General features: G+C 41.0%; 3 protein-coding genes and 1 long non-coding RNA gene across 5 annotated transcripts in view; 1 reads left to right on the top strand and 3 right to left on the bottom strand.

Annotated features, from left to right (window-relative positions):
• cops9 (COP9 signalosome subunit 9) overlaps positions 1-14,355 on the bottom strand; it is a 22,006-nt gene extending 7,651 nt beyond the window's left edge. For both annotated transcript variants that reach the window (XM_088322277.1, XM_088322276.1), the window contains exons 1-2: positions 14,196-14,355; positions 3,289-3,361 (exon numbers count right to left, since the gene is read on the bottom strand). In XM_088322277.1, the coding sequence (XP_088178403.1) occupies positions 3,289-3,361; positions 14,196-14,258 (136 nt within the window). In that variant the 5' untranslated portion in view covers positions 14,259-14,355. The remainder of the gene's footprint in view (positions 1-3,288; positions 3,362-14,195) is intronic.
• Positions 14,356-15,248: 893 nt separating this feature from the next.
• Positions 15,249-19,612, bottom strand: otos (otospiralin). Its single transcript, XM_088322567.1, has 4 exons — positions 19,497-19,612; positions 19,351-19,420; positions 19,014-19,037; positions 15,249-15,578 (listed from the first exon to the last, which is right to left on the bottom strand). The coding sequence occupies exons 2-4, from the start codon at positions 19,400-19,402 to the stop codon at positions 15,394-15,396; spliced, it is 261 nt and encodes an 86-aa protein (XP_088178693.1). The 5' UTR covers positions 19,403-19,420; positions 19,497-19,612; the 3' UTR covers positions 15,249-15,393.
• Positions 19,613-53,904: 34,292 nt separating this feature from the next.
• On the bottom strand, positions 53,905-62,325 carry LOC148347984 (uncharacterized). Its single transcript, XR_015847726.1, has 3 exons — positions 62,295-62,325; positions 54,194-54,282; positions 53,905-54,053 (listed from the first exon to the last, which is right to left on the bottom strand). It is a non-coding gene; the product is annotated as an uncharacterized LOC148347984 (long non-coding RNA).
• Positions 62,136-124,777, top strand: tmx3b (thioredoxin related transmembrane protein 3b). Its single transcript, XM_088322760.1, has 16 exons — positions 62,136-62,259; positions 67,042-67,099; positions 67,216-67,255; positions 78,334-78,457; positions 78,519-78,564; positions 82,574-82,654; positions 84,053-84,152; positions 84,247-84,324; positions 86,421-86,487; positions 96,811-96,909; positions 104,718-104,775; positions 104,844-104,897; positions 106,117-106,173; positions 114,454-114,583; positions 116,534-116,602; positions 121,453-124,777. The coding sequence occupies exons 1-16, from the start codon at positions 62,226-62,228 to the stop codon at positions 121,687-121,689; spliced, it is 1,332 nt and encodes a 443-aa protein (XP_088178886.1). The 5' UTR covers positions 62,136-62,225; the 3' UTR covers positions 121,690-124,777.
• Positions 124,778-144,179: the final 19,402 nt, after the last annotated feature.

Genomic DNA, 144,179 nt, shown 5'->3' with positions numbered 1-144,179 from the left:
ATCATCTTTTCAAAATTATTTTACATTATCTATCCATCCATTCATCCATCCATTTTCTGTGCCGCTTATCCTCACTAGGGTCGCAGGAGTTAGTTATATTATTATAACTTTATCAAGGTATCCATTTTTCAATCATGCATTATTTAATTACCGTATTTTCCGCACTATAAGGCGCACCTAAAAGCCTTCATTTTTTTTTCAAAAACTGACCATGCGCCTTATAATACAGTGCGCCTTATATATGGATCAATATTAAGTCGCAAGGTCTCGCAACAAAGGCAAGCAGCTGCCAACTAGATTTTTCCTCGTAGGCGATGTGGTCCGCGGTGTATGCTGGGATACATATGCCGGCGTTTCATTTCCCAGCCAATGTGTCAATCATCATTTGAATCGATCACTATTGGCTAAAGTTATTCGGAGGTAAAGGGGGCGGATCCTTTATATCATTTACAGGCTCGCATAGGTTAAAGGGGCAAAACAAAGCCTGCAATTGGCCGAAAAAGATGAATGTGAATAGCATGTTTGGTTGACTACGGCATAGAGGAAACATGTTTTACCATTCTGTATTTGTAAATATTTTACTCTCCTGGATTTACTACACTCACGGATATAAGAGGACCATGGTTGCACATTATTATTGAACGCAACGACTTCGGTGAGCTGCTCCGGCTATATATTTTCCCAGTATCTTGTTTCAGAGTGATCTAGATGTTTCTGTGATGGGTCTTTTTTAAAATTAAACTCAATTCCAATTGTTTATTGTCATATGCACAGTAAAGTTGCGAGCGAAAAAGAAAATAGAAACTAAGGAATGGTTGGCATTTCTTGAATCCCAAGACTTTAACCTTCCGAATGATATTTGGAACGATGTATTTGAGTGATTGTTGACATCGTACAGACACTGTTTCCGTACATGTCTGAGACACGTATTTGCTTCTTTGCAAGCTTTCGGAATGTTAAGGGGGTAATAAATTTGACTGAACTATCTGACTGTTTTGTCGACGTTCCCATTGTAGCGCCTTATAATCCGGTGCGCCCTATAGTGCGGAAAATACGGTATATTTGGAGAGAGAAAAGCCAAGTCATTTTCATAATAGAATGCATTCGCAAACCTTTAAAATTGTATTTATAATAACACTTTAGATTTGTATAAATTATGGTACTCAATACATGCATGCTCAAACAATATCAAGAAATATATGGACTGATTTGTTGACAATTTTATTTACCATGGTAATTTAGAAAAAAAAAAAAATCAACCTTAATTCTTATTGTCAATTTATATCGATTCATTATTTATTCATTTATTATCAAATTATATCAAGGGAGGTAAGTCATTTTCTGGATAAAATGCTTATGGAAATTATGCTTTGGGAGCGTACATTACTTTCTCAAAATAAACACCCAAAACGTGTAAGGATATTTATTGACTGATTTAAATATCATTAGAAACTTTTTAAAAATATTATAATAATAATAATAATAATATGAATCAAACATTATTGTTACTTGTATTATAAGATTTGATTGATTGTGTTTTTTATATTATATTGTTGATATATTGTTAATGATAATATAATTATTATTAAGTTAAGTCATTTTCAGAATACAGTATTTTACTCTTTTGAAAAATATAACTAAGTATGGATTAAAACAAAGACAGCACATATTTCTTAATTACCATTTTTAAGTCAAGTCAAGTCATTTTTATTTGTGTAGCCCTTAATCAGAAAGAGTCACAAAGGGCTGCACAGGTTATTGCACACTATTATTTCAGACTATTATTACACCATCTCCTGATCTGAAACCACCATGAGGGCAAAGAAAAACTCAATCGTGCTTGTGAAAGACATCAAAGCATACAGTGCAGCTTGCTTTGCTTTACGGAAACGTGGCTCACATCTAGCATCCCGGACGCTAACGTCGAGCTAACTGGCTTCTGTGCTGTTAGAGCGGACAGAGACACAAAACCCTGCGGGAAGCGCAAAGGAGGCGGACTTGCCATCAACGTGAACACCAGGTGGAGTGCATGTAAACACAAAGATTTCTATCTCCTGCCGTGATGTTGAACTTTTGGCCGTAAGTCTGCGTCCCTATTACTTGCCCAGAGAGTTTGGACACGCCATTGCTGTTATTGTTTATTGCTGATGACACTGCGATCATGGGATGTATCAGAAGTGGGCAGGAGGAGGAGTACGGGAAACTGATTCAGGACTTTGTCCAATGGAGCGACGCAAATGACCTGCACCTGAACACCAGGGAGATGGTGGTGGACTTCAGGAGAACTAAAACTCACCCGGTTCCTGTAACCATCAAAGGAGAAGGTGTAGAATTTGTACAGACCTACAAATACCTGGGTGTGCAACTGGACAAAGAACTGGACTGGACTGCCAACACAGAAGCTCTATGTAGGAAAGGTCAAGGCCGACTTTATTTCCTCAGAAGGCTGGCGTCCTTCAACATCTGCAAAAAGCTCCTGAAAATATTTTATGAGACAGTTGTGGCAAGCGCCCTCTTCCATGCGGCAGCGTGTTGGGGAGGCAGCGTCAAGAAGAAGGATGCCTCTCGTCTCAATAAACTGTGGGCACAGAGCTGGACAGCCCGACAACAGTAGCTGAGAGACGGGCACTGAAAAAGCTGCGGTCAATCATGGACAATTCATCACATCCACTACACAGCATTATATCCAGACAGAAGAGCAGCTTCAGCGACAGACTGCCGTCACTGTCTTGTACAATGGACAGACTGAAGAGATCTTTTCTTCCTCATGCCATGAGGCTCTTTAATTCCACCCGGCGGAGTAAAGGCCCACATTAAACCACCCCCCCCTACATTGCATATTACCGTAACTTTAGTGCAGTGTGTATTTTATGTAGCACTATTTAAATATTCTATACAACACGCTACAGTGGGTATTAGCACGTCACATTGGGTATTTGTATATTGTATTTCTTTTGCTTTATTATTGTATTTTTCTCAGCGAAGGGATGGAGCTGGAAATGGGAATATGTAGTATCTATCTATCTAAAGAAAGTATCTATCTATCTAAAGAAACCTTTCAGGATGACCAGGCTGCAATGAATGTTGCAATTACAAACAGTACAGAGATATTGTCAACAAAAAATATAGGATTAAATTTAAGCATTAACATATTTTATTACGTCAGATGAGTAAGAAGATATTTGTATTATTTATCTGTTAAATAAATTGAATAATTAAATGAAACAAAGTATTTCAATCAATCTAAAAAAGAAATATAATAAAATAATTTTAGAAAATACTTTTTACCATTGAAGAAATCCAAGTGAACCGCCTTCTCATTGGCTGCAAGATCCATTAATAGGCCGCTGCTGCCTCCGGCCTGTAAACAAGCGAGAGTGCAACAACAAATTCACATAATTACATTACATTAACACACACACACACACACACACACACACACACACACACACACACACACACACACACACACACACACACACACACACACACACACACACACACACACACACACACACATCTCATCTCATCTCATCTCATCTCATTAGCCGTACCGCTTATCCTCATTAGGGTCGCGGGGGGGCTGGAGCCCATCCCAGCCATCTACGGGCAGTGGGCAGGGGACACCCTGAACTGGTTGCCAGCCAATCGCAGGGCACACAGGGACAGACAACTCATTCGCTCACTCACACCTAGGGACAATTTTGGACCGGCCAATTCACCTGAAATGCATGTTTTTGGAACGTGGGAGGAAACCGGAGTGCCCGGAGGAAACCCACGCAAGCACGGGGAGAACATACAAACTCCGCACAGGAAGTCTGGAGCTGGATTTGAACCCACGACAGGTTCCCATGACATGAACTGTGCCGCACAAGCGCTAACCACTGCCCCGCCGTGCTGCCTAAGTAGAATAATACATTTTCTTATTCAAATTATGAATTCATTCCTTGCATTAAATTATTGTTGGTAATATACTGATTAAAGCACATGTGTCAAACTCCCAGCCCGCGGGCCACATCCGGCCCGCCGTGTAATTATTTCCGTCCCGCAAGACCATTTTACATTATTGTTATTAATTGCCCGTCAATATTGACAACGGCGTCTCATCCCTGGACATCGTATTCTGACGTTTTAATCACTGTACCTATTCCTAATATTTGACGTATTTTGTACTATGTACCAGGGGTCGGGAACTTATGGCTCGCCAGCCAGATATGGCTCTTTCCATGTGTACCTATGGCTCAGAGACAAATATTGCATGCAAATTTTAACCATCTCGTTCAAAACTTAACCATTGATCCTGTTCAGATACATGCAAAGCCAAACCAGTGCTGAATTACAGAGCAGTAATTTACAGACTATATAGGGCACGTTTTCACTACAATTTACAGTCAAGGTGTCACACAAAAAAAAACTCGTTTAAGCTGTACAACGCTAAAGAACCCTTTATATAAAAGCTCACTATACTGGACTGTCTCAGAAAATTAGAATATTGTCATAAAGTTCTTTATCTTCTGTAATGCAATTAAAAAAACAAAAATGTCATACATTCTGGATTCATTACACATCAACTGAACTATTTCAAGCCTTTTATTATTTGAATATTGCTGATTTTGGCTTACAGCTGAAAAAAACTCAAAAATCCTATCTCAAAATATTAGAATACTTCCTCAGACCAAGTAAAAAAAATAATTTTATAACAGCAAAACTAAATCAAACATTTGAAAATGTCCATTGATGCACTCAGTACTTGGTTGGGAATCCTTTTGCACGGATTACTGCATCAATCGGGCGTGGCATGGAGGCAATCAGCCTGTGGCATTGCTGAGGTGTTATTGATGCCCAGGATGCTTCGATAGCGGCCTTCAGCTCATTTGCATTTGTAGGTCTGGTGTCTTTCATCTTCTTCTTAACTGTACCCCACAAATTCTCGATGGGGTTCAGGTCAGGGGAATTAGCAGGCCAATCAAGGACAGTGATGCCATGGTCAGTGCACCAGTTACTGGTGGTTTTGGCACTGTGGGCAGGTGCCAGATCATGCTGGAAAATGAAATACTCATCTCCATAGAGCTTTTCAGCAGATGGAAGCATGTAGTGCTCTAAAATCTCTTGGTACACAGTTGCATTTACTCTGGACTTGATGAAACACAGTGGACCAACACCAGCAGCTGACATGGCTCCCCAAACCATTGCTGACTGTGGGAACTTCACACTGGATTTCAAGCAACTTGGATTTTGCTCTTCTCCAGCCTTTCTCCAGACTCTGGCGCCTTGACTTCCAAATGAAATGCAAAACTTGCTTTCGTCTGAAAAGAGGACTTTGGACCACTCTGCAACTGTCCAGTGCTTCTTCTCCATAGCCCAAGTCAGACGCTTCTTCCGTTGTCTTGAGTTCAGAAGTGGCTTGACCATGGGAATACGGCTATTGTAGCCCATTTCCCGGACACGTCTGTGAACTGTGGCTTTTGATACCTGGACTCCAGCTTCAGCCCACTGTCTTTGAAGCTCCCTCAAATTCTGGAAGCGGCTCTTCTTCACAATTTTGTTAAGGCTGCGGTCATCTCTCTTGGTTGTGCAGCGTTTCCGGCCACATTTTTCCCTTCCAACAGACTTTTTGTGGATATGCTTTGAAACTGCACTCTGTGAACAGCCTGCTCTTTGAGAAATTTCTTTTTGTGTCTTACCCTCCTGATGGAGGGTATCAATGATGGTCCTCTGGACAGCAGTCAGATCAGCAGTGATTTGGTTTACTGAACCAAGCTGAGTGTTTTTAAGGCTCAGGAAACCCTCGCAAGCTGTTTCGAGTTAATTAGATGATTCAGGTGATTAGTTGAATAGCCTACTTGTATACTTTTTCATGATATTCTAATATTTTGAGATAGGATTTTTGAGTTTTCTTAAGCTGTAAGCCAAATTCAGCAATATTAAAATAATAAAAGGCTTGAAATAGTTCAGTTGATGTGTAATGAATCCAGAATGTATGACATTTTTGTTTTTTTCATTGCATTACAGAAAATAAAGAACTTTATCACAATATTCTAATTTTCTGAGACAGTCCAGTATGATCTGTGTTCAGTGTTCAGATACTTTTTGATGAATCCACGGAACAAATTGTAAATACGCCAAAACACCGGAAGAGAACTTAATGTTATTTGATTGGGTGAGTGGGAGGGAGGGGAGAGCTATGCAAAAAGTGCAAGCACTCCCTCCCATTTCTCGCCCTACTCTGTCTGCGCCAAAGGTAAGCACATCAGGCTCCCTGTTCTCAGAATGTTGTGACGTTTTTTACAAAATAATTTGTGTAGCATTTTCATATTTCTACTTTTGACAGGAGATATATTAAGGAGAGCAAAATATTTTGGGATATTTAAGTTTTTTTTAATAAATACATTTATATAGGGGCAAAGGAATTTCAATGTTATTTTAATGTTAAGTTCTAAGTTGCATAATTTAACAAGATATTTTTATTTACAGCAAAATAATAAATATTGTATAAGTGATTTAAGGTTTAAATTTAATATTCTTGTCTGTTTTTATTCTTATTTATGTTCCAAAAACATTCAGTTTAAGTGTGTTCAATAAATGTTTATCCTGGTTGGCCCGTGACCTTAAGTGTGTTTTGAATTTTGGCCCCTTGTGCAATTGAGTTTGACATCCCTGGATTAATGGGATGACCACAAACCTGTCTTTTTTCATTTTTTCATTTTATACTTCCTTTTTTTCTTAACTTCTTCATACAACATAATAATTCGGAATATAATGCATCAGAGCAAGTGAGCTGTTTGAGAGCTCTCTTTAATGAGTTGAGCCGAAAAAGCCGGTTCTCTTAAAAGAGAAGGTCTTCCTTTCACTACATCGCTTTGTTTGCGACGTAAAAAATTGATACCGAGATAGAGGCTTCCGCGGCGAACTCGTTTGACTTGATTGATTTGTTGTTTCGTGATAGTCGGTGTATACTGGATGGTACCTATAATTGACAAATTTGCGTTTTTCCCGTATGGATTTTCTTGTACGTCGTACATGTCTAAAAATGCATAATGAACCATCTTTGTACGGCAAAACCGTAGTTTGACAGGTATGAAATAGAAATATATACACACACACACACGTATATATATATATATATATATATATATATACACGTGTGTGTGTGTGTGTGTATATGCATATACCTGCACTGTGGCCACTAAGGGAATCAGAGGAAAGAGCCAGAGAAGGAGAAGGAGAGGAGTAAAGTGACGTGTTGTGAGAGGACGCTGGCGTGTATGTCGCCGCTTCTCACTCCAAACTTTTCCAAACTTTTCGAAGCTCAGCTATTCTTTCTGATCTTTCTTTTGCCCTTCTGTTTTGGACTGTGGGTACTGCGGTTGATGTAACCTGAGCCATCGTTTCACCTGATCAATCAAACCCCAATCGTAACTTAGTCCACGGGCTAATGCCGGTAGCTTAAACTTACCAGCTGTCACCGCACCGGCCTCTCTCCCTCGTCATGGCGTGCCAAAACCTCGCCGCCTTTGGATTATTCCTGATACTCCTGACGTTCTGCCATCATCCAGCGACAGGATTGCTCCACTATTCTGTCGTGGATCTTCTCCGGATCCGGTGGATTGCACTGGAGCCTCCGCCACCGGAGCTGCACCATCATCCTGACATCGCTCGCCTGCCTCGACGCCGCTACATTCACCGCGGGTCGCGCAGACACGTCGAGTATAAAAACCCTGGCTAGGTCGGCTAACAGCACTGCCGCCGTCAAACATGACACCTCCGCCGTCAACCTTGGATTACTGAACATCCGCTCACTCAGGAACAAGGGCCACTCATCCAAGACGCAAACTTGATTTCCTCATTTTAACAGAAACCTGGCAACAAACAAACGACTCTCGCTGCTCTGAATGACTCCACTCCTCCCGGCTTTGTTTACATCTGCCGTACCCGTGGCAGTGGCCGTGGACGAGGCCTCGCGGTAATTCACCGCAAGAAGTGGAAAGTCTTGCCTGTCTCCGTCCCTGCATCAAGCTCTTTTGAATGCCTGGTGTTTAAGCTCCCTGGACCCTCGCCAACCATCATTGCTACAATTTATCGCCCTCCGAAGCCACATAGTGATTTTATCAATTAATTCTCCAGCTTTATTACACACTTATCCACTCTCTCTCCAAATTTAATTTTATTGGGAGATTTCAATATTCACATGGACAACCCCAACCTGCCACTCACCAGAGACTTCACATCCTGCCTGGAGAGCCTCGGGATACACAGTCTTATTGACTACCCCACCCACATTAAAGGCCACACATTGGACTTGGTTTGCTGCTCTGGCCTCTCCCCCTCCAAGCCCACTGCTGATGTTTTTCCTGAATCTGATCATGTCCTCCTCACTTTTAACACCGTACTCTGTCTCTCTACTGTCAAAACCTCCCGTCTCATTTCTTTTCGTAATACCAGAAAATACCAACATTGACATGCTCTGCTCTATTATAGACCGTTTCCGGCCCCAAGACGCTCTTTCAAACCCGGATGACCTCACCGCTCACTACAATGCCTGCCTCACAAATATTCTAAATTCTCTTGCCCCCCTGAAGACCAGGACTGCCCCCTGGTTTACACCCGCTCTTAGGTCAATGAAATAAAAAAAACGCCAACTTGAGCGACTCTATAAGAAAACCGGCCTCACCATCCATAAGGATATGTACATTACCCATATTGCTAAATACAAGGACCAAATTGCACAGACCAAATCCAGTTACTACACCGGCCTCATCCTTTCCAACGAAGGAAATTCAAGAACTCTCTTCTCTGTCATGAACAAAATCCCCCAGCCACCAAATTCTCTCCCCCTCCACCTGTACTCCACAACAACCTGCAACTCCATAATTGAGTACTTCAATCATAAAATCCTTAAGATTCATCACCAACTCCATCAAAACCTGTCTGCTCCCTCCCCATCTGAATTTCCTCCTCGTCACTTCTTCTCCAGTTTTGCTCCACCCACGACTGCTGAATTATCCAACATCATACTCAAATCCAAGCCCACCACTTGCCAGCTCGATCCCCTCCCTTCATCCCTTGTTAAATCATGCCTCCCTTCCCTGCTTCCTCTCATATCTGCCATTATCCACTCCTCACTCTCTTCTGGTATTGTCCCATCACTTTTCAAAACCGCTGCTGTTACCCCTACACTGAAAAAACATGGTGCTGACCCCAACAACTTTGACAACCTCCGCCCCATCTCCAACCTTCCATTTATTTCGAAAATCCTTGAAAAAACTGTTGCTGCTCAACTCCACTACCACCTGTCCCTCCACTCTCTCTATGAACCCGTTCAGTCTGGTTTCCGCCCCCGCCACAGCACAGAGACTGCCCTAATCTGTATTGTAAATGATCTCCTCATAGCATCTGACTCCGGTTTAGTCTCCATCCTCATCCTCCTAGACTTGAGCGCCGCCTTCGACACAATCTCTCACCCTATTCTCCTCAATAGACTCTCCTCCATTGGTCTCACCCACACTCCCCTCAGTTGGATCCACTCCTACCTCACTGGCCGCACTCAGTTTGTCCAGCTGAAATCCTTCACCTCAAAGCCCTCTTTAGTCACCACAGGTGTACCCCAGGGATCTGTCTTAGGTCCTCTTCTCTTCATCGTCTACCTCTTGCCTCTTGGTCATATCCTCCGCAAATTTAATATCCACTTTCACTGCTTTGCTGATGACACCCAACTCTACCTCTCCTGCAAACCAAACTCCATACTCCCACCTCCCTCCCTCACCTCTTGCCTTTCCGAACTCAAAACATGGTTCACAACAAACTTTCTTAAACTAAATGTCAATAAAACAGAAATCCTCCTTCTTGGCACCAAAACCACTTCATCCAAAGTAAACAAATTCTCTCAACATCGACAGCTCCTTAGTGTCCCCCTCCCCCCAGGTCAAGAGTCTGGGTGTCATCCTGGATAGCATGCTTACCTTCCACTCACATATCAACACCACCACCTGCACTGCTTATTTCCACATCCGCAATCTTACCAGACTCCGCCCATCCGTCACCCCCCGCACCACTGCTATTCTCGTCCACAGTCTTGTCACATCCCGCCTTGACTAGTGCAATGCTCTCCTCTTCGGCCTTCCTCAAAAGTCCCTCCATAAAATTCAGCTGGTTCAAAACGCCTCTGCTCGCATCATCACAAAAACATCTTCCCAGCAGCACATCACCCTCGTTCTCCAACAGCTACACTGGCTTCCTGTTCAACATCGCATCAGCTACAAACTGATCCTATATACATATATGGCCATTCACAACCTGGCCCCTCCTTACCTGTCCGACCTTCTAAAAACATCTTCCCAGCAGCACATCACCCTCGTTCTCCAACAGCTACACTGGCTTCCTGTTCAACATCGCATCAGCTACAAACTGATCCTATATACATATATGGCCATTCACAACCTGGCCCCTCCTTACCTGTCCGACCTTCTCAGGGTGCACGTCCCCACTCGCTCCCTCATATCCTCGTCTCCCTCCGACTGTCAGTGCCCCCTGCCCACCTGAGCACCATGGGAGCCAGAGCCTACAGTCGCGCTGCTCCAAAGCTTTGGAACAATCTACCTCCGGACCTCCAAGACTGCACACCTCTCTCCACTTTTAAGTCCCGTCTAAAAACACACCTGTTCAGGACTGCCTACAACACATACAATTTTTTTTTTTTTTACATTGTATTTTCTCATTGTCTGTACAGTGTCCTTGGGTGGCTTGAAAGGCGCTTTTAAATAAAATGCATTATTATTTTTACATATACACGTGTGCGTAATATATATATATATATATATATATATATACACACACACACACACACACACAGTCACAGTATTTTCCGCACTATAGGGCGCACCGGGTTATAGGGCGCACCCCCAAAAAATAGTTTTTGGTCCTTATATCTTCCATAGATAAGGCGCACCGGGTTATAAGGCGCTACAATGGGAACGTCGACATAACAGTCAGATGATTCAGTCAAACTGATTACCCCCTTAACATTCCCAAAGCTTGCAAAGAAGCAAATAAATACATGTCGTAGACACGTGCGGGTGCGGTGTCCGTACGATATCGCTCAAATGCATCGTTTCAAATATCATTCGGAAGGTTAAAGTCTTGGGATTCAAGAAATGCCAACCATTCCTTAGTTTCTATTTTCTTTTTCGCTCGCAACTTTACTGTGCATATGACAATAAACACTTGGAATTGAGTTTAATTCACTCAACTCATCACAGCAACATCAAGATCGTTCTAAAACAAGATACCGGGAAAATATAAAGCCGCATAGCTCACCTAAGTTCTCACGTTCAATAATGATACGCAACCATGGTCTTCTTACAACTGTGTGTGTAGTAAATCCAGGAGAGTAAAATATTTACAAATACAGACTGATGAAACATGTTTCTTTATGGCGTAGTTTAGCAAGCTTGCTATTCAGTCATCTTTTTCGGCCAATTGCAGGGTTTGTTTTGGCCCTCTAGCCTATTCGAGGCTCCGAATAACTTCAGCCAATAGTGATTGATTTAACTGATGATTGACACATCTTTTTCGGCCAATTGCAGGGTTTGTTTTGGCCCTCTAGCCTATCCGAGGCTCCGAATAACTTCAGCCAAAAGCAATCGATTTAACTGATGATTGACACATCTTTTTCGGCCAATTGCAGGGTTTGTTTTGGCCCTCTAGCCTATCCGAGGCTCCGAATAACTTCAGCCAATAACGATCGATTTAACTGATGATTGACACATCTTTTTCGGCCAATTGCAGGGTTTGTTTCGGCCCTCTAGCCTATCCGAGGCTCCAAATAACTTTAGCCAATAGCGATCGATTCAAATATATAAAATACGGTATATATATATATATATATATATATATATATATACACACACATACTGTATTTTCCGCACTATAAGGCGCACTTAACAGTCTTAATTTTTTTCAAAAGCTGACCATGCGCCTTATAATACAGTGCGCCTTATTTATGGATCAATTTTAAAATTGCAAAGTTTTCCAACTAACTTGCAGCCGCCGACTAGATTTTCCCCCGAACGCCAAGTAGTACGCGGTGTATGCTGGGATTTATTTACCGGCGTTTCATTGGCTAACCAATGTGTCAATCATCATTTGAATCGATCACTATTGGCTAAAGTTATTCGGAGGTCAAGGGGCGGATCCTTTTTATCATTTACAGGCTGGCATTGGCTTAAACGGCAAAACAAAGCCTGCAATTGGCCGAAAAAGATGAATGTGTATAGCACGTGGCTGACGGCATAGAGAAAGCATTTTTTTCTATTCTGTATTTGTAAATATTTTATTCTCCTGGATTTACTACCCTTACGGATATAAGAGGACATTGGCTGCACATTATTATGAACACAACGACTTCGGTGAGCTACTCCGGGTTTTATATTGTCCCTGTATCTTGTTTCAGACTGAACTCGATGTTTCTGTGATAAGTGGTGCAGATAATGGATGGAATGGAGTGTCTATTTTTAAATTAAACTCAATTCCAAGTGTTTATTGTCATATGCACAGTAAAGTTGCGAGCGAAAAAGAAAATAGATACTAAGAAATGGTTGGTATTTCTTAAATCCCAAGACTTTAACCTTCCAAATGATGGAACAATGCATTTGAGTGACATCGTACGGACACCGCATCCGCACGTGTTCTCGACACGTATTTGCAAGCTTTCGGAATGTTAAGGGGGTAATAAGTTGGACTGAACTATCTGACTGTTTTGTCGACGTTCCCATTGTAGCGCCTTATAATTCGGTGCGTCTTATGTATGTCAAAAATAGGACCAAAAACTATTTTTTCGGGGTGCGCCCTATAACCCGGTGCGCCTTATAGTGCGGAAAATACGGTATATATATATATATATATATACACACACGTATATACAGGGATCAGAATGGAGATTTTCATTTTCAGCTGAAATAGCCAGGGTCCAGGAATAAAGCATTTTTCTAACGGCCGCCAGGGTGCGCCAGAGCAATAAAGGAAAGAGTGAGACAGTCGGATTTTGAATTTGTTTGCTACGCAAGAGAAAAAGTGAAAAAGTCGGAATGCCTTTGGGGTTCAAAAACAGCGGAAAATTCTGATCCCTGTATATACACACACGTATATACACACATATATATATATATATATATATATATATACACACGTATATACACTATATATATATATATATATATATATATATATATATATATATACACACACGTATATACACTATATATATATATATATATATATATATATATATATATATATATATATATATATATACACACACGTATATACACTATATATATATATATATATATATATATATATATATATATATATATATACATATATACACACACGTATATACACTATATATATATATATATATATATACATATATACACACACGTATATACACTATATATATATAGATATAAGGCGCCCGCTTTGAGACTGGGAGGTCGGTGGTTCGCGCCCGGGCCGAGTCATTCCTAAGACTTAAAAAGTGGTCGGCGGCGCCCTCTGTTGGCTGCGGCTGCATCGGCTCGCTACAACGGGTCAGGTGCAATCGACATTTCGTTCTGTGTACATTGTTACACAGAATGACAATACAAGGAAATTATTATTATTTATTATTATATATATATATATATATATATATATATACACACACGTATATACACTATATATATATATATATATATATATATATATATATATGTATTTGTGTGGGCAGCACAACGGAGCAGTGGTTAGCGCGTGTGCGGCACAATTCTGAGGTCATGGATTCAAATCCATCTACCGGACTTTCTGTGCGGAGTTTGTATGTTCTCTCCGTGCTTGCGTGGGTTTCCTCCGGGCACTCCGGTTCCCTCCCACATTCCAAAACCATGCATGTCAGGTTAATTGGCCGGTCAAAATTGTCCCTAGGTGTGAATTAGCGAGCGAGTTGTCTGTCCCTGTGTTCCCTGCGATTGGCTGGCAACCAGTTCAGGGTGTCCCCTGCCCACTGCCCGAAGATAGCAGTGCAGATAATGGATGGATGTATTTGTGTGTGGATACAAAATTATTATATTTGTATTCGACACTAGATATCCAAAACAGCAAAAAGGGTGGGGTAGCATGCTAACTTGCGTAATTTTAAAAGGAAAACCGGGTTGACAAACCTCGTCTAGATCCACATACGGTCCAGCACCTTCAGGAAACATCTCGTCCACGGCTGGTTTCATTTTATGGTTTTTATTTTATTTTTTGGTTTATTGAGAGTTGGTTCTCATTGTGCAAGCTGCCAGGAGCAAGACAAACTGCTTCCGTCGCTGAAATATGTTCGGCTTTATATCCTTTAACTCTCGAACGTTCCTAGCTATCCCTTTTTTTTATTTTAAATTTGGTTGGTTGTTTGGACCGCTAAACAACTACAGTCGTAGTTGCACCATTTCCTTTAGCGTGTCTTGGGCAACCTTTTTTCATCAATAACATTACATTATTAAGTAATTCATCCATCCGTCTACCATCTGCACTGCTTAGCTTCAGTAGGGCCGCGGGGGTGCCATCTTCGGGCTGTGGGCAGGGGTTACCCTAAACAGGTTGTATTAAGTAATTCAATTCCAACAATAGAAAATATATGCAAAAAATATGTATATTCTATTTTGAAGAACATAAGGATATTCAGATGAGGTACCATGTATCGCTAAAATGTTTTGGGCTTCAAAGGTGAACTCGGAAGCTTGAAAGTTGCTAACTTTACCTTTGTTATTCTTCAGTATGATTTATATATATATATATATATATATATATATATATATATATATATATATATATATATATATATATATATATATATATATATATATATATATATATATATATATATATATATATATATATATATATATATATATATATATATATACACAAGTGAGATGTCTGTGTCTCTATGTGGCCTGCGACTGGCTGGCAACCGGTTCAGGGTGTCCCCTGCCCACTGCTCGAAGATGGCTTGGATGGGCTCCAGTACACCCGTGACCCCACTGTGGATAATAAGCGGTGCAGATTATGGATGGATGGAAAATACTGGTTTTACTTAATACAGTAACCGGTTTCTAAAATATCTTGATGTAATGAAGTGAAACACAGGTTTTTATGATGCATCTCCTCACAATAAAGCTCAAATTAATAAGAATCATGCAAAAAATATAAAAAATGCAAAAGAATTAAAACATTGCGCATTTATTCCAAACGTGCTGATTAAAAGCATTATACAATTGTAAAAATGACATTTTGGTAAATCTGCTATGCCATCAACATATAAATTTGGCTTTGCTCTATGATTATTTTTTTATTTGTTAACTTGTAGGTTTTCCCTTAATGCTCATGCCCGGAATTGTCGTAGCCCAGCGTATCCCCCAAGTGCTGGTGGGCAAAGAAGGCCCTGGCCATCTCGTTGATGTGGTTGTAGGCTCCGATAGATTTGAAGTACTCCACGTAGTTCCAGAAGTCCGAGGTGGAATAAGGCCAGTAGGGGAGAGCGCGGGGCTCATCATAAGGTACTGCAAAAAATAAATAAAGGCCATTTACCTTTGGTGAATTGAATTTGGTTTTTTTATGTTATGTCTTATGAAGCTGTTTTATGTTCCTAATACAGGGGTCTCAGACCTGGTGCACCCGGGCACCTGGGTGCCAGCTGAGGACAGCTGAGGTGCCCGTGGACCTGTTCTAAAATACCCCACCAGTGCTAGGTCATTGTGATTTTCTAGTAAAATGATTTTTGTTGTTGTTGACTGAGTCAAATTATTCCTGTGCGGGGTTTCATGTTCTCCCCGTGCTTGGGTGAGTTTCCTTCGGGGACTCCGATTTCTTCCCACATTCCAAAAACATGCTTTTCAGGTTAATTGGCTGGTCCAAATTGTCCCTAGGTGTGAATGAGCGAGTGATTTTTCTGTCTCTGTGTGCCCTGCAATTGGCTGGCAACCAATTCTGGGTGTCCCCTGCCCACTGCCCGAAGATGGCTGGGATGGGCTCCAGCACCCCCGAGATCCTAGAGAGGGTAAGCGGTGCAGATGATGGATTAGTCAAATCAACTTCCTACTTTTCTCTCTTATTCTCTTTTTTTGCCTTCTTTCTCTCTTCTTCCATTTCTTTGTAGTTATTTCTTCCTTTTCATCCCCGTCTTCATCTCTCTCTCTCTCCCTTTCTCTTTTCCTTTCTTTCTCATTCTTGCTTACTCCCTTTCTTTTGTCTCTTTCTTGCTTACTGCCCTTCTTTTGGTCTCTTTCCCTTTCCCCTTTTCTCTTTCTTTCTCTCTCTCATTGTCTTTCTCTGTCTCTCTCTTTTTCTGTCTCTCTTTTCCCCCGTCTTTCTCTTTCACGTTTACTCCCTTTCTTTTTGTTTTCTTCTGTTTGCCCCATTTCTCTCTGTCTCTTTGTGTTTCTCTCTCTATCTCTTTATTTCATGGGCTGCCTTTCTCGTTCGTTGTCTCTCTCTCTCTCTCTCTCTCTCTCTCTCTCTCTCTCTCTAGATTTCTCATCATCTCATCAGCCGTACCGCTTATCCTCGTTAGGGTCGCGGGGGGACTGGAGCCCATCCCAGCCATCCCCGGGCAGTGGGCAGGGGACACCCTGAACTGGTTGCCAGCCAATCGCAGGGCACACAGGGACAGACAACTCATTCGCTCACTCACACCTAGGGACAATTTGGACCGTCCAATTCACCTGAAATGCATGTTTATTTTGGAATGTGGGAGGAAACCGGAGTGCCCGGAGGAAACCCACGCAAGCACGGGGAGAACATACAAACTCCGCACAGGAAGTCTGGAGCTGGATTTGAACCCACGACAGGTTCCCATGACATGAACTGTGCCGCACACACGCTAACCACTGCGCCGCCGTGCTCTCTCTAGATTTGTTATATCAAATTTAGAAATGATCACAATTACAGCAAAATAATACTAGGTGTGTGTTTTAAGCTAAATTTGATATTTAGTTTTGTAGTACCACTGTACTTGTAGTGTTTTCTGTATTTTATAGTATTTTCTGCTATCTGAATTGGTAGCATTTCTGCAGCATTATTTTTGATGTAGAATTAATAGTAGAATTTTGTAGCATATCTAGTATTTTCGTAGTATTACTGCCGTTAATATTTTTGTATTATGGTATTTCTGAGGTGGCTTGGGCATCTGATATGGATGCCTACTAGATGCCTCCCTCGGGAGGTGCTGCGGGCATGTCCTATTGGCAGGAGGCCCCGGGGGCAACCCAGGACAGGCTGGAGAGACAATGTCTCTAGGGTGGCCTGGGAACGTCGGATGAGCTGGAGGAGGTGGCTGGGGATAGGGACGTCTGGGCTTCCCTTTTCAGGCTTCTTCCCCCGTGACCCGACCCTGGATGAGCCGAAGACAATGGATCGATGGATGGTATTTCTGTCGTAATATTTCTGTATACATTTTTTTGTAGTGTTTCTATTTTCTGTATTGAAACATAAATATTTTGTTTGTTTGTAGTACATGATTCAATTGTTTGTTTGTTTGTACATGATTCAGATTGAATCGTTTCTTGTACATGATTCAACAATTGTTTGTTTGTTTGTACATGATTCAAATTGAATCGTTTCTCCGGCGCTCCAGCAGCTCCCGTGTTATTTTCGATTGTTCTCAGTTATTTTCGACTGTTCTCAGCTTAGGGATGCTGCTGGAAAAGTGAATTTCCCTTCGGGGATGAATAAAGTATCTATCTATCTATCTATCTATCTATAGTATGACTGTATTATTTTGTTGCATTCCTGCAGCAGTGTTTTTGTTATATTTTCACAGTGTCTTGTAGTGCAGTGATACTTAGCACATTTGCCCGACACTGAAGTTCCTCGGTTCAAGACCGGGCGGAAACATATGTTGTTTGCCTGCCCTTGGTACCTCCTTTGTGGTAATCAGTTACAAAAATGTAGCCGGATGCTTCAAGAAGATTTCTAAACCCCTTCAGTACACAATGTTTTATAGGGAATATATTCTTACAGAGGAATGAGATACTGGGGACAAAAGCAAAATATTTTTTTTACTTTTGTTGTTGTTAATATTACCACAAAAACAAAATAAGAAACAAATCTTTTATGAGATGATAAAATAAACATGACATCAGACATGTGATGACATTGGGACATCTTTTAAGTTATATTTTTAAAAATCTTTTTTTTTTTTTAAATAATTTTTATATAATTATAAATTATAATTTTGTGAGTTTGAATTGGCTGGAAACTAGTTCAGGGTGTCTCCTGTCCACTGCGAGAAGTCGGCTGGAATGGGCTCCAGGAGCCCCGTGTTTCTTGAAGTCTTATGTGTGTGTGTGTTTTTTTTTAATGGAAAAAATATTTATTTTTATTCATTTATTTAATTTCTTTTTCATTTTCTAAATTCTTATTTCCTTTAAAAAACGTTAATATACGTGATTTTTTTTTATTTTTTTCATACTTTTGTTTTATTTTAAAAATAAATTGGGTAAAAATATGAATTTTTTATTTTAAAATTTTTCATTGGATTTTTCTTATTTGTATGTGTATCTTATTTTTCATTATATGTATTCATTTGCATTTTTATTTTTTATAAATGTTGATATTTTGTTTTTATATTTATTTCAAAAAAGGGTTTTAAAATATTCATTGATTTAATTGTTTTACTTATGATTCATTTAGTTTGATTGATATTCGTTTATCGTTTGTGTTTTATATTTTTTTCAAATTCTTATTTTCTTTGGGATTTTTAAAAATGTTTTTATATTTTACTTATTTCAGTTTTTATATTTAATGGAAATAAATGAGAATGTGTTTCAGCTAAGGTCCTTAGCCCTCTTTTTATTTTAATTTTTTAACTTTTTGTTGACCTGACCATATTAAAAAGCCCACAGGCTATAGTTTGCGCACCCCCACCCGCATTATGCAGTCCATTTTCTTGCTCATAAATCACAATTAAAAAAAAAAAAAAAAATGTCAATGTTTACCTCCCTCCGGGATGACTCTGGCCTCTGTGGAGGAATTGGGAGTGAGAGAGAAGGAAAATTTAGCAAAGATTTTGCAAACATTCCAGCGCACAAAGACGGGATTGAGCCGGGAAGAGTTTTCACAGAAAAAAAAAAAAAATGGCTGACCACTTACAAATCGCACACACTCGAGATGAAGATGAAGGAATTTGAAAAAAGAGTAGCGTCTTTGTGAATGTGCAATGCAAAATAATCAACATTTTAAAAAAAAAATCTGATTTTTGGGCAAATAAATAACTTCAAAAATTGATAATAAATACTGATAATATTTGAATGAAATGTATGTATATAAACTTACTGCTGGCGTGGAAGACACACACACAAAGAGTCAGGAAAAGCAAATGCCCCATCTTGCTGCACAAAATCCACTTAATATAAATAAAATAATGTAAATCGTTATTACAATATTATTATATATATTTTTGTATTATTTTATTTTCTTACCTGTCCGGAGTGCTGCTGCGGATTCTTCTGCTATGCGTTGGGCTGCAAGGTTTGTGTGAGGAAGGAGGGAAAAAAAACACCACAAAAACGTCCCAACACCTCAAACACACCTGTGATTGGTTGTTACCCGAGCAAACAACCCAACCATTTAGGAATAGAAAATAACAGCTTTGATAACGTAAGATTTATGTCTAAAGAATTTACCAAATAACTGTCCAAGGTTACTAACCCGTTTTTTTTTCCAGAGAATTTATAACTAACTAGTATTTAGGAATGTTTTTATACAATTTTGAAAAGACGGGTGGGTCAGATGTATGTATGTATGGATGTATGTATGTAACAACAACAGCGATCCGGTGCTCGCTGGGCAGGAGGAGCAGGAAGCCCTCGCGAACAAAGCATGGTCGGAGCAGCCGGGACGGGAGAACAGAGCGTGGTTGGAGATCAGAAGCAAGTCGGGCAGCCGGGACAGGAGAACGGAGCGTGGTCGGAGTTTAAAGCAAGTCGGGCAGCCGGGACGGGAGACGGATCGGGGTCGGAGATCGGGACAAGTCAGGTAACCGGAGACGATTGAAAAGTCAGGGACAGACGAGCAGGAAGTTGAGGAGCTGAGGAGCGCTCTCCAGGAATGCCTCCAATAGTTTGAGTATCCTCAGGTTGGTGGCTTGGCAAAACAGGCCTTGGTGCTTTTCCCATTTCTGGCCCTACCTCGGGGAAGTGCTCCAAAACCAGACGATTTTGAAACCACTTTTGAGGAGGTGTCCGGTATCTTGCTCCAGTCTCCAGTATACGGTATCGATCCCGCCTGTCTCGTCCTGTCCGGTATCTCGCTCCATTCTCCAGTATCCAGTATTGATCCCGCCTGTCTTGTCCTGTCCGGTATCTTGCTCCAGTATCCAGTATCGATCCCGCCTGTCTTGTCCTGTCTGATAACTCTCTCCAGTATCCGGTATCGACCCCGCATGTCTCATTCTGTCTGGTATCTTGCTCTGGTATCATTCCCGTCTGTCTTGTCCTGTCCTGTATCTTGCGCCAGTCTCCAGTATCGATCCTGTCTGTCTCGTCCTGTCCGGTATCTTACTTCATTCTCCAGTATCTGGTATTGATCTCGTCTGTCCTGTCCGGTTTCGATCTTCCCAGTGATCGCCGAATCGCTGGCGTTTGAGTTCCCGCGCATGACTGCCCTGTTCCCGTAAAATAAAGCTTGTGTGAAACCTTTACGTGTCTGGGTCCAACGTCTGTTCGGGCTTTGACAGTACGGTCTGACCAGAAATGGACCCAGCGAACGCTCACACAAGCGCGGATTGGGGAGAGCTGGAAACTCCCTCCGCCCTGCAGCAGTTGTATCGGACTGAGGGCAAGGTCCGGCGACTGTCAGGTGACGTCACCGCCCTTCTGCTTCTGTTCCAGCAACGACAACAGCTCATGCAGCGTCAGCAGGGGCAATTAGCCAAACTCACAGAGCTCCTGTTGCGTCAACAGCCGGCATCATCCCCGCCTCCCGTGGACTCTCCTTCTGCCGTGCTGTCGCGCTCCTTGCCCATTCTGCCCACGGACTCGCCCGGCATGGGAATTGCTGTGCCTCGAATGGGTTTTCCGGGAAACTTTTGCGCGAAGTAAATTAGATGTCTTGAAAGAGAGACATCTCAAGCTGCAAGAGGAACAGAAGGAAGCCCGTCGACTGCTTGAGGAGAAGATTGTCGTTTTGGAGGAGATAGCTGTCTTGGAAGGAGGACAAAAGATCAGAGAACCAGCAGTGGAAACAAAGATAGTCATAATGCCACCACCTTTAATGAAACTACCTGAAAATTTCGGATCTGTGGTCAGATCGGAGAACCAGGCCAAAGAGAGAAAATCTCCTGCACCAGCCTAATCGACCAAATAGACACTGGACAACATACGGGTCACTCAGAAGGAGAGATTATTGAAGCTGTCACATGTGCAGTGAGCCTCGGCCTACATCTGAGGGACATGCTAGAGAAAAGAGGCCTGACCCTGCGCAATGTTAATACTATTCCTAAAGGTCACTACAAGGTCGACTCATCCTCAGACCTGTTACACCGACTAATGAACATTACACAAGACCCAAAGGAATCAGTCCAAACATTGATGTTCAGAGCAATTGAACTGAAGGAGAAGGTAATGTGGAGCTTGAGTAAGGAAAATTAGGGTGAGCAGTTTAGTACTGAAACTAATTCAGAGGATATTCTTCCTATCTGTTGAAACAGGACTGTATAGTGATGCTGTAAAATTCTAGATTAAGCCGTACCTTAAAAGTCCCTTAAAATATCTGTGACAGATGAAGAATTGATCGAGCGAATAAATGAGGCAGCAAACCTGGAGCAGGAACGGCAGCAAAAACTGAAGAAAACCATAACGAACAAGCCACCTAAGTTGAGTGAAATTCAGACAGAGGTGTCAGCCCATGCCCAGAAGATCACCAGATGATCACAGAGACCCAACAAACACAGCTGAGCTCAGAGACAATACTAAGAAAGGTCAGGGACACAGCACAGGGCAGGATACCGGCACCTTTCACCTCATAGAAGGGCTCAAAGCAGAGTTGTTGGAAACGAAAAAATGGTTCTGGAGTGTACAGAGGCTAAAAAAAACACTCAATCAGATATAGCTGGGAGATCTTCAGCCTACACCAGTGACAGACCAAGAGGTTGCAGAGCCTGTCGGGAGGCTCACATTGGAGAGTCATGCAGACACTGCTTAAGGTGTGGCCAAGATGGCCACCACTCGAAAGAGTGTTGACAGGGTAGAGAACAGCAGGGAAACAGGAAAGGGCTGCTGGGCTGGGACACTCATTAGCCCATGGACATGAACTCCCACTGGGTCCCACTGAGCAGACAGCTCTCACCCAAATAACATCTCTGTTCCAGAGCACCACCAACTATCTCTTACCCCGATGCCAGGCCAAACTCCCCGACCTCATCGGTAAGAGATGTACTGTCCATTGTCAATTAGACGGGGTCCATGTACAGATAACAACCCCCTGACCTACGTCCTCTCAACAGCTAAGCTTAAGGCCACAGGTGGGTCGCTGAGTTGTCAGATTTCAACTTCTAAATAAAGTACCACCCTGGCAAACATCGCGCTGATGCAGATGGCCTATCGCGTATGCCTGTAGACATAAACAAGCTCATGGAGCTGTGTACAGACGAGGTTCACCACGAGGTTATCAGTGTATCTGTGCAGGGAGTGACTATACAAAGGGATACACCTTCCATTTGGGCCCTGTCAATGTCAATGTCTGTAACAGCAGTGAGAGACTCACCTACCCTGAGCAAACCTCTACCACCAGAGCAAATCAGAGAAAGTCAGCTGAGAGACCCTCTTATCAGTAAAGTCCTCCATTCCAAGAATAACGGTCAGCAGCAGCCTCCTAACAAGGGACTTAAAACTCAGTCAGCTGACGTAAGAGATTTATTGAGACAGTGGCATGAGTTGTATAGAGATGAGAAAGGTGTCCTCTAAAGAAAAGCCGGTGACAAATGTCAGCTTGTCCTGCTATAAGAGTATCATCCCACTCTATTTCAAGAACTCTGGCGTGAGATGAGACATCCTGGTGTCGACAGAACACACAGTTTGATCAGAGACCGGTCTTATTGGGCCCGTATGCAGAGTGGCATAGACCACTTTGTCACCAAGGTCTGTGAGTGTCTGAAGACTAAACGACTCCACAAAACAACCAGGGCCCCTCTCATGCCCATTGTATCAACACGCCCTTTTCGAAATATTGTCTGTTGATTTCCTCCACTTGGAGACATGCAAACAAGGGTACCAGTATATCCTAGTAGTAATGGATCATTACACCCGCTTTCACAGGCCTATGCCACTAAGAACAAAAGTGCAAACACAGTGTTTGACAAGTTGTTTAATGATTTTGCTCTGCATTGGGGTTTTTCTGAACGCATTCATCATGACATGGGTGGCGAGTTCCAGAACCGACTGATGGACCAGCTGCAGAGGTGTTGTGGTGTGAGAGGCTCTCGTACTACCTGTTATCATCCACAAGGCAATGGACAGGTAGAATGTTTTACCAGGACTACTGTCAATGCTCCGAACCCTCACAGCTACAGAAAAAGCAGACTGGAAAAGTTAATTGGCCAAGATGGTTCATGCATACAACTGCACACGCAGCAAGGTCACCGGATTCTCACCCTATTAGCTGCTTTATGGCCGTTCTCCCCGCCTGTCAATAGACCTGCTTTTCAACATACCACCCACAGAGGGACAAGAGCGCTATGCAGCTTATGTTGAAGATTGGCAAACCAGAATGAGACAGGCATATGCGATTGCCTCCAGTATTGCAGTCACTAACTCGGTAGCCTAGTGAAGGAAGCTGCTCGGGGTAAGGCTGGTTATGACAAAAGAGTTCATGGGGCTGCTCTTGAGCCTGGTGAACGGGTGCTCATCCGTAAAACTGTCACAAAGGGGGGTCTGGCAAGCTACAATCCTATAGGGAGGACTAAGTCCATTTGGTGGTGAAAAGAGGTGGCAGTGACTGTTTATGAGTTGGTACCGGAGGGAGGTGGTAAATGTCGAGTGCTGCACAGAAATCTACTATTTCCATGTGACAGCTTACCCCTAAGTCACCCTGAAGGAGATGCATAACAGAAAAAGCAAGCTCCTCAGAAGACTGTTAAACAATTGGAATGCTCTGACAGTGACAGCAGTGATGAGGGTGAGTTGGTGTTCCATTTCCTTACCCAACCACAACAGGGCCAAAGGACTGGAAACCTAAACCCTGAGGTAGAGCCATTCGTGCCAGAGATTGAATATCTACATGAGGAACCTGCACCACAGGACATAGGACAGGATATTGTTGACCACATGCCCGCTGAGGTTGAAGATGACAACGCGTCGGATCTAGGATATGACCACATGCCAGCAGAGGACAGCGATGACAATGTTGCAGAGCCTGCTGACCATCTTCTAGAGCCATAATTAGAGTATCCAACGTCAGAAGAAGAGGACCCTGCATCACCAGCCGTGAGTGCCCACCCGCAGAGGGAGCGACGTCACACACGAATGTTAACCTATGAGACCCTGGGTGAGCCATCGGTGGTCGGGGTTGGAGTTAATGACCTGCGTGTAAGTACGCCTTCAGCCTGCAAGAGACTGTGGAGACCTTTGGCCATGATCTCGAAGTAACATAGACATCGGTTAGTTTGTGTGTAAAAAAAAACATAAAAAGGGAAAAGTGTGAAGCACATTGTGAATCACTTTGGGAGATCTTCATTGACTAGAAAAGCGCTATATATAAGCAGACCAGTTACAGTTACATTCAAGAAATCGATCTACTTTCAAAGACACTGAGTACTGAGAATACAAGGTAAAAATATTACCTGAGAAACCTATTGGATGGATCCTGTAAACCAGGGGTCAGCAACCTTTTCGGTGTGGAGTGACAATTTCAAATGTCCTCGTAAAGCAGTGTGCCACACCAAGATTAATGACTCCCACAACACTTTTTAAATATCCAAAAGAGCTGTAATTTTACACCGGTCCAAATATACAACGTGGATATACATTTTAATCGTATAACTTTTCAACCCTTTTTGAATCAAGGTACACTTTTATTTATAAAGGCACACCATCCGTCGAAAATGTTTGAAAATAAAGTTATGTCAAATATTTCACTGTACTACCTCATAAGCAGATGATTAGTATATAAAAGAATAAAATAATATTTAAAATAAAAAAGAATGATGTGCTTTAAGTTTTTAATTTTTACAGTGCAATCTTAGACCCCTTAATTAATTAATTAAGTTAGGAAATGTACTGTGCTACTTCAAGAGCAGATAATTAGTCGATAAAAAGTGAATAAAAAAAATACTGCCACCTACTGATATGGATGACTATTACAGTTCCTCGTCTGAAGATAGCAAAAAGACTGAATAATAGGTCTCACGGCACACTAGTGTGCCCCGGCACACTGGTTGAAAAACACTAGTATAACAGACCAATTTATCTTCCACTATTATTGTTAATCAATCAACTAAAAAATGAATGTGAATAACAAGTGGAAAGGCCTGTAAAAACATCCATGACTTCAACTTTTTGCCACAAGAATGAACCAGAATCAACTATTTGTCATGATTACTGATGCGGGGCATCTGCAGCTGCCCCGTTGGCGCCAACAGCCACGAACCCTGATCGGCTGTTGGACTCTTTTAAACTCTCGTCTTCCTGAAAGAACCCGTCAGATCGTCTGCGAACCTGTGCTCCCAGCAAGGCAAGCTTTTTGTGACTATCCAACTCTATCCTGCCCTGTTTTCTGTCCGATACCTGTTGCCGACCTCTTTTCTGGACCCGTTTGTTTTTGCTCCCCTGGCGAAGGGGTTTTAACTCTTATTTAATGAATGTCCAAAAAATTCCCCCCTGTGTTAAAACTTCAGTTCACTATTTATGAATACAAGTGAAATAAGATAGCATTTATAATTTTGCAAGATAAATTTATCAATCTTCCTCGTGTACACTTTGTATTAACAAGACTCTTTATAACTTCAAGCAGACATATTCTTGAATGTTGTTGTGTTTCAGTCTTTCATTACATTCACCATTTGAATGTTGCTTTTGGCCCATCAAAAGTACTTTTTCAAAATGTGTCCATGTCAAACACAAAATGACTTTATTGTCTTTTTTGTCAGTTCCACTGACAACGAGTCCAGGTATCTCCTGTCTTAGCTGCTGGGGTGTGCTCCATCACCCCCGTGATCTTGTTGTTGATGAGCGCAGCTGGGATGTTCTCCATCACCCCCTTGGCCTCGCTGTTGATAAGCGGCGCAGACAATGGATGAAAAATGTCTTTGTTAATTTTTCTCAACTGTGTTCCCCATCACAGCAAATAACATTTTGTCCGTGCCCTCTTTTTGACAGGTTGATATGCCCTTTGGAGAGTGCATTGACTTTAAAAAAAAGTATTTTGTGGAATTCAGTGACACTTAGAGTCTCATTAATTTTATCGTGCTTACGTACTGGGATGTTTTAGTAAATTAGCCGGTTTATTCAATGTCTTAAATTTTCTCTAAATTCAAGTACTAGTACACATTATCTTAGTTTAATCAATTTCCATCCATTTATTTCCCGTGGAGTTATATTTTTAAATTATCATGATATGTCTTGAAATCAATTAATCTGTTATTTTTAATTCTTATAATCCTTTCCAGGATTGATCAATCTGTTTCTCATTGTCTTCAAAAAAATGCTCTTTTCCATAGACACTGTTTCCTTTAACTTAACCAAACCATAAGTCAGTATTTGTTACACATTTATTAATCATTTGTCAATCGTAACACTCATTCTAAAAACAAATTCAGTGTGGAATCAATTGTCCTCCCAGAGGATCTAGTCCTTTGGGCTAAAACTCATCAAAATTTCAAACCCACACTATCTAATCATCAAAAAATCTCAACATCTCTCAAAAAAAAATTATATGCCAGATCGATCTCAATGTCAAAACTTTCTAATTGTCTTTGTCACGAGGTGGAAGGGGTGGGACCGGACCAGAACGGAGGCAGGAGGCAGGAAGGGAGAACTCAATTGCAGGCGGCGGAGTCGGAGTCGGACTGGCAGGCGGCGGAGTCGGAGTCGGACTGGCAGGCCGCGGAGTCGGACTGGCAGGCGGCGGAGTCGGAGTTGGACTGGCAGGCCGCGGAGTCGGACTGGCAGGCCGCGGAGTCGGACTGGCAGGCGTCAAATCCTCCCGGGACCCCATTCGAGGCACAGCATTGGCCACGACGGGCGGGGCCGTGGTTCGAACGGGCAGGGAAGGATACCTCAATGGGTGCTTGCCAAACGGCGTCCTCCAGCTCTCCCCAAATCGCGCTGGGATCATTCGCTGAGTTTGTTTCAGGCTGGCTCATTCTGTCACGAGGTGGAAGGGGTGGGACCGGACCAGAACGGAGGCAGGAAGGGAGAACTCAATTGCGTGACGATCAAAACTTTTATTTACCAAAATAAAAGTTGTCCAAAACTCAGGGACAAGACAGAACAAACAGGCTTTAACGAAAACGTGCAAACACAGGTTTCTTCCAACTCAACTAAACAGGTCAAGGCATAACAGAACAGACAATGAGTAATGAGCCAGCACCCGCAAAACCCACAATCCAGCCTTAAATAGCAGACACGCAATTAGTTGAACTGCTTCAGCTGGTGCCCAGGGGGTGGGGCAGACCGTACGTCAAGGCAACCATGACAGAGCCCCCCCTTTAAGGGACAGCTCCCGAGGTCCCAAAAAGAAAAAATTACTACCTTGCGCCCCGGAATGGTTCGACGCTCACGATTGGGGCAACCCCGCTCCCTCCTCCGAACACGCAGGAACGGGGAGAGGCGGGCGCCATCTGCGTCGGGCGGATAGGAATCGGCGCTCGGCATGGGGGGTCCGGCGGTCAAACTGGACAGGCGAAAACAGACAGGCAGAACCGGCGAGAACAGGGCAGGTAAACAAGGGAGTCGGACAGGCAGAATCGGGGGAGTCGGACTCAGGACAGGCAGATTCAGAAGCGTCGGACTCAGGACAGGCAGATTCAGAAGCGTCGGACTCAGGACAGGCAGATTCAGAAGCGTCGGACTCAGGACAGGCAGACTCAGAAGCGTCGGACTCAGGACAGGCAGATTCAGAAGCGTCAAACTCAGGACAAGCAGATTCAGAAGCGTCGGACTCAGGACAGGCAGATTCAGAAGCGTCGGACTCAGGACAGGCAGATTCAGAAGCGTCGGACTCAGGACAGGCAGACTCAGAAGCGTCGGACTCAGGACAGGCAGATTCAGAAGCGTCGGACTCAGGACAGGCAGATTCAGAAGCGTCGGACTCAGGACAGGCAGATTCAGAAGAGTCGGACTCAGGACAGGCAGATTCAAAGGAGTCGGAATCAGGACAGGCAGATTCAGAAGAGTCGGACTCAGGACAGGCAGATTCAGAAGAGTCGGACTCAGGACAGGCAGATTCAGAAGAGTCGGACTCAGGACAGGCAGATTCAGAAGAGTCAGACTCAGGACAGGCAGATTCAGAAGAGTCGGACTCAGGACAGGTAGATTCAGAAGAGTCGGACTCAGGACAGGCAGATTCAGAAGAGTCGGACTCAGGACAGGCAGATTCAGAAGAGTCGGACTCAGGACAGGCAGATTCAGAAGAGTCGGACTCAGGACAGGCAGACCGGAGAGTCGAACAGGCAGGCAGGCCGGAGAGTCGAACAGGCAGGCAGGCCGGAGAGTCGAACAGGCAGGCAGGCCGGGGAGTCGGACTGGCAGGCCGGGGAGTCGAACAGGCAGGCCGGAGAGTCGAACAGGCAGGCCGGAGAGTCGAACAGGCAGGCCGGAGAGTCGAACAGGACAGGCGGGGGAGTCGAACAGGACAGGCGGGGGAGTCGAACAGGACAGGCGGAAACAGGGCAGGCGGAGTCTGACTGGCAGGCAGCGGAGTCGGGGTCGGACTGGCAGGCAGCGGAGTCGGGGTCGGACTGGCAGGCGGCGGAGTCGGGGTCGGACTGGCAGGCGGCGGAGTCGGGGTCGGACTGGCAGGCGGCGGAGTCGGACTGGCAGGCCGCGGAGTCGGACTGGCAGGCGTCAAATCCTCCCAGGACCCCATTCGAGGCACAGCATTGGCCACGACGGGCGGGGCCGTGGTTCGAACGGGCAGGGAAGGATACCTCAATGGGTGCTTGCCAAACGGCGTCCTCCAGCTCTCCCCAAATCGCGCTGGGATCGTTCGCTGAGTTTGTTTCAGGCTGGCTCATTCTGTCACGAGGTGGATGGGGTGGGACCGGACCAGGACGGAGGCAGGAAGGGAGAACTCAATTGCGTGACGATCAAAACTTTTATTTACCAAAATAAAAGTTGTCCAAAACTCAGGGACAAGACAGAACAAACAGGCTTTAACGAAAACGTGCAAACACAGGTTTCTTCCAACTCAACTAAACAGGTCAAGGCATAACAGAACAGACAATGTGTAATGAGCCAGCACCCGCAAAACCCACAATCCAGCCTTAAATAGCAGACACGCAATTAGTTGAACTGCTTCAGCTGGTGCCCAGGGGGCGGGGCAGACCGGTCGCCAAGGACACCATGACAGTCTTTTCCTCTCTCTGTAATCATATTCAATCTTTTGTTATTGATTCAATATAAAGCAATGCATACTTGTCACTTATGAATTATCTTGTTGACTCGTATTTATATTATATTATTATCATAATCTTTTATTCTGCGCAACAGTCTTTGTTTTTACGCGTTAGTCTTTGCTCTACGCAATAGTCTTTGTTTTATGCAGCCCTTCGAGATCCCCTGTGATTAAGGCTATACAAATTAACCTGATCTGGCTAGACTATAAATACTTGTTTTTTCTTTTTCTTTTCTTTTTTTAAAAGAAACATTTCATTCAGTGACTGAAATAGCTTCAGCTACGTTATAAATGATTTCTAGTCTCAAATTTTCTTTTCCGTGTTAATTTGTCGTCATTTTCAAACTTATTTCAAAATTTTGATTATTTGAAATGATTCAGATCACCTGCTCTTTTGTGTGCATTATTTTACTGAGAGTAATCTATTGTTGAGTATGAGAAAAAAGTTAAGGAAATAATATTTTTACGTATTACGCCTCTTTTGAATTTGTCCATTTATAACAAATGATAAGGTGGACACTAAAATTATGGACGGTTTCCAGTCATCTTTTTTGCTTTAATCGTCCTTGCTTTATTAGGAGCAAAACTACACGTCTGAAAAGTTCTTAACCCTTTGCTATTCGCATATTCAACAAGAAATGATTAGTTTTGTTACTTAAATATTATTTCTTTTTAAACTATTCTGTATAATTATCTTGTTTTATACACTCAGTATTCTTATTTGCCTATGTACCTGTGTCATAGATGCATTTATGCTGGGGACGCAACTTTTTTTCCTTTAAATTGTCATTATCATTTGATTACTCTTTAACAAAGATTTACTGCACTACAAACTTTTCATCGTTATTTTGGTTTTGCGGTATGAGTTTTTATTTTTCTGCACACCGATCTTAGCTAACGAGATCTCGTCGCTTCGAGATTAAGTCATTGTTGGTGGTAATTGTTGTCGAGCGAAGGTTAAGTCAGTCTTTTTTATTAGACAAACGGCTTTTTTTGGCTCAATTCATTAAAGAGAGCCTGCTTTCAAACGGCTCATTTGCTTTGATGATTGATATTACGAATTATGTTGTACAAAGAAGTTAAGGAAAGAAGGAAGTATAGAAGTAGAAAATGGAAAAAGACAAGCCTGTGGCCATTCCCCATTACCATCAACAATTAGATGCAGAAAATAAATTAATTTGTCCATCAGAACTGAATGAATACGCAGATATCTACTATATTTGTCACTGATTCTCAACCTTTATCCTGGTATCACTAAATTTTGGGGTATCATAGATCCCTGTCTAGATCCATAAATCTCCTAGCAAGCTAGTTCACGGAATTCAAAATCCCTAAGGGGCAAAATGAGACCCGTACACTACAATATCTCTATTAATCTATTCTTTTACATCTATCACATTTTCATTATTGAAAGTTCAGTTTTAAAATTATTTCATATATATATGTGTGTGTGTGTGTGTGTGTGTGCAGCATGGCGGCGTGGTTAGCACGTGTGCGGCACAGCTCTAAGTCCTGGGAACCTCCTGTGTGGGTTCAAATCCATTCAAATCCAGCCACCGGGCTTCCTGTGCAGAGCCTGCATGTTCTCCCCGTGCTGACGTTGGTTTCCTCCGGCTATGCGGTTTACTCCCACATTCCAAAGACATGCATTTCAGGTGGACTGGCTGGTCCAAATTGGGCCCAAGTGTGAATGAGCGAGTGAATTGTCTATCTTTGTGTGCCCTGCAAACAGCTGTTAACCAGTTCAGGTTGTGCCCTATCCACTGTTCGATGATCGCTGGGATGGACTCCAGCACTCCCGCCACCCCACTGAGGACAAGCGGTGCAGCTGATGAGATGAGATATATATCTATCATGTTTATGGTTCATGCCGGCCGCATATGAACACAAAACTTTTTCTGGTTTCTCACCTATAACCCCTTTAGCTTTAACATACTCCTTTAATATAATCAAAATTGGTATTTTACATACCATTGTTCATTCCATGCAATATCTTCATCATCGTTGTTAGTGCTACCTTTCCTCATCGTCCCATCTTCCGTTTCCTCCTTGGTGGGCCATGAGGTGGGTTGTTGAGTCCAAATGAGACATGAACCAAATCTCTAAAACTTATAAAACAGAGTCAGTGCAACACTTTTACTGTAAAATCAAATTTTACCTTACCTCCTTTGTAGTATTTTCACGATAGTTCCATAGTAATATTTCTGTAGTCTATAATATTTCTTATTGTGACAATGAAATAGTGTAGTGTTTGTATAGTATTACTATAGTATTTTTGTAGTAGAATTTATATTATTGTAATACTTTGCCATCTCATTTCTTGCTCTTTTTTGGTTAACTGCAAATGAATGGCTGGATCAAACCCTAGAGGTTTAATTCTGACCCAGTTGTGGAAAAATTTATTTGAATAATTTGTTTACCACTGTGCTCAACATCTTTTTCTATAATATAATTTTTATGTATTGTGTGGTATGTATCTTCTTATTCTAAAGCAAAACAATATGTTATGTCCATGTTTATTTGCCTTCAATTAGATATTCATCCTTTTAATAATTTTCTTTTATTTTTATAGCTTATCTATAAAAATACTGTTATATGTTTTGCACAAAGCTGACAATTTTTTTGCAATACAATGACTATTTTTTTTTCACCGAATGCATATTACACAAACCTAAACTGTATGTAACATCCTACATGCAAATATTTTTTGTGTAAATATTGTATTAATTATAACTATAACCTTATCTTCTCTGTTCCTGTACCTCGCTTTGAAGATGGAGTGTCATGCCAAATGTCGTTGTCACAATATGTTAACCCATTTTGTAACTATGACAGTAAAGGTATATTCTATTCTATTATAAATGGTCTGCATTTATATAGTGCTTTTCAAGACCATGAGGAACTCCAAAAACACTATATAATGTGTTGTTTTTCATACTTTTGTCGTGAGTTTTTCATACCCAATTTTCAACGAATTATTTTTATTTAATTAACTTTTTCCCTTTACATTCCTTCCTTTCTTGTATGCCCCTTTTTCTCTTTTTCTTAATGTTTACTTTCTTTTCCCCTTTTTACTCTTTTACTAACCCTTATCTTTCTGTATTTGTAACTTCCCTACTTGCTCTGCCAACAATCCATTTTCAACATAACATTCCTTCCTTCTGCGCCCTCTAACACTTGCTTTTTAGCTCACCAGTTTAATGGGAAATTGACATATAACCATCTTACTTAATTTTAGTTTTTTTTTCTTCAAACCAATTAAATCTACTATTTTAGTTTCACCTACTTAATGTGAAAATGACGTGCATTGATCTACAACGAGTTATCTTACTCATTTGTATTCCACTCAATGAATTTTTCCTCCATATTCATTGAAAAGAAAGTATTTATTCACGCTTTTTCAATATTTTTTGTATAAAAATGCAATTATCTCAAATTAATCTATTCCAATTCACTCAATTTGATTTTTCCTCATCTTTACAGTCCTTAATTTTCTAATTTTGAACTGAAAACCAGAATATTTTTATCTTTTTTGTTATTATTTTATCTTTTCTTGGTGTTATTCTGGCAACTTAATTTAACACATCTAAAATAACTCAAACATAATTTTTCTAAACTTTTCACTCCTTAATTTATCATTTTCCAATTGAAAAACAAAAGAAATTTGGACCGGAAAAAATATTTTTGGGGAACTTCATAGGCCCGCGGCCATTACGTTGCGCATCGTTCTTGTGAAGCGCCACTTTCCAAAAAGTGAATGTTTTCGATTCCTTACGAGATGTGCTATCGGTTCCACCTAAAACAATACATTTTAAATGGTCTTACTCTTTTAAAAAAAACATTTTTCTCGTTTGAAGGAGCACTCTATTTGCGACATTTTTCTTTTTTTTCTTCGATCTTTTCTAAACACAAAGGACAAACATAAAACATTGGAATTCAAGCGTGATAGGAAAGAATGACAACACAAATTATAATACTCACAGACACATAGGGCCCGACAAATTTTGGTTTTATTAGTTTAATTTAGTTAATTTTAGACCGTGTACACTTTTTTTGAAGCCTTGCGTTTACACAATTGCTGAGTTTTGGTTGATTTTTCTACACAATTCTCACAGGGGAAAGCCGCCATCCACGACATTAACTCTAATTTAATTAAAGAGGACGTCTTCGCCCTTGATAAAATCATATTTCTCCACGGCATTTTAACTGAACAGGAACGTGCATTTTTTGGGCCTGTGAGCGGACTCTTCGTGTAATTTACCCGTCTCATACATCTGAAACCGTTTCAAACTAAAAATATAGTTTGAATAACAGAATGCCTCCTAATTTTAACTGTCACTCTCTCTGTAGAGTATTTTTTCTTTTTCTTTGTACCTAGGAATTTTATGGCATTACATGCCTTTTTCCGCGCGTTTTTCCTGCTTCACTAGCGCACCCCCTGATTTATTACATTACAAAATGGCTTCTTCTTAATATTATTTCAAATTTATATATTAATAAATGCATTTTACCTGAGAAAGTACACCAATCCGGTTCAAATGGAGCTTGTTTTGAGCCGATTCCAACGCATTTCGGATGCTAACCTCGGTTGCTATCCGCCATTTTGCCTTTGTTCCATGTGCTCTCAATTTTTCATCTGAATCCTTCTGAATTGGCAAAATACAAAGACCATCCGGAAAGTTTCGGCACCAATTGTTAGAGTTAAACATTATAAAAACTCTTTGGTGGCTGTATTACCCAAATAAAAACAGATACAATACAACATTATTTATATCTGTACATTCAAGGAAACTGTGGGGGTCAGATGCATCGACATTTCGTTCTGTATACACGTGTACTAGAATGACAATAAAGTAGATCTGAATCTGAATCTGAATCTGAATCTGATAAAACTACTTCGTGGTACTTGCAGCGCCATGCTCACCCGGCTGTGTCTCTCGGCGAACAGGAACTATCACTCCGTAGACGTGGTTTATTATTCGTCAGTAGAAAACAGGAAAAGAAACACACACACATGAGCACGACTTCACAATAAAATAATATAAAATTGATAAACGTATAAAAGATGTAATTAGACTGATGATTGAAAGGTTACTTTATGTGTGTGTGTGTGTGTGTGTGTGTGTGTGTGTGTGTGTGTGTGTGTGTGTGTGAGAAAGATTGTTTTTATATTTAGGAATATAAAAACAAGTTATTTTCATTGCATTGAATTCTGAGAAATGCACATATCCAAAACGGCTAACTTTACAAGGGAAGACACACGATCGCCGACTTTTCAATCGACTTCTGGACATTAGCAAGCCAGAGTAATTGGAACGCGGAGGCGTTAGTGGACGCCTATCTCCACAGCTTGGTGGACTACATGAAAGACGAGTTAGTGTCCCACGCCCCGCCTACCAACCTCGACAAGGCCATTGCGTTAACGGTCCGGATCGATCGCCAAGTCCAAGCGCAATGCCAGGAGAGGGGAGACCTGGGACGATCATCTGCCGGCTTGTTCAAAGAGGCGGGTAGTACCCCGGCGGGCATCATACGGCCATTATCATCGCCGGCAGGAGCAGGGTTCTTCTTCGTGGGGAAGAAGGACGGATCCTCACCCCCTTGCATCGATTACCGGGGGCTGAATGAGATCACAGTAAAGATCAGTACCCCTTACATCTGCTCTCCTCCGCCTTGGAACTGCTTTAGGGGACCACGGTTTTCACTAAACTAGACCTCCGCAATGCATATTATCTTATCCGTATCCGGGAGGGCGACGAGTTGAGGACGGCTTTCAACACCCCCACGGGGCACTAAGAGTATTTGGTCATACCCTTCGGACTAACCAATTCCCCTGCCGTCTTCCAGTCCCTCATCAATGACGTGCTGCGTGATGTGCTCAACCGGTTCGCGTTCATTTACCTGGATGACATCCTGATTTTCTCCAAGACCCTGGAAGAACGCACGCAGCACGTCCAGCTCGTCCTTCATCGCCTCCTGGAGAACTCGCTCTTCGTAAAGGCTGAGAAGTGTGAGTTCCACGCCAAGACCATAGCCTTCCTAGGATATATCGTGGCGGAGGGGAGGCTACGAATGGATCCCACCAAGGTATCGGCAGTCACCTCCTGGCCTGTCCCCAATTGCCGCAAGAAGCTCCAGCAGTTCCTTGGGTTTGCCAACTCCTACCGTCGGTTCATAAAGAACTACGGTGGCAGCCCCCCTCACGGCTCTCACCAGTCCCAAGGGGCCGTTCCGATGGTCTACAGCGGCCAATGACGCCTTCACCACCCTCTAGGCCCACTTCTCCAGGGCTCCCATTCTCTAGGTGCCAGACCCCGAACGTCAACTCGTGGTAGAAGTGGTTGCCTCAGATCTTAAGGTTGGTGTGGTCTTGTCCCAGAGGTCGGCCGAGGACCACAAGATGCACCCCTGCACCTTCTTTTCATGGCGCTTATCCCCAGCAGAGTGCAACTACGACGTGGGGGACCGAGAACTGTTGGCTATCAAACTGGCACTGGAGGAATGGCGGCACTGGCTGGAGGGGGTTTTGGTTCCGTTCCTGGTATGGACTGATCACAAGAACTTAGAATACATCTGCTCAGCGAAGCGCCTGAATCCGTGACAATCCCGTTGGTCCTTGTTCTTTGCCCGGTTCAACTTTACTCTTTCATACTGTCTGGGGTCCCGTAATGTCAAGCCCGATGCCCTCTTGCGCCAGTTCCAGAAGGAGGACGATCAAACCCGGGGCCCGGCTGCCATCATCCCTGCTTCCCGGGTGGTAGCCACACTCACCTGGGACATTGAGGACCGTGTCAGGGAGGCACTTCGGGATCAAGCGGGGGCCAGGGGCGACTGGATTAGTAGTTTTCCTGTCCCGATGCTTCTGGTGGCCCTCCTTGGCGAAGGATGTTCAGGATTTTGTAAAGGCTTGTCAAACCTGCTCCAGGAACAAGTCATCTAATCGGCCTTCTGCTGGCCTGCTACAACCCTTGCCTGTTCCCCATCGCCCATGGTCTCACACCTCGATGGACTTTGTGACTGGGCTGCCTGCTTCGGAAGAGATGCCGACAATTCTCACGATCGTGGATCGTTTCAGCAAGATGGTCCACTTCGTGGCTCTACCCAAACTCCCTTCCGCCAAGGAAACGGCGCAGGCGGTCTAGTTCCACGTCTTCCATGGCATCCCCAAAGACATAGTTTCTGACCGAGGTCCCCAATTTGCATCGAGCTTCTGGAAGGAGTTCTGTCGACTTTTGGGGGCCTCAGTCAGCCCCAGTTCAACGGCCAATCGGAACGCATAAACCAGGAATTGGAGACGGCGCTCCGCTGCATTGTTTCCCAGGAGCCTCTTTCTTGGGCACGACAGCTGGTGTGGGTGGAATACACCCACTACTCACCGGTCAGCTCTTCCACTGGCATGTCCCCGTTCCAGTGTGTCTACCGCTATCAACCGCCCCAGTTACCCAGTCAAGAGGGAGAGGTCTCCTGCCTTTCAGCGTTCGCCAATGCCAGTCGCTATCGCCGCACCTGGACACGGGCGCGTGCTGCTCTCCTTCGGGCTGTCAACGCCTACTCAAGTGAAGCTAAACGTCGGAGGACACCTGCTCCCGTCTACCAGGTAGGCCAGAGAGTTTGACTGTCAACCAAAGACCTTCCCCTTCGGGTGGAATCGAGGAAACTGGCCCTGCGATTCCTGGGTCCGTTTCCCGTGGATAAGGTCATCAACCCTTCAGCGGCCCGGGTTCGCCTGCCTAGCACCATGAGGGTCCACCCGACGTTCCACGTGTCCCGTATCAAACCCGTCCGCCAGAGTCCGCTGGCCTCTGAAGCACCTCCTCCTCCGGACGGGGATCCAGTCTATATGGTGCGTCGTCTTCTCCGTTCACGGGGGAGGGGTCGAGGCCTCCAGTACCTGGTCGATTGGGAGGGTTACGGTCCGGAGGAGAGATCGTGGATTCCCACCCGGCAGATTCTGGACCGCTCCCTAATCACGGAGTTCCACCGTCAGCATCACGACCAGCCTGCTCACCGTTGAGGTCGCCCTTGGGGCTCCCGCTCTTCGTCCCTGTCTCCTCCGGATCCTGCTTCTGCCACGTCCCCTGATGCCGACAATGGAGCTTCAATCCATTTGGAGGAATTTTGATTTTGTTTTTTGTTGGTGTTTCACCTTCCGTTGGATTACTTTTGTTTTTTTTTGGTGTTCCTACCTGATGGATTACTTTTGTTTTTTGGTGTTCCTGCGTGGTGGATTTTTTTTTTGTTTGTTTGTTTTTGGTAATTATTTTGTTTTTGTTTGTTCTTGTTTTTTTTGTTGGACCTCTGGAGCCGACTCTTGAGAGGTCGGTCATGGTTCTGTCATGATTACTGATGCGGGGCACCTGTGGCCACTCCGTTGGCGCCAACAGCTACGGACCTTGATTGGCTGTTGGACTCGTTTTAAACTCTCGTCATCCTGAAAGAACCTGTCAGATTGTCTGTGAACCTATTCTCCCAGGTAGGCAAGCTTTTGTGACTCTCCGACTCTATCCTGCCCTGTTTTCTGTCTGATACCTGCTGCCGCTTTCCGCGTCCCTGCTATCTGCTACCCGTGATGACGATCATTATATCGTGGATGCAAGTCCTGTTCTCCTTCTTAAAGAAAACTGGGTAAAACGAAGCCAATTGGGTCCCGTCTCTGTTCCTGGTCTGTGACACCATTCCTCATCAACAATCAACTACAATCAAAAAACAAGTGCTATGGACAGCTACCATACCATTTATCAGTACAAAACTTGAAATAACTGCAGCAAAACAGAAGGCTCGCGTGCACACGCGCACACACGCATACACGCACACACACGCTTCTTTAAAATATTCGCCATCAGTAAATGGTTTTCCTTGCTTTGCTATGCAGTGAGCAATGTGATAGCCTGCTTCAGTGGTGATGTTTTTAGCAGTGACAAAGGTCTGTAGGGTCTGTGTTTGTTGGCCGTACAAGGATACAGCACGTTTTAATGTCTCCACCATGTCAGACTGATCCTTGAATTAATGTTCATGTTTCGTCTCGTAATGACGTTTAACACTTGCTGTGCGAGGTACAACGGTCTCAAGGCATAATGCACAAAACTGCACAGTCATTGTTTTCACAAAGCCCCATTCGTCTGCCTAAGCTGGCTGGAAAGAACGAGATGTTTTCGCTCGTGGAGCCGTCATGATTCGTTCATTTATCGCGCGCATGTGTTTCGTTGGCTGGGTTAAAACACGGATCTCTCCTCTGCGAGGCGCCGCGCAAACACACACTCACAAACGAAGCAGGGGAGGGGGGGCGCTAATGTAAAGCCTCTAAATAACACAGGGTGCAACTGAAAATGTCTAAATTTCAGGTAAAAATGCACATTTTTTTCCACCGGTTAAGCCCTCGCGTGCCACGGCTGATACGCGTGTCATAGGTTGCCGACCAATGTTCCCTCTAATTTTCCACGGGTCTGAGCGTTCACACAAAGTCAGTGAGCAAAGCTTGAAACAAAAGTGAGCAACCATAATCCATCCATAAGTGTGGCAAGATAGTTAATTATCAAACATGTCCAAAACTTGACATCAAGTTACATTTTGCTGAGTTTCCGGCAATGCAAAATTATTTTTCTCTTTTGAATGAATTGACTCATGTACTATTGCAAGGGTTGTACAGACTACAAACGTCGTTTGTTCTTGATATAATTGGAAATTATTTCAATGCAACACAAACTTTTTCTTTCTTTTCCGTGTTTTTTTCTCCTTTTTTTAAAATTCCTTTAAAAAAAATCTCATTGTGTTTATTTTTTTCGAGCTGTTACTTTTTTCTTTTTGTTCTCTGTTTACTTTTTTCCTACATTTCTTTCTTTTCTTTTTTTCTGGCTTTTTTCTAAATGTTTTCTTTTTTTTTCTCTTCCTTTTCTTTCTTTTTATCTCAGCTTTTCACTACTTTTTCATTTTGGTATTTTTTTCTTTTTTGTTCTATTCCCCCCTTCTTTTAAGTCATTTTTTGCATAGTTTTACATAATATTTGGTCATGTTGGGATTAAAGAAGCAAAAACAAACTGAAGAGCCGTTTAGGACCCGAAAGAGCCGATTCCTTTTAGTGAGCCGAGCCGAAGAAGCCGGTTCTCGACCAACTCTACTAACTTTACTCAACTTCGTTCTACTCTGACTTGACATCAAAATACCGCATTTAGGACGCAACGTCAGGGGAACCCGTGTATTTTTACCTTCATGCACTGTAACTTTGGCTTAAGTCGCTTCTTAATTAGTAATTTTGAGCCCTCATTTTTGTGCGCCGGTGTTATGCCGAGAATGCCGAGAATTGTATCCCCGCCGAGAAGAGTATCCCATGTCGCGGGAGCGCGCACACGTCACTCCTGTTGCTACAACCACTTTTACCTCGTTTTATCTCACTTTTACATCACTTTTCGAAAATATATCCCAGACCACTTTGTCTTGCATTTGTTGGGAATGTAATACAACTTAAACCATTTCTTCTTTGTATTTGTTGTGAACGTGATCGAACGGTAATGCACACCGTATATAAACCACTTTTGAGCAGGTAACGTGTTTATTTTGCCTTTTCCGACTCAAATCGCTCGTATTTAAACTGTTATGCACGCTACCATAAAGCTGATTATTTTTTTTTTGGGGTTTGAACAAATTTATTGACACTAAAAAACAGAAAACAATCATGACAATCTCAACAGCAATTAAGCACATTCACAATATTATATTCCAATATGACGTTTTTAACAGCAAACACAAAGTGAGGTTTGAACAAACCTTCTCGAAAATCTTATTAGCAATCAAGCATATTCACAATTTCATTATATAACATCTTTGTTAGTGTCAATAGATCCGTCCAGGCCAAAGTCGATTGTCCTCGGTCTGAACAAATCCACCGACACCAACAGCAGCAAAACAAACACGACAATCTCAACAGCCATCAAGCATATTCACAATTTTTTTATATCTGACAATATGACGTGACGATATGACGTTTTAACATTTTTTCCTGACATTTTCAACATCAATTAAACAATTTCAGAGTTATTTTCTTTTAACAGTAGTTAACCAGCGTGTGAAAGGCAATACTATTGTGCAAGGGCATAGCTCTGTCATCCCACCCTCTCAAGCAGCACTCTTCCAGTCCTCTGTGTGGGTCCTCTCCCTTCTGTGAGGGTCCTCTCCCTTCTGGGTTCCACAACCCAGGCCGTTGCTGCCGGGACTCCCACAGTGTAGCTCCGGCTCCCCCCTCCGGGTGGGTGCAGATGAGTCTTCTTTATGGCTGCGTCCTAGGCCCGCCGCTCGCAGATTGTATGGTATCTGCAGCCATGTGGAGCACAGCCACGGGGGGGATCTGCCTGCACCTCCATACCAGCAGGTTTCTGGAGGTCCAGATGGCGTCCTTGATGGCGGCGAGAGTGAGCCAGTCCCTGGCAAAGTCGTTCCGAGACCTCCTCGACCGACTCACCCCGTAAAGCACGTACTGTGCATCAGGGACCTCCCCTGCTGGCAAGTCCGGGAACTTTCCTAGTTGGTCGGCCATTGTCCACAAGACCTGGGCAGCGCTGCACTCACAAAAAAGGTGCCTCACCGACTCCTGGGCACCACAGCCAGGTCGAGGGCACGTCGAAGTTGCTGACATTCCTCGGTGGTGCATTACGGCTCTGACTGGGAGAACTTCATGAGCCACCATCCATGACAAGTCTCGCAGTCTGTTTGGGAGGGCAGGATGATTCACGTTGCTCCAAACCGTTGTGGATTCGCCAAACGCAAGCCCCCGCACAGGGCTTACTGTTGCTCGCCCTTGCACAATAGCAATAAGGGCCCTGTGGTTTTGTAAAGTGTGACATTCTTGTGTTTCCAAATCAAACTTCTTCAAAAAATCCCGAATAAAGAGATGTGTTGGTGGCAAGTTAAATGAAACTGGAATCAAACGATTGTTTGGTACAAGCTTTAGCTTCCGCAAATATGAGCCCATCCAAAACCGGGTCATTGCTTGACTTTTCGGGTTGTTGGATGGGCCCACAGCGTTTTGGAAGTGGAGAGAGACATATTTGCTTCCCAGGAAAAGCTGGAGGTCAGGCACTCCTTTCCCCCCTTTTTCCTTTTTCTTTTTCATTGTATCTCTTTTTATCCTTTCCCACTTTGAGCCCCAGACAAAGCGAAAGATGGCTCGGTCCAGTTGTAACAGCACGTTTCTTTTAGGCATAAAAACTAAACTGATTGACAAAAGCATTGGGAGGATGATCGCTTTGATGAAATTGAAATGAAATTGTTTTTGTTTATTGAAGGTATTGTTGGATACATTAATCAAAACATGACACAAAAAGAAAAACTAATGCTGAGAGTGAGCATGGCCAAATATGGTCACCTTACGCCCCCTCCCCTAAGGAAATTTGACAGATCTGTTTCTGCCAACCTTTGCTTAAAGGTTTGCACCGTATTTGCACTAATAACCCGGTCAGGCAAAAAATTCCAAATTTTTGGTATCCTGAAAGAAATAAAGTTTCCGTGCAAGTTGCTGGTAGGTCTAAGCACCCGTAACTTATATCTGTGACCACGTAAACCATCAACACGACAGAACTCAAAAAATTGATCAAAAGGCACATCGATCATTCCATGAAGTACTTTGAACACAAAAATTAAATCAAATCGAATTCTACGGAGCTCCAAAAAGTCCAAGTTCAGTCTTTGTAGTCTTTCCGGATATGACAAGCTGTGCATCCCAGGTATCCGCTTCGTATACCGTCGTTGAACTCCTTCCAGTAGGTTAATGTCCTTGAGTAAGTAAGGGTTCCACACAACGCTGTTATATTCTAACCCGGGTCTAACATAAACGCAAAACATTCGAACTAAGAATGCTGGGTTCTTGTTGTAAAAGTTTCTGTAAATGTTTGATGCTATGTTATTGGCTTTGTTGGTAATTTTGGCGATATGCGTGATAAACTTTAAGTTTGAAGTAAGAGTGACACCCAGATCCTTATGTTCAGTAACAACATGCAAATCATGATCATTAATGTTATACAGCGGAACAGAACCATGTAAAAACGACTGTGCTAAGCATTTATGAGATGACAATTGCAGTTGCCACTTTTCGGACCAAAGAAAAACTGATTTAATGTCATTTTGGAGAGAATCAATTGTTCCTGTCACCTGGGTTTTTGGTAAGAAAGCCGACAGTTTAGCATCATCGGCAAAAATTGAGATGTCACTACTTTGAATGGCCTCAGGTAGGTCGTTCACAAAAAACAGAAATAATAATGGTCCTAGTACTGAGCCCTGCGGTACCCCACTACAAACTTCCGACCACGCTGAAAGAACATCATCAATTTTTACGCATTGTTTACGATTTGACAAATATGCTGTTATCCATTCAAGCAGTTTTCCCCGAATACCATAGCATTTCAGTTTTTGTAAAAGCTTGTTATGAGACACTTTATCAAAAGCCTTGCAAAAGTCCAAGTAAACAACATGACCAGCCATATTGTGAACAAAAAACATACTGGTAATATTATTCAAATGAGCTATTAAGTTAGTCATGGTAGAATGTCCGGACCTAAACCCATGTTGTTTAAACGTAAAAAGATTGTGCTCCTGTATAAATTTCCATATGGCATCTGAGATAATTTTCTCAAACACTTTACAGACGCAGCTAGTCAAGCTAACTGGTCTATAGTTGGCTGCACTTGTTGTGCTCCCCCCTTTAAAAATCGGTATGACAATAGCACTAAGCCAGTCCTCAGGCAGCTGTGAATCCTCAAAAGATCTAGAGAACAGGTAAAATAATGGTTCACATAGAAAGTCAGCTAGCTTTTTAAGCAAGAAATTTGGAATTTTGTCAGGGCCGGCTGAAAATTTGCTGGGAAGTTTTATCAAGTATCTGTGAATTAACTCCTTTGAAAGTTCCACAGAATTTAGAACAGCTGAGAAAGTCGGGTGAAACCCCATTGTCACGACCAAAAACACTGGCATACTGATCATTTAATATACGGACATTGTCAGCATTATCTGTAGCAACGGTACCGTCAGATGCCTTCAGGTTGGGAATAGATGCCCTAGAAATTAGTTTACGGTTGATGTATGAAAAGAATTTACGAGTATTATTAGCCTCTAAAACTTTATTTTCCTCAGCCACCCTTTCCTGCCTGATGGCCCGCCGCAGTTCCCTTGAAGCATCTTGATAACTTTCCAAGTATGCCAACTGATCACGTTTATAAAGCTTGTGAATAAACTGCTTTCGCCTATGCAATTCAGCTATATCACGGTTGACGTGAGGTGTAACAGCAACTGAGGGTACGTATACAGATATCAAAGTGTAAACAACAGATTTAAATATTGCCCACATTTCTTCAATATTCCCACAACTATCAAATAAGAGGTACCAGTTGACACTAGACAGAAAGTATCTCATGCCATGTAGATCACAGTCTTTAAAATTTATGTAGTTCTGAGCAGCGGTATCTTTTTTAAGAGCCAGGTTAAGTTGGAAAGTAACAGAATCGTGATCACTGGTAGAGAAACTCGGCCCAACGTCAATGTTTTTAATCAGATATCTGTCAGTGGAAAACACAAGGTCTAATACGTTGGACCCCCTGGTTGGTTTATCGACATGCTGAAAGAAACCTGCATTTGAAACCAAGTTTTTGAACATTGAAGTTAGATTAGTATCAGAATTTTGAAGAAAACTGTGGTGAAGGTCAGGAAAGTTAAAATCACCCATAAGTAGAATTTGCAATTTAGTATCAAAAATAGAATTCAGATGTTCGAACATAGCGACGTTGGCCTGAAAAGAGCTCAGACCAGAGCGATATACAAGCACTATTCTCAGCTTCACCCCAGAAATAAGAATATCACATCTCAATAACTCAATTCTATCGAATTGATAATTAGCGACAGAAAACACAGTTATACCATGAGAAACCATGAGCAAAACTCCTCCATGTTGGGCATTTTTACGGTCAGTTCTAATGGACTGATATTTCTCTATAGTTGGCCCTGTGTCACCAGCGGAGTACCAAGTTTCTGTAATTGCCAAAATATCAGGGGTGTAGAAATGGATGTACGAGACCAAGTCATCTGCCTTAGAAGTCAAACATTGGGCATTAATGAGATGAATCAAGGGGCTGTTCAATAAAGGCGAAGGCGACCTTAGGCATTTCCCGGCTTGACAATAATTTTCCCGTCCCGTATAATAATGTTTACTTCACCTTCGTCCCGACGGCGCTTAAGTTCGTCTTGTAGTTCCCTGTCGCGTTCCCTTTCTTTTGGTGTCATATCTGGACGAACAAATCCAGAAGACAACGTCGGGAAGGTACTTTTCACCCGATTGAATCCACGGAGAAACGCCAGCCTTGATCTTGTATTCCGGAATCGGATCTTCACAATCCTGGGTTTACCATCATTCCTCAGCCTTCCATCAAGAAAAACTTCCAGAATGTCCTGTTTCTCTACTCCCGGGACTGCTTCGGCGACTTCCTGAAAGAGCTGGGAATCCTGGACAGCTTCCCCATTTTCTCGATGTGTCTTTGCTCCAACCACCACGAGATTATGCTTCCTAGCCTCCTTTGCTAGCATTTCCTCCATTAGGCTAGTCGACATTCTGGCAACTTCTGGCATCATCTGCGTCATGATCTCTCGGGACCAAAGTTGGTACCATGGCCTTCACGGTTTCACGGACAGTGGAGACCAAATCAGCAGAGTTCAGGGCACCGCACGGCCCAGACGACCCGGATAGAGGCACCGGAGTGCTATCCACGTAGGTTAACACCGTTCCAGAGCTACTCAGAGAGGCGTAAGAATCCTTATCATCAGCGGATAAGCCGGGGACGCAGGACTTGCAGATGTAAGTAGCTTGCTTATCTTGTATCGCGAGGCTTAGGTCCTGAACTGACAGTCCAGAGCACTCATAGTGTATATAGTGTTTGCAGTGACTACACTGGATCATTGCTCCATGGTCCACGGCACCGCAAAAACATGGTTTAGAAACTGCCTTTCTAGGCGCCATATCAAATAAATCAAAAACTCAGTTCAATTATTGAGTAAAACAAAACAAAAACTTCGACTCGACTTCAAAATACGGCATTTCGGACCCGCCGCATTTTCGCGCGCTTGCGTGCCACTTCCATGATTAGGACCTTCCCCTCTATTGTCAGTTTTCTTAGTGACCAAAAAAACAAGTCTTTGCTTAACTTTCCTTGTCACGTCATCCCAGTTGTTCTCGCCTCCTCCATCCGCATTGAATTTTATCCCTAGGATTTTCTGGTCTGTCTTTAACACCGTCAGCGGGAGTCCTGCCTTTTCTGTCTCTTTCCACATTCCATAAAACTTCACTTGTGACTTTTCTCTATTTAGCCTTGACCCAGACGCCCTCCCAAACAGGTCAGTCAAGTCAAGGGCTCTTCCAACAGATGCGCGGTCAGTACATAAAATATTAAAATCATCCATGTACAAAACACACTTGGTAATTTGTCCCCCACTTCCTGGGATATTGATCCCTTCGACAAATCTATCTTTTCTTAACATTTGTGCCAAAGGTTCATGCAAAGAACATAGAGAAGGGGAGACATAGGGCAACCTTGACGTACACCGCAGTTGATCTCGATTGCTTCCGATAAATTCCCGTTAATCATGAATTTGCTGTAGATGTCTCGGTATAGCAGTCCTACCCACTTGATGTATTTTGGGGGAAAACTACATTTTTGCAATACCCTGAAGAGGTATTGGTGCGAGACTCGATCAAAGGCTTTTTCAAAGTCTAGGTTTAGGACCGCTAGTCGCATGTTTCTGTCTCTCGCATAACAAATGGTGTCACGGATCAGCATGAGACTGTCGCTGATCTTCCTTCCCACAATGGCACAGGTTTGGTCTGGATCAACCAAGTCTCCCAAGACAACAGACATTCGTGTTGCTAGAAGCTTGCTGAAAATTTTACAGTCCACGTTTAAAAGCGTTATGGGTCGCCAGTTTTTTAAGTCAATTTTGTCTCCTTTTTTGTGCAATAGAGTAACTATCCCTATTCTGAAACTGTCTGGCATATGGTCTCGACTGGAAAATTCGTTAAAAACAGTTAACAGATCTGGTGCTAAAATATCCCAAAAAGTCCGGTAAAATTCGAGGTTGAGTCCGTCCTCCCCGGGTGATTTGCCTTTTTTCATAGTCTTTATGCAATCATTCAGTTGGTCTTGGGTAAAGTCCGATGTTAAAAAGGGGTCTTGACGCACTGATCTTGAAATATGATCTAATACATGCCCCATTTCATTCTCATGTGTTTCTTTCTTTTCAAATAATTTTTTGTAGTAGTCTTCGACCAATCTGGTTATTTCACTACTTTCCTTTGTTATTTGCCCGTTTTCGTTTTGAAGTTTAAAAAGCCCCTCATTTTTGCTCATAATTTTTTTTTAAAAATAGTGTGTACATTTTTCCCCTTCTTCTATTTCTCTTTCTCTGCTTCTTATTATGATGCCTTTGCTCTTTATTTCCGCCAAAGCGTTTGGTTCTTGTTTGGTCTCTTTGATTTCATCATTAAAGTCCATCCCCTTTTCTGTTAGGATGAAATAGCGTTGGAGTCTTCTTTGTAGTCCCGACATGCGTTTCATCTCTTTAAGTTTCTTGTTTTTCCCTGCATTTTTAAAAAAGGTCTGTGTTCGTTTCTTTGTCATTTCCCACCATTGTGCTCGTGAATCATACGAGTCTTGAAGGGTCTGCCAGTCTTTGTACAGCTCCCTGTATTGTGCGGCTAGAGCCTCATCCTCCAGCAGGGAGCAGTTTAACTTCCACAAACCCTTCCCAACAGTCATACCTGAAGGAAATGAGAAAGAGCAGGACAGTAGCAAGTGATCCGAAAAAAAAAACTGGAATTAATCTTGCATCACTCTGTGCTAAACCCCTTGTAAATATGTAGTCTATTCTAGAGGCTCTGGCATTGTCACTACTGAACCAGGTGAAGCCCTCCTCTCCTGGATGTATGGATTTGAAACAGTCCACCAGTTTAAATGTCCGGCACATGTCTTGTAATAAAGTTGATGTTTTATCTACTTTAAACTCCTCATCGGTCCTCTTTCTATCCTTCCTACTTAGGATGCAAATAAAATCTCCTCCCACGATTAGTGGTTGATGGCCTAGCATATGCGACTGGATGTCCTCTAAAAGTTCGTACCTGAGTTGTCTGTCGGCATGGCCGTATATGTTAACGAGGTTGAAATCATTCCCTATATAAGAAAGTCTTGCTAAGATTGCGCGTCCGTCTCTCATCACAGTACTCCCCTTTATGATGAGTTGAGGGTTGTTTATTAAAATGGCTACCCCATCGTTACGGTTTTCATTCGAGCCACTCCATAATGACGGATATGGCCAACTCTCTTCCCACTGTTTATAATTTTTTAGAAAGGGGATGCAGCATTCCTGTAGTAAAAACACATCTGTTCTGATAGTTTTTAAGAACGATAAAACACTGTGAGCCTTAACCTTTGATCTCACACTTCTCACATTGATAGTAGAGAATGTAATGTTCATAATTGTTGTTAAAGTATTTAAACTAGTTAGACAAAACCGGGGGATCTGAGTCCATTCTTTGGTGATCATCGAGATCATCGAGAGTGTCACCTGTGTCAGACACATCACTTAAGAGTAGTACCTCATTTTGAGACTCACCGGGAAAAACTCTGGAACCCTCTGACTCTCTGTCTGTGGTTCCAGGTCTTCCCCTTTTTTCTGGGTTAGGGGGAGAGCCAGAGGACCTATCAAGGGGTCTCTTACTTCCCTGCCCACAAAGGGTCAGATTTTTTCCCTCCCCGACTTCCTCCGTCTCAACTTCATACAGTTCCCTTGTGGGCTTATTCACCGGCAATCGGCTTTCTTCTAAATCTCTTCTCTTTGTTTCTGGTTTTTTTTACCACTCCCAATTTTGTCTTACTTTTACCCCTCTTTCCAGTGCCCGTATGGGTTTTTGGAGAGTCGTTCGCCTTTTCGATTTGTTTGTCTTCTCCAAATCCCGGCAATGGCGTAGCAAACAAATTTGCTAATTTGGACTCTCTTCCAGGCCCTTCCTGATTAATATGTGTTTTTGGAGTGGCAGTTGCCTTTTCTATTTGTTTGTCATGTCCAAATTCAGGTATTTTATGAGAAATCGATTTAGAATTTCCAGGTTCTTCCTGATTCAAATTTGATTCTCTGGTCTCTCCTCCAGGTGTTTTGGTAGGGACATCGGTTTTTTCAATTTGTTTGTCTTGTCCAATTTCTTTGTGCATTTCTTGATCAAATTCATTGGGTATTTCCATAACTTTATTAATTTCCTGTTCATCTTCATTGGGTATTTCTATAACTTCATTCATTTCTTGTTCATTTTCATTTTGTATTTCCATGACTTTATTAATTTCATTGTCTTTGTTATCTTTATTCATTTCATTGTCTTTGTGACATTTATTCATTTCATTATCTATGTTGTCTGACATCATTTCATTGTCTTTGTTGTCTTTGTTAACTGCCTTCCTAGCTTTCAATTTGTTAGCAAACGAATTCGGGCAGTTTCTATAGAGGTGATTCGTTTCTCCACAGAGATTGCATTTTCTGCTATTGATACATTCCTCAAAGGAATGTCCAATTGTTCTGCACTTTCCACAAAAAATTCGATCACATACCTCAGCCAGATGCCCATGCTCACCACATTTGCGACAGAGTTTCGGTTGCCCTTGATAGTGGATAAAGCCACGGTTTTCCCCCAGGAACATAGTCGACGGGAGTTGTTTCAGTCCCTGAAAGCCCTGAGGATCTTGCCGTAGTTGGACAGGTACCCTCCAGGCACCAGTCCAATAGCCTTTCTCATCCCTCACCTTCATAGCCTGGCCTTTTACTGAGCAGTATCTACTCAACCAATAACAGACGTCATCAGCACTGATTATTTCACTAAACATTCTAACAATGACAATCTTGTTAGCATTATCAGTCAGCTTCTCCACTGTAAATCCAGAAAACTGGGACCTCACTCCCTCAAAGCGATTCCAAAACTCTTGATAAAGAGCCGCTGTTTCAAAACTCACATCAAAGCCCTTGCCAGAAGGCATTTTTATGACAGCATGTACATCCTCCTTTTTAAACTTCAGAATCTTTTCAACAAACTTGATAATAAAATCCAGCCTTGACATTCCCTCCGAAATTGCCACAACATCTTTGAGCAAGAATCTTACGCAGTTACGTCTCCGCCCGCCGGTATAATGCCCGGCCATGGCAGGAGTCGGCTGCTTTACTTCTAACTATGTTTACGTAAATAGTTAGAATTGTAAAATTAATAATTAACAATACTCTTAAAACCAACGCCAATGACAGTAAAAAGCTGATTATGCTGAAACGAAGTGTCAAACCAGGATAAGCGGTGTTGCTAATGAGATGAGAACTGTCAAACCATCAACAGATAAACGGGAGACAAACGTGTTTGATTTCTTCTCATAGTCAAACGAAGACGTAACACGTCGATAATTGCATTTTGTGTTTGACTTGAATAAACAGATCATCGTGTGCCTTATATTGTCACAGCAACGGTGTCATTTTAGATATCCACACATCAATAGACGTTGGGAAACATGATCTGCAACGAGATTGGACATGGCACTCCAGGGTAAAACATGTAATAATGACCTCAAAGAGAAAAAAAAGACTATCCGAGATTAATGGGCAAAAAAAAAAAAATCAACATCAAAAAAGTAGGCTTAACAACAATTAAAAAAATATCTACAATATAAAATGCAAAATTTGTACATGTAATGTAATAAGTGCAAAACTATTTCAACCCTGAGGTTGCAGATCTTATATCCGGAGAAAAACAGATGTCATTGTCTACAAAACACCAACACTTGAAATGTCCGGTGAACATGCAGGGCATAGGTATCCTTCTTCCACTGGAGGCTTTTGGACACACTCGTGGTGAAACCATCAATCGCAGATGTCACAGCAAATCTTAAAAAAAAAATAGGTTTACTTGTTTCCGTGTATAGGCAGGTCCTTTTTTTGCACCCTGTGTCATGTTTGACCTTGTTTGTTGGGTTGATTGATTTAATGACCACATAGACATGCTGGTATAATTTGACATCATTTGTCATTTCTACAACTCATCTGTTCAATTTCCACATTCATGTTATCAGTGTCCTGCTATTAATTCACATGACTGTATTTAGTGATGTTGACATATTTACCCATTGTAGGTCAGCAGACCTCTCAGACCCACAACTGTGACACACGTTGCTGAGATCATCTGTAAAGACAAAGAGTAAAGATCCATACAGAGTTTAACTTTGCCTCAAAAAACATACATTTTTATATTGTCGAGTGTCGTGTAGGAACTTTTCACCTGCCTGTAGTGTAATAAAAACTACAGTAACGAATGTTAACCCTTTTATTAATTGATTAGGGAGACACACACACACACACACGTATATATTATATATATATATATATTATATATATATAGATATATATATATATATATATATATATATAGGACTGTCTCAGAAAATTAGAATATTGTGATAAAGTTCTTTATTTTCTGTAATGCAATTAAAAAAACAAAAATGTCATACATTCTGGATTCATTACACATCAACTGAACTATTTCAAGCCTTTTATTATTTGAATATTGCTGATTTTGGCTTACAGCTGAAAAAAACTCAAAAATCCTATCTCAAAATATTAAAATACTTCCTCAGACCAAGTAAAAAAATAATTTTATAACAGCAAAACTAAATCAAACATTTGAAAATGTCCATTGATGCACTCAGTACTTGGTTGGGAATCCTTTTGCACGGATTACTGCATCAATCCGGCGTGGCATGGAGGCAATCAGCCTGTGGCATTGCTGAGGTGTTATTGATGCCCAGGATGCTTCGATAGCGGCCTTCAGCTCATTTGCATTTGTAGGTCTGGTGTCTTTCATCTTCTTCTTAACTATACCCCACAAATTCTCGATGGGGTTCAGGTCAGGGGAATTAGCAGGCCAATCAAGGACAGTGATGCCATGGTTAGTGCACCAGTTACTGGTGGTTTTGGCACTGTGGGCAGGTGCCAGATCATGCTGGAAAATGAAATCCTCATCTCCATAGAGCTTTTCAGCAGATGGAAGCATGTAGTGCTCTAAAATCTCTTGGTACACAGTTGCATTTATTCTGGACTTGATGAAACACAGTGGACCAACACCAGCAGCTGACATGGCTCCCCAAACCATTGCTGACTGTGGGAACTTCACACTGGATTTCAAGCAACTTGGATTTTGCTCCTCTCCAGCCTTTCTCCAGACTCTGGCGCCTTGACTTCCAAATGAAATGCAAAACTTGCTTTCGTCTGAAAAGAGGATTTTGGACCACTCTGCAACTGTCCAGTGCTTCTTCTCCATAGCCCAAGTCAGACGCTTCTTCCGTTGTCTTGAGTTCAGAAGTGGCTTGACCATGGGAATACGGCTATTGTAGCCCATTTCCCGGACACGTCTGTGAACTGTGGCTTTTGATACCTGGACTCCAGCTTCAGCCCACTGTCTTTGAAGCTCCCCCAAATTCTGGAAGCGGCTCTTCTTCACAATTTTGTTAAGGCTGCGGTCATCTCTCTTGGTTGTGCAGCGTTTCCGGCCACATTTTTCCCTTCCAACAGACTTTTTGTGGATATGCTTTGAAACTGCACTCTGTGAACAGCCTGCTCTTTGAGAAATTTCTTTTTGTGTCTTACCCTCCTGATGGAGGGTATCAATGATGGTCTTCTGGACAGCAGTCAGATCAGCAGTCTTCCCCATACTTGTGATTTAGTTTACTGAACCAAGCTGAGTGTTTTTAAGGCTCAGGAAACCTCGCAAGGTGTTTCGAGTTAATTAGATGATTCAGGTGATTAGTTGAATAGCCTACTTGTATACTTTTTCATGATATTCTAATATTTTGAGATAGGATTTTTGAGTTTTCTTAAGCTGTAAGCCAAATTCAGCAATATTAAAATAATAAAAGGCTTGAAATAGTTCAGTTGATGTGTAATGAATCCAGAATGTATGACATTTTTGTTTTTTTAATTGCATTACAGAAAATAAAGAACTTTATCACAATATTCTAATTTTCTGAGACAGTCCTATATATATATATGTATATATATATATATATATATATATATATATATATATATATATATATATATATATATATATATATATATAATTAAATCTATGTCATTAAATAAAGTTACCCATAATACAAACAGCCTATCCTCTGATATATTTTATCAAGCTTTTCTTGGATGACCTGGAATGTTAATTGACAGTTTCCAGGTACATTTTGGGAAGTTCAGGTATATATGTGCAACAAAGCATTTTTCATTTAAGACTGTAGAGCTGTATGCTAAAGTTTTGCTTTTTGGAATATAAAGTGATGACTGATATAACAATAACAGGAAGTAGTCAACAAAGCACTCCAAAGGAGGGTCAAGAATGACTACAAAATAATGAAATGTCCACACCTTGGTCCAAACCTTTGCTGACACATAACACAACAAATAACAGTCAAGTCAAGTCACATTTATTTATGACGCCCTTAATCACAAAAATGTCTGAAAGGACTGCACAGTATTACAGTGACACAATGACCTTATCTTAAACCAACATGCGGGCAAGGAACAACTCAAAACCTCAGCGTGAGGAAAAAGAGAAACCTTGAGAAGGGACCTCACAAGTGGTAATCCCCCTTCCAGGATGACCGGGGTGCAACAGATTTAGCATTACAGTACACAAACATAGTAAACACTAGGTAACATGTTGAGAAGTTTTCCGGAAAGTGCATGACAGCAGCGAGAAAATACATAACATTGGAGAAAATACCAAGGCTATGGGTTGTGGGTCAAGAGTAAGAAAGCTAGCACACTGATTCAAACCATTCAGCATACAAAGTGACCTGGAATAATAGCTACAGTTTCATTTTTGGATATTGCAAAAAAGACACTCACCTGATTCTTGAAGTAGATAAGTCGCTATATCTAGTCTCAACTTGTTGACTTCACTTTTTGTGGTTTTGATGGTGATATCTTCTCCTTTTAATACCTTTTCTGCAAACTAAAGAGTTTGATTAGTATTTTAGGAATTAAAAGTAAATACACAACCCATGAAAATAGCAAGATCCATGTTATTACATAACCAATTTGATATGGCATATTTTTTTTCATGAGCATCTTGATGGTCAGAGGGCATCCTTATAAAATCCCAATTTAGGTACATGTCATGAACATCCTAAAGCACATGACAACAGGCCCACAGGTAAACATTTAATTTAAATACTGTTCATGACTTTGAGGTTGTCCTCATTGTGTAAATGACATACTTTGTACTCACTTTTAAGGCTAAGACACCACAAGATGTGCCATCCCTCTGGACTTTATGAGGAAGTTTGACGCTAGCCCAGCGTGACACATTACAGTTGTTTCTCCTCATAAATGCCCTTAGATATGAAAACAATTTTGGGTCATAAATATTGTTCAATAATTTTTTTCACAGTAAGCATAATCACTTTCTGTCCGACGCTATAGTGCCAATATTGTGCAAACTGTATGCCAGAAAATATCTCATGAACAAATGTACCTTGTTGCCTCCAGGGACCTCTTAATGTTCATTTCTGTTTCACCCATTGGATCCAAAAAAAGGACATTTCTTTCATGCGGGTAGATGACCTTTATTAGTGAAAATGAAAAAAAAAACGTTTGGTACAAAGCCACTGGAATTGGGATAACTGGAAATGTGTAATACTGTCATAAAGTTTCAAATGCTTTTTTGGGATTATGTTTTTGGACCTCAGCAATGATTCTTCCCTGATTAATCAACATTATAATTCTTGCTTGATGGGTTTTATGCGACCAAAAACGCACCCCCCTTAAAACAGGTTCAGTTGCATCCAGCAAGCTGTGCTTTTCACTGTGAGAACATGGGCCCACCACGAGTAATCAGGGTAAATTTCATGGACCTGTGACCTCCATAGCCAGAGATAGATAGGGGGTACATTTCTCGGAATGCAAAAACGCACCCCCATTAAAACAGGTTCAGTTGCATCCAGCGAGCTGTGCTTTTCACTGTGAGAATATGGGCCCACCACGAGTAATCAGGGTAAATTTCATGGCCCTGTGACCTTCATAGCCAGAGATAGATGGGGGGTTCATTTCTCGGCAGCAGCCAGGCTGTTGCAGCCAGGCTGGTCCCTCCCACCAGCATTGTTTACATTTGTTAGGTTGACGTCGGATCATTTGTACTAGAAAAAAATGACACCGTTGCTGTGACAATATTAGGCACACGATGATCTGTTTATTCAAGTCAAACACAAAATACAATTATCGACGTGTTACGTCTTCGTTTGACTATGAGTAGAAATCAAACACGTTCGTCTCCCGTTTATCTGTTGATGGTTTGACAGTTCTCATCTCATTAGCAACACCGCTTATCCTGGTTTGACACTTCGTTTCAGCATAATCAGCTTTATGGTAGCGTGCATAACAGTTTAAATACGAGCGATTTAAGTCGGAAAAGGCAAAATAAACACGGTACCTGCTCAAAAGTGGTTTATATACGGTGTGCATTACCGTTCGATCACGTTCACAACAAATACAAAGAAGAAATGGTTTAAGTTGTATTACATTCCCAACAAATGCAAGACGAAGTGGTCTGGGATATATTTTCGCCCTTACATACCCGAAAGGTGATGTAAAAGTGAGATAAAACGAGGTAAAAGTGGTTGTAGCAACAGGAGTGACGTGTGCGCGCTCCCGCGACATGGGATACACTTCTCGGCGGGGATACAATTCTCGGCATTCTCGGCATAACACCGGCGCACAAAAATGAGGGCTCAAAATTACTAATTAAGAAGCGACTTAAGCCAAAGTTACAGTGCATGAAGGTAAAAATACACGGGTTCCCCTGACGTTGCGTCCTAAATGCGGTATTTTGAAGTCAAGTCAGAGTAGAACGAAGTTGAGTAAAGTTAGTAGAGTTGGTCGAGAACCGGCTTCTTCGGCTCGGCTCACTAAAAGGAATCGGCTCAACAAGGGTTGCTGACTAGTTTAAATGTTATATGTTGGGATTCATGTTGTGTAATCCGTATTTGAATGTTAGGGGAAGTTTATTATTATTTTTCAGGGTATTGAGTTTTGTATAGCAGAAAGGGTAAGAGAAGTACCAGTATCACACCACTAGATGGAAAGGTAGATAGATAGATAGATAGATAGATAGATAGATAGATAGATAGATAGATAGATAGATAGATACTTTATTCATCCCCTAAGGGAAATTCACATTTCCAGCAGCATCCCTGAGCTGAGAACAATACAATAATAAAGCCAAAAGAATCCAATATACAAATACCCAGTGTGACGTGCAAATGCCCACTTTAGCATGTTATATAGAGTAACTAAATAGTGCTACACAGAACACATAATGCAGTAAGATTCGGTAATATCCAATGTAGGTGGTGTGGTTTAATGTGGGCCTTTACTCTGCCGGGTGGAGTTAAAGAGCCTCATGGCATGAGGAAGAAAAGATCTCTTCAGTCTGTCCGTAGTACAAGACAGTGACAGCAGTCTGTCACTGAAACTGCTCTTCTTTCCGGAGATAATGCTGTGAAGCGGATGCGATGGATTGTCCATGATTGACCTCAGCTTTTTCAGTGCCTGTCTCTCAGCTACTGTTGTTAGGCTGTCCAGCTCTTTGCCCACAACAGAGCTCGCTTTCCTAGCCAGTTTATTGAGACGAGAGGCATCCTTCTTCTTGACGCTGCCTCCCCAACACGCTGCCGCATAGAAGAGGGCGCTTGCCACTACTGTCTCACAGGTCAAAGAAGGGTGCTTGGGCCAAGTCTCCCGACCTCACGTGATTTAGTGAGACTTGCTTAATGAATGAACCTTAATGCCAACAATTCAATTTTGTCGTGTGAGACTGACATTTATCATCTATTTTGCAGGTGAGATGTATATACTGGTAACACACTTACTGTGGGGATGATAATATGTGAAAATATGTGTGTAAAGGTTGTTTGTGATGTCCGTAAACTTTATAAAAAGTGAAATAGTAAGAGTGATTCATCCGTCAGCCTAAGCAACAAATAGGGCCTTGGGTGAGGTATGCTATGTTATGCTGGACTGGGTTAAGAGTGTACTGTGATGTTTATTCGTATATTTTGATACCAAATAACACAAGGTGTTATTTTGTGTTCAAATGTTAAAGGGATCTCATGGGCTTTTGTGAGACTTGCTCAGTAAAAGAACCCGAATGCCAACAATTCAATTGTGTCATGTGAGACTGAAATGTATCATCTCATCTCATCAGCCGTACCGCTTATCCTCATTAGGGTCGCGGGGGGGCTGGAGCCCATCCCAGCCATCTCCGGGCAGTGGGCAGGGGACACCCTGAACTGGTTGCCAGCCAATCGCAGGGCACACAGGGACAGACAACTCATTCGCTCATTCACACCTAGGGACAATTTGGACCGGCCAATTCACCTGAAATGCATGTTTTTGGAACGTGGGAGGAAACCGGAGTGCCCGGAGGAAACCCACGCAAGCACGGGGAGAACATACAAACTCCGCACAGGATGTCTGGAGCTGGATTTGAACCCACGACAGGTTCCCATGACATGAACTGTGCCGCACAAGCGCTAACCACTGCGCCGCCGTGCTGCCCTCTATCATCTATTTTGCAAATGAGGTAAAACAACAACAAAAAACAAAAATATATAAAGCAAATGTGTAACACCAGCTGGAGCTAGCCCATCCTCCTGGGTCCCGTTACATGGACACGCATTTGTTTATCAAAAGTCAGAACGTTAAGGGTTTAAGGTACTGTATATCATCAAAACTCTTCCTGTGTACCCTCTTTCTTTGTAAATATCTCATGTTTTAATGTGGGCACAAGCCGCTTATAGTCGGGTGCGGCTCATTTATGTACAAAACGCGTTTCCCTTCTAAAATGCACTGGGTGAGGCTTACAAACAGGGGCGCTCTACTGTCTGGAATTTATGGTATTTTATTGGATTTCTTTAGTCATATTATTGTATTACTGTTGTAGTATTTTTGTAGCATTTCTATGGTGGGTTTTTTTCAGAATGAAATCAGAATGCTATATAAGGTTCCTGCTTTCAAGCACTAAATTTGATGTTTAGTTTTGGAGTAATTTTGTAACATTTTTGTCATATTTCTGACAAAAAAAAACTACTAAAGGAGAGGAACTGTGTGAGAAGAGGGGAAAAATAATTTTATTAGTAGTACTTTTTTTGCCTATCGGAGAAAGGTCCCCGGTTTAAGACCAGGTGGAAACATTTGTTGGCCTGGAGAGGGATAAGCACCACCAGGCTATACTTGCCCAAGACAAACCACAGAAAATGGTTTCCCTACGATCCCAATGGTTAAGGGATCCAACCGAACCCATATATTGCGATCATAATTTGACAATTTTCTTTTGGTGGGATGTATGAGGCCTCAAGGCCGTAGATTGCCCACATTTGTCATAGAAAATGCTTGTCTGCTATTGGTTTGCGTCACTGCATTGTGAAATTGCGAATATGCTATTGGCTGAATTGCCTCACACAATGACTTTCCCTTCAATCAGTTAAGAATTGTCCATGCTTTGTTAAGACTTTACAAGTCTGCAAACAATAATGTATTTTTCTGCTGTATTTGTTCGCTAAGGGTTGCAAAGCTTGCAGTGATGCTTAAGCATACCTGTCAACCTGTACGTTTTTGCCGTACAAAGTACGTTTATTATGCATTTTAAGACGTGTACGATGTACAAGAAAATCTGTACGGAAAAACGCAAATTTGTCAATTATGCGGCAAATCAATCAAGTCAAACGAGTTCGCAAGTCATTTTGATCTGAAAACAACAGGAGAAAATTAAAAAAGACAAGTTTGTGGTTATCCCTTTAATCAGTATATTGCCAACAATAATTTAATGCAGAAAATGAATTAATAATTTGAAAAAGAAAATGTATTATTCTACTTGATTATATTTGCATGTGTTTTTCCTTCTACAGTGAACGTCCAAGCTACTTAATTTTTTAACCTTTTTTATAATAAACCTCATTCATGTCGAGCAACTCAGTATCTCACAACAAAATGTTAATTAACAATATATATGATATGACAAAACACATGTACAATATAAGATGTTAAACTACATTAATAAACAAGTTTAAAAAAAAATATGGTGTACGATTATTTTGTATTTCGTAAGGGAAAATACAACATTTTGTAAGGGCATGGAGCTGTGGAGGTTGACAGGTATGCTAAATGTAGAATCAAAAACTTGCTAACTGTGGAAACTAACCTTTTAACTATGAAAAAATACAAAGAAGGCACAAGCACCGCTACTCTCGCTAAGGAATATGGCCGTAAACAAGGAAGCAATTAAAACAAGGAAATCTTCCAAGGACAATCCATGACAATCCTCGCAAGTGGGCATTTTTAAACCAGTTTCATTTATATATATATATATATATAATTTATATATATATATATATATATATATATATATATAATATATATAATTTAATTTTTTTTTTATTTTTTTTTAAGGTGCGCCGCTACTTCGCGGATTTTCACTTATCGCGGGTGGTTTTGGTCCCCATTAACCGCGATAACCGAGGTCCCACTGTATATATCGCGGGGGCAGCAGCGTTAAAAGGGAAGCCCAGACGTCCCTATCCCTAGCCACCTCCTCCAGCTCAACCGACGGGACCCCGAGGCGTTCCCAAGCCAGCCGAGAGACAGTCTCTCCAAAGTGTCCTGGGTCGCCCCCGGGGCCTCCTGCCGGTGGGACATGTCCGGAACACCTCCCGAGGGAGGCGTCCAGGAGGCATCCTTATTAGATGCCCGAGCCACCTCAACTGGCTCCTCTCAACGCGCAGGAGCAGTGTCTCTACACCAAGTCCCTCCCGGATAACTGAGCTTCTCACCTTATCTCTAAGGGAGAACCCAGCCACCCTGCAGAGGAAACTCATTTCGGCCATTTGTATCCGGGATCGTGTTCTTTCGGTCATGACCCAAAGTCAACCGGTAGATCGGCTCAGCTCCCTCTTCACCACGACGGACCAGTACAGGGTCCGAATGACGGCAGACGCTGCACTGACCCGTCTGTCGATCTCCCGTTCCATCCTACCCTCACTCGTGAACAAGACCCCAAGATACTTGAACTCCTCCACTTGGGGCAAGACCTCCTCCCCGACCCGGAGGGAGCATACCACCCTTTTCCGACTGAGAACCATGGCGTCGGACTTGGAGGTGCTGATCCTCATCCCAGCCGCTTCACACTCGGCTGCGATTCGCTCCAGCGAGAGCTGAAGATCACGGCCTGAGGAAGCCAACAGCAACACGTCATCTGTAAAAGGCAGTGACGCAATGCCGAGGCCCCCAAACCGGAATCCATCCTCGCCAAGGCTGTGCCTAGAAATTCTGTCCATAAAAGTTATGAACAGAATCGGTGACAAAGGGCAGCCGTGGCGGAGCCCAACCCTCACCGGGAACGAATCCGACTTAATGCCGGCAATGCGGACCCGACTCTGGCACCGGGCATACAGGGACCGCACAGCCCGGATAAGACTGTGCGGTACCCCATACTTCCAAAGCACCCCCCACAGGGCCTCCCGAGGAACACGGTCGAATGCCTTCTCCAAGTCCACAAAACACATGTAGACCGGACAGGCAAACTCCCATGCACCCTCAAAGACCCTGCAGAGTGTATAGAGCTGGTCCAGTGTTCCACGGCCAGGTCGAAAACCACACTGTTCCTCCTGAATCCGAGATTCGACTTCCTGGCGGACCCTCTGCTCCAGTACCCCTGAATAGACCTTACCAGGGAGGCTGAGAAGTGTGATTCCCCTGACGTTGGAACACACTCTCTGGTCCCCCTTCTTAAAGACGGGAACCACCTCCCCAGTCTGCCAGTCCAGAGGCACTGTGCCCGATGTCCACGCGATGTTGCTGAGACGTGTCAACAATGACACGCCCACAACATTCAGAGCCCTAATGAACTCCGGGCGGATCTAATCGACTCCTGGGGCCCTGCCACCGAGGAGTTTTTTTGACCACCTCGGTGACTTCAACCCCAGTGATACGAGAGCCCAACCCAGAGTCCTCAGGCTCTGCTTCCCCAGAGGAAGACGTGTCGGTGGGATTGAGGAGGTCTTCGAAGTACTCTCTCACCACGGGCAACTCCAGAGTGGAAGAGAGTCCAACCCCTTTCGAGAGGACTAGTACCAGAGCCCAAGCCGTGCGTGGAGGTGAGTCCGACTATATCTAGTCGGAATTTCTCAACCTCACGCACCAACCCGGGCTCCTTCCCTGCCAGAGAGGTAACGTTCTATGTCCCAAAAGCCAGTTTCTGTAGCCGGGGATCGTCGCTCCAAGGACCCCTCCCTTGGCCGCTACCCAGCTCTCTACGCACCCGACCCCTTTGGCCCCTCCTACAGGTGGTGAGCCCATGGGAATTTATATACAGTGGAACCTCGGTTCTCGACCATAATCCGTTCCAGAACCCTGTTCGAAAACCGATTTGATCGATCACCGAAAATCGTTTTTCCCATTAAAAGTAATGTAAAATTGTTTTAATACGTTCCAACACCCTGAATAATTACAATAAACGTAAACATGAAGCTAACCCAGGCTAATCGTACGTTCGCGTTAGCGTAATCTTCCGTACGAAAGATTACGCTATATTGAACGTGTACAACTAAAAAAATCAAGTCGTTTACACGTCATTTAGCACCCGGGTCTCCTCAAAAAGTGGTGAGCGGTTAAAGGATAAAGAAAAGAATTATGAATAGGATTTCTTACCTTTGTGGTGCTCAGCAGAAGCCATGCTGTATGTATAGCAAGATCGGAAACTCGTACACCTTCATATTTTGCTATTATTTCTTTCTTAAAGGCAATAGTTGTACGCACTACTCTTCTTTTTTCACCTGTAGCAACTTTGCTGCTTGCACCGACCTTCTTCCGAGGCATAATTAGGGGTTAAAACACTCCGTTCACGGTATTAAAAACGAAAGCAAAAAGGAGTGCGCGCTCACGTGACAACAGTTCTTCACGAGGGGTGAGGGCAATCTACACCCGTACGCCTCTCAGCATCGCCCCTAGCGTACCGGGGTTCGAACTCCGATATTTTGAACGAAAAGCGAAGCAAGAATTTCTCGAAATTTTTGGTCGAGAACCGATTTGTTCGAACTGAGAGGCATTCGAAAACCGAGGTTCCACTGTATAAAATTTCATGTTGACGTTGTCTGTGTATTGTTTGTTGATGTGTCCTTGCAGCATCTATTTCGGCCTGGTCATCCTGGAAGGGGAATAACATCATGTGTTTCTTCAGTTTCCTTATTAAAACAAATTATATCTGTGATCATTTTGTAACTCTTTTGTTTAGTTATATTTTTGGTCGTTAATTGTATGTCTGCTTTATTTTTCCAAAATGTTAATGGAGCATATCTGAACGGAAGTGCAATAAAAAAATAAAATAAAGACAAAGGAAATAAAAAAAACAAACTCCATTGCTATGGCTGGATGCTCGCGTGATGTAACCCTGCGCACGCGTAGTAGCGGCCTTCGCGAGCTCGCTTATTTCCGGCTTGCTGTTCCCAGTTGCAGCGATGGCTGCGACGAAAGCTGCATTTTTTCGTGGAAGTAAGTCACATATACTCTTCTACTATTTTACGCACTAGAGATGCTGTTGCTGCCGTGGCCGCCGTCTTTGGTCCATAAGTGATACTGTTCCCGCCGAATGAGGCTGAGGCTACTGATGCTAGCTTGTTTAGCCTGCTGGACAGGAGAAACTACTGCATCCGTTTTGCTTTTTGAATGCATACAAAAATACGCGCACATTTGCTTATTGCATGAAGGATTCGTTACTCTGGGATTCCTATTCGAACAAAATAAAGAAAAAAAAAATCCCCAAATTATAAAATGCTCTTATTGAAAGTATAGATTTGTATTTTTAGTGTCAAAATCAATATTACAAGATACAGGGTTTGTACGGGTGCTTGATATCCTTGAAAAATGCTTGAATTTTAATTTTGTGTTTTCAAGGTTTGTAAAGTTCTTGGATGTGGGGTAAAGTGCTTGTCAATGCTCGAAATTGTTGCCATGTTTCTTAGGGCCCGGTCACACAGCCGTTTGCGTCTGAATCACGGCCAGAAATTTCTTTCTGTGAAGCAGACGCTGTTGGACGCTTTGAGATCGCCATACTGACGAGATACAGCAGTGCTTTACACGCGGTCGGATATTCACACGCGGTTGGCAGCGCGAAAAAGTTTTGCGCTGCTCTAAACTTTAGGGCTCGGTCACAAAGCCTTTCACGGGCGTATCGAGGCTGAATCACGGCCAGAAATTTCTGCCCGTGAAGCAGACGATGTTGGATGCTTTGAGATCGCCATATAGACGAGATACAGCAGTGCTTTACACGCGGTCGGAAATTCACACGCGGTTGGCCGCGCAAAAAAGTTTTGCGCTGCTCAAAACTTTAGACCACGTGTTAACCGCGGGCGGCACACGTTGTAATGACGCGGAACGACGTGCTCTGGCCGCGGCCAGGGCGTGGTTACACATGGGTAGGACGCGAAATTTCAGCGGGTAATCGTGGGTGAAGCACGGTCATAACATGTTCTGCGCCTGTATCGCGGTGTTATTACGTGAAATTAGCGTGTTACGCGTGTGACGGTCAAACGCCTTTCTCCGCGTATATACAGCGCGATTTGCCGAGCACACGTCAGTTGTGCTCGAGACGTCAAGGGGTGAACATGGATCCCCGTCACCGTAGTGACCTCGTCCTAATCCATTTTTATTTCTTGACATTTATTTTCATTTCATAACAAGATAATAAAATAAAAATGAAAAATTATTACAATGATAGATAGATAGATAGATAGATACTTTATTCATCCCCGAAGGGAAATTCACTTTTCCAGCAGCATCCCTAAGCTGAGAACAGTCGAAAATAACTGAGAACAATCGAAAATAACACGGGAGCTGCTGGAGTGGCTGCCATTCGTGACGGCGCCGGAGAAACGATTCAATTTGAATCATGTACAAACAAACAAACAATTGTTGAATCATGTACAAGAAACGATTCAATCTGAATCATGTACAAACAAACAAACAATTGAATCATGTACTACAAACAAACAAAATATTTATGTTTCAATAAGTGGAGTGTTAATAAAATGGGGGGAAAATAATTTCTGATACTGATATAACCAGGTAAAACTAATTTTAAGTTACCTGTCCAAATGAATGTTGTCCCATCTCACCTTTCCCACTCTCTCTGCTCGCTCCTGAAACTTTATCAAATAGTCCAAAATTTTACCTCATCTTCTCCGCTCACCTCGTCGTCCTCTTCTCCTTCCACTTCGCACTACAGAGACTTTTTAGCTGAGCCGTCTCTTATGACACCATCCCCTGATCTAGACCAAACTCATAACATATTGGCTTCTTCGGTGCCATAGCTTGAAATCTTGATCTTCACAGGACTGTGTCTTGAGCGGTTATGATTTCTACAGCCCGGTGTTATGCCGAGAAATGCATCGTCTTGCATTTGTTGGGAATGTAATACAACATAAACCATTCTGTCTTTGTTTTTGTTGTGAACGTAATCGAACGGTAATGCACACCGTATATAAATCACTTTTGAGAACTGTTATGCACTCTACCATAAAGCTTATTATGCAGAAAGCTTTATGGTAGAGTGCATAACAGTTTCAATACGAGCAATTTGAATAGAAAAAAGCAAAATAAACATGTTACCTGCTCAAAAGTGATTTGTATACGGCGTGCATTACCGTTCGATTACATTCACAACAAATACAAAGACGGAATGGTTTAAGTTGTATTACATTCCCAACAAATGCAAGACGAAGTGGTTTTGGTTATATGTTCACCATTAAATTCCCTAAAAGTGATATAAAAGTGAGATAAAACGAGGTAAAAGCGGTTGTAGTAGCAAGGGGATGAAAATCTCGGCAAGGATGCATTTCTAGGCATAACGCCGGCTCGGCAGCTTTTATACCCGTGGTCCACATGAGAAAATGACGCGGAAATGACGCGATGAGGAAGCGGAACAGTCGCCGGCATCTGTTTTGCGGGCATACCACCGATGAACAGCGGGTTGGCCAATTTTGCGCATTTTCCATCGCGGGCAACCACGGGCAAAAAAAAACCCGCAAAATTTTACCCGCGATACAGACGCAAACGGCTGTGTGACCGGGCCCTCAGGTTAGGTGTTGGGCTAGGGTTAGTTGCAAGGATTTTGGACTTCAAATAAGCCTCATCTATGCTTCCAAAATAGCATTGGGGGTACTAGGGTCAGAAAAGTTTTAGGCTCCCTATTAGGGTAGCAAACTTAACTAAGGGTTCTAAAATGAGGTCGGACCTCGGGTTTTCAGCTAGTTAGGTGTAGGAACTAGGGTTTGAACTCCTTATTAAGGTTCTTAGCTTAAGTAAGGTTCAAAATTAGGGTTACGGTTTTAAAAAGGGTTAGGTGTAAGGCTAGAGTTTTGGGCTGGAAGTTGGGGTTTTAAACAATCTTTAGGGTTCTGAAATAAGGTTGGCGCTCGAGTCAGGGTTTGAAGCTAAGGTTCCTTTGAATGGCGCGTAGTTCTTCTCTTAATGGTATTGAAACCAATTAAAAAGTTGACTTTGAAATGTACCAACCCTGCAAATGTTAACTACCACCAAAACTAAATTCAGGAGTAGACTAATCAGTCCCTCGCCCACTCATGTGAGCTTTAGTGAATTCTCCCTTTTTGCCCTTTTTTTGCACAAAATAAAGATTTGCCGAGACATACAAGATTCTTTCAGTACAGAGCTGGTAATTTGAAAACTATTTTCAAGGCAACAATGTCACTTCAGACCTTTCATATGAAAGTAAGCCAGGGTAGTATGGCATCAAAATCTGGGCAGTCTGTGATGCTGAAAATTACCACGTCTAGTACTTACAGAGGTAGATCTGCAGTAGCTTTGCTGAAAAAAACATTTGGTCTGATGCTTTTTTCTTTTTCATTCACTAATATTGCACTATTATTACTACTTAGGCCACTACATAGTAAACAAGTCTATTTACAACAAAGATAGTTAAAACATGTTCTTTGTTCCTTTATCTCTTTGTTCTTTATCCTCACTGTAAAATGTGGAACTGGTGTCGTCCAATTTCGTTGTCACAATATAGCCCATGTTGTAACAATGACAATAAAGGCATATTCTATTCTATTCTATTTTGTCTGATTTGTATCCTGATAATCTTTTTTTAATCTGTTTTCTCCTCTTTAAAGGATTTATGACGAGTCTATCCTGCTATGTCCTATCTCGTTGCATACCACGTTCTCACAATGTTCATCAATGACAATAAACACAATTCTCAGCCACAATGATACTTGCGACATTTTTTGTTCACCAGCTGACCTTGGACATGAACTTCTGAGGAGGAAACTTGCCATAGTGTGAACAGACGGATGGTCATTTTACCATTTTTTTAAATCAAAATTGAGAGCTATACTGGCAGGAAAAACACCCAGAAACCCAAATAGATTCATGGACAAGGTAACTTAGAGATGAGGAAAAAGTCGGATGTTGTGTTATTGTTTTTAGTGTATTTTATAGCTGATATAATTTATAGGTTGCCACTGAACCGCTAACATGGCACGTTAAAAAAAGCTAACACGAGAGAATACTTAAACCAGGGGTCTCGTAGTGAATTTTGTTTGGGGCCTCCGGAGCTAGGGTCAGAGTAAGGTTGGGCCAAATCAGTTTTTTTCACAAGAAAATCTCCAAAAACATTCCAATGCTCTCAAATATATTTTTTAACACATAAACAAAATGAAAAAAATAAACATTAAAAGTTTATAAGAAAACCAATCAGAAATAAATAGAATAATAACACAGGAGATATAAAATAACTGAAGAAACCACATAGAGTTGCTGACTAGAAAAAAAAGGTTTTTGTCTTTAACTTTGTAAACATGAATTGTGAACTGTTCTGAACATAGCGTCTCTTGCCTACTTCTTGCTACTACAAAAACAACCCTGGAAAAAAAAACATAAAACAAGTGAAAAATTATTATAAAACAAATCTTAAAATGACAATTGAACCTGAAAAATGACAACATTAGAAGTTAAAATCGAAAAAATGTACTGAAAAATAACTGGAAAAGTATTGGAAATGTACAAAAACTTATGAAAAGTGTGAAAAATTACTGAATTAGTAAAAAGTACTGTCGTGCATGAAAAAGTGCTAAAAGGTCTGTAGAAATAGTCGTAAAAAAGTACATAATGCTCAAAAGTATGAAATTGAATGAAAACGACAGATAAATGACATCCACAAAACAACAAGAAACGATTAAAAAAAAAAAAAACGAAAAATTACCCCAAAATTTTAATTACATTAAATCGTGGCATCTTTTTCTTTTCTTACTGCAGTGATCGCTGTCTTTCTGGGCTCGCTGGCGTTTGCCTTTGTGGAAGAGCTCGATGACACGTAAGTCAATTTTCCTTATTTCTGCTTTCAAGTATGAAAAATCAGTTCAAATTTTAATAAATAAGCTCTTGTTTTCATGCCCACTGATTGGAGCTATGTCCTTTTCTTATTGTCAGATTCAAAGATGGCAGAGCCAGTGACATCTGGCTTGTTGATGTAAGTTGGCACCTTACAGCATCGGGCGTGTTACTGAAACAGTACTTATTTGCATTTAATACTTCATTTAAAAAATAATTCAGTTACCCCCCTGAGTACTCACAGCAAAAAGTTGTGCGTTACTCTGAAAGTAACTATCTAGTCACAAATTACAGTGTATACTCCCATAGAACCTGACCCCCTAAAACTGTTTCAGCATAGACACAAAATAAAAAATAAAATAAAATAAAAGGTGTACTCAACCTGTGGAAGAGGTGAAGCCTTTAAATTTTTTCTGCTTGTACAGCTTGAGAGCTTGCAAACCAACACTATGCTGAGACACTTCCGATCCATTTGGGCTTCAAATTACTTTAAGTTCTTCTCTATTTTTGGTTACTGTCTAAGAGGTTTACTTTTTTCCTCCAGGCATGATCTAGCATACCTGCCAAGTACTACGGTTTTGCCGTAATGAGTACGGTTTTCTTGAACCCACTACGGTGTTTCGGTTGCGTTACAAAAACTACGGTTTTCCCCTTTAAAGCATTCCACCGCAAGATGGAGACGAAGTACCATTTCAAACAGGCTATTGGCGCTGCCAGTCGTCTGCTCATGCGCAAGGTTTATTTATAGCGGCTAGCGGCGTTATAAGTCTTCGTACCGTCCGTAATCATGGTAAATGTGAATTCTATACCAATAAGACCGACGAACTGGCTGTGCTGGTGAAAAAACAAAACGCACAGGAAGTGCAGTTGCTGTGTTTTACGGAAACGTGGCTCACGTCTAGCATCTCGGATGCTAACGTGTAGCTACCTGGAGCAACCGGTAGCTACTGTTACAATGTATTTGTTTCACCCGGGGAGGTTATAGGGGGTGCACCAACTTGCAATTTACCGACTTAATTTTCTGGTAAAGCTGAATGACGTACATCTGTGTGCGAGTCTTCATTTAATCGTAATATCCAACATAAAACATGGTGGCAGCGGTATTATCAAACTCATAGACACTAAGGGATGTCGAGTGACGAAAGTGAGGTGAAAGAAGAAGCAGAGGACAGCGTAAACGAATGTGAAAAGATAATGGATGCACTCGGTCTGAAACCTCCCGCCAGCTACCTGGAGCAACCGGTAGCTACCGAAGCTAACCTCCTCTCCGATTCACGCAGCCTCGCGCATCAAGTGTTAAACGTCATTAGGGGACGAAACATGAACATTGATTCAAGGCAGAGACATTAAAACGCGCTGTGTCCAGGTACGGCAAACACAGACCCCGAAAACCTTTGTCTCTGCTAAAAACACCACCACTGTAGCAAGCTATCACATTGCTCACTGCATAGCAAAGTACAGAAAATCATTTACTGATGGCGAATATTTTAAAGAAGCGCCTGTGTGTGCACACGCAGTGCCTTCTGCTTTACTGCTGTTTTTTCAAGTTTTGATATTTTCTGCAACAAGATATCATAGATGAATTGTATGGTAGCTGTCCATAGCACTTGTTTTTTATTGGAGTTCAGTGTTGATGAAAAATGGTTGTTTCAGGTTAATTCTTGTGGCAAAAAGTTGAAGTCATGGATGGCTTTCCACTTGTTATTAACATTCCTTTTTTAGTTGATTGACGAACAAGAATAGTGGAAGATAAATTGGTCAGTTATACCAGTGTTTTTCAACCAGACTATTGTGCTGTGAGTTCTTGTCTAGTGTGCCGCTGGAATTTGCCCAATTTTATTTTTCCCAAAAATCAGGCCATTATTCAGTATTTTTGCTATCTTCAGACTAGGAACTGTAATAGTCATCCATATCAGTAGGTGGCAGTAGATTTTTATATACTTTTTATGTACTAATTATCTGTTCTTGAGGTAGCACAGTACATTTAATAACTTAATTTGTTTAACAAAGCAGTTTAAGATTGCGCTGTAAAAAATAAAAAGATAAAGCACATCATTCTTTTTAATTTTAAGTATTATTTTCTTCTTTTTATATACAAGTCAAGTCAAATTTATTTATATAGCCCTTAATCACAAAAATGTCTCAAAGGACTGCACCGGATTCCAATGACACAATTACCTGATCTTAAACCAACATGCAGGCAAGGAACAACTCAAAACCTCAGCATGAGGAAAAAGAGAAACCTTGAGGAGGGACCTCACAAGTGCTATCCCCCTTTCAGGATGACCAGGGTGAATTACATCCTGCATTACAGTACACAAACATAGTAAACACTAGGTAACATGTTACAAATTTGTCCGGAAAGTGCATGACAGCAGCGACGCCCCCAGCCTGTAAACTAGTCCAGAGAGTCTATGACGGCCACGACGCAGCTTCCCATCTCTGCCAGGTGGTCCATGCAGGCGTTCACATGCTTCAGGTCAAACGCTGGTGCGCTGACTCATCTCAAATCGTCCTTCTCCTTCTCATCACCACCAGGCAGGCAGCTCGAAAAAGACAGGACAATACAGAATATGAGGTGGGCATCAAGCATTGGAATAGAAGTGTGTCTTAAGCCTTGATTTAAAAACTTCCATTGAGGTTGCAGATCTTATCTTTGGAGGCAGGGCATTCCATAGCACGGAGAACGCTCTCAAGCCTGCAGACTTCTTGGCTCTCGGAGTCACCAGTATACCGGCATTTTCCGAGCGCAGACTCCGTGCAGGAACATAGGGGGAATCAGAGAGATAAGAGGGTGAAAGTCCATGCAAACATTTATATCTTAATAAGAGAACTTTAAAGTCACATCTTAAGCGGACTGGGTGCCAGTGCAAGTTGGCCAATACAGGAGAAATATGCTCAAACTTTTTTGTCTTAGTCAAAAGTCTAGCTGCTGCATTCTGAACCAGCTGCAAACTTTTGATGCTAGACATCGGAAGACCAGAAAGCAATGCATTACAGTAATCAAGCCGAGAAGTAATAAATGCATGAATTAAAACCTCTGCATCTGATTGGGACAATCTTCGCAATATTACGGAGGTGGTAGAAAGCTATTCTAGTAATATTTTTCATGTGTGACTGAAACGACAGATTAGGATAAAATATAACACCTAGATTTTTTAATTCATGCGTTTATTACTTCTCGGCTTGATTACTGTAATGTATTGCTTTCTGGTCTCCCGATGTCTAGCATTAAAAGTTTGCAGCTGGTTCAGAATGCGGCAGCTAGACTTTTGACTAAGACCAAAAAGTTTGAGCATATTACTCCTGTATTGGCCAACTTGCACTGGCTCCCAGTCCACTTAAGATGTGACTTTAAGGTTCTCTTATTAACATATAAATGTTTGCATGGGCTTGCACCCTCTTATCTCTCCGATTTGATTTCCCCCTATGTTCCTGCACGGAGTCTGCGCTCGGAAAATGCCGGTCTACTTGTGACTCCGAGAGCCAAGAAGTCTGCGGGCTCGAGAGCGTTCTCCATCCGGGCCCCGGTGTTATGGAACGCCCTGCCTCTGGAGATAAGATCTGCAACCTCAACGGAAGTTTTTAAATCGAGGCTTAAGACACACTTCTATTCCAAAGCATATGATTGATGCCCACCTCATATTCTGTTTTGTCCTGTCTTTTTCCGACGCCTGCCTGGCTGATACGAAGGAGAAGGATGATTTGGGATGGGTCAGCGGACCGGCGTCTGACCTGCAGCATGTCAACCCCTGCATTTACCGGCTGGCAGAGACGGGAGGCAGCGTCGTGGCCGTCATAGACTTTCTGGACTGGTTTGCAGGCTGGGGGCGTCGTTGATGTCATGCACTTTCCGGACATTTTCAACATCTTACCTTATGTTTACTATTATGTGTACAGTAATGCTAATTGTAATTCACCCTGGTCAATCCTGGAAGGGGGATTACCACATGTGAGGTCCTTTCTCAAGGTTTCTCTTTTCTCCTCACACTGAGGTTTTTGAGTTTTCCTTGCCCGCATGCTGGTTTAAGATCAGGTAATTGTGTAATTTTGTAACTGTAATCCTGTGCAGTCCTTTGAGACATTTTTTGTGATTAAGGGCTATATAAATAAATTTGACTTGACTTGACTTGACCGAGTCACTATGGGTGATATTACATTTGTCTAGGTTCGGGGTAGTGTTTGAAAACAACTCACGACAGTGAGCTGGACCAATAATCAACATTTCAGTTTTTTCTGGGTTAAGGCGTAAACAATTAAGTGACATGCATCTTTGAATATCAGTAAGGTAAGCCTCCAGATTTCTACAACTTAAATGTCCAGTTGTTTCGAGTGGCACATACAGTTGAGTGTCATCTGAATAGCAATGGAAACTAATATTATCTATCTATCTCTCTATCTCTCTCTCTCTCTATCTATCTCTATCTACCTTGGTCATATCCCTCAAGAGGGGTGACCGACAGCAAGACAAACACATAAAATAACAAAGAAAATAAAAGGGAAAAAAATAAAATAAAAAACACACACACACACAAAATGTTTTGGACCATGGCCAACCCAATTGCCCAAACACCCAAACAAGTTAGGCACCTCGGCACCCAAGTTGGTCATGCTTTCATCCCTCCAGATGAAACGGGACACCAGAAAGTGGCCATGTCACTCGGGTCAGGTTGACATAACACACTCTTTTGTTAAACAGCAGGGCCCGACAGCTTTCACTGGTTTACCCCTGCCGCATCATACAGATGCCCAGCCCATCCTTAAGAACGCGTCCACAATCCCACTATCCTTTCACAACACCTCTCCACTCCTTTATCACCAACAAGAGCGCTAGCTTCCATTATATTTAGACCTCTTTCCTGCAGTGCACTCATAACACCATCAATCCACGTCAATCGTGGCCTTCCTCTCGGTCTCCTTCCATTGACTTCTGATCGGTAGATCCTCTTCAACATTCGCTTCTTCTCCATCCTCTCAATGTGTCCAAACCAACCGAGTACTCTCTTATCAACACGCTTGCTCAGTTCCACGACTACTCCAGTTCTGTCCCTCACAATTTCATTTCTCAGTCTATCCAATCTTGCCACTCCTAACATAGTCCTCAAACACTTCACCTCAAAAATATTCAATTTTCTTCTTAAATCTGCGTTCAGGCTCCAAGTCACTGCACCATTACAACACAGTCGGCACAATCACACTCTCATACAGTCCCCTCTTAACATCCATACTCACTCTTGTTGTTCATCACTCTCCTCAGAGCACCCAAAACTTTTCTTCCTTGATTCACTCTGTAATACCTCGCACTCCATTCCACCAAATGCAGCCACATCACAACCCAAGTACCTAAAGCTTTCAACTTCTTCCAGTACCTGTCCATGCAACCTGATTTCTAACGTCATGCCCACTCCATCACGTGAACACTTCATCACCTTACTCTTGCCAACATTGACACATAACTTACGCCTATCACATACTCTTCCAAACTCCGTTACCAACCTTCTCAATGTTTCCTCAGAATCAGCCACAAGCGCCGTGTCATCTGCAAACAACAACTGACTTACCTGCCATACTGTTCCACTGTTGTCCATCATCTCTACACCACTGCCAAATACTCTTGCATTCACCTCTCTCACCACACCATCCATGTACACATTAAACAGCCATGGTGACATCACACACCCCTGTCTCACACCAGTCAACACTTGTCACTTGTCTCACTCCCTACTCTTACACATGCTCTGCTGTTCATATAAAAACTCAATGCTTCCAACAACTTTCCACCCACTCCATACATCACCATCACTTGCCACAATGCCTCTCTATCAACTCTGTCATACGCCTTTTCCAAGTCCATAAATGACAAATAAATATCCTTTTGCAAAATATTTCTCACACACCTGTCGTACTGCAAACACCTTATCCACACATCCTCTTCCTTTCCTGAAACCACTCTGCTCCTCCATCACTACCTCATTCGTTCTTTCTCTCACTCTCTTAATCAAAACTCTTCCATACAGCTTACCCGGCACAGACAACAAACTGATACCTCTCGAATTGCTACATTCATACTTATCACCTTTACCCTTATACAATGGCACCACACATGCACTACACCAATCAACAGGAACCACACCACTTTAAAAGCATACATTCAACAAACGTACAAACCAGTCAATCATAGCTGTGCCACCTTTTTTCAGGCATTCAGCAGTACAGCCATCCAACCCAGGTGCCTCAGGGATCAGAATTTTCCGCGGATCCGCGGATTTCCGCTGTTTTTGAACCCCAAAGGTCATTCCCGTAAATCGTCTAAATTCGATGAGAAAATATTTTGGGGGGGTGAGGTAAAAATCGGCAAAAAGAATCCATCAGTGCTCTGTCCACCACACAACGTGGTTTAGCTAACAAATAGATCGACTCCTACCATTGGTCGATAGGTTCGCTGATAACCAATCAGTGGAGCTTTTGTTCAGAGCATTGGCTTTCTCAAACATGGCGCTCCTTCCGTTCTTTTCAAACGGTGAAATGAGTGTTTGAAAAAGTAAATCTGAAAATACTAAGAAAAGAAGACGAGGCTTTTGTCTCAGAGATTGATAAAGGAATCAAGAATAAATTTAAGTGGTCATGGCTGGAGAAGACTGTCACAGTAAACGTTAAAATCGGCGCAAAGATCGAGGAAGTTACAGAAACTTTGAGCCAGTTCATCGCAAAGTGTGATGTTCCAGGGAAAGCAAAGTGTCTATACTGTGTCGATCTGATCAATTATGGTACGCGAGGTTGTGTGGCACTGATCGATCATGCTAAAATGAACAAGCACAAAGCAAAAATAGCTTGCCGGCTATCAAATTATGCACTCGGATCCGCATTTAAAATTGGCAGTGAAACTAACAGTAACACCACCGGTTCAACATTATTGGCCGTTCCAAATCCTTCCACTTCAAATACTAGCAGCAGTCAACCACTGGTTCCCCTGTGTGACAGAAAATCCCAATCTGAGGTATTTGTACATTTATTTATTTATGAAATGATTTTATCTTTTGTGTTTATACAATATTTAGAACAGGATAAACAAAATTTATGACGTGTATTTTCTTTAAGCATGTTCAGTTTGTGCATTCTATTTTCAAATTAATGATGAATGAAATGAAATGATCTGCATTTATATAGCGCTTTTCAAGTCAATGACTCCCCAAAGCGCTTTACAATGTGCTCCACATTTCCCAATAGCGGCCAGCCAGCCAAGTAAGGCGCTAACCTGCTTATTGGGGGTATTAGGGGTTCAGTGTCTTACCCAAGGACACTTCGACATGTAACACGGACGAGACGGGATTCGAACTGGGATCCCTTGATTCCAAGACGAGCGCTCTACCTCCTGAGCTACTGCCGCCCCCATATGGTTATTAATGTATATATTTTCATATATATTGTTGATTAGTAGCTAAATACAAGGTCCATCTTCATCATCAAAACACAACAACAATGGTGATGGTTGTAACATTGTAATCCCCCAATTGTTTTAAACATCTTAAAACTGAAAAAAATACATGGTTTCTGTTTTGTTGGCTTTAATTCATTCTAGTGCAATTTTCAAATAGCAAATACGATAAATGCTTCGCCCCCCACCGGGCTCCGCCCTGGACCTGGCCAGGGCCTGCGGCCCCTGGACCCTGGCTATTTCAGCTGAAAATGAAAATCTCCATTCTGATCCCTGGTGCCTTCCCCCCTTTCATTTCTTTCACTGCCTCTTGCACCTCCCATGTTTCCACAGGCTTCACATTTAAATCACCCAACACAGGCATTCTCTCCATACCATCGATCACCTCGACTCTCACTTCTCTCCCATCCTCCACATTTAGCAACTCCTCAAAATACTCTGCCCATCTTGTCCTGACTGCACTACCGCTAACCAGCAATCTACCATCCTTATCTTTCACTTTCTCTTCCTTTCCAGACTCACTGTTTCTTACTCTTTTCACTTATTTCCAGAACACTTTTCTCCTTTCCTCAAAGTTCACTCCTATCTTTCGACACCATCATTTGCTTTCCTTTTTGCTGCTTCCACTGCCGCTTTTACCAACCTTTTCTTCACTTTATATCTTTCATACGCATCGCCACTCTTATCTTGCAGCCACTCCTCAAAGGCACGTCTCTTTTCTGTCACAGCCTCTGATACCTCATCATTCCACCGTTCACTTCCTTTCCTAATACCTCGACCAACTTTTCTCATTCCACACACTTCTTTTGCACTTCTCAACACTGCCTCTTTAAACTACTTCCATTCAATTTCCACACTCTCCATTTCTCTTCTACTAATCTGTTCATACTCTTCCCTTATCCTCTCTTTAAACTCTCTTTCCTTTTCTGCCTTATTCAACTCAGACATTTTCACCTCTTCCCTCACACTCTTCTTATAACTGGCCCTCCACGATCCATCTATTCTCAGTTTTCCTTCCACATAAAAATGATCAGACATACCACTCATTTCACCTCTGTAAACATGCACATCCAACAATCTACTTAACATCCCTTTCCTAACCACTACATAATCCATCAGTGCTCTGTCCACCATCTTGCCACTATCCACTCTGACAAAGGTATACTTATTCATGTCCCTCTTTTTAAACAATGTATTTCCAATCACCAACTCATTTTCCACACATAACTCAATCAATTTTTTCCCACTCTCATTTCTTCCTGGTACTCCATATCTACCAATCACATTTTCAACCGTTTCATCACCCACTCTAGCATTCAGGTCACCTAGTATTACCACTTTCCACCTTACTTCCGCACTTGCCACACATTCGGACAAGTCCTTCCAGAACTCCTCTCTCTCCTCAGCGCTTCTTTCTGAACCAGGTCCATATGCACTTAAACATCCATACTTCTACACCCCACTTCAACCTCACCCACATCAATCTGGAAGATATCTCTTTCCACTCCACCAGTTTTTCCTTTGCTTTCTCACTCACTTGCACAGCCACTCCTTATCTAGCATGTCCACCCGTAACTCCAGACCTTCTACCATACATACCTCCACGCTGTAATTCACCCTTTCCTTTCATTTTTGTTTCACTGAAGGCTAACAAATCAACCTTCCTTTTCCCAGTCTAAAAGGTTCCCGACCCCTGCCCTAGGTGTTGCTTGAAGGCCCCCAGCTCCTGTCATTCCTCCGCTACCACAGCCAGAAGCTGCCCTTTTCCGCCTCTTCTGACAGCTCTTTAGTTGCTCTCCGGTTGCCAGCTCCTGTGCATCCAAGATCTCTGAGCAGGCGGGAGGTTGAGGAGACCACAAAACGCCTGCAACCCACCTCCACTGGTCATACTGTAGTTTTCCAGCCTGCCTCCCTGCACTCGGCTGCCAGGTCTTCGTACTTCACCCGTTTCCTCTCATATGCTGCCTCTGTTCCCTCCTCCCAAGGGACAGTGAGCTCAACCAGGAGGACTGCCTTGCTGCCGACAAACCACAGCACAATGTCTGGCCGCAATTATATTTCGGCGATCTCCCTGGGGAACTGCAACTGCCTTTTGAGGTCAACTTTCATTTTACATTGGCTGGCGGGCGACAGGAGCGAGGGGCATTAGTGTTTTTGCGAACGTTGTCACCTGCCCTTGCCAACTGGATGAGGTGATTTGATGGAGGAGCTGGCCGACTGTTTGCTCCCTGTCTGCAACCTTTGACTACCTCTGCCAGCTTCTTTAGGACGGCATCATGGCGCCACCTGTAGCGGCCTTGGGAAAGTGCCATCTTGCAGTTTGAGAGGATATGCTGAAGGCTCGCATTGATGGTACTACAGAGGGGGCAGATTGCATCTGTGCCAAACGGTTGTGTTGCTTTAATAGCGGGATCTGCTCTCCCCCTGCAGTGAAAATGGTATGGTGGTCCCTGATACCTTTCCTTAGGGACAGGCTTCGGGAATTCGATGGCTTGATTTTCATTCTTGCCCAGCCTACATCTCATCAATCCTCTTCAGCAGTCTTGATGTGTATGCTGCTATCCGAAAAAATGGTGGTGACATTATCCATGAAGCCTAATTTTCTGCTTATGCGGTAGTACAGTGAAATATTTGCCATAACTTCGATTTCAAACATCTTTGACGGACGGTATGCCTCGGAACTTTTTTATAAATAAAAGTGTACCTTGGTTCAAAAAGGGTTGAAAAACACTGAATTATACAATTAAAATGTATATCCATGTTGTATATTTGGACTGGTGTAAAATGACAGCTCTGTTGGATATTAAAAAAATGTTATGCGAGTCATTAATCTTGGTGTGGCAAACTGATTTACTAGGAAATTTGAAAGTGGCACTCCACACCAAAAAGGTTGCCGACCCCTGGTCTAGTGCAAAAATTGTTATTAGGCACACTTACAGAAAACTTTGCTATTGTATATGTGACAACATGAGTTATTGCAGTAATATTCAGCCACCAGCAGACACTGTAAATCATGATCTGCATTTGTTAGGTAGTAGAATAACAGTAATGTACCGGTAGAGTTGCAAAATATTATAATAATGCGTTGCGGTACTCGTTACCGGGAAAAGTAATTGTGTTCTTTTGTAACACTTTGTTCCCAACGCTGGCACTTCAACATACTTTAGGCTTTTGGGATGGCAGTGATCTAGCTGATCCCTAGCTGCGGAAACGGCGGCAGGTACCCATTGTGTTTTGAAGGCTATCAATGATGAGTCATGCATGCAATGCAAAGCCATAAGGGCTTATCTTCCAGCCTCAGGCTCTTTTGGGCCTGCAAAGCCAATAAAAACGCCTCTAGTCCAACTTTTCTGATTGCATTGTAAGGTTGGGCCTGAACCTCAGTCCTGTTATTTTATCTTAAATGCTCTCTATACTAGAAAAAGGAACTAGGACACTGCTTCTTCTCGTTTGACTATTTACTGGATGCCAGAAAGATTGAATACACAGCTGTTGAACTTTTCAGCATTACACGAAAGATGTTTGTGGTTTGATGGTGCCTAGTCTTCTATTGTCTTAGCCTTGGGGCGACTCAACCTCACCAATGTGTGAGGCAATAGTCCTAACTGGTTCAAATAATGAGTGAATGAGTGCAAATCACAGTAATGTAGCGGGTCATCTAAAATCTTCTATCTAATATCTGAGAGGCCTAGTGGAAGAACATTTAAGACTTTATGTTGAGAAAGTGGAAACCAAAGCAAGCTGATGCAGGAAATGTAAGCTCACTTTAGTGTGTTTTCCAGTTCTATGCGCCGTGGTGCGGCTACTGCAAGAAGCTGGAACCTGTGTGGCAGGAAGTGGGCGCCGAACTCAAGTTGTCGGGCTCGCCGGTCCGCGTGGGCAAAATGGATGCTACAGCCTATTCGGGTGAGTTGATCTCCTCCGAAACACGTTGCAGCAAAGCTAATCCTCTTCTCATCTTTGCTAGGAATGGCGTCCGAGTTTGGTGTTCGAGGTTACCCCACCATCAAACTGTGAGTGCTTGCAGCCTCATTTCTTTGCAGGAAGATTCAATGTCGTGTCAACGCTGGCAGAAAATTTGATTCTGTGGCAACAACTGGTTTTATGTCTTACAATATGTTCACAGCCCAGCAACATTACATATGTTTGTACCTTTTCTAAAATACTGGGATAACTTCAAAACCCCAATGTTTAATATTTGATTACTAGATGGCACTGTGTTGTCTGGTACGAGCGAGGGTCAATGTGCCAGACAATCATGGCGCCGACTTAAATGGGTATTCCATGGGGTAAAAAAAAAAAATTGCAACAGTTAACATTTGTATGTTAGTTCGTGTTTTTTGGCTAATATTCAAATCAATGTTTGTTTTGCTTTTGTTTGTACTAGATAGTTTTTTTGTACAAAATATTACACTGTCCCTTCAATATATTGCTTTAACTACAGCATTAATAATAATATTGATAATAATATTAATGATGAGCCTAAATCTACTGTGTAATTATGTGGATAATTTTAGGGGCCCTTCTAACATAGTAAATGGACTGCATTTGTATAGCGCTTTATAAGTCAATGAAGACCTCCCAACGCGCTTTACAATGTGCTTCACACTTACCCATTCACACACACACTCACACACCAATAGGGAGTCAGCCTCGCAAGGCGCCTACCTGCTTATTGGGGGCATTAGGGATTCAGTGTCTTGCCCAGGGACACTTTGACATATAACACGGAGGAGCCGTGAACCTGCGACCTCTTGCTCCCAAGACAAGCGCTCTACCTCCTGAGCTAATGCCGACCCAAACATCAAACCAGAATCTAAATCATTCATTTTCCAAAGCACTTACCGCCACTAGAGCCCATCCCAGCCATGTTCCTCGACTGTGGGAGGAAACAAGTGCCTGGAAAGAGCATTCCAACTCTACAGAGAGGGAATTTAACCTGTGACCACTGAATTGTGATGCAGATGTGCTAATGGCAATCCAAATTGGTTGCCATTGTAACATTTGACGCAAAATGTCACGTAGATCTGCGTTCTAATTCATTAGAAATACAAACTCAGCAAATGAAGCAACCTACAAAAAGCTTATTCCTGTTCCTGACTTGGGATCCATACATCCTTTAAGAAGGCGAAGCAAAGTTTACAACAAGTGTGTGCGTGCGACTTTGAGGCTGGTATAGTCAGTCAAACAGACCTTGAAAAGGAATTCCTTAATTATATCAGACTCAGGGGGAAGTCAGAAGAGCACAAAGACACGTTGATCACTGGCAGGTGCTCCCTGGATTTTTATTGCGACTGGGAAACGACATGTTTCCAACATGACCGTTCCAACTCTGCCGCCTGTGCGAATCACACAAATATTTTAATCAAATCGAACGACCTCAAAGCCCTGCTTCAAGTTCAGTCTGAAACGCTGAAGTACAACAATAGATTTTCAGGAAATGCAATTTGGAAAGGGAGGCAAAAATTCCGGGTTGGTTTGTTTTGTTTTTGATGACAGGAATATTCCTGGACAACATCACAATGGTTGTGCAAAGGCATAACTGCAATATGTAAGATAGTTGAAAATGCAGGTGCAGAGGTTTGTAGAATTAAAAGAGAAACTTGGGTTACAGGGAAAGAGACGATTTTCGTTACCTTTAGTTGAAGGACTACAGATGCTGCCCTACTTACGAATGAGATGCGTTCCGGACGATTGTAAGTTGAATTTGTTCGTAAGTTGCTTCCGTGCTATATTTTGTATGGAATGTTTTTTTAGGGTTTATATATTATATATATACCACAGCCACATCCCCCTACTGGGAGGTGGTCTAGAGTCATTTCTGACTCTTTTTGGGAGATTGATTTAGAGGAGGGGATTCCCAGCCCCCTTGCTCAACCCAACAGAGATGTTGGGAGTCATTAGGTGACCAAACCCCCCAAATCCAACCCCTAATGCTGAAACCTAGCAGGGAGGCAAAGGGTACCAATGTTTAAGTCTTAGGTATGACTTGGCCGAGGCTTGAACAACAACCTCCCAGTCTCGGGGCGGGCGCCATACCCCCAAGGCCACCGAGCTGGTTTATATAAGTATGTTTAAGGCTTGTAAGATAAAGTGAAGTTTAACTTAATTTTGGAAGATGAGCTTCAAGAGTTGGGCACCTTCCTCCTCCGTGGTAAAAAGTGGCTGAAAAAAGGCGATCCAACCATTTTCTCAACAGCATCAAGCTTTCTTATTTCACTTTCATTTCAAAAGAAACCGCTCGCCTCTTCTTTACACTTTACACCAACCATATTGAATGGTTGCACTAGATATTAAACAATAAAAATGTCAAAGTCCTGTAAATACAGTATAGTATCAGGGGATCCGGGCAAAACTAAATTCATTTTTTTAACCAGTTTGGCAATTATAATGAAAGCCAGAGTCTGACTGTTGATCTTTGTGGGAGCTTAGAGTCATCTTTCTCACAATGTGAATTGACTTCCGTTTTTTGTGGCAAGATCGGTTTAATGTTTATGCCCACAATGGAGTCAACAATTTGACCTTCCGATTCCATTGGTTGCAGCTTTCTTCTATTTTATCTTCTTTGCTCAGACAGCTTTTCGTTCAAATCATTGTTTGTTCTGGCTTCTGTCCTGACATCCTATTCTTCTTGCTTTGAATTAAAAGCACCAATTTGATTTCAGATTTTGATGTGTGAAGTGCATTGCTGCTTTTGTGCAGGTGATTAAATTGCCATCAGAGCACAGCAGAATCTCCCCAGTTGAAGGTTTTCCCAATGGACTACCTTAGACTGAGCTGGAAGTCCCGACAGGCTGATGCAATTACAGCCTTGTTTCTTTTGCAGACTCTAGTTCTATCCCAAATTTAGAACCTGTAGAGGCATGTTATAAAATTCCCTTACTCTTAAAAAAGTTGATGGTCAACATTAACCATATTTCAGGACTATAAGTAGAACCAGATTATAAATTGCACCTTTAAAGATATCGTATTTAGTTGTGTATCATGAAAAGAACCCAAAATATGGTGGGCTTTATCAGCAAAACATCACTGATCACGTTTGCAAAACATGGGATGCAACAGGAATCAAACCTAGGATGCTGCGGTGAGGTTGCCACATCCTTACTGTAACGGTTGCAAGCGTTTACGTTGATGTTTTTTGTGAAAGTCTTATTAGGAACCACTAATAATAATTTATTTGGATACTTTGTATACATACACGGGTGCCTAAATGGGAACTTTTATTTTGAAATATGCGACCCCTGTGTGCATGTGACTTAAAAAAACGGCTCTGGTGAGCCTCACATCAGATGGACTCTAGCCTGCTGTTTTTTTGGCAAGGGAAAGATGCTCTCTAGTTTAGAGCAAGGACGTTTATTGCCGATAAGAGCAAAGACTGAAAATATGAAGCTTAGCTTTCTCAATGTCTCACAGCTAACAAGGTAAAGTATTTTTATTAATTTCATTCGTTATTTCAGTTACATGTTAGTTTTATGACTGACGATATTTTAATACTGTGTATTGTGTTTAGTTTTTTAGTTTTCACGTTTTGAAGACCGTTTTTCTGAAGATTAAACCCATTAAAGAAAACCAATTGCGTCTTTGTGCTTTGGGAGGGAGTTACACTTACCACTTTAAACAAAAAAGCTTTAAATTTGACCCTGTTATTTCACTGTTTTATTCATTGTACCAGAGACGAACATTTTAGAATGGAGAAACGGAAAGTTGTCATTAAAGATAGAAATTAATGCAACAAAGCACAGCGAGGGAAACAATTCTTTGGTGTTTCTGATAATGAATCAGAATTTGGATGTCCTTTTATATTAAATAAATACTCTTGTAGATTTATGTTCGTATTGTGTTCGTTGTTTACGTTTTCAAGAAAGGATTTTAATTATGGCTGTGCATATTTCAAAATATAGTTTGGATTGTTTTTATTGTATCCAAGTTTTCCCATTTCTTTCTCAGTCATTCGTGCTTTAATATGTCGTTAAAATTATTGTAGTTCCCTGCTCTCTCTGGTAAGAAAATGTTGTTTTTCAGATTGAAGGGGGAGCTGGCGTACAATTACAAAGGTGCAAGGACCAAAGACCACATTGTGGAATTTGCCAACCGGGTGTCTGGGTGAGCGGCGCCCCCCTCCCAAAAAAATGAGCATGTCAATTTATGGAATCCGTGTTGAGTATATAAAATGTTCACATTATTTTGTATATTTTATTTTTTTGTAGATCTCTTAAATATCTCATTTTCCTGTGTTACTCGAGGATTGTGTGATTCACAATTTGCTTTAAGAAAGAAAATCACGAAAAATTTAAGTGTTAACTTGTGTTTGTTGTTGAACTGCAAAGTCAATACCTTTAATTGACATTTTGTTGTGTGTTTTCAGAGATTCTGAGCTGCTTGACTTTAAGGTTACTGATATATATTTTTAATTTGAGTCGAAAGTACACCATAAAGTGAAAAAAATGCTATTATCATTCAGTAGAATAATAGATTTTTTTTTTATTATGACTTCATTTTGTACATACGGTTAAATCATTGGTAATATACCAATTCAAGGGACCCACAAAAATTGGTCTTTTCACCCCTTTTTCATAGTTTTTAATCTCGTTTTTCCCCTAGCTTTATACTTTTCTTGCCTTTTTCTGCTTGTTTTCTTGTTTGTATTCCTACCTTTTAATTTTTTCCTTGCTTTTCTATTTTACAATTTTCTTTGTTTCTTTTCCCTTAGCTTTTGACCTCTTTCTTTTGCTCTTTTCGCTTTCCTTTTTCCTTTAAACTTTTGTCTTTTTTCTTACCAGTCAATAGCCAGTTCCCCATGAGACATTATTTTTCTCCGGTGATTGCTCAATTTTCTTTTAGGGATTCTGTGCTGTTGACTTTGAATATGTTGAGTATAAAAAGGTTAATCGTATTTTATCTTTGTAGATCCCCAAATATTTTAATTTATGTTTCATGTGTTTTTCTAGTGTTAACGTTTAGGTTTTAATTTAGCATCATTTCCCCCATTTTGAGTCATTTATAATAATACATGATGGTAATATACTGCTACCCATCTGGTCTTCTCTATTCAACTGACTTGAATACTGCTCAGAAAATTTAAAATTCTTTGACATAAAACTACTTTTTAAAGTAACTGGAATAGTTACTCCCCCTGGTAACTAGTTACTTTTACTATAAAGAAACATAGTTACTAACTAGGTCACTTTTTGGAAGAAGTAGTGAGTAACTATAAGTAATTACTTTTTAAAGCAACGTGCCCAACACTGATAAAGAAAAGTGCATCATAGCAATTGTGCAATAAAAAAAAAAAATCTAATTGCTGTAGTTTACCATTAGTTTCAACGAAATTTTTGTTTCATATATTATTTGAGCTATGCTCCATCGCCACTCGGGGGCGCCACAAGCTCACAATACTAATGGACTCTTGGCCTCCACATCATCATGTTTTTGCAAAATGTCGTCTGAGGTTTATTGAGTGAAAAATATATTTTTTATTTCTAACTACTTGTTTTTGTGCAGGCCGTCTGTGCGAGCCCTCCCTAGCAAGCAGATGTTGGAGCATATGCTCAAGCGCCACAACGTTCTTTTTGTGTATGTTGGTGGCGAGTCTCCACTCAAAGTGAGCACTTTCACATTTGTAGCATTCCATTAAAAAAAAAAAAAAAAAAAAAGAAGTAGAAGAAGAAATGCTAAAAAAAATATTTTTTGCTCAGGAGAAATACAACGACGTCGCTTCCGAGCTCATCGTCTTCACTTATTTCTTCTCGGCCTCTGAGGACATCCTGCTACAGGTAAGAAAACAGACAAAACATTTTTTTTCCCCCATATAAGTTGTGTTCAAGATATTCAAACGATCACTTTTAGCATATGCCTGTGATAGAAATGTATTCTATTTAGGTGTGAACCTATAAAAAATTGTAATGTCCAGTAAATAGTGAGGCAGCTATCTCAATATGTGTATTAGTTTATTGTTGAGTAGACCATACAAATAAGGAGAAGAGACATCAATGCATTTTGAGCTTGCGATAAGAAAATGAAAGGACTGTACAAAACCCTCAAGAAGTACAGTATAAACCTTAAAGGACCAATTTTAGGTTTATAGTTTAACAGACATTCGGAATGTCAAGAAGACATCAATGCATTTTGAACTTGCAAGGAGAACAAAAAAAAAATTCTAAAGGTAGCTGGTTCAGATCCATCCTGAAGGAACAATTGTAAAGTCTATAATTTAATAGAAACTCAAAATAATGAGAGAATAAATCAGTGCATTTTGGAGAAACAAAAGAGGACTGTAACAAAGCTACTTACGTCTTGTAACTTGCTGGAACATTACGATTAACTAGTTATAACAACTGTATATTTGATATGTTTAGTAGGCTCTTCAAATAAGAAACAACATCAATGGGTTTTATCTTGCAAGGAGACTAGAGGAAATCTGTATTAAAAAAACATAGGTGCAAAAAAATCCAACCGGTTCTATAGGTTGCTGTTTCAGATAAATAGAAGGACCAAATGATACGTTTATACAAACTCTAGCAAAAAGTATGGAACCACCAGTCTTGGTCAAGCCCTCACTCAGACATTTTATTCTGTAGAACAACTCACTTCATAAACATAAAACAACCGTAAGGTCAATCCAAATTGCAACATTTTGGCATTCAGAAACACTAATAGAATTTAAGAAAAAAACATTGCAATGGTTAATAAATGTTATTTTTATAGAGCAAGTGCAGATAAAAAAATATAGTCACTCCATTCTGAGGAAACAAATATGTAATCTGTGCATTTAGAGTAAAAAATTAGGACACACACACAGTCAATTTCCTTTCCTTAATTGGGCACCTGCGTTAGATTAAGTCTGCTCGTTAGTCACCAGTTAAAAACACGGCCCTTATCACACCTTGGAGGTCTCCTGGACTAAGTGGATGGGCAAGAATCATGCTTTAATTATTGAGCTGTCTCTTGAGACCAACAACTAGATCGTCAAACTTCTTGAATAGGGTAACTCTACTCGTATGGTTGTCAAATATGTGGGCTGTTCAGTCAGCTGTATAGATGATTTGGACCAAGTACAAACAGCATGGGAAAGTTGTTAAAGTCAAGCGTACTGGTAGGTCAAGGAAGAAATGTAGGCGTCAAGATAACAACTAAAGGCAATGTCTTGAAAACAGAAATTGCACATCAGATCAAATAAAGGGGAAATGGGAGGAAGTTTGTGTCAATGCAAGGCTTCAAATAATAATATTACGACCTGCAAAGATCATCTGGCAACTGCAAACAAAGAGAGTTGGCACCAAATTGTAGTCAGAGACTACAAGCTGTCATAAAAGCCAAAGGTGGTGCAACTAAATACCAGTGATACTGTATGTTTTCATTGTTATTTCTTTGTCTGTTTTTATGATTCATTATTTTCTTCCTCGGAATGGAGTGATGCTATATTGTTTTATCTGTGCTTGGTCTATAAAAGTAGCATTGACTACCAAAAAGTCTTTTTTAATTCATTTCTTTTAAGTGTTTCTGTGTGCCCTTAGATAAGAAGTTCCAGTCTGTCCTAAAGGTCATCTCCTGAGCCTTTTAATATTAGACATCTCCAAGGTTACAATAAGCAGATAAAGCCTAATGGGTGTAGAAATAACAAAACGACTGGCAACATAATTGGCCAATGGTGGCAGGGACATAAAGTTGATGAAATAATGAACAACAGTGTGCAATAATAGTCAAAATATTGAGCAACCGTTCCTTTCCTTTGTAGGTGTCCCAAACAGAATTAAAACAAATCCAAACAAACCTGAAATGATTTACTCCTCAGTGTGCCTCCATTTTGCTTTTCAGCTTCACATTGTCTGCTTGTATTATTAGATTGAAGGAGACATTTGTTTGTTTTCAGTTGATAACCTTGCCAGAGCTGCCGGCAGTGATGGTGTTCAAAGATGACGCCTATTTTGCTTATGACGGTGAGTGCTGGACCCTGTGAATGGCGTAGTGGACCACAAACTTTCCATTTGTTTCGTTTATTTTTGCTACCTTCAAATTACCAGCCTGATGCTGAAGGGTTTACCCAGCATGTTTTTTGCTTTTTCTGGCGTGTTTCTGGAAAATGGCAAGCTGCTTTTTTCCACAACAAATGTGCTCTGAATATACAACACAGCTTTGACGCATGCAAAGAATCAAGGAAATTCCTCAGTTTTAACATCCGAAATGAAGCATGCAGTATCATTTGGGTCATCATCCAGTTTCTGGAGTTCCCTTTTGTCCTTGAGGAACAATGATATCAACTGCAGTTTTGAACGTTTTCATGGCAATCAATGATAACGAAGTCGTCTCACTCCTGTGTTGCAATTTATTCTTCACATTATGGTTGGTGTTTTTTCTCTCACATACCTATGTATCAAACTCAGACTATTGCTCCTATTATTGACTATATCAACTCCCTTTTTAAGGGATTATAAATCTTACAAGCACAATGGGGCACCCATTTACTAATGGCAAGACAGACTATGTAAACTAAAATCAAAATATGTGTTAACAATATGCGAAAAAATTAATGCTTGATCGAGGAAAAGTTTTCCTAACGTGTCACGACAATATTGGTAAGCTACGATGATGTTTACCAGTGACCGGTACCATACCAATTGGGGTCAAAATGGGCGAGATGAGAATGGTCCAAGTAAAAACATTAAAAAATAAATAAAATAATGCAAAATGTATGATATGGTGTGCACAATTTGAAACGATTTATACAATGTTTTAGTTCAGGCAAAATGTATTATTTGACAGGTTTGTTTGGGTGCAGTATGAAATATGTGCTCGCCTTCGTAATCACTATCTGACTTGGAGGTAGTTGCTATCCTAATTGGTCACGTGATCCAAAAACACGTGATGTAAAAAACTTGCAGTAGAGCTGTAAACGGCATCTGGAGTGCACCATTTGCGTTCTACATCCAATTACCCACGATGCGAATGCCGTTTACTGGCAGGGACTTGCTCTTCTGTGGTAACCCAAAAAGCTTGCCTGTGGATTTCATGCCTCAACTCTTGAAAAATCCTGACAACACATTTTTCCTTATAGAATTTTGAAAAAACTACATGCAGTGTTATTTGGATGCAAGTGTTTTCATCAGTACATGTACGGCCGCAAAGTGATTGGGGAGTTAGATCATAAGACGCTGGAAGCCATACTGCGAAAACCATTGGCGGCAGCACCCCCAGGGCTTCAAATAGTAATATTAGAACTACAACGATGCGACACAAGCCTCACTCACCGGCCAGGTAAGGATATACCTGTGGCCAACATGCTGTCACGAGAGTCCATCGAGCACCACGACACCAGCATCACCGAGGGCCTGGAAGCACAAGTGCACACACTCATCAGCAGTGTCCCAGTGAGTGAGTAAAAACTTCAGCTGATCAAAGAGGCAACTGCCCAATAACACACAGTTGTGTGCGCTCAGAAACTTTACCAAGGCATGTTGGCCCGACGAGATGAAGAAGTACCCACTCAACATCCAGGAGTACTGAAATCACAGGGACGAGATTGTGGACATTAATGCAATATTATCTAAAGGTGAGAACATAATCATTCCCCGCTTATTGAGAGCTGAGACGATTGCACACATTCACACTGAAATGAGAAAAGCAAGAGTCGTGCTTGCGACATCCTATTTTGGCCTAGAATGAGTATACAAATAGAAGCTGCCATTGAAGATTGCAACATATGCCAAGAACGTCTCAACTCCAACAGCAAAGAGCCACTCCATTCACAAATCATACCCAGCATACCGTGGCAAGTTGTGGTAACTGACCTGTTGGATGGAATTATCAAGATTTCATTAGTATTGTTGACTATTCCAGCAGATACTTTGAAATGGAGAAACTTACATATGGCATGTTGTCAGCTGTCATTGCAAAATGCAAAGCAGCATTCGCACCGCATCCCAGACAGAGTAGTAGGAGACAACGGCTAGTGCTTCAGCTCAATAGAATTTTACCATATTGCAGAAAAATGCTACTTAAAGTCCACGCTACCCACAAAGAAACGGCCTTGCCGAAAGAACTGTCCAAACGGCAAAACGTATTCTGAACAGATTCAAAGCCGCAGGCAAAAATCATTACCTGTGCCTGCTAGAGCACAGAATCACCCCAGTAGGCAATCTGTGGTCTTCTCCCCCCAACTCCTGATGAGCTGCCAGCTCTGCTCAGTACTTCCAATGAAGGAGAAGCAGCTGTGACCCCGAGCGACGCCCCAGAAAATCGTCCGTGAGGGGAGAGAGACGTGTCAGCGCCGCCAGCAGGTCTACTACAACAGATCGCCAAGGCCACTCCCCCACCTACCTGTCGGCACACCTGTCCGTTTCCAGCAAGACGACGGGTCCTGGAGGTCAGCGACGGTGACACATCTAGCAGACACGCAGAGGAGTTACTGCATCCAGACCAGCTAGGGACAGACTCTATGACGCAACAGACGACATCTACCTGAGGACAAGAAGTACACACACACACAAAAATCCTGAATATGGTGTCAAGCTTGGTAGCGCGCCATTTTTCTTTCAGATTTCTTGACAATCTTTCATTTCCGACCACAGCGCTACAAAAAATGACGCCCAATACAGAATCCTCGGGAGGAAGTCGCTGGTCGAAACTGACTTCTGCGTTATCTTTCAGCTTCAGTCCACCCGCTATGCTCTTCCCGATTTGACAGGACAGTTACGAAAAGTCAGCGAGCCGTGAGGAGGAATTATTTTGCACAAGTGTAAGCAACGCCCCACCTAACGCGGCATTAAGATGTGCAGAAAGAATGTGCCCGAATCCATTCAGCAGCATTTTTTTATTTTTCCCGATTATGACCTGACTTTGGTGCCTTTTGTGCTAAACTTGGTATTAGAAAGCAGTCCGAAGGTTGCGCTGAGCTGAAATCCGCGAAAATGCCTCTATTTCAATTTTGTTTTTTCAGGGTCAAGAAAATGCTTGAGATTCTTGCCATATTTCTCAGCAGTCTGATTCAACAGACCAGGCATTAAACAAAGAACCAGACAATTCCAGGGCAATTGCAAGAGTTGTGATGGATCTGGCAGATGTTGGTAGAGAACCGGTGGCGGTGAGTTGTTAGCATTATGAGTTAGCATAACGTTTTTAACTCAGAGAGATGTATTTGTAATTTTTAACTTCGTTCTGTGGGGGGACTCCGCCCCCCCACACCCCCCCCGCTACTGGCAAGTTCATTTCAGATGGGCCCATAACCGTTAGCAACAAGGATATTTCTTGTGGAGGTCTAAAAATAACTTTCATGGTAATAACATACTAAAACACTCTTATTACACTTCAAAAACTTTTAAATTGTACATGTTCAAAAAGAATGAGCCATTCTATTTGAATTGGCCCATCCAGAATGCATTGAGCCTATTCAATTTGCTGAGTCGTTAGCATGTTAGCATTAGAATAATTTTTCAGCATGAAGAAGTTAGCATTTAGCCGTTAGCATCACTTTTTAGCATGTAACCATTTGCATAACTCATTAACATGAAACCCTTAGCATAATTTGTAAATATGAAATTGTTAAAATATTGCCATTACCAAAATTTTTTAGCATGAAGAAGTTAGCATTTAGCCGTTAGCATCACTTTTTAGCATGTTCCCGTTAGCATAACTCATCAAAAAGAGGCCATTAGCATAATTTGTAAATATGAAGTCGTTACAATATAGCCACCACCCAATTTTTTTAGCATCAAGCTGCTAACATCACTTTTTAGCATGTAGCAATTAGCATAATTCATCAACATGTACCCATTAGCATAAATTGTAAATATGAAGTCGATAAAATATTGCCATTACCAAAAAATTTTTGCATGAAGAAGTTAGCAGTTAGCCGTTAGCATCACTCTTTAGAATGTATCTGTTAGCATAACTCATTAACATGAGGCCATTAGCATAATTTGTAAATATGAAGTCGTTAAAATATAACCATTACAAATTTTTTTACTATGAACCCATTGCCGTCAGTGTTACAGCTAGCTTGCGCAAATACTTGGCCTGGCTGTGCCAGCATAGCATCAACCTCTCATCGCTAATACTTGGCCTGGCTAAGCCAGCCCAACTAATCACCAACAGTGTTTACAGCCTGCCCAACACTTTGCTAGCTTGTTAGCATCCTCTCGCTAGCATACACTCTTTGGAATTCACCATTTACCCATGGTTAAAGCCACCCTGGACTGTCCCTGATTACTATGACTACCCTCAGGAAAGCCCTGGTTGCCATGGCTACCCATTGATTTGTATGGGCCAATATATTCCGGATGGGAGATTCTCAAAATACATTACTCCGGATTGGGACTTTTTTTGGTTAAAGGTAATGTGGGTCAGGCCCCCTCAAGCCACCCTGGACAGTCCCTGCTTAGTCCCTACTACCCTCTGGAAAAGCACTCGTTTCCATGACTACCCATAGAAATGAATGGGCCCATGTATTCCGGATGGGAGAATCTCAAAATACATTAGTGCGGATGGGGACTTTTTTTGGTCTCAGGGGCCCCCCCGCTAGGTGATTCGTCAATCGCTGTCAATAGACATACCACAAGAGTCCCGGTGGGGCTTGAATTTTTGGTACATGAATCGTTGGGCTACTCCAAAAGCTCTGGAAGGAGTTCCCCCTTAAATTTCGGCGGAAGAAGATAGATATAACAAGACAATTCCCGCGGGAATTGTAAGAGTTGATCTGGCAGATGTTGGTAGAGAACCGGTAGCGTTGAGTTGTTAGCATTATGAGTTAGTAAAAAGTTTTTAACTCAGAGAGATGTATTTGTCATTTTTAACTTGGTTCTGTGGGGGGACTCCGCCCCCCCACACCCCCCGGTACTGGCAAGTTCATTTCAGATGGGCCCATAATCGTTAGCAACAAGGATATGCCTTGTGGAGGTCTAAAAATCACATTCAAGGTCATAACATAGTAAAAACACTGTCATTACACTTTAAAAACTTTTAAAATATACGTGTTCAAATAGAATGGGCCGTTTGAATTGGTCCACCCAGAATCCATTGAGCCTATTCATTTTGCTGATTCGTTAGCATGTGGCCATTAGCATACATTTTTAGCATGAAGCAGTTAGCATTTAACCATAAGCATCACTTTTAAGCCTGTAGTCATTAGCATAACTCATCAACATGTATCCATTAGCATAGTTTGTAAATATGAAGTTATTAAAATAAAGCCATCACCGAAATTTTTTAGCATGAAGCAGTTAGCATTTAGCTGTTAGCATCACTTTTTAGCATGTATCCATTAGCAAAACTCATTAACATGAGGCCATTAGCATAATTTGTAAATGTAAAGTCGTTAAAATATTGCCATTACCAAAATTTTGTAGCCTAAAGAAGTTAGCATTTAGCCGTTAGCATCACTTTTTAGCATGTACCCGTTAGCATAACTCATTAACATTAAACCATTAGCATAATTTGTAAATATGAAGTTGTTAAAATATAGCCATTACCAAAAAATTTTACTATGAAGAAGTTAGCATTGCCGACAGTGTTTACAGCTAGCTTGCGCTAATATTTGGGCTGGCTATGCCAGCCCAACACTTTGATATTGGCGCACATAGCTGTTAGCATCCTATCGCTAGCATCCACTCATTGGAATTCACCATTTACCCATGTTAAAAGTAATGTGGGGTTGGGCCCCCTCAAGTCACCCTGGACAGTCCCTGGTTCCTATGACTACCCTTGGGAAAAGCCTTGTTTACCATGGCTCCCCATTATATTGAATGGGCCCATGTATTCCGGATGGGAGACTCTCAAAATACATAATACAAATACAGAGCGGATGGGGACTTTTTTTCGTCACCGGGGCCCCGCAAGGCACAACTACATTGCCCTGTTCTTACAGCACTTGGCAATGTAGTTGTGCCTTGCTGAAGCAATCACAACTAATTAATAATAAAAAGATCTCGGGGAATTATATTAGTTGTGCCTGCTTCGCATATTGTCACAAATTCATTTTTGCAAATTATGCTAATAGATTCATGTTAATGAGTTATGCTAATGGCCCCCCCACATAACCAAGTAAAAATGACAAATACATCTTTCTGGGTTAATAACTTTATGCTAACTCATAATTCTAACAACTCAACGCTACCGGTTCTCTACCAACATCTGCCAGATCAATCACAACTGTTACAATTGCCGCGGGAATTGTCTAGTTATATCCATCTTCTTCCGCCGAAATTTAACGGGGAACTTCTCCCAGAGCTTATGGAGTAGCCCAACGATTCATGTACCAAAAATTCCAGCCCGACTGGGACTCTTGTGGTATGTCTATTTACAGCGATACGAGTCACCTAGCGGGGGGCCCCGGAGACCAAAAAAAGTCCCCATCCGTCCCCAACGTATTTTGAGATTCTCCCATCCGGAATACATGGGCCCATTCATTTCTACGGGTAGTCATGGAAACGAGGGCTTTTCCAGAGGGTAGTAGGGACTAAGCAGGGACTGTCCAGGGTGGCTTGAGGGGGCCCGACCCACCTTACCTTTAACCATGGGTAAATGGTGAATTCCAAAGAGTGGATGCTAGCAAGAGGATGCTAACAGCTATGTGAGCCGCTTGCAAAGTTTTGGGCTGGCGTAGCGCAACTTAGCTGTAAACACTGACGGTGATTACAAGTATTCGCGCAAGCTAGCTGTAACACTGTCGGCAATGCTAACTTCTTCATAGTAAAAAGTTTTGGTACTGGCTATATTTTAACGACTTCATATTTACAAATTGTACTAATGGCCTCATGTTAATGAGTTATGCTAACAGATACATTCTAAAAAGTGATGCTAACGGCTAAATGCTAACTTCTTCAAGCTAAAAAATTTTGGTAATGGCAATATTTTATCGACTTCATATTTACAAATTATGCTAATGGGTACATGTTGATGAGTTATGCTAATGGGTACATGCTGAAAAGTAATGCTAACAGCTTAATGCTAACTTGTTCATGCTAAACATTTTTGGTAATGGCTATATTTTAACGACTTCATATTTTCAAATAATGCTAATGGACTCATGTTGATGAGTTATGCTAACGGATACATGCTAAAAAGTAATGCTAACGGCTAAACGCTAACTTCTTCATGCTAAAAAATTTTGGTCATGGCAATATTTGAAGACTTCATATTTACAAATTATGCTAATGGCCTCATGTTGTGATGCTAACAGTGTTATTACTACACTATTACCATGAATGTTTTTTTTTTACTATTTTTAGTGGCTCAGGTATGAAATCACTTGCTTTGTTTTGGGCATTTTAATGTTTGAAAACATCGTCTCAAGTACAAATTCCTTCAGTAGTGGACTACAGAGCGTATTGGATTAAAAGCTGCTTGCACAAATTGAAGAATCAAACTTTGTACGTTTTGATAATCTATCAAATTTTTGTAGTGGCTCAGTTTTGAAATCAATAGCTTGGTCATGTGACAACTTATTCTTTCAAAGGGTTGTCACAAGTAAAAGTATCGTCTATTTTGGACTACAGAGCGCCCCAAACTAAAAGATGCATGCAGAAATTAAGAACAAAGTTCAGTTTTGTCTTTCGGATTTTAAGCCGCATGTTTAGAGGTGGGGTGTATTACCTGAAGTGTCCTTAAAACATTTGAAAGCTAAATAATTTCTCTTAATGTGTTAATAATGCGTTCATAGCGCCCGTAATTTTTTATTTTCCACCACACCTTTATGCTTTTCTTTTTTTTTAGCAGAGCGACACATTAGGTAGTAGTAATGGGTTGCAGTGGATTTAATGGTAGTTGACATTTTCAGCTATAGCCTATTTATTTTCTGCGGTCACGTTTTAGGATCATGTGAGAATTCAAGACGGTGAGTACACCTGCAGGCACAGATTTACTTCTGCACAAAAAGAAAACAAGGTTTTTTTTATATCATTGGAGGTTTCCACAGCAACGGACACAATTGCAATTGCGCTCATTTCTTGAGGATTACAGGAAACACCAGCGACTTGACATTAACACTGATGAGAGGGGTTAAGTGTTGCGTTTTAATGGAAACCTCTCACTGCTGTTCAATTTTGGATGTAAAAATTGAGGACCTAATTTGTGGGTAAAAAGTTTAAATATTATGAGTATGTCATGAATTGAATGATAGTTTTTACTTCCATCAATATCTTTTTAGTAAACACTCAGAACCAGAATAGGTACAGGACCCAATCGCGTGACGTTCTCACATAAGCCTTTATTTTACGGGAAATGGGGAGTCATGCACGTTAGGTAGCCGGTCTGTCGTGGAAAGAACGAAAGCCAGAGACAGACTAGATCGATTCCATTGGCCCGAACTGAAATCGGACAGATGGGGTCGATACCGGACAGGAAGTGACAGACAGGATAGATAACGGATCAGGATATCGAAAATTAACAGGAGAAACTAGACGGGAACGAAAACTGGAGAAAATATTTAGCAGGACAAAAACAGACGGAAACTAAACGGGAACTCAAAATTAAACAGGACAACTATAAACGGGAACAATACCGGACTGGAGATATCACAGGAAAACAGGACCAGGTTAGAACCCACGTTTTGTGGGGCAGAAGTTCGTTTGACGAGCTGACACCCAAAGCAAGTGAGCACTGAGCTTTATTTACCAAGAAAGTCAATCTTTCAACGACCCGCAGCTGGCACAACATGGGCGCAGCCAACTGGGCGCCATGCTCGTATGTGTTTTTTATCTATACCCTTTTTTGGTAGGGGTTTTTGTTTTCTTTGCATTAGATCACGGGTCACCAACCTTTCCGGTGAGGAGTGCTACTTTCAAATTTCCTTATCAGTGTGCCACACCAAGATTAATGACCGCACAACATTTTTTTTTTTATATCCAACTAAGTTACTAAGCTGTCATTTTACACTAGTCCAAATATACATCATTGAAATGGTATAACTGACCTATTTATCTAGCACTATTCTTGTTCATCAATAAACTAAAAAATGAACGTGAGCAACGCATTGAAAGGCCTGTAGACATCCATGACTTAAACTTTTGACCACAAGAATCAACCTGAATAAACCATTCTTCATCGACAATGAACTATAATCAAAAAACAAATGATATGAACATCTACCATACTATTCACCAATGAAATATTATAGCCAAAAATATCAAATTGAAACACACGCACACACACCCTTTCTGCCAGCCCCTCCTCTTGACGTTCAACACTTCTGGCTGACATGGGGATGTGTATTATTTTGGTTTTTGATTGTCTATTTGTTAGGCAAGCCACCAAACAAAATCTCTGAGCTCGAAAAGAACGCTTCTTTAATATATTCGCATTAAGTAAAAGATTTTCCATGCTTTGCTATGCAGTGGGCAATGGCGTTTTTAGCCGTGACAATGGTTTTCAGGGTCTGTGTTTGTTTGCCGTACCTGAACACAGCGCGTTCTAATGTCTCCGCCTTGTCAGACTCGTCCTTGAATTCATGTTCATGATTCGTTACATATTGACGTTTAACCCTTGATGTGCGAGGTTCAAAGCTCTCGAGGCATAATGCACAAACAGCACGGCATTTTTTTTTTTTTGCACAAATCCCCAGTCATTTTGGCTGAAAAGAACTAAATTTCGCTGGAGGAGCCGTCATGATTCATTAGTTTTTCGCGCGCCTGTGTTTCAATGGCTGGGTTAAGACCCTGATCTCTCCTCCGCGCCGTGCAGATACACGCTCACAAACGGAGCAGAGGAGCAGGGGCGCGACCGTAAAACCTCTAAACAACACGGCGCGCAACTGAAAATGTCTAAATTTCAGGTAAGTGTGCTTTAAAAAAAAAAAAAGATTATTATTTTGCTGTGCGCTCAAGTGCCACTGCTGTCACGCATGTCATAGGTTGCTGACCCCTGCATTAGATTTTTATGGTTTCTAGGTAGATTTTGGTGTTTTCTTTTAATTGTTGTTCTGGGTTTTTTGGTCTGTTCAATATTTAAATGTAGTCAATATTGAGAAATAAAAGTACCTAAATAGCACATACATAAGTCTCCGGTTTTCTATAAACAATGTTAGAATAACTTGGGCTCATTTCTCCACAGAAATATTTCCAGACATCATCGCAGTGTTTTGTAAGTGTATTTGTATGGTTGTGTTTTCTTAAGTTGGTCTCAGCTGTTTACGCAGACAGATATTGCAGGGGAGCATTAAAAAATGCACCATATGTAAAGCGCTTCTAGTGTTTCAAATGTTGGAAAAAAGTAGCAGCTCGTGGTCTTCTAATTCCAGTATTTAGAAAAAAGCTTTTTGTGCTTCCATGTTGCAGAATATACCGACGGCAGCCTGAGCAAATGGGTGAACAGGGAACGTTTCCCGGGCTACCTTCACATTGACGGCTTCACTCTCTACGAGCTGGAAGAAACGGGTAGAGAAGCTCACCACTTTTTTCCCAACTTGCATTTAAAACCCTCTCAGTCATCTCCGTGACCTTTGTTAGGAAATAAATATTAAAAATGTACCGCTTACCAAACTGTTCGAATTAGTTATCTGACTCCATTAACCAAACACAACCTGCATTCACCTAACAATGCGCGCTCGTTTCTTGATGGACAAGTGAACAAGAGACTGGCATTTCCACACGGGGGCAGATTTAATTTCTTAAACATTTTAACTAAGTGAACTCCATCGAATTAGCCGAATTGGTTTCGCTTGGGTTCTCTGTCAAGCCTCCTCTCTCAATCTTCTGCTTCTCCTCGGCCCACATTTTTTCTGCAAGCTGGTGTGCCGGCTCCTCCCATGGGCGTGCCAATGAAAGCCCCCCGTGGGGTCTACCCCCTCGCCTCGATGTCTGGAGAAACTCAAAAACAACCGAGCGTTTATCAAAACAATGCCTGACGTCCTTCGTCAGAGTCCTGTTATCAATATTCCCCAGCCAAAACATTCCGAATTTGGAACAGCGTGACCTGAAGCCCACTCAGTGAAAATCTTCATTGCACTCGATAAATGTAACTTGTATTTAATCGTATAAAATCTTATAAAGTAAAATGTATAAAATGCTTCACCTTGAATACCTTTCAAGGGCACCACGCCTTCTTTAAATAAATAAAATAAAAATTGGCCCATGATGTTTACGTGATCAGTTTAGATTCGTGATGTTTTTTCCTCGTGGTTCAGTATACAGTAATCCCTCGGTTATCGCGGTTAATGGGGACCAAAACCACCCGCGAAAAGTGAAAATCCGCGAAGTAGTGACGCCCTTCAAAAATGCTTATAAAAAATATATATATATCTATATATATTTTTTAATTATTTTATTTTATTAATATTTTTATTTAGACCTGCGAAGCTCTGAACCCGCAAACGTGGAACTACGAAGTAGCGACGCCCCTTCATAAATGCTTTAAAAAAATACTTTATTTTATTATGATTATTTTTTAGACCCGCGAATGTGGAACCGCGAAGTAGCGAGGTCCCACTGTAGTCCTACCTTAATGGGACACTGTATAAGCAATCCAAATAACTCATTTAACGGATATAAACATAAAAAAATCAATTCACCTGATCACCTGAGGTGATGGTTAACAATCTAAATCTGGCTTGGAGCCAGAGAGTTCTTATTCTACATAAGCAGTTATTGGTTAGCTGGTTGGATCCCTCAACCAATAGTCGTAGGGGCACCAGATCCTGGTGGGTGGTCTTAGGAAAGTACAGCTTTGGTGGCACCCATCCTTCTCCAAGCCAATATGCTTCCACCCTGTTTCGAACCGGCGACCTTTCGCGAGATAGGCGAATGTGCTAACCATTGCACTACGGATTCAGATCAAAAATGGGGACAGTGTGTAATATTTGAACACTAGATGTCCCTGTAATGAGTCATGCAGCTGTAAAAGAGCGCTACATAGTGCGAGGAAGAATACAAACGACAGACACCCAAATTTACCAAATTGCATCACTTGTCATTTTTTTGCCCAGCCTTCATCATTTTTTTCTTTTTAGGGGGGTACCAGGAGCAGCAAGAAAATAAAAGAATGAGAAAAAGGAAAACAGGAGAAATTAGAAAGAGAAAAAATATCCATCCATCCATCGGCTGCACCACTTATCCTCAGTAGGGTCGCGGGGGTGTTGGAGCCCATCCCAGCCATCTCTGGGCAGTGGGCAGGGGACACCCTGAACTGGTTGCCAGCCAGTCGCAGGGCACACAGGGACAGACAATTCGCTCACCCATTCACACCTAGGGACAATTTTGACCGGCCAATTAACCTGACATGCATGTTTTTGGAATGTGGGATGAAACCGGAGTGCCCGGAGGAAACCCACGCAAGCACGGAGAGAACATGCAAACTCCACACAGGAAGGTTGGTAGCTGGATTTGAACCCATGACCTCAGAACTGTGCCCCACATGCGCTAACCACCGCGCCGCCATGCTGCCCAGAGAAAAAATAATAAGGTGAAAAAAAGAAGACAAAAAGGAAAGAAGTAAAGACAAAATAAAGGAATAAAACTGTTTTTGTTTCTTTTAGGGTACCCATAGCGGCAAAATGGCGGACAACCATGTCAGCTTTCTCTATGAGACCCTTAGTGTATGTCAAATAAATGCACATTTCTTGACCTACAGGTATCAAAGAAAATGTATATTCATATGATCTATTTTTGATCATTATTTAAATCATCATGGTTTTGTGTTTTTGGGGCGTTTTTTTAACCACAATGAAGCGCTAAATAATAGTTTCCTTAACCCTACTGTTGTCCTCGGGTCTAAATGACCCACCACTGTTCTGTGAATAAGTCTCCTCGAATTATGTTTATAACTTTCGATTTATTATTTAAAAACTTCAAATGTTTTAACTTTTATTGTTGTGACTTTTCCTAAATTGAATTGTTTTTATTCACATTCATGTAAGGTGTATAAATACAATAATGGTCCTTAAAATGAGGAAAACACGAGTGATGAATAAGCAAACAAAAATGTCCCTGTATATAAATAAACAAAAGATATGCACAACTAGCAAAGGAAACAATATTGTACTGTATGTGTGGGCAGTAAGCACATTCCGGGATCCGTCCTGCATTTAGGTCATTTAGGAGCGCCATCCTTCCAAACTGTTGCATGTTGTCCGACTTTACAGGTTTCCAGATTAGAATCAAGTGCGTTTTAGCGCCGTCTAATCTGGGATGCAGCAGCGTTTAAGCCTCATTTCCTGTGACCGCTGCTTCAATTTTGCCGCTTTTGCCATCCAGATCGGAAAAAAGGCAGCCTGTTAGAGGAAATTAACACCTTTTTATTTAAAAAAAAAAAAAAAAAAAAAAAAAGGAACAAATCACCATCAGAGGGCACTGTCTTTACTACAATGTCTGTTTTTAGTGAGGATTGCGTTCCTGGATAGGTCCTGCAATAGTCGAAACCCTGCAATGTAGAAAACATAATTTACCTACTTGAATTAATACTTGAAATGCATTGAAGCTCGGAAAAAAAACAACCCAAATTTAAAGACTTAAGCATGTGTTTAACAAATATAAGTACTCTATTCTGTGAACCCATCTTTTTTTAAATATTTTTATTTCTTCTTTATTGCACTACTGTATTGATGAAGGACTCCGTCAACTTTACTTTAATGATATTTTGAAGCTTTAATGTAGACAAAAATTTGGCCTGAAAAGCACATTCCAAATAACAGATCAAAGCACTGTACTTTATAAATGTTATATAAACTTCGGTACTGTTAAATGACAATTTAAAAAAAGTCTTGCTACAATATTGCAATATTTATTATCTGAATAAAGATTGTTTTATCGACTTGGGCTTAATTTCACCCAAAAAAGTTAATTATGCACTTGAGTGTGACTATAAAAATAAGATGAATTTAGAACTTTTAGAATATCTTTGAAAATATCTACTTTGTCGCCCTCATGTGGACGTTATGGAAAACTGCTTTTGACTTCCTGGAGCATGTGGTGAAATCAAATCATATTTATTTGTACAGCCCTTTATCACAAAAAGTCTCAAAGGGCTGTATTGAGCACAACAACAACAAAATAACAGGAAACCTATGCAATATAAAAGATTTTTGTGGTGTAAAGGAAAAAAACTATTACAAATGTAGCGTTTACCAAATAGTTCAAATTAGTTATCTGACTCCATTAACCAAACACAAACTTAATTCTCCTAACAATGCATGCTTGTTTCCTAATGGGAAAATGAACAAAGATAGCCGACATTTTCACACGGGGCAGATTTAAGTAAGTGAATTCCATCGAATTTAGCCAAATTATTGTCGAATTAGTCTAATTAGTCTTCGTCGAGGCTCCCTCTCACTATCTCCCATCTCTTGTCTCGTCTCTCTTTCCGTCTTTTCACACGTCGGGGCGTCGGCCACCCCCTATGGGCGGGTCAGGTGCCAGCTTCACCACCTCCCCGTCGAAAGGCGCCGCCATGTCTAAAGGAAACTCATATCAGCTCAAAACAATGCCAAGCATTTATCAAAACAAGGCCTAATTCCCTCGTCAGCGCCCCGCTATCAAAATTCCCTAGCCTAAACACTCCACACTTGGAACGGCGCGACCTGTCCTCGAACTTCAGCCTCCTCTGTTAAAAATCTTCATTGCATTCAATAACTGTTATTTTTAAAATCCTTTATAGTCACATTAATAAAATAAAAAATCTTTCAGTGGGAACAAGAATATTTTAAGCATAATATGGAAAAACTCGATATGTAACTTGGTTTACACAGAATCCAAATGCCAAATATGATATCGATGATAATGATATTGTTAGTTCAAACGAAGGTAAAAAAATAAAAGGGAGCTGGATAGCTAGCTGAAAAAGTAAATGCCAGCCAAATAGCCAAGACCAAAAGCTTGACGGCTAGCTAGAAAGGAGGCCCAAATTTAGTTTGATAACTAGAAAAAAGATAAAATGTTAGCTAATTAGTGTGCAAAAAAATGTAAAAAGCTAGGTATTGTTATATAGCTAAAAATGTAGGACGATAACAAAAAAGCCAGATAGATAGCTAAAAAACCTCCACATTTTTGCTCATTGGCTTTCTGAAACCCAATTACTAGATTAATGTGTTTTTTGTATCACTAGGAGGCACCAAATATTACACACGTTCCCTTTAAGAGAAACATGGCAAGAATTGCAAGCAATTACAAGCACTTTACCCAAAATTCAGGCACCTTTCAATCCGTGCGGTACTCCCCTACTTTTTAAACACGGGTGTTGAATTATAATCTTGTCCTTACTACCTACAGTATTATTCCTTCACTCACAAAGCATCAAACATTCTTCAATCTGCCAGCAACACAACACTTGCGCAGGCTGAATGTGATAATATCTACCTATGAGGTTGTGTAATTTCACCCTACTAATATTTCTTATATACTCACCCCCAGACCATATTTACAACCATAAAATAAAATACTGAAATCGGCAGGTCAGCTTCTATTCACGTATTTAGTTGTGTGTCACCAGCAAACGTGAGCACGGAATGTAAGCTAAATGAGCATCATTTTGAGCCCTTTCATTACAGTATCAGAAATAAATGAATCCCAAATCAAACACATCCTGAGATCAAATCAAGTTACATTTTGCTGAGTTTCCGGCAATGCTGAATTATTGTTTATGTTCTAAAGAGTTGACTGATGTACTATTGGAACTGTTGTATGAGGAAGTTTTTGCAAAAGTACCTTTTGTCACATACAACTAACAATTAGCGGATTTATTTACTTGGCTGCTCAATAAGGAACTGTATTTCATGAAACTTTTTAGTGGAAGTACAATGTTGGTGAAAAGCTTGACTGTTCCATTCAAATAAATTGCAAATTATTTGAATGAAAAACAAGAGCGATCAAAGAGACTTCCCCCACCCCCCCCCAAAAAAAGGAAAACGTGTCTGGGGTGACTCTTTAGCTTTCTTTCTTTTTTTTACCCTTTTTTCTTTTTTTTTTCCTAGCTTTTTTTCCTAACTTTTTTTTTCTTCTTCTTTTTTCTTTTCTTTTTTGTATTCCCTAGTTTTATATATATATATATATATATATATATATATATATATATATACTGGACTGTCTCAGAAAATTAGAATATTGTTATAAAGTTCTTTATTTTCTGTAATGCAATTAAAAAAACAAAAATGTCATACATTCTGGATTCATTACACATCAACTGAACTATTTCAAGCCTTTTATTATTTGAATATTGCTGATTTTGGCTTACAGCTGAAAAAAACTCAAAAATCCTATCTCGAAATATTAGAATACTTCCTCAGACCAAGTAAAAACATAATTTTATAACAGCAAAACTAAATCAAACATTTGAAAATGTCCATTGATGCACTCTGTACTTGGTTGGGAATCCTTTTGCACGGATTACTGCATCAATCCGGCGTGGCATGGAGGCAATCAGCCTGTGGCATTGCTGAGATGTTATTAATGCCCAGGATGCTTCGATACCGGCCTTCAGCTCATTTGCATTTGTAGGTCTGGTGTCTTTCATCTTCTTCTTAACTATACCCCACAAATTCTCGATGGGGTTCAGGTCAGGGGAATTAGCAGGCCAATGATGCCATGGTCAGTGCACCAGTTACTGGTGGTTTTGGCACTGTGGGCAGGTGCCAGATCATGCTGGAAAATGAAATCCTCATCTCCATAGAGCTTTTCAGCAGATGGAAGCATGTAGTGCTCTAAAATCTCTTGGTACACAGTTGCATTTACTCTGGATTTGATGAAACACAGTGGACCAACAGCAGCAGCCTACATGGCTCCCCAAACCATTGCTGACTGTGGGAACTTCACACTGGTTTTCAAGCAACTTGGATTTTGCTCCTCTCCAGCCTTTCTCCAGACTCTGGCGCCTTGACTTCCAAATGAAATGCAAAACTTGCTTTCGTCTGAAAAGAGGACTTTGGACCACTCTGCAACTGTCCAGTGCTTCTTCTCCATAGCTCAAGTCAGAAGCTTCTTCCGTTGTCTTGAGTTCAGAAGTGGCTTGACCATGGGAATACGGCTATTGTAGCCCATTTCCCGGATACGTCTGTGAACTGTGGCTTATGATACCTGGACTCCAGCTTCAGCCCACTGTCTTTGAAGCTCCCCCAAATTCTGGAAGCGGCTCTTCTTCACAATTTTGTTAAGGCTGCGGTCATCTCTCTTAATTGTGCAGCGTTTCCGGCCACATTTTTTCCTTCCAACAGACTTTTTGTGGATATGCTTTGAAACTGCACTCTGTGAACAGCCTGCTCTTTGAGAAATTTCTTTTTGTGTCTTACCCTCCTGATGGAGGGTATCAATGATGGTCCTCTGGACAGCAGTCAGATCAGATTGTGATTTAGTTTACTGAACCAAGCTGAGTGTTTTTAAGGCTCAGGAAACCCTCGCAAGGTGTTTCGAGTTAATTAGATGATTCAGGTGATTAGGTGAATAGCCTACTTGTATACTTTTTCATGATATTCTAATATTTTGAGATAGGATTTTTGAGTTTTCTTAAGCTGTAAGCCAAATTCAGCAATATTAAAATAATAAAAGGCTTGAAATAGTTCAGTTGATGTGTAATGAATCCAGAATGTATGACATTTTTGTTTTTTTAATTGCATTACAGAAAATAAAGAACTTTATCACAATATTCTAATTTTCTGAGACAGTCCAGTATATATATAGATATGTACTGGTGTTTCATTTCCTTACTAATGTGTCTATCATTTGAATTGGTCATTATTGGCTAAAGTTTTTCAGAGGTAAAGGGGGCGGGTCCTTTTTTAGCATTTACAGGTTCGTGCTAAAACGGCGTTAAACAAAGCCTGCGATTAGACAAAGACCATGTGACTCACATGTCAGGTTGCTCTACGGCCTGGAGATTTTTTTTTACTAGTCTGTATTACTAAACAGGATTATGGAGGGCCTTTTAGTGCAGAAAATACAATTATCAATTAATCTGAGACCTTCAATTAAATTTAATTTACTCTTTTCCTACCACCTTATCCAAATACACAATGAAAAATTGCCAAGTAGCAAAACTGCGACGCGGCGTGGGGTTACTGTTATTTTTTTTTCCTGCAATATATCTCCCGTTTTAAGGGCTTGCAAGGCTGCTGTCGTTATTGGCCAGTTTTCAACTTACTTTGAAGAAATAAACAGAACGAAGACTGTAGCATCTTATCCATTTGTGCTTTTTTTCTTATCGATTTCCTGCGATTGGCTTTTGTAATGGAAACCCTGGTCCGCCATTTTTGTTCCCCCTGCAGGCAAGCTGGTGGCCATGGCAATCATCGAGGAGAAGGACCCCAGCGAGGAGAGCTTCAGGTTGGTGGTCGAGATAAGACATTGCAATTTGGGCCTTCTTTGCTTACCGCTTCCTTTTGTTTGCTCAGATTAAAAGAGTTGATTCAGACGGTGGCTGTAGACTACAGAGAGCACCTTAGGAGGTATTTCATGTACAGTTTTCTTTTTATACTGAGTCACATCCCTTTTTGCAGTACCCTTACCAGCAAGGGGGAAAAATAGAAGAAAAGAATAAATATGAAAAAGGAGAAAGCAACGATATAAAGGGAAAAAACAAGGAAAAAAGGAAGAAAAGAACTAAGAGGGAAGGGAGAATCGAGAGAAAAAGGGAGGGTAAAAAAGGCCATCCCTCAGCCATGGAGATCATCCACCAGGAAAGGTTTCTCCCCGTTTGCAGATAAAAAGTCATTACGTCTTCTTTGAGCCAGTAGCCCAAAGTCTTTAAATAGGCATTATGATATTGAGACTTTTTACTAGGCGGTATCCTTTGCCGCCTGACATTAGACATTAGTAGGCAAAATGATCAAAAAGCCAGACTGCCGTTTTTTTTTCATATTTATTCCCGTCTACTCCTAATTTGCTCATTGACAGCAAATGTGATGTGGTGCGGGAAGCCAAGCCAAAGCGCTTCATCAGTTGTTCTCACAAATTCCGGCTTCACCTGGTTACCAGTAAATGACAGTTGCCATGCACTTTTTACTTTATTGACGTTTAGTCCACTGTGGATCTTTTGTTTGCATTGTGCTTAGGGGTATATTGCATGAAACCCAGATAAGGGATAAAGTCAGGATATGTTTGTTATCTTGATTGATTGAACTTAGCATTAATTCTGTTGCATGGAAGCAGGTTCAATTTAGTTCAGTTCAATTATTATGGTAATGTATCTCTACACCCAGCTTGCTCCAGACCAGGCTAACAATAAGCTAAGTTTATACCCAGATATACATTTGGCACTTCTACTTACAATCTTGTAAAAAATTAATGGATTTAATATCATTTCCTTGGTCTTTCCTCATATGTTACATTATTTACAGTAAATCATCCTCCAATACATTTTCATGTAGGCATATATATATATATATATATATATATATATATATATATATATATATATATATATATATTTCATTCAACTCTGGTGGCTGTATAATTTTGACATTCTATAGTCATTCATGTAGTAAGATTATTGCTGTAAGACTAGATCAAACCTCGCTTATTCAGTTGGCCTGGATTTCTTGATTCCGCTTTGGTTAATACGCCCCCCCCCCAAATCAGACGGGAAGTTCGTATGTGTGTGTTTTGCATGTGTCATTTTAATTTACACTAAACATATACCTGTTTGTTTGTGTTGTAATGTCACAGAGATTTCCAGTTTGGCCATATGGACGGTAACGACTACATTAACAGCCTCGTCATGGGGTAAGCGGCTAATGGCCTCCTCTTCACTTTCTAGCTAATGCTCAAACATATGATGGCTAGGGATTAGCATGGACCAAGGCAGCTCTTCAATAACGTGGCATCAATCGAGTGCATTTATAGAGCAAGATCAAAAAGCTAAATCTATGACGAATGTGTGCCCTTGTAAATTTTTGGAATCTTAAATATACTAGGGGGTGGCAGTAGCTCAAGAGGTAAAGCGCTTGTCTTGGGATCAAGAGGTCGTAGGTTCCCGGCTCCTCTGAGTTATATGTCAAAGTGTCCTTGGGCAAGACACTGAATCCCTAATGCCCCCGATGAGCAAGTAGTAGCCTTGCATGGCTGATGCTGCTATCTGTGTGTAAAAGGAAAAGTGTGAAGCACATTGTAAAGCGCTCTGGGAGGTCTTTATTGACTTGAATAGTGCGATATAATTGCAGAACATTTACATTTTACTAGTTATGCAAGTCAATGACACAGCAAACAAGTCTCACCCACAAAGATGGGAGACGAGGCAGGAGTTAAATGCAAAACAAACAGCTTGTCATCTAATTACACTAAAAATAACTAGTGTTGTTCTGCGATTGGTGCTGTTCTATTTTAAGGTATTGTATGAGTGAATAAACAGACAGATCATTGTGATATAGTAAATGACAGTATTAAATAACAATACTGGTGCTTTTGTGATTGTTGCCCATTCTTCTTCAATGGTTTATAGTTATTGTAATGCGCAACTCATGAGCTACAGTTAAGGTCCACCTGTGTGTTTTCTTTATCTGAGAAAATTTCTCAAATGGCTTGCAATGTCAGCGTGGTTTTTATTGTCAAGGCGACGAGGCGTTGGGCAGGTGCTTAACCTTTTGTAATTGTCGAGAGTTAAAAATGTTCAACTTGGAGAAAACGCTCGTCAATGTCACGTTTTACCCAGCCATCTAATCACAGTGCCGTCATCTCCTCCAGTCCGCTCCCTGGAAAATATCCTAGGTGGTTTGTTAAATATGGCGCTTGGCCTCGCCGCAGAATTTTCCAGGCTTTTGTGGCGGGCAGCATTAATTGCCCTCCTTTTGAAGGATGAAATCCTGTCCCTGTTAGCGACCGCTAATCCCTCCCCGGCAAATGAATCTGATGGGTTTCCATGACCGTAGCGCATCCAGGACACAGTTTTCCTGCAAAGCTGAGCACTCTAGACTATGCTCCCCTTTTCGATCCACAACACGCTTTAAGATATTGAGTGTACCCAAGATGCAGCACTGACAAAATAAACGCCTGCTGTGTTTTGATGCTGTCATTAGCAATTATTCTAAGATGGCAGCAGCTCGTGAGCAGACCCGCATTAGCATTTTTGGTCAAAGACGCTCTCAAAATAATGTGCAGAATGTGCAAATACCCACCTTTTGTTGTTCCTATCTGATAAGTTTATCCTTTAGTAGACAGTTAAAATGAGGAGAGAAGACATCGAATAATTTTAAATTTGCAAAGAGAACGGTAGAAAAAAACCCTCACCAGGCAAACATTCCAACCTGGTTTAAAGGTAGCTGGTTTAAATTCAGCTTGGAAGACTACATAATAAGTTTATAGTTTAGTAGTCACTGAAAATAAGGAGAGAAGACCCTTTTGAGCTTGCAAGGAAAACAGGAAAAGACTGTACCAAAAAAAACCCCTCACAATGCTGAATTGTAGGTCTCTCTCTGAAGGACCTCTTTTTTTTTTTTTTTAATGTCTCATGGTTACAAATAGAAGATTCACCCTAAAGAATAGGGAAATAAAAGAACAGCAACTTGACTGACTGCAAAACAGTCAAAATAAGGAACAACAGTGATCAATAATAGTCAAAATAAGGAATAACCCTGGCATTATATTTAATATATTGCAGGGGTCCAATAGTAATAACAGAACTACAGACTCTCCCCTACTTACGACCATTAAACTTGGGAAAAATGGTACATAAAAGCATTTTTTCGGGATGTCGAGAAATGCTTGGGCATTGCTGTAAGTTAGATTTTGTATTGTGTGCAGCTTTTTCCGAGTAGAGGACGGTGCTGTAGTGCTTCTTTCCGCCGCGTGGCGCTGTGAGAGGTGAACCAGCATCCACCCCGAAGAAGAAATCCGGCTTCTACTTCCTAGTTTGTGTGTAAACATACTGTACCTCTAGTGCTCTAAGAACTTTGACGTTTTTATTTTTTAATATCTCGTGCATCCATTCAATATGGTTGGTGTAAAGTGTAAGGAAGAGGCGAGCCGTTTCTTTTGAAATGAAAGTGGAATAAGAAAATTTGATGTGGTTGAGAATATCGTTGATCACTTTTTTTCTCCTACTTTGGGCAGGCTGAAGTAGCCTATCTTCCACAAGTAAGCTAAACTTCACTTTATCTTCATAGAGCATATTATTTTATTAAATGTTTATTTTTTAGTACAAAACAATCCAGGTTACTTATACAAGCCAGCCTTAATCATACTTATATAAACCCTAAACAAAAAAATATACCACTGAAGCAACTTATGAACAAATTCAACTTACAAACAACTTAAGAACATTCTCTTTGGTAAGTAGGGCAGCGTCTGTAGTAGCTGTCGCCGTGCGTCGCAGTTTGTTTTAATGGACACATTGCCCGCCCCACTCTATAATTGTCAATATACACCGGCCAATCACATTCTCAAATACAGTTACACCAATACACACACACCGAAAACCCTCCGCAACCTGCCTGTTAAAAGCATTTATTGTGTGTTGTCTGCTGATGAAAAACATGATTTATGATAGTTTACGAAACATTGAAACTGCAGGTGAAAAAACATGAGAATTACTAAACACCAAAAACTTTGTATGACTTGGCTTTTGCAATCATCATGGCTTGCAAAGAACACTTAGCCGAGCCACTCCATATCTATTTCGGCACAGGGCTTTGAACCGCTTGAAGATCTCCTCCAATTCTTGGTTCTGTCCAAAATTATTTTGTTTCTCCTTTTTTTTTTACCAAAAAATTCAGTGCTCACGGTCCCCATATTGATTTCCCATTGGTTTGTTGATCCTGTATAAGCTCTCGTTTGTAAGTAGGGAAGCGTCTCTACATTCTTTGAGTGGCAACCCGGGGAATTGGGAAGGTTTCACACTGGGAGAAACAATTGATAGAATGGAACAAGGAGAGTTTTTTTAACTACACAAACGTTAATGGAAGATTGGTCGTGAGGTCCACCAAACTAAGGTTTTCCTCCAGTTGGAGGTAGGCTTTTCATGGTCTGGGGGCCTTTGCTCAAAGGGGGAGGTTTTATGTTCTTCCCCTCGTGGGGCTAAAACACCTTCAGCAGAGAGAAAATGTTAGGGACAACTTTTTGGGTTTTTCAAGATGGCGGCGCGCGCGAGTGCAGCGGCTTCAGGCTCTCCAGTCAGTCTTTTTGTTTTAGTGTTTTTTTCTATCTCATGTTTTCTCTGATAATTACTTGCTTGGCATAAAATACCTTCAGTTGCCAGGAACTTATTGACCTGAGACTAAGATTAGACTTCGACTCCTTTAACGACTACAATAACACCCACAATATACAGAGACCACTGCGATCTCCCTGGGTGATCTGCCTGCCCTACAAACGACGGAGACGGCGGAGGGAGCGAAAGCAAAAGCAAGGCTGCCGGTCGGGCCTAGCTGCTAGGCTAAGAAGGCTACTACACAGACCAGCACCTCCGAGCATGTTCTTGACCAATGCCAGATCCATCGTTCACAAAATTAGTGAATTGTAGCTGCGGATCGTAACCAACAGCTTTGCCCGGAATTGCAGTATTTTTTTTATCACGGAATCTTGGCCTCACCCTCGGATCTCCGACCTGCAGTCCAACCAGCAGGACGCACGCTACACCGGCACGACCGAGACGGAGACTCCGGTAAAAACTGCATAAAACTCCCGTGGAATAAATTTTCTGGGATGAAATGAAATGATTACGGATGGCACGCCGCCGATGTCTGGCAAACAAAGCTAATTAGCAACACTAATAAGTAACAAAGTAAGTGAAGAAGGAGGGAAACCTGTCAAACTCCATTGCATCATTCGTCAGCAACTTCTGTGTGCTAAACATCTCCGATACGAGCATGTTATGGGACTGGTGATAAAATCAATTAACTACATCCGCTCCAGAGTGCTATGACACCGTCAGTTCCAACAGTTTCTCAGCGAGATTCATGCGGAATATGGAGATGTTGTCTATCACAATGACGTGAGGGGCGGCAGTGGCTCAGGAGGTAGAACGCTTGTCTTGGGATAAAGAGATCGCAGTTCGAATCCCGGCTCCCCGTGTTACATGTCGAAGTGTCGTTGGGTAAGACACTGAACCCCTAATACCCCCAATAAGCAGGTTAGCGCCTCACATGGCTGCACGGCCGCTATTGGGAAATGTGATGCACAATGTAAAGCGCTTTGGGAAGTCTTGACTTGAAAAGCGCTATACAAATGCAGATCATTTCATTTCATGGCTCAGTCGGGGCTCTGCACTGTCACGCTTGTACTCACTTAGGCAAGAAATCGATACGTTTTTGGCTGAAAAAGGACAACCCATCAGAGAACTAAGTGACCCTATTTGGCTGACTGATTTGGGGTTTCTAGTTGACATTACAAAGCATCTTAATGTCCTCAGCACCAGTCTCCAAGGACCAGATGCAGTCATAAGCCAACTATGTTCACATGTCAAATCAAGCTGCAACTGTTTGAAAGATACCTGTCGTCAACCCAGCCCAGCACTGCACACTTTCCAGCGCTGCAAGAAATTTATGTTTGTTTATTATTCTAGAGTGAAAGCCTGCAGGGTTGGACTGTAAGGTACGCACAAAGCGTGCTACACCGCTGGTGTGCACCGCGCGTCCTGTCCCCGGGTCGCCAAGCGAGAGGGAGAGAGAGGTGTGCCAATCAACATTTATAGTTACTGTCATATTTTAAATGAGCCCTGCACTTGTTGATATGACAATTTCTCTGTTATTGTGTTTAAAAATTATGTAATTAAACTGCCATGGTGATATTTTTTTGTTTCAAATGTAATTTGCACCCAAGAGTACAATTACTTCTCTTCAACTGTTACAAAAAAGTTAATTAAAGTGTTAAAAACAAGTTAAGTGAATATTTAATTTCAATTTTCAAAGTCAATTGAATTTTGATATATTAAGATAGCTGAAATTAAAATAAAAAAGCAAATGTGAAACACAGAACGGCTCGCTGAAATGTATTTAAATTAATTGCTGTTATATGTAAAGAACGTCCGCCAAGGTTGGCCCACCTACATTTTTAACACTCCAAATCTGGCCCCCTTTGCAAAAAGTTTGGACACCCTGGTTGTAGACCCTTCTATCTACCGAGAGAGCTAACTGTGGTCATTGTGATTGCTGTTTACGTTCCACCCCATGCTAACGTTAGCATAGTGCTAAATCTCCTGCTATAAATAAACCTTAGCTTGCACACCCCGACGGAGCTTTTATCGTCGCCGGCGACTTTAATCAGGCTTAAGGACTGCAATTCCCAGATTCATTCAATATGTGGACTGTGTAACCAGGTGGGGAAAACACTAGACCGTGTGTACAGTAACATCAAACATGCGTACAGAGCTTCCCCCCTCCCCCACCTAGCTGGATCTGAACATCTGTCTGTTCCTCACCTCCTCATACACCCCCCTCCGGAGAAAAAAAAAGCCTGCAACAGGACAATACAAACATGGCCTGAGGGAGCTCTCTCTCAGCTGCAGGAATTTTTTTCACCATACTTGCTGGGAAGTATTTGAACATCATGACCTCCAGGAATGCACTGACACCGTACTATCCTATATTAAACACTGTATTGAAAACGCCACAGTATATAAAAAAATCAGGGTCTACCCAAACCAAAAACCCTTGATGTCCAGCGGGGGTGCACACCCTCCTCAGACAAGGCTCTTTACAGCATGGCCAGGGCTGACCTGAAGAGAGGCACTAAGGATGCAAAGGCAGCCTACATGAGGAGGATCGAGCACCTCTTCGCTGGAAATGACTCGAGGAGGATGTGGCAGGGTCTACAAAACATCACAAACTTCAGAGACAACAAGATGGCAACTGTTGGGACTAGCTGCAGATTTTAACCAGTTCTTTGCACGCTTTGAAGCTGGATGTCCACAATCGGTCACATAACACCCACCAACAACCAGCAGCAATGCACTGACACTTCAGGAGCATGAAGTAAGGCGTGTGCTGAAAACTTAAAACCCCAGGAAGGCAGCTGGCCCAGATGGAGTACCAGGTAGGGTACTCGGGGACTGTGCCGATCCGCTGGCTGCGATCTTCACCATTATCTTCAACCAGTCCCTGTACAGGCTACCATCCACCCTGCTTCAAAACCTCCACCATCATTCCCATCCCCAAGAAGTCAGCAGTGGAAAGCATCAACGACTACAGGCCTGTTGCACTTATGCCTGTGGTCATGAAGTCCTTTGAGAGCTTGGTGTCCCAGCACAACAAGGACTCCCCGCCACCCACACTGGATACCCACCAGTTTGCCTACCGGGCAAACCGCTTTACTGACGACGCCATAAATACCGCACTTCTTACTGCGCTGAGCCACCTGGACCACCGGGGGAGCTACTTCAAAATGCTTTTTCTGGACTTCAGCTCAGCCTTCAATACCATTAACCCGCAAATGCTGGTGGAGAAACTCTCTCACCTAGGTCTCTCTTCCTCATCTGCCACTGGATAATGGACTTCCTCTCAAACCGCCCACAGTACGTGAAACTCTGTAACCACGTCTCTCCCACCATAACACTGAGCACTGGCTTCTCCCAAGGATGTGTACTGAGCCCTCTGCTTTTCACCCTCTACATCTCCGACTGCTCATCGACCCACCTCACAAACACAATTGTTAAATACGCCGACGATATTAACATTGGTCGGCCTCATCTCTGAAGGGGGACGAGGCAGCGTACAGGGATGAGGTGGAGACACTGACAACGTGGTGTTCAAAAAACCACCCCATACTGAACACCAGGAACCTAGCACCACTCACTATTTACAGAGACTGTGTAGAGAGAGTCCACTCTTTCAAATTCCTGGGTGTGCACATCTTCGATGACCTCTCCAAATCTGCTAACACCAGAGCGGTGGTAGGGAAGGCCCAGCAGTGACTCCATTTCCTGAGAGTGCTCAGGAAAGATAATCTGAAACAGCAGCTGCTGGTGTCCTTCTACAGAGCCACAATGGAAGAGCATTCTGTCATACTGCATTACAGTGTGGCATGCTGGGTGGACTGCAGCAGACAGGAAAGCACTTCAGAGGGTCATCAACGCAGCCCAGAGAATCATTGGTTGCTCTCTGCCCAGTCTGGAGGACATTGCCTGCTCTTGATACCGCAGCAGAGCAAAAACATCATCAAGGACTCTTCTCACCTTGGCCACCACCTGCTGCCTTCTGTCAGACGCTACAAGTCACACAAAACAAAAACAGACTCAGAGACACTTTCTTCCCCAAAGCCATCACCACCCTTAACACACACTGCACAAAAAAGTTAATTTCTTGCAAACACACTACCTCATACAGATGTAAAATTGTATTCATGCCTATGCTTACTTTGCACATTGTTGCCTATTTTGCACTACTGCATATTGCACTCATACGATCCCAAAACTGTATGTAAACACCCAATGAAAATATCTTCTGCCTCTACATGCCCACACTTTCTTGTATAAATATTGTGTAAATTATCTTTTTATCTTCTTTTTATTCTCTCCGTAAATGTGAAACTGGAGTGCCACGTCCTATTTCGTTGTCACAATATGTTTTCCCATTTTGTAACAATGATAATAAAGGTCTATTCTATTCTAACTTGGCAGATTTTTGAGCCAGTCCTTTCTTGTCTTCACTCCTAACAATATGGGGTTCCTCTTTTTATTTGCGGAAAAATTATTCACTTAACCAGCTTGGTCATCTTGCCGCTTCTCTCTGGAAAGCTGCGCTTAAATACTTCTCTCTGGGCAATTAGGCTGGATTGGTCTGAGGTGTGACCATTCCCAGGAGATTTCAGGGAATTTTCTGGGAAGTAGCAGTGGTCCACGACCTAGCCCAATAGAAAAGTTCGTGTCGCCTGCCCAGTACAGCCTGCCCTATCGGATGGGTCCTTAGGTTGCCAAAATTGTTAGCAAGTAGAATAAACCCATCAGCTTTACACATTGATAATTTTGCGCTTTGTCTTAACAGGCTGGAGGAGATGAATTTGAGTTATCAATTGGGACTGTGGGTGGTGCCAAGAACATGGCAAGCTGAAACGATATCTTTCCCATTTCGTTTGCAGTGAAGTAGCGGTGCCCTCCGTTATCGTCCTCAACACGGCCAATGAGCAATACTTTGTGCCAGAGCGACCAAGTGAGACGCCCGAGCAGCTGCTCCACTTCCTCAGTGGTGTTCTCAACGGATCCGTGCCAGTAAGAAACTGCCAGTCCTCCTATATGTTTCAATGTAAAAAAAAAAAAAAGTTACATTTCCATCCCATTAGAGCAACCAGCAGTCCTACTTAGCGAACATCCTGCCTCCTGTTCAGTTCACTTTTGTAGACACTCAAAACAAGGAGTGAAGACGTCAGTGGATTTTGAACTTGTAAGGAGGACAGGAAGAGCGAGCCTTCAGAAAAGACTCCGACCTGTTCTAAGGCCCTCTCCTGCGCCCTTTCTTTTTTTTATACAGACGCTGCCCTACTTACGAACGAGTTGAATTAATTCGAAAGTTGCTCCAGTGCTGTATTTTGTATGGAATGTATGTTTACGGTTTGTAAAAGTAACCTGTATTGTTCTGAAACTGAAAAATAAACATTTGATAAAATAATACGCTCTATAATGTTAGAAAGCAGGTTGATTGATAAAGCATATTACTGAAAAACAAAGCTACACGTTAGGCATTGACATTCTGTGGTCTCTAAAGCCCTTTGAGACTCTTTGTGATTAAAAGCTTCACAAATAAACACGACTTGACTATAAAGATAAATAAAGTTAACTTACTTTTGGAAGAGTAAGGCGACTTCCTCTTCTCTGGTGAAAAAAAAAGCGATCCAACCATTTTTTTAACAGCAACAAGCTTCCTTATTCCACTTTCATTTCAAGAGAAACGTCTTGCCTCTTCCTTAAGCTTAACACCAACCATATTGAATGGCTGCACGAGATATTAAACAATGAAAACGTCAAAGTTCTTAGCTTGCTAGAGATACAGTGCAGTGTGTATACACACAAAGTAGGAAGTAGAAGCCGGATTTCTTCTTTGGAGTGGATGCTGGGTGACTTCTCACAGCGCCACGCGGCCGAAAGAAGCACTACAGCACTGTCCTCGGATAAAGGTGCACACATTACAAAATCTTTCTTACAGCAATGTCTGGATATTTTTTGACATCCCGAATTTTTTTTCTGTATGTATCGTTGTTTGTAACTCGAATGTTCGTCAGTTGGGGAGCGTCTGCATATTCTAAGTTTCAAAAGCAGATCTGCCTAAAGGGTGTGAAAATCAAAATAACAGCGACATGGTTGGCCGATTAGCGACAATGACATTATAGTTGAAACAATTGTCTGTAAAAATGGTCAAAATAAAAAACTGGCATCCTATGAAATCTCCTTTGCCTTTGGCCAATATTAAAAACAGAATAAGCGTATGACTTCCCAATTTTAAAGCTCAGGAGGTATTTGTTGCTATCTTGTTTTTGCGTGTTTAGATTTGATGTCCCTCCTGAACAGATTATCGGAGCATAATTGTTTTTGGTTGAAGTCAAAAAATGAGATTAGTACATGACTCACCCTTGTAATCCGCACGCCGCTCGAGAAAGGCAGCCATAGCGGCGCAATTCCCACCCCTCTTTTATCTTTGATTCAAAGACAGATGTCTGCGCTTTCCGTTCTGTTGGACCAGTGTTTCTCAAATAGTTGGGTGGGCAATTGAAACCACTACACTACGGGGCAGTGGCGTGGAGTGTTTTGTTAACATTTATCACACACAGTGCACTAAGCACATTGTGCAATCATTGACCGTGAAATGCAGGAATAGTGTAACAGGTTACCTCATGAAAAAAAATACTTAACACGGATTCGGAGACAGACGAAGACAGACAGGTTAAAGACAAACAAAGGTCTCCTCTCGTAGCACTTCACTGCAACCTTGGAGGGAGACGAGCAAAGACCGGTGTTTCTGCTATGTTAACACTGTTGGCAGCGGACAGTACAAAGCCAAATAAATTAAGCTGTCACTTTAAGATATCAATTGGAAATTCCCAAATTTTGAAATGGGGCCTGAAAGTAGCTCAAGACGTGTCGAAATTGTGGCAATATTTCTGCCAACCTGCAGTACTCAAATTAGCATATAAAAAGGTTTTAAATGTTTTGTGTGTGTTTGGGCAGGCTCAAGGAGGTGACGGCTACATCCAGAGGATCAAGCGCGTGATTTTTGACGCCAGAGCAACCGTCATGGTAAAAAACATTGGCTGAATCCTTTTGGATTTTGTGAAGTGTCAATCATGAAATGGGATAAAACAAAAATTAGGCAATGTTAGCAATTAAAGTCAAGCGTACTAGTAGGCCAAGGAAGACATGTAGGCGTTAAGACAACTAAAGGTCTTGAAAACAGAAAATGCAAGACATGCTGTCCAACTTCCTTCCATTTCCTATTGATAAATGAATAGGAAAATGGGAGGAAGTCTGAGTCGATGCATGTGACAGAACTGTGAAATTTTCAGTAATGACTCATGAATCTACATTTAACATGGTGATGACGCTCAAACTTTTATTTGGTGCTGTTCCGGTGAGATTTACTTAAAGGGCATTGTTACATAGAGGAAATCCATAGAATCAAACAGTGTAAAATAGATTTACTCCAAAACCCACGATAATGCTGACAGATAAAAAGAAATCCGCCTTAAACATTTCTGCTTCGTTGGACATTGCCTCTTGTATCAGTTTGTTACGCCACATTATTTCTGTTTGAAAAATAAACTCTAGTTGGCGCTTCCCTTTTGATTGACACCTTTTTCATGAGGGGTTTGTTCTTGCTAGTTGTATTCTTGAACGCGAATTTACATTAAACTTACGGCTTCCTCGACACATACAGTGACGAAAATAAGTATTCGAACACCCTGCTATTTATCCCACTTACAAATCATGAAGGGGTATGACATTTTCATCATAGGTGCCTGTCCACAGTGAGTAAGATAAACTCAAAAGAAAAATCCAGAAATCACTATAAATGATTTTTTTCACAATTTTTTTGTGTGATACAGCTGCAAATAAGTATTTGAACACTTGCTTATCATCTAGAATTCAGACCCTGAAATACCTGTTAGTCTTCCCAATAAAGTCCACTTGCACTCCATGTATCATCCTAAAACAAATGCACAATTTTGAGGTCGTTAGCTGAATTAGTCCACTTGCACTCCATGTATCATCCTAAATCAAATGCACAATTTTGAGGTCGTTAGCTGCATACAGACACCTGTCCACCCCATACAATCAGTAAGACTTTAACTTGTAACATGGTGAAGACCAAAGAGCTGTCCAAAGACACCAGGGACCAAATTGTACACCTCCACAAGGCTGGAAAGGGCTACGGAGCAATTCCCAAGCAGCTTGGTGAAAAAAGGAGCAATCATTAGAAAATTGAAGAAGCTAAACATTCCAGTCAATCTCAATTGAAATTAAAGCCCCATGCAAGATATAACCTCATGGAGTCTCAATGATTCTAAGAAAGGTGAGGATTTAGTCCGGAACTGCATGACAGGAGTTGGTCAATGACCTGAAAAGAGCTGGGACCACTGTTTCCAAGGTTACTGTAGGTAATACACTAAGACGTAATGTTTTGAAATCATGCATGGGACGAAAGGTTGCCCTGCTTACACCAGCACATGTCAAGGCCCATCTTAAGTTTGCATATGGCCATTTGGATAATACAGAGGAGTAATGGGAGAAAGTTTTGTGGTCAGATGAGACGAAAATTGAACTTTTTGGTAATGACTCCACTAAACGTTTTTGGAGGAAGAATGAAGAGTACAATCCGAAAAACACCATCTCTACTGTGAAGCATGGGGGGTGGTAGCGTCATGCTTTGGGGGTGTTTTTCTTCACATGGGACAGGATGACTGGGGCCGTGTATTGTGAGATTTGGCGGAATAAGCTCCTTCCCTAGGTCAGAGCATTGAAGATGGGTCGCGGCTTGATCTTTCAACACAACAATGACCCTAAGCACACAGCCAGGAAAAACAAGGAGTCGCTCCAGCGAGGGGGCTGGGAATCCCCTCCTCTGAATCAATGTACTAAAAAGAGTCAGAAATGACTCTAGCCACCTCCCACTAGAGGGATATGGCTGTGTTATATATATAATATATATGTATAAAATTAATCTCTTTGATGGGTGTTGTGCCAACTTTTGTCCTTTGAACGCCTTTGACTGTCCTTCTGCATTGGAGCAAGCATCAACTTAGCAGTTTACAGGGTTCATACAGGTGCTTGAAATCCTTGAAAATGCTTAAATTTCGATTTTGTTTTCAATGTCAGGAAAATACTTTTTTTTTGTCTTCCGTATAGAACTCTATTATTACCAAACACCTATAGATCCCTTTCCGTGTTTGTAGACAAGTGTGAGGTTTTGAAGCTACGCGTGCATTGTTAAAACAGGATGGCAGAATTCATCCGAGCAAAGGGTTTCAGGATTTTGCAGTGTTTCCCAATGAATTTAGTGAGAGTCTGGTTTAGTGGGGTTTAGGGGCATGCTCCCTGGGAAGAAAATGTTGTACATTTTAAAATCAAATGCATTAATGTGATGCATTTTTAGAGCAAAATCAATAAGCGAATTATGTGATAAATGAGTTCCCTCGTAACCTATCATGTATAAAGGGTTGGGTAGGGTTACTTTAACTTGATTACTTTCAATTACTTTTGGATTACTCCAATACCAAATATGCTAATAAAAGACAAAAGAAACTAAATATAAATTAAATTATGACTCACAACACGTGGTAACTCTCCTGGCTTTGATCTCCGGCAAAACTTACATAAAATGCGACAGGAACAAAATGCAAATAAATCCAAACAGCTTGCCAACATCATTTTTGCCGTTCCATGTATTCCGTTACTCCCCAAGCCTGCACAAAATTTAGTAATTTTATTCATATTTAGTTTCTTTTGTCTTTTATTAGCATATTTGGTTTTGGAGTAATCCATAAGTAATTGAAAGTAATCAAGTTAAAGTAACCCTACCCAACCCTGCATGTATACACTAATCATGAAAGGCAAACAAGTCACACCAACAAAGCATGATAAACAAGACAGAATTTCATTCGAAAGAAATCTGTCATCTAATTAGACTAAAGATAACTAGTTTTGTTCCGATGCCGACGCGGTATTTATGTTATCATATTGGCAGGTAAACGGAATCACAGATCTGAGTTTTCAAAAAAATACTCATAGCAGTGATCTGGTAAATGATAGTATTATAATATTGATACTGTTCCTTTTATGATTGCTGCTATGGCAGGATGATGGTTCTCTTTCATGGTTTACATGAGATTATTGTAACACGCAACTTAGCTACTGTTTGGGCCTGTGTCCACTTGGTGTTAGAGCCTTTTTTCTGGAAACCAAAAGATAAAAAATATATAGATTTTGGAAAACGCAGCACTCGTCAATGCCACATTTTACCCAGCTGTCTAATCACATTGCAGGTGGGATGGAACAAACCGCTCTATCACAGGGCCAGGCCGACTGTCCAAGATTCCTTCCGATTGACAGAGATGTGTAGCACAAATATACACCATGACATTTGCAATCATTCATATGTGAAATCTAGAAGTTATTTTGATTAACTTTGCATTTATATATATATATATATATATATATATATATATATATATATATATATATATATTTAAAAGTACAAGTTTATGATGCTTTGGTAAGACCGAATAAAGTGCAAAATAAGGAATGCCTACGATCTGAGAGTGCCGGTCTTCTGGTGATCCCAAGAGCAAAGAAGTGTTCTGCTGGTTCGAGAGCGTTCTCCATCCGGGCACCGGTGCTGTGGAATGCTCTTCCCCCTGAGATCCGATCTGCAACCTCAGTGGAAATGATTAAATCCAAGCTTAAAACTCACTTCTACTCCATAGCATATGAATAACCTACTCTTCTCGTCGGCTGAAAAATAGTCTGTGTAATATAGTGTAATAATCTGTAAAGCCCTTTGAGACTCTTCGTGATTTAGGGGCTATACAAATAAAATTGACTTGAATGTGGTCCTTCCCCTGGTCAGACGAATTATGTCAGCAGGGCCGGGAATATGCAAGGTAAGCGTGCAGTAAACGCTCTATTTAGAAAACCAGTTCTTTTGTTCAGCTCACTGAAAAGAGCAGGCTCCTGTGGGTCCCAAACAGATCCTCAGATTTTTGTTTTTTTAAATGATGTATCATCAATAAAAATAAAACATTATGCTCCAAATACTTAGTAGTTAATTAGTAATTTTACATGTTTTACAGCGGATCATTGAAAAACAAATGAAATGTAAATAGAAGTTATTACAAATCTACAAGGAAAATTGTAAAATACAAGACAATTTAAGCTTTTTACACACCGAACAGAATAACACAAAATCCCTGATAATGCAAGACTATGCAATAGAAATTAATATTAACTTAAGTGTTACAAAAAAACGATTAAGTGCAAAAAAATTAACAATTTAAGATTCTATTTACACCTATTTAGACAGTTTTTAAAAAAAAAACAAAAACATACAGAATAAATTAAAATAAGTGAAACTAAAACAAAAAATCTGCAGTTTAAGATTGAAAGCACTCTGCTTCAGAGCAATCAATATCCTTAAAATTAGTCCTTTCTTCTGTTTTTCATGGATATAGTACTTTCTTTTATTGTCTTCTTCATTGAACTCCATTTTCGTGTTCGGAAACATGTGTGACCTATTGAAGCTGCGCGCGCATTGTTGAAGCAGAATGGCAGTATTTATGTCAGTTTATAGCAGCCCATTAAAGTTAAAAATCGAAGTGTCCTTGGTCAAGACCCTAAACCCCTAATGCCTCCAATAACCAGGCACCTTGCATGGCTGACGCTGATTTTGTTCTTGGAGTGTCTGCGTGCTAATGGTTAAGTGTGAAGTACTCTGCTTTCAGGGTGTGACTGGGTAAAGTGTAAAATACATTGTAATTTAAAGCTCTTTGGGGGATCTTCAGTCACTTGAAATGCGCTAAATCAATGCAGACAATTTGCCATCATTTACCATTTGACTTGACTTGAACATATGCCTTTCTTCTCTCTTTCCGCAGTCGGTGTTTCGCAGTTCCCCTTTGATGGGCTGCTTCCTGTTCGGTCTTCCGCTAGGCGTCATTAGCTTGATGTGCTACGGCATCTGCACGGCTGAGGCAGACGATGAGACTGACAGCAAGCGGGATGGACTAACGGATGACGAGGATGAGGACAGAGAGGACCGAGACGGACAACCGGAAGGCCCCCAAAGCCAAATGGCGTCGGAGAAGCGACCTGAAGAGAAGAAAACTGATTAACCCATGGCTGTTTGACAGACAGACGAGACGACGGACAGAACGAGAGGATGCATTTTTCGCCCAAGACAAATGTGCATAGATGGCCTTTTTGTTTTTCGCGTCCTTCGGGACCTCGTTCTTGACTAATCCTCCTCCAATCTTGCCATGAATAAATAGCTACAACTACATACCATTGAAATAAATCAACACATCAATAAATCATGTATGACCTAACTAACCAATCAATGTAATGTATTCATTTCTTATGGATTTTGTCATTTATTTAATTTGGAATTGATTTAATTATATATTGTCATGTACTTTGCTCTGTATTTTGTCACAAAATCTTATTCAAATGAAGGGGCGGGTCAATTTGGCTTACTGGTCGATTAGTGATTAGCTACTAGGGCGCCATTAGCTCAGGAGGTAGATCAAGAGATCGCAGCTTCAATTCCCGGCTCCTCTGTGTTATATGTCGAAGTGTCCTTGGACAAGACACTGAATCCCTAATGCCCCCAATTAGCAGGTTGGCGCCTTGCCTGGCTGCTATTGGTGTGAATCGTTAAGTGTGAAGCACATTGTAAAGCGCTTTGGGAAGTCTTCATTGACTTGAAAAAGCGCTATATAAAATGCAGATAATTTTTACTATGCCAATTAACCAATAGGTATAAAGCTAAGCCAGTTTGACCATTTAAATATTTTGTTTTGAAAAATATGACCAATACAACACTAAATACTCCACAGAATAAATGTCAAAATGCATACATAAATGAATAAAATCTATCCGTCCGAAGATCCCTGTAAGCTTCCACGGGTCTTGGCAATTACACAAAGTCTGTGAATAATTTTATCGGTGGCCTTGGGGGTATGGCGCCCGTTGCCTCCCTGCTTGGCGTTCAGCATTAGGGGTTGGAATTGGGGGGTTTGGTCACCTAATGACTCCCAACACCACAGTTGGGTAGAGCGAGGGGACTGGGAATCCCCTCCTCTGAATCAATCTCCCAAAAAGAGTCAGAAATGACTAGCCACCTCCCACTGGGGGGGATATGGCTGTGATGTATATATATATATATATATATATATATATATATATGATGTTATTTCATATATATATATATATATATATATGAAATAACATCAATCCCAAGTGTGGCAACCAAAGCATTATTCATGCATCCATTATCTGCACCGCTTATCCTCAGTAGGGTCACGGGGGTTCTGGTTCCCATCTCAACTATGTTTGAGCAGTGGGCAGGGGACACCCTGATTTGGTTGCCAGCCAGGGCACACGGAGACACACAATTCACTTGCGTATTCACACCTAGGGACAATTTGGACCCGCCAATTAACCTAACATGCATGTTTTTGGAATGTGGGAGAAAACCGGAGTGCCCAGAGGAAACCCACGCAAGCACGGGGAGAACATGCACACTCCGCACATGAAGGCTGGTAGCTGGATCTATTCCCATGACCTCAGAAATGTGCCGCGAACGCGCTAAATGCTCATCTGTTGTGCCACCCATAGCATTATCCAGCATTTGCAAAACCTGAGCTCAAGTTACATTTTGCTGAGTTTCCGTCAGTGCTAAATCATTTTTATATTTTTATGATTTGACACATGTATAATTGGAAAGGTTTGTATGGCCCACAAACGTCAGTTGTTTTTAAAACAACTTTTATATGAGATTTTCAATTTTTTTAAAAGTATCTTATGTTACACAATACTAACATTTTGGGCGATTTATGTAGTCGGTTGCACAATAAAGAACTGTATTTAATCACACTTTTTTAATGGAAGTAAAATGTTGGCAACAAGACTTGATATATTGGCCATTGACTTGATATATTTGGAAATTGTTTGAATGGAACGCGACCTCTAAAAATATTTTTCAATCTTTTGAAAAAATAAATATACATTCATTTTTTTCCCTTTAATTTTGTTTATTTTTTTCTACCTCTATTTTTATTTTGTTCTCTATTTTTAATTTGTCGAAGCTTTTTCCGTCTCTCTTCCCCTCTTTATTCTTTCCCACTTTTCTTTCCCAATTTTCCTTTTTGTTCCTCTTTTTTTTTTTTTTTAAATAGCTTTTTCCTGTTTTACTCTTTTTTTTTGAAGAGTCTTTGGGAGCTGAGCCGAAAAGGGCAGTTCTCGAAAAACGTTACTGACTTTACTCAACTTTGTGGAACTTTGACTTCAAAATTCGGCATTTGAAACACACTGCCAATGGAACCCGTTTTGTTTTTATCTGCATGCGCTGGATGGGTTTTCTTGTGCGTTGAAAAGATCTGGCTAGTGCGCAACATTGCCCATGTCAAATATTTAGGCATCAGGGTTGGGTAGGGTTACTTTAACTGGATTACTTTCAATTACTTTTGGATTACTACAATACCAAATATGCTAATAAAAGACAAAATAAATATGAATAAAATTACTAAATTTTGTGCAGGCTTGGGGCGTAACGGAATACATGGAACGGCAAAAATGATGTTGGCAAGCTGTTTGGATTTATTTTCATTTTGTTTCTGTCGCATTTTAGTTTTGCCGAAAATCAAAGAGATCCAAGCCAGGAGAGAAAGCTTACCACGTGTTGTGAGTCATAACTGTATTCATATTTATTTTATTTTGTCTTTTATTAACCCTACCCAACCCTGTTATGCATAACATTTATCCATGTGTTCATTTATTGCTATTACAAATATTTTCGCTATTTATTCATCTGTTAATTTTTAAAACCTGGTCGTTGAACACCAATCTGCACCCCCCTCCACAAAAACTCAAGCCCATCCTCTCGTTGCCTTCGAAAACAAAACTATTTCCCTGTGCCTAGAAAATCTCAATTTCAAGGGACGCCGCGCCATTCATTTGGATGGCTTCCTTGGTGTCCCACCCCGCAATATTCCCTACCGAAAAAGTTTTCCCACCTCAGCATTGACTTCCTACAGGGCTTAAGATAATTGAATTTTGTTTTCAAGGTCAGAAAAATGCTTAGAATTTGGATGATGTACTTGAAAATGTTTGAAATGGTTGCATTTCCATGTTTCATGGCAGTCTGACTTGATAGAGCACGCTTTTAAATGAAGAAAAATAAAAAAGTGTGCATAAAAATGATACCGATGTTGGCTCCAGTTCTCATTAACGAGTTGTCGTGAAGCGTTACTGCCTCCTACTGTCACATCCAGGAGGAACTTGCTCTTTTGGCGTAGCTCACTGAACCTCCCAAACAGCTCCTCAGATTTTGTTTTTGTTTTAGTGATATATATAAACGATAATAATTAAACATTATATACCAAATTATTTTGTAATTTCATGTTTTGCAGCGAACCATGAATTAAAAATTCAAAGATCTACAAAAAAGTATTGTATAATAGAATAAAAAAATTACTTTTTTACACACTGAACAGATTAAAAGTCCAACAACACAAAATTCCTTAAAAATGAACAATAAAAAAATTTTACCTCTTTAGTGGTATAAAAAAATAATAATGCAAAAAAAGTGACTACAATACAATTTTACCAATTTAGATGCAGATCCTCTGGAAAAAAAAAAAACCTAAAACAAAATGCAAAAGTTAATTCTCTAAGATTGAAAGGTTGAATGCACTCTGCTTCGAAACAATCTATATACCGTATTTTCCGCACTATAAGGCGCTACAATGGGAACGTGGACAAAACAGTCAGATAGTTCAGTCAACCTTATTACCCCCTTAACATTCCGAAAGCTTGCAAAGACGCAAATACGTGTCGAGTACACGTGCGGATGCGGTGTCCGTACGATGTCACTCAAATGCATCGTTCCATCATTCGGAAGGTTAAAGTCTTGGGATTTAAGAAATGCCAACCATTCCTTAGTTTCTATTTTCTTTTTCACTCGCAACTTTACTGTGCATATGACAATAAACACTTGGAATTGAGTTTAATTTAAAAATAGACACTCCATTCCGTCCATTATCTGCATCGCTTATCACAGAAACATCGACTTCAGTCTGAAACAAGATACAGGGATAACATAAAACCCGGAGTAGCTCACCGAAGTCGTTGTGTTCATAATAATGTGCAGCCAATGTCCTCTTATATCCGTGAGTGTAGTAAATCCAGGAGAGTAAAATATTTACAAATACAGTACAGAATAGTAAAATACTGTTTCCTCCCCCGCCGTAGTTCGACCTAACATGCTATTCACATTCATCTTTTTCGGCCTATTGCAGGCTTTGTTTTGCTGTTTAAGCCAATGCCAGCCTGTAATTGATAAAAAGGATCCGCCCCTTGACCTCTGAATAACTTTAGCCAATATTGATCGATTCAACTGATGATTGACACATCTTTTTCGGCCAATTGCAGGCTTTGTTTTGCCGTTTAAGCCAATGCCAGCCTGTAAATGATAAAAAGGATCCGCCCCTTGACCTCCGAATAACCAATAGTGATCGATTCAAATGATGATTGACACATTGGTTAGCCAATGAAACGCCGGTAAATAAATCCCAGCATACACCGCGTACTACTTGGCGTTCGGGGGAAAATCGAGTCGGCGGCTGCAAGTTAGTTGGAAGACTTTGCGATTTATGTTGATCCATAAATAAGGCGCACTGTATTATAAGGCGCATGGTCAGCTTTTGAAAAAAATAAAGGCTTTTAGGTGCGCCTTATAGTGCGGAAAATACGGTAATTAAAATGAGTCCAGATTTTGCTTATTTTCTCTTTTTATACAAGTAGTTCGTGGGTTGGATCCCTTAACCACTAGGGTTGTAGGGGCGCCTGAGTAGTCTTGGGCAAGTACAGCTTAGTGGCGAACATTTATCCAGGCCAACAGATGTTTCCACCCGTTCTCGAACCAGGGACCTTTCACGTGTTATGCAAATGTACTACTTTCTTTTATTGTCTTTCGTATTGAACTCCATTAATGCCCAACACCTATAGACCCCTTTCCGTGTTGGAAAAAAGTGTGACGTAGCCAAGCTGTGCGTGCATTGTTGAAGCAGAATAGGCCATTGATGTAAAAAAATCATAGAGTGTAACATCTTAAACCGGCACAATGTATGGTCTAGCTAGCTCATGGGTCGCAGCCCTTCAGATGATAGTTTGAAGCCTCTTCCTCAAAAAAAAAAAAAAAAAAAAAAAAAAAAAAAGGTTTAGTGTGCATTGTTTGACCACTAAATGCTTTAGTATTCTGTCATGTAAAAATGAAAACTACAGAGAATCAAGGTGACCACAAAGCACCGTTTCTTTCTAATTCTTTTTTGCTTAGTCTTTTGCGAGGTTTTTTTATTTTTTGGTAAACTGTAGCTGCAAGATGGCATACAAAATGTCCCCTAGGTGAGGCTCATGTTATGTAAAATAGATTAAAATTCATCGGCCTACGAGTATTTGACAAAGAAAATGCAAATATGGTCAGGTATTTTTCCTAATTATCTTGACCAATATTCTCTTTTTATTCTTTTACCACTAAGAAGCACTAAATAATGCACACAGTCCCTTTAACTGCAGCCTTAGCTGATTATTGATTCATTTGTTACTGATTGATATATTTATTTTCATATAAATACTTTTATCCAAACTATTTTGTGGCAAACCTTATTTGGCCCAACCTCACCTAGACTTTAGCTTAGGCGACCCCCAAATTTAGTTTGAAACCCCTGTTCTAGCAGTAAGATAGCAACTTTATTATAGTTATCAAAGCAAAAAAAAAATACTTTTGATCAGTGCTGGATTTCTTCCTTTTTGCAGGACTGTAAATACTGTATTTAATAATTGGCCTTGAAAGTGCTTGAATTTGGGTATGAAAAAGGTGTATGAACCCTGTTCCTTTGATTCCAAACATCCTATCCAGAGGGCTGTTTTTGAAACCCATTTTTGTGTGCAGTACTCAATTATAATGAGCAAAAATTTGATTCGTCCCATACAAATGAGCACAAGGAAAGAATGTAAGTAATGTATATCCAAACTATTTTATTGATAAGAATAGTGAAAATTATAATTTAAATCAAGTTGTGGAGAATTTCAATAGTTATTTTGTAAATGTTGGACCAGAGCTCGCTGCAAATAGCCCAGAGTGCAGTAGTAAGCAATTTGAGTCACTGATAAAAATGAACTCCAAGACCATGTTTTTATCTGGGGTTATGCAATCAGAAATCTTAGACGTGGTTAACAACTGTAAAAACAAAACGTCTGTGAAGTGTTTTGACATCGATATGGTACTAGTCAAGAAAATGATAAATGCATTCTGAAACCATTGACCTACATCTGTAATAATTTCTAACAGGGAAATTTCCAAATCAAATGAAAATAGCAAAAGTTATACCAATATACAAAAATGGAAACAAGCACTCTTTTACAAACTATAGACCGGTATCTCTGCTTCCTCAAGTCTCTAAAATATTAGAGAAACTTTACAATAATGGACTAGAACAATTTGTAGATAAACATAAATTGATTAATGAAAGTCAATATGGTTTAAGAGCCAACAGATCAGCAACAATGGCTATTATTGATGCAGTAGAAGAAATCACCCATAGCACAGAAAAAAAGAGATACGCAGCCGGGGTATTTATTGACTTTAAAAAAGAAACTGGAAAGATATGGCATCAGGGGTTTGACAATGGATTCTAAGTTATTTTACAGGGAGGAAGCAATATGTAAAAATGGGAGAGTTGTCATCTGAATACTTGGACATCTGTTGTGGAGGACCACAGGGCTCTATCCTGGGTCCAAAGTTATTCAATTTATATATTAACGATATCTTTAATGTTTCAAAACTATTGTAAACGGTAATATTTGCGGACGACACTAACATTTTCTATTCAAATGATAACTATATTGATTTGGTAACCTGTATTAATCGTGAATTAATTAACCTAAACGTATGGATGGATATAAATAAATTAGCTTTAAATTTAAATAAAACCAAAGTAATATTATTTGGTATTCGCAAGGCAAATCAAGATTTGGAAGTAAAAATGGATGGTGCTGCAAAAGAAGCTGTATCAGAATTAAGTTTTTAGGGGTCATAATAGACAATAAATTAAGCTGGAAAACACACATCAGACACATACAAACTAAAGTATCTATAAGCATTTCAATAATCAAGTCAAATACATTTTAAACTATAATGCATTGTATTTATTATATTTTCCTCTAGTTCTGCCATACTTAACATATTGTGCAGAAGTCTGGGGCAATAATTACAAAAGTTAACTACAGCCCCTTTTTATCCTCCAAAAACTTGCAATTAGAACTATACACAGGGTAGCATATCGCGATCATACTAATATTTTATTCCTGAAGTCCAAATTATTAAAATTAGATGATCTAGTAAAATTTTTACTGCACAACTGTTATTTAAGGTCAACAAAAACATAGTGCCAGAAAACATCCATAAATTATTTATTCGGAAAGAAGGAAATTATAACTTTTTTAAGGGGCCATAGTGAATTCATGATCCCAAAGGTGAGAACCACTAGGAGAAGTGTGTGTGTCTGTGTGTGGAGTCAAGCTCTGGAACGGTTTGCAAGACGAGATCAAACAATGTCCAACTATTTGTGTTCAAATTTAAACACAAAAAAACATTCCTGGCGGAATACAGAGATGAAGAAAATCGGGTATGAGTAATACGAGAGATTGGGAATAGTGCGTCTAGAACTATGATTAACTTTGTGTTATTGTTGCTGTTGTCATATCATAACTGTTATTATTAAAAGTATTACAATTGTTGTTATATAATCTGTGTGTTCGATAGGGGAGATGGAGGGGTAGGGAATATAAGAATTTGCTTCTGACTACCCCTTTTGGAACATATTATGTAATATTATTTTGTTGTTGAGTTATTGTTTTTGTTCTGTTTTTATTTTAATGTTTGAATAAAGTTTTCATTCATTCATTCATTCATCTATCTGACTGTTTTGTTGTCGATCCCACTGTAGCGCCTTATACTCTGGTGCGCCTTATAGTTGTGAAAATACGGTACATGGAAAAATCAATGATAACCCCAAAAGTGACCCAAAAAATAAACTACAAAAAACTTGAAGCTCATAACTCAGTACAAAGGACCAAAGAAGACTATTGGTAATGTGGGCGCTACTCTACTCGATCAGCTCAATGACTTTTATGCCTGATTTGACAAGGACAATACTAGTACTCCAGTGCCAGCCCCAGTGACCAAGGACGACAATCCTTTGATCATCCTCAACTGGTCTGGTCCATGTTTGAAAAAAACAAACAAAAAAACATTGCGGGGCTTTGAACGGGCTTTTGCATTTACATTCAAAAGGCGTAGAGATTCCACTGTAGTGCATTAAGAAGTAGTGCAATAACATTAGTAGCATCAAAAATTCCCAAATACGATGTGTGTTTTTAGTTTTACACGCTTGTTTGAGTTGGTGAAGGCCCTGGAGAGGGTTTTTGAATTTGTCCTTGCTCTCATGTAGGTTTTAGAGAATTTGTATTCATGGTGTGTGCAGCTCTTTCAGACCTTTTGTGAATAACGGCTGGACCAGGGGTTTCAAACTCATTTACATTTATGTTCAAAATAAAAGCAGTGCAATGTGACTAACGAGAATATCCGTGGTTTTTAGTATATTCTTTATTGTTATATACCAGACAAGTTACCAGTAGGTGCAGTAGATTCTCAAAAAAAAAAGACCCAGCATTTAAAAATAGGCACACTCCAAAGGCTGTGCAATTGGGAAAATAGTTCGAAGGGATGTGTTCAAATGAAGTAGCAGTGTGGCAACCAATCTCTAACCTCATCTATTTTCGGGAAGAAAAAACCCAAAACAAAAACAGGTGTGAACCAGGTGGCGCCTATTTAGGGATCATGAAGCCAGCACAGGTTGAACATGCATTTGAGGAAAATGGGTCGTTCAAGACACAACTCCGAAGAACAGCGTTCTTTGGTCAAAAAGTTGATAGGAGGGGGAAGAACCTATAAAGAAGTGCAAAAAATTGTTAGCTGTTCAAATAAAATGATCTCCAATGCCTTAAAATGGGTAGAAAAACTAGAAACTCATGGAAGAAAACAGAAGACAACTATTAAAATGGACTGGAGGATAACCGACAGGCAAATGGTCAGCCAATGATTAGCTCCAGGACGATCAAACACAGTCTGCAGTTACCTGTAAGTGCTGTGACCGTTAGACCATCAGTGTGAAGAAAATGTATTTTCAATAATCCCACACAAAGTCCCTCTGTTAATAAAAAGTCATGTGCAGAAGGTTACAATTTGCCAAAGAACACATCAACTGGCCTATAGAAAAATGGAGGAACATTTTGTGGACTGATGAAAGTAAAATTGTCCTTTTCAGGTCAACGAGCCAAAGACCGTGTGTGAGATGACCCCCAAACATTGAAAACCGTGAACCATGGTGGTGCAAGTATCATGGTCTGGGTTTCTCATACTCTGATGTTTAGCCCTTTTATTGCTTACCAGGGATCATGGGTCAGTTTGGGTATGTATAGATACTTGAAGAAGTTATGTTTCCTTATGCTGAAGAAGATATGCCCTTGAAATGGGTCTTTCAACAAGACAATAACCTCAAACACACCAGTAGACAAGAAAAGTCTTGGTTCCAAACCAGTAGAATTAATGTTATGGAGTGACTAACCCAATCCTTAGATCTCAATCCAATTGAGAACTTATAGAGTGATATTAAACATGCTATTTGTGAAGCAAAATTAAGAAATGAAAACGAATTTGTTTCAAAAAATCATGAAATGAAATAACAAGTAAAAGGTCCCACTGGTAACTTGTTAGGCTTGGAAAAATAAAAAATATACTAAAACCTAAAATATTCTGGTTAGTCACGTCACACTGCTATTCTTTTGAACAGCACTGTAAGGCTATGGGCCACAAGCTCGAAAAAAAACCTAATGGGTGTCATACTAGTGGATTAAAAAAAATGAAGATAAAGAAAATGAGAGAAAGACATAAGAGAGGAACGAGTGAAAGAAAGAGATAGAGAAAATGAGTAATAGGAAGAAAGGGGAACACAGCAGGAGAAAGAAATCATTGTAAAGAAAGAGGGACAACACAGCGTTAAAGAAAAAAGAAAGACAGTGGGGAAATCGAGAGAAAAAGAGCGTGAGCGAGAGAAAGAAAAGAAAGGGCCAGATAGAGAAAATGAGCAATACAAAGAAAGGGAGAACAGGTTGGAAAAAGAGAATGAGTGAAGAGAAAAAAAGACAGAGTGTGTGAAAAAGAGAGAAAAAAACAAAAGAAAGAAACCGATACAGAAAATGAGCAACAGAAAGAAACGGAGAACAAGTTGGAAAAAGAAATGGAGACAAAAAGGAGAGATGAGGTAAAAAAAGAGAAAGGGAGGAGGTAATGTAGATAGCAAGAAATAAAGAAATAGACAGAAAAATGAAAAATAAAGACAAAAAGAAAGAGATAAAGAAACAAAGATATGGAGAGAAAAAGAAAAAAGTGAAAAAGAAATAGAGAATCAAATCTTTCGGATGAATTTTTGGAACTGTTAACAGACTTAGTAACTTATGCAGGCAAGGTTGTAATTATTGGTTAGTTTAAGGTTCACATAAACTGACCTAATAAACTTAAGGTTGCTTTTAAGATACTGATTGAAACATTTGGTTTTAATCAAATAGTTGATGTGCCCACCCATAAAGATGGGAATTCTCTAAGTCTATACCTTGTTCTGCCCCAGGTGTGGTAGCCTCAAATGTTTCAGTGCTACTGTATCGCAATGCTATCTAGTCAAGTGTGAGGTGCTGTTTAATGTTTACTGTGATAGGGAAAATTCAGGTTTTAGTAGCCGCGATATCCGCCCTGCAACAGCATTAGCGTTAAAAGAACTATTACAGACAGCAACTGCGGCCTTACCGTATATTGGGCCTGTTGACTCACTTACAAACAACTTTAATAATGCTTTGGTTAATGTTCTTTACTCTCAGGCGCCCTACAGCATAAATTTTGACCAAAGAAGCATACACCTTGGTTTACTGTAAAAACCAGGTCACTCAAACAAGGTTGTAGGAAACTTAAACGTAAATTGCGCACTACCAAGCTTGAGGTTTTCCGACTGGCCTAGTGTGACAGCTTGCTGAAATATAAAGAAGCTCTTGCCTCAGTTTAAAACTCGTTTTTCTCTAAGATTATTTCTGTACATAAAAATATTTATGTTCGACACAGTGGCGAAACTTATTAGACGGCAACTTAACCCAAATAGTTGTACTTATTCTCCTTATGACTTTATCGTATTTTTTGATAAAAAGATTCAATTCATCCGGACCGAAATTTTAAATAAACATTCTGCAACCCTGTCCTACCTTAAAGATGTGAAGGCTTTGGGTGTCATGAACCAGAACGGACTCTCGGATCCAATTGCGTCAGTTTCAAAAGTGCTTTTATTTGAAAGAGTTGTTGGAGCTGGCTTGGGACGTCGACGCTTGTTGGTCGTCAGCCTCTCCGGGCGGAATGGCAGCTCTGTGACGGGTGGACAGAAGGTACAGCTGAGCGGTAAGATGATGGCCGGGACGGGAGAGTAGGACGCAAAATGTGGAACGGAAAACAGGTCAAAAACAGAAGGCAGGCATGATTCAGGCAAGAGGAGTCGTGGGTACCTTGTGGTCTGGCGAAGCACTCAGGGATACAAAGAGTATACGTCCATCTCTGGACGCAGACCGCTTAAGTGGAGAACGTCTGCCAATCAGGAAGGGCGCTCCAGCGCGCCAAACGATTGCCCCAGGTGACTTCACTTAGGCAATCACGACATTGGGTCCAGACCGTGTTGGCGGCTGTTCAGAAACATTTTTCAATTTTAGTGATTTGTCCCTTGTTAGTCTTACACAGATGGTTAGTAAGACCCAACGGACTACTTGACCCGTTTCCGGCTTTACTGGTAAAAGATCTGTTTGGGATCTAAGGACCATCAGATCTAAATATTTTTAATATATCACTATCCTCGGGTATTGTTCAGTTAGCCTTCAAGTCTGCTGCCATTAAACTCATGCTTAAGTGATCTAATCTACAATATTTTGCAAAATTAATTGAAAAGGTCGTTGAACATTAGCTGAACAACCTTATGTCGGAAAATAATCTCTTTGAAACTGTCCAGTCAGCATTTAGAGCAAATCACCCTCCTGAGACAGCCCTGGCTATAGTAACCTTTGAGCTCCTCTTAGCAATATATTCTGGTGCCTCGTCAATGTTACTGCTGCTGGATGTCAGTGCTGCTTTTGATACCGTGGACCACAACATGTTACTTGTTCATCTGGAAAAATGCATCGGTATCTCAGGAACCGTACTCCTGTGGTTTTGGTCCTACCTTTCAGACAGGACGCAGAGTGTTAACTACAGCAATCTGACCTCTAAACATTCAGATGTCCCCTGTGGCATTCCACAGGGCTCTGTACTTGGCCCCCTTCTTTTTAGTATTTATATGCTTCCACTTGGGGACATTATCCGCAAGTATAATATTAGTTTTCATTGCTATGCAGATGACACTCAACTGTTTTTGCCACTGTAGACAGCTGGTCAGTTGAGTCCTATCCTGTCAAAAATATTACTAGAATAGCTTTCCTTCAACTCAGTAATATTGCGAAGACTTGTCTGATGCCATCTCAATCAGATGTGGAGGTTATAATTCATGTGTTTATTACTTCTCGGCTTGATTACTGCAATGTGTTGCTTTCTAGTCTCCCGATGTCCAGCATCAAAAGATTGCAGCTGGTTTAAAATGTGGCAGCGAGACTTTTGACTAAAACAAAGTTTGAGCATATTACTCCTATATAACCTAATTTTCACTGGCTCCCATACCGCTTAAGATGTGACATTAAGGTTCTATTACTAACATACAAATGTTTGCATGGACATGTGCCCCTTTATCTCTCAAATTTGCTTTCCCCTTATGTTCCTGCACGGATCGTCCGCCCGGAAAATGCCGGTCTACTTGTGACTCCAAGAGCCAAGAAGAAGTCAGCAGGCTCGAAAGCCTTCTCCATCCGGGCCCCAGTGACGTAGAATGCTCTGCCTCCGGAGATAAGATCTGCAACTTCAGTGGAAGCTTTTAAATCTAGACTTATGACTCACTTCTGTTCAATAGCTTATGATTGATGCCAACCTTATACTTTTCTTTTCCTGTCTTTTTCCGACTGCCTGGCTGGTGGAGATACGAGGGAGAAGGACTAGAAGGAGAAGCGAACCAGCATACGTCCCTGAAGCATGTCAATGCCTGCATCGACCAACCGGCAGAGATGGAAAGCTGCTTCGTTGCCGTTATGGACTTTTTTGACTATTTTACAGGCTTGAGGCGTCGATGCTGTCATGCACTTTCTGGACAAATTTCAACATATTACCTATTGTTTTCTTTTATTGACGTTCACTTTGTTTTGTGTACTGTTACCCAATGCTAAATCTATTGCACCCTGGTCATCCTGGATGGGGGATTACCAGTTGTGAGGCCTCTTCTCAAGATTTCTTATTTTCCTCGTGCTGTGATTTTGAGTTTTTTTCTTGGTTTAAGATCAGGGGATGATGTAGTCCTTTGAGACATCTTATATTAAGGGCTATAAAAATTAATTTGACTTGACTTGACTGGATAAAGAGATAGGAAAGATGGAGAGAGAAAATTGGAGGGAACAAGAGAGAGAGAATAGAGAGTAAAAAGAGAGAGATGGAGTAATAGATAGAGTGAAGAAGATAAAAAAGGGGGAGAGAGTGCAAGAGAGAGAGACAGAAAAAAGAGAGGACAAAAGAAAGAAATAAAGAGACAGAAAAAAGAAACTGAGAGAGAAAAAAGAGAGATAAAGAGACATAAAGATAGAGAATAAATTGAAAGGGAGGGAGGGAAAAAAAATGAAAATGAAAGAAAGAGAGACTGAAATACAGAAAAATATAAAAAGAGCGAGAGAAAGTTTCTTTGCAAGTGGTGCCTGGTGGACATATTTAAAACTGCAGCTCATTATTCTCTTGCTTTATTCGGTGTCTTCTCGCAGGCCGGATTAAGCCCTAATCAGCCCGTGGGCCGCATGCTTGACAAAATAATGGGACTTGATTTGAGGGGCAGGCGGGCATTTTTGCTATTCTTTTGAGTTCCTGGCTCGTTAAACTAGCAAGATTCTCTATTAAACCGTAGATGAAATCTCCATTTTCCCTGTTCAGCCGTCCGTCTCTTTGCCGTGTTGCCACGGCAACCATCCACAGATCACAACAAAGCGGAGGATATTTTGGCTCTGTGCGTGCTGTTATTTAGCTTTAACGGTGTGATTGCGTCTATTTTGAGACGCTTTCATTTAGCTAAAAGAGTACAAATCCATCTAAATAGCAAGGTTTAAAGCTAAAAACAAAGCTGGAAAGAGGCCAAAATTTTGCTTGATAACTAGCAAAAGGTCAAATGTTAGCGAGATCGCAAGCAAAAAATGTAAAAAGCTAGCTAGATAGCTGGCTAAATAGCTAAAAAGGTGGGAAGATAGCGAGCTACAAAGCTAAAAAGGTAGCCAGATAGCTAGTTAAAAAAAACTGCACATTTTTGCTTTTTCGCTTCATAAAACCCATAATTTGGAATTTAGTTTGTTGTATATCCTGTAAGATAAATCAATAAAAAGACTGAAAAATAAAGTGTTTAACACACAAACAGATTTTCATTCTACTCACTTAATTCAAGTCAAGTCAAGTCATTTTTATTTGTATAGCCCTAAATCACGAAGAGTCTCAAAGGGCTTCACAGATTATTACACTATATTACACAGACTATTTTTCAGACGACGAGAAGAGTAGGTTATTCATAGGCTATGGAGTAGAAGTTTTAAGTTTAGATTTAAACATTTCCACTGAGGTTGCAGATCGGATCTCCGGGGGAAGAGCATTCCACAGCACCGGTGCCCGGATGGAGAACGCTCTCGAACCAGCAGAACACTTCTTTGCTCTTGGGATTACCAGAAGACCGGTACTCTCAGATCGTAGGCTTCGGACCGGGACATAGGGGCAAATCAGATCTGAAAGATAAGAAGGAGCAAGTCCATGTATGATTTTGTATAATACTAAGAGAACCTTGAAATCACATCTAAGGCTAACTGGGAGCCAATGCAGGTTAGCCAAAATCGGTGTTATGTGATCGTACTTTTTTGTCCTAGTTAAAAGCCTCGCTGCGGCATTTTGTACCAGCTGAAGAGACTTGATTCTAAACTTCGGGAGACCAGAGAGTAGTGCATTACAGTAATCGAGACGGGAGGTAACAAATGCATGAATTATAATTTCCGCATCCGACTGAGACAGTATTGAACGGATTTTAGTAATGTTACGAAGATGGAAGAAAGCGGTTCTAATAATTTTCTTTACATGCATTTCAAAGGATAGATCAGGGTCAAATATGACACCTAAATTTTTAACTGAGTCACTCTGTGTGATGTGACATTTGTCAATGTTCACAGCAGTTTTTGAGAATAAGTCACGGCATTAAGATGGACCAATGACTAACATTTCGGTCTTTTCAGAGTTAAGACGCAAGAAATTGAGTGACATCCACTCTTTTATCTCAATGAGGCAGGCCTCCAAATTTCCACAGTTTAGTGTTGGAGATTCCTCCAACGGAAGATATAGTTGAGTGTCATCTGCGTAGCAGTGGAAGCTGATATTGTACTTGCGAATAATATCACCTAATGGAAGCATGTAAATGCTGAAAAGAAGGGGGCCAAGCACTGAACCCTGTGGAACACCGCAGGTAACATTAAAGGGCTCAGATGTCATTTCACCATATTTAACACAGTGCGTCCTATCTGAGAAGTAGGATCTGAACCACGAGAGGACGGTTCCTGAGAGACCAATCCATTTTTCCAACCGTTCTAGTTGGAAATTGTGGTGCACTGTGTCAAAAGCAGCACTAAGATCCAGCAGCAGCAAAAGTGATGAAGCGCCAGAATCCATTGCCAGTAGGAGATCATTTGTTACCTTGATCAGAGCTGTCTCAGTAGAGTGGTTAGCCCTGAATCCTGATTGCATGGATTCAAAAAGGTTATTCTCGGATATGAAATCATTCAGCTGCTGTGCCACTACTTTTTTAAGTACTTTAGAGAGGAAAGGTAGGTTTGACACAGGTCTATAATTACTTAAGATTTCTGGATCAAGGTTGGGTCGTTTCAGTGTGGGTTTAATAACGGCGGACTTAAAAGCTGCTGGAACTACACCTGAGGAGAGTGATATGTTTATAATATTTAGAACTGAAGGTCCAAGGACGCCAAAAAGACTTTTAATAAGTGAACCTGGGAGCGGGTCGAACTGGCAAGTTGTCGGTTTGGCCGCATTCACCACCTGTTTGAGATCATCAAGTGACAGTTCACTAAAACCGGACAATTTCCCAGGACAGCCACCCTGTCGTGCATCCGTAGATTTCAGCCCTTTAATAAGTGTGGTATTATTAATTTCTTTAGCAATTTCTTCCTGTATGCATTGAATCTTCTTAGTAAAGAAGACCATTAAGTCATGAGTAGAGTGCGTAGAACTATCTGCGATAGTCTGTTCCCTTGTAAGCGATGCGACAGGGTCAAAAAGGGCTTTGGGATTGTTCTTTTGAGACGCAATCACCTTCGAAAGGTAGGCCGATTTTGCAGAGGCAAGGGCCGCTTTATACTTTAACAAGCTGTCACACCAGGTTTGATGGAAAACCTTGAGCTTGGTAGCGCGCCATTTTCTTTCCAATTTCCTGCATTCTTGTTTAAGGGTTCTAGTTTCATCAGTAAACCAAGGCGTGCGTCTTTTAGGACGTGATTTTAGCTTTATGGGCGCTATTGAATCCAGGACACTAGTCAGGATGGTATTGAACTCATTCATGAGTGAGTCAATCGAGCCATTGTATGAAGGTAAGGACGCAACTGCTCCAGGAAGGAGTTCAAAGAGCTCAGAAACTGTGCCAGTGCTTATATTGCGTCCGCTAAATCCTTCAGCTTTTTTAACACTACATTTAGCTAGCACCTCAAATGTAACTAAATAATGATCCGAGATAACGGTAGTACACGGTAACACCATAATGTTTGAGGTTAAAACTCCTCGAGTCAGAATCAAGTCTAGCGTGTTTCCATTTTTATGGGTTGGCAAATCAACCAGTTGATTAAAACCAAATGCATCAATTAGAGACCTAAACGCAATAGTAAGTGAACTGAGTGGGGAGTTCATATGAATGTTAAAGTCCCCCATAATTATAATTTTGTCTGCATAGGTTACTAGTTCAGACAAAAGTTCAGCAAATTCGTCTAAGAAAGTTGTGTATGGCCCAGGTGCGCGATAGATAGTTATTACATAAATTGACAATAGAGAGGACCGCATCACAAGAGCCTCAAACGCCTTGTAATTATTAGAGGTACGAGGATTAAATTTGAGCGATTTTTCAGAAATGAGCGCGACACCGCCACCCTTTTTCAATGTGCGTGCTACATGGCTACTCGCGTAGTGAGGGGGTGAAGCATAATTTAGCGCTAAATACTCATCCGGGCGTAACCAAGTTTCACAAAGACCCATACAGTTAAGTTTATAATCACGAATAATGTTATCAACAAGTAAAGCTTTAAGAGCAAGCGATCTAATATTTAAAAGACCAAATTTTAGCTTTGCTGAATCATTTGACTTAGCTGAAGTCTTTGTAGTCTTTGTAGAGATCCTCAAAAGATGCCGCCGTTGGGGCCGTTCGTGAGCGCTGAGTGTAAAGCGTCGGTTGTCCGGCGAGGAATGAATGGTGGAATTAGTTACATCCTTGCGTCCTTCTTGCTCCTTAGACTTCGCACGCTTCACACATCTACCTGCACGGCAACCACGCTTCTGTTTTCTGTCTTTACGGCGCCGTTGTCGTCGTTTATTAGGAGGAATAGCTGTCCACAAGGATGCCAGATCTTTTTGAAGTTCGCTCGGTATATCATAGGCGGTATAAAAAGTGCCCGAAAAGTCGAAATTTAGACGCCCACCCAACCGAATAAGTTCGTCCCTACTGTAAGTATTTTTGGCTACACATGTGTCCAAAAGTGAAAGCAAAAAAGACAAGAGAACGGCAATAAATAGAAGATTAGCTGGAGAGCAACTAGCCGCAGCATCCATGCGCGCCGCCATGTTGAATCTATACTGTTGAATCCATACTGTTGAATCCATAATTCATTGCTTGAAAATAATTATCAATGCTTCAATAGATTTATTTGTCCAACTGGACTGTATTTATATTTCTAAAATAAGAACTTATAATGTTATTACTATGTTGTTACTGTGTTATTACCAGGGTAATTATTAAAAATGGGGTTAGAAAGACTGATTCAACAAGTAAATAAATCATCTTACTAGAACATTTCAATGACCGAGCACTGGTAAACTATATTCAGAACAGGTCTGCAGGAACCATAACTCTGCTTAGGAAGTACCCTGGTGCCCACTTGCACCACGTTGTAGACCCCTGCTTTAAATGCTAGCTCCATTGTTCAGATTTGTGCCATTTACTGGTCTAATACAGGGATAGCCAAACTATAGCCGGCGGGCCATACCAGGCCCCACAATGGATTTTATCCGTCCCGTGCGTGTCGATACTGAGAGAAGCATGAGAAAAAAATAGCCGCTTCTAGTCAAACAATAAGATGCAGTTTCAAATATGTACCTTCGATGGCGCCAAGGCTAAGCGCAACTCCTAAAGCTGTATTTGCTAACTATCATTTATAAACCAGAGAATGTTTGAGGAAACACACATTAAGATGTTATTTGATTTAAAATAGAAGTATTTGTTAAAGGCGCTACGATTACACTAACCTGGATTTCTTAGCCCGTGTCCCTTTGTGTATTATACCGTCTGCTATAGTAAAAAATGTTGACATTACCCGCGAGAAAAAGTGAGGGTGGTAAAAATGTTTTCGTGTAGTAGCTATCAATTTGTCTATCCGTTTGTCTCTGTCTGTCTGTCTGTCTGTCTGTCTGTCTTATGTATCCATCTCTATGTATCTTTCTATATGTGTCTATCTCTATGTATTTGTGCATCTGTCTGTTTGTCTGTGTCTGTCTGCCTCTATCTATCTATGTATTTATATCTTGATGTGTCTGTCTGTCTATCTGTTTCTTTATCTGTTTGTTTGTCCGTTTGCTGGTTTGTCCATTTGTTTCTTTGCCTGTCCAACCAAGATAAGGGGGAAGGAGTTTAGATATGACCACTGTCTTTTTACAGGCAGTCAGGTAGGTTACCTTGGATGTGAAAAATGTGAAAGACATTCTACTCTCTCAGTCCAGAACAAGCTTTGCGTCTCAACGCGGGGGCGGCGACACATTACAATCGCGCCAACTGGCAGACAAGCGCCGCAAATGAATTTGAACCTTGACAAATGTTATATTACCCAAAGTGACTCGGTCAAAAATCTAGGTGTTATATTTGATCCTAATCTGTCATTTCAGTTTCATGAGAAAAATGTGACTCGAATAGCTTTCTTCCACCTCCGTAGTATTGCGAAAATTTGCCCGTTGCTGTCGCAATCAGATTTGCCACTTGAGAGGCCCCTTCTTAAGGTATGATTTTTTCCCTATCTTGAGGTTTTGAGTTTTTTTTTCCTGCATGTTGGTTTCAGATCAGGGGCTCGTGTGATTGTGGCCTGCGCAGTCCTTTGAGACATTTTCTGATTAAAAATTAACAGGACTTGAGAAAGAAAGAAAAAGAGAGAGCAAGAGAAAAGAATGAGAAAATGAGACATAGACAAAGAGAAAATTTGAAATGGTAAGACTGAGAATGAAAAAGGAGAATGAGAGAAAAAGAAAGAAAGAAAGAGAAAGCAAAAGAAATGAAGAGAGAGAGAGAGAGAGAGAGAGAGAGAAAGTGGAAGAGAAGAAGATAAAAAGAAAAATAGAGAGAGAGAAAAAAAGAGAGAAAAATAAATGGAGAAAGAATAGAGAAAGCAAAATAAAGGTAAAAAGACCAAGAGAGGGAGAGAGAGAGAGAGGGGGATCAAAAGAAAGAAAAAAAGGAGAAAGAGAAAGAAAGAAATAATGCAGGACATACAAGCGGCCCTCGAAGGATTAGAGTTCTCAACTTTCTTCTTTAATCGACACTCATCATCCTAACAAACTACTTGCTAGCAATACTATTGAAAACTTTGTGTTCATTTAGGGCTGCAAGATAAGTCCACAGTCGACAAAATCGATAAGACAGGTTTTTCCAACAGAGTGAGGAACCTCTATATGACTAAAGTATAATCTCTGATGAGATTCGCTGATGCGCGATAGTGTCTGTCTTGAGCAGAGTTAGGTAAACTACGGCCCAGAGACCTCATGCAGCCCCCAAGGCTTTTTCTCCCGGCCCACCAGATAAAAATGTTCCAAATATAATGACATCAGATATGACAGTAAATAAAGTACTCCTAATAAAAAGCTTTTGCCAAGCTTGTCCCCATTACCGCTTTGTGTGTCTACAACAAAAATACTATTTCAAAAATACTACAAAATTACTCAAACATTCTTTATCAAATTTAATGCTTTAAACAGGAACCTAAAATAGTAGTTTGCTTTTATTCTGAAAAGAAAAAAAACTAGAGAAATACTAAAAAAATGCTACTACAGTACTACTATAATGCAAAAATAAGACAAACTAAATAATACTACGGTAACACTACAAAATACTACAAAATAGTCCTATGGGAATGGTACATAAATACAACAAAAATACTACTATGGAAATACTACAAAAATACTGCTTTAACAATACTATAGAAATACTACAAATACTTTTATGGAAATACTTAATAATCACTTCTGGAGAAATACTACAAAAATACATCTACAGTAATACTATAATACAAAAATGCTACTACAGAGCCATCACAACAAAAATACAACTGCAGCAATATTACAAAAATAGTACAGATATACAACAAAACTTCTTTGAAAATACTTTAGAAATACTACAGAAATACTGAAAAATCTAGTATTTATATACTACAAAATACCACAATAAAACTACAAACATACTAAAAAATACTACAAAAATACAACACATCTAAATATCAAATGTATCGCTTAAAACGAGAACCTTTAAATTGTTTTGCTTTAATTGCGAGTGCTTTAAAACCAATTTGATAAAACAAAAAAAAACCCATAAAGAAATATAATATGTAGATGTCTGCATGTAAATGTATTCATGTATAAAAAAAAATGGGATAGGTCTCCAGGATGGGCCCTGTGGCCAAATATTTTAACCCTGACTCCATACAATTGCCCACCTCTGGTCTTGAGCTGTCACGTACAGAAATGGGAGCGTCGACATCAAGTACGCGCACCAAAGCTCGTACAGTTTGGTAGCTTTTTAGCTGGGATACGGCTAATAAAAAGACTACTTTGCAATGTTGTAAAACAGACCTTTCGGATCATAGTAGTAGCTCAGTGACACACCAACTTTTAACGCGAAAGCCCGTCTGACGGTTGAACGTAACGTAACAAGAGTCTGACTCGCCTTTGTAAGATTTAAGTCAAATTCAAGACAATGTGGTATTGATGACATGCGCTGTACATTTTATATGCGTATATTTCACTAAAAATACAGATTGAGCGCTATGCCACACTGGGCTTGGATTAGAGAAGAACTGGATGCATTTGGAAAAACAAACATCAGTTGTTGAAGCGTCAACATCAACAAATGTCCATTTTTAAACAGTTGTTTGCAAACGGTTGAGAATCGTTAAAGTTCTTTTGTCCCATTCTTTGCGGTTGACCACAAAATGTACACAAAATAGGCAAAATGTTTTTTTTTTTACTGTTCTACTGCTGCTGATGAGCCCGTTATTGGATTATGGCAGTTGCGGCCTCCAGGATGAGTTTGAGGCCCCCGCCCTTATATGAATGTCAAAGAGAAAGTGTGGATTATTTCCCACAAGATGTCGCTGTATTCTGTCATGCCACCTAAAAGGAGTGCTAAAAGCACAATGAAAGAAGACAAAATACGGCCACTCAAAGTGACCAAACACACCTTATTACTTTTGAAAAGAAGTGAAATAATAAGACAAGGAAGAAAAGAAAAAAAAAGAAAAAGGAAAAGATAAAAAGCAAAAAACGAAAAGAAAAAAGAGAGCATTGAATTTTTGGGGTATTTTTTTCTCTTCAATTCCTTTGTTTTCTTTCTTTCTGTTTTTCTTTATTTTTATCCATTTTCCTTTTTTATTCCCATTTTCCTTTTTTGTCTCTTTTTCTTATTTCTTCCTACCTATTTTTTATTCCTTTAAAAACATATTTTCCCTTCATTTTGTCTTTCTCTGATATGGCTGGGTAAAAATGGACGAAGAAGGGTGCTTTTTGCTCACTTTCAGTCTCTGTAGTTTGTAGCCATCCTTGGACTCATTTTTGGTTGCATTACAAATGACAGCGACATCTAGTGGACACATATAAAACACTGTCCTTTTCAAAACAGCAGAATGTTTTTATAAGCGCTGTGTTATAAGCGCTATCTCATTTGAGTTTGAAACCCCTTTTTTATAGGGATAGAAAATCCATCCATCCATTATCTGCACAGCTTATCCTCAGTAGGGTCGTGTTGGAGCCCATCCCAGCAGTGGGCAGGGGACACCCTGAACT

The sequence above is a fragment of the Urocampus carinirostris genome, chromosome 18, assembly GCF_059441175.1.
Source record: "Urocampus carinirostris isolate Australia breed hairy pipefish chromosome 18, RoL_Ucar_1.0, whole genome shotgun sequence".
NCBI lineage: Eukaryota > Metazoa > Chordata > Actinopteri > Syngnathiformes > Syngnathidae > Urocampus > Urocampus carinirostris.
The sequence above is the reverse complement of the archived record's forward strand: the minus strand, read 5'-3'. Positions and strand labels throughout refer to the sequence as shown.

Coding starts and splice junctions, on each gene's coding strand:
- otos (XM_088322567.1), bottom strand. CDS start 19,402: ATGGGGCATTTGCTTTTCCTGACTCTTTGTGTGTGTGTCTTCCACGCC. Junction 19,038..19,350: donor GTGTGTCTTCCACGCCAGCA/GTAAGTTTATAT, acceptor ATTCCTCCACAG/AGGCCAGAGTCATCCCGGAG. Junction 15,579..19,013: donor CAGAGTCATCCCGGAGGGAG/GTAAACATTGAC, acceptor TATTTTTTGCAG/TACCTTATGATGAGCCCCGC.
- tmx3b (XM_088322760.1), top strand. CDS start 62,226: ATGGCTGCGACGAAAGCTGCATTTTTTCGTGGAA. Junction 67,100..67,215: donor GTGGAAGAGCTCGATGACAC/GTAAGTCAATTT, acceptor TCTTATTGTCAG/ATTCAAAGATGGCAGAGCCA. Junction 78,458..78,518: donor GGATGCTACAGCCTATTCGG/GTGAGTTGATCT, acceptor CATCTTTGCTAG/GAATGGCGTCCGAGTTTGGT.